This window comes from Chlamydotis macqueenii, chromosome 10 (assembly GCF_036417535.1).
Source record: "Chlamydotis macqueenii isolate bChlMac1 chromosome 10, bChlMac1.mat, whole genome shotgun sequence".
Taxonomy (NCBI): domain Eukaryota; kingdom Metazoa; phylum Chordata; class Aves; order Otidiformes; family Otididae; genus Chlamydotis; species Chlamydotis macqueenii.
This window is the reverse complement of record NC_141565.1, coordinates 19,026,493-19,130,779: the sequence shown is the minus strand read 5'-3', so window position 1 is coordinate 19,130,779 and position 104,287 is coordinate 19,026,493. Positions and strand designations below refer to the sequence as shown.

The 104,287-nt window shown below is 47.0% G+C and overlaps 1 protein-coding gene and 1 long non-coding RNA gene across 2 annotated transcripts; one reads left to right on the top strand and one right to left on the bottom strand.

The window, feature by feature from the left end:
* Positions 1-20,936: 20,936 nt before the first annotated feature.
* Positions 20,937-22,677, bottom strand: LOC147599567 (uncharacterized). The gene is made up of 2 exons (XR_015259599.1): positions 22,504-22,677; positions 20,937-22,465 (listed from the first exon to the last, which is right to left on the bottom strand). It is a non-coding gene; the product is annotated as an uncharacterized LOC147599567 (long non-coding RNA).
* Positions 22,678-52,083: 29,406 nt separating this feature from the next.
* Positions 52,084-94,692, top strand: RYBP (RING1 and YY1 binding protein). Its single transcript, XM_086755755.1, has 5 exons — positions 52,084-52,220; positions 53,170-53,295; positions 86,742-86,918; positions 87,033-87,131; positions 90,729-94,692. Exons 1-5 carry the CDS (start codon positions 52,189-52,191, stop codon positions 90,979-90,981), a joined length of 687 nt encoding a protein of 228 aa, XP_086611881.1. The 5' UTR covers positions 52,084-52,188; the 3' UTR covers positions 90,982-94,692.
* The last annotated feature ends 9,595 nt before the right edge of the window (positions 94,693-104,287 follow it).

Here is a 104,287-nt window from a genome sequence, read left to right as displayed (position 1 = left end):
TTTTTTACTTTTTTTTTTTTTGATGGGGACTGTGTGACCCACAGCACTCTGCCACCTTTTCATTTCTTTCTCCAAAGGAAAAAAAAAAAGTAGTGTTGAAGTGATGAAATATTTTTTTTTCTCCCCTGACTTAATTCCAGCCAGCTTTCTGAAAAGTTTGTAAAGGCTTTGCTCTATATCAAAAGAAGAAAGCATCGGTTAGACTTGATTTACTACAGCAAATGATAAATATGGCAAAGAAATTGATTCATAGTGCTGGAGTGAAGGGGCCAGGCAACCCTCTGCCGTTGACACAGCTGAATGTTGTCAAAGCCTGAGCAGACTGTCTCAAGGCTGCAGAAAACAAACAGGGAAACACATGTCAAAGAGATAAATAGCTCTGCTGTTTAGAGCTCTCTGGTGGAGGCCATTTGTCTCCAAGATAAGGAAGAATGCACTCCAAAGCTGTGAGAAGATAAGCTGGGAGAACAAAATTAATGTGGATTTGCTGTGGTCGTACTTGGGCGTTTACACAGGGAGCAAATAGGATACCCCCCACCCCAGGGGTCTACAGGGAGCAGGGTGCAGCACCCCGGGAATGTCTCATGTGAACTTACAGACTTTTCTTAAATATTTCAGCAGTGGGTGATATTTACACCTTTACAGCACACAGACAAATGGCAGTAGTGTCAGTTGTCTTAGCAAGTCACTAATGTTGAAGTATTTTCTGAGGCAGTTATGGATGTTTCTCTCCTTTTTAGTGGTAAGTCGGCTGCAGCCTGTGGGCATATGTGAGACATGATTTTGCTTTGACACAATGACCTTGAGTTTGTAGTATTATGTTACCTGTAAATTGTACTATTTTTATATTCTTAGGTTTTGGAGAAGTGACAGTACCCTTTCCACGAACGCTGCATTTGAAGCCCTGACTTAGATGGATCTGCAATGCTTTTGGTAATGTTGGTTTGCATTTCATTAAACGTTTTCTCATATTCAAAACGTGCAATACAGTTGAGCACAGTTGGCGGCATTTTGGAGGATGCTTGAGGACAAGAACAAAAGCTGTGTCCCTTAGGTGAGGACTAAGATGTTGGCAGAGCTCCGTGAAGGAGGACAGCTCTGACCCAACCGTTGGTCGTTTCCGAGGGAGAAGCTCCCTTTAGCCGTGTGGTGCTGGTTAGTGGTTAGTATGGAAAAGAACTTAAAAGTTTCAGGTTTATAAACTAGCAAAGTTAGCCAGATGATAACCTTGCTAACCAATAATCCCAGGAGCTTGGTGGCCAGTCTTTTTCTTTGCTGTTGATGTTCTGAGTGACTTGGCAAATCCTTTTGGTCCAGACTTCGGAAAGGGAACAGAGAAATGCAGTAAAAAGGAATAAAGCTCAAATTTGATGGCAGAGACTTCTTTCTCCGCTACTTATCTGTGCTAAGCTAAAATCTACAGTTTCTGATGTATTCTTAAATATCTCTCTCTGTATCGGTATCCAAATGTCTGACTCAAGGCCGTCAGTGCCTTGGGAGCTGCAGTTCTCACCCACGCCAGCTGGAGTCACTGCTTCTCTAAACCCCTGAAAATTAGACAAACCTGGCCAAAATTACATACCAGAAACCTCTTTAAAAAAAAAAAACCAAAAACAAAAGGATGCATCTGAAGGCTTGGCGGTCAGTTCCACTGCGTATCAGTACCTCTGTAAAACAGATCTCTCAGCCCTCTGTCCAGGGGGATCTGGGAGGCCTTATTGCTACCTGAACAATACTTTGATGGTTGTCTTTTGGAAAGGTCCTGTTCTCAGGCGATCCCCGGGCGTAGCCTTGCTTCCAGTCAGTAAACCAGGATAAAACTCACTGTGCGTGTGCGAGACTGTTCCTAGCATTGGAAACAGATCCCTGGTGTTTCCTCTTGGCAGCTGGATCACCTTTGAAGAGCCCAGAAATTTAATAACGTCTCATTCTCATCACTGGTTTGGCTTGCTCTGTTCTCTGTACACAACCCCGCTTTCAGCGCAGAACCCCCTCCTCGTGTGCGAAGTTGCTCTGGAGCTCCCATATCCGTACATCGCTCCCCTTGCCGCCTTGCCTGTTCACAGGGCGTTTGCTCACATCATCCCTGCTCTTCACATCAATTTTTTTTTTTTTTTTTAACTTCTCATGCTTCTATTCTGCTACTTGGATATGGTGAGACCGCGCCGTCTCCTGTCTTTTGTGGGGTGGAAGCTGCAAGGGGTGAAGGAGGAGAGGAGAAGCTGCAGGGCAGGAGCACAGAACCTGCGCTGACCCTGAACAAAGCTGTGCCTGGGGAACGGCGGGAGGAGAAAGTTCAGCAGCCGGTTTTGTCAGGAAGACAGCAGCTGCGTGTGCTTGGCCTCTGCTGCGCAAGCTGTGGCTTTCCACGAAGGGCAGGGAGGGTTGCTGCTTGCAACAAGGGTTCTGCAACCTTGGGTTGTGCTTTTTGGTCTGGAGTCGGTGATGGGGTGAGTGGCAGTAAACATCGTTCTCTCTAATTGCGGATGTGTGAGAGATTTGGGAGTGTAACTCATAAATGGTAATGAGATGTTTGAGGCATAAATCAACTGCATATTGATACGAGAACAGACTCCCCTCAGCTGTTCTCCAGGTCATGACCTGACTGCAGCACCCTACCTGCCAGGGCTGTAATCCCTTTCTGTCCCGTGTCCGCAATTTTTGGCAATTAGGCAGAAATATCCCATTTCCTGCAGTAAATAAATTGGGATTTGTGTTTTGCCTTGATGTAACTCCTCCTTCTCTAATATGCTGCATTGTCCATTGATTTGCCTAATTATGTGTATTACAACTGCATAAGGCGCTCTGTAGCAGCAGGGGTCCGTACTGTGGAGAGGAGGAGGGTGATTGCTCCATCTGTTCCTCCGAGCTGCCGGGAGAAGCGTCGGAGAGTGAAGTGGGAAATGGAGGGAAGGAATTACCATTTAGTGCAGGTGCCTCTGGAAGGGGAATCCCACTGCCAGGTGCTGGCAGGCAGCTCTCCTGAGCTCCTCGCGTGCTTAATTACCCTATAGCGAGACTTCCCAGCTCAAATTAGAGCAGGCAATTGCCACTGAAGTCTTGAAACAAAATGGGGAGTGTAGCAGTGCTTAATCTATTTCACTACAGAGACCTGCATTTCTCATTCAGCAAGATTCATGCCCCATTCGGCCAGATTTAAAAGCAGTTACCTGGAATTAGATGATTAATTTCAAAATCTGAATGTAAAAGTGTAAAAGCAGACAAGGTCAAAGCATCTGAGCTTGCGAATCTGGGTTTCAGGGACGACATTCTAAAAAGCAAGTGCAATACTTTGTACTGTGGATTTAAGAAGAAGTTTCTCAGGACTATCGGAGCCAGAGCATGGGGACTTGCTGTCAGTGCTTTTCAGTATTTGCTGTCCTGGACAAGCAGCTTAACGCCTCCACAGCTGCCTCTCCCTTTCACACACTCAGGATCGCTGATGGATCGATGGTGGCAACAGGGTAATGTGTTGCTAGCTCTCCTGCTGATTGCTGCTGGGCTGCTAACAACTGGAAGCAGGTGACTTGTCAGATTGGTTTGTTAGTCCGACTGGAAAATACCTGAGGAATAAAAAAACGGCCAGAATGTGTCATGTGCCGTCGTAACGAGTAATGCACAGGGACTGTAACGTCCTGGGAATAAATGCACTTGGAAGGGGGAAGGCTATCAAAGTTAAAGTCGTGGTGCGTATCCTTTTGTGTTTTAAATCGCCTTAGCGATTTTTTTGTGTGCTTCTGCACTGTGGAACAGCGCTGCGAGGAGTTACACGCTGTGTGTCTGTGCAGGTTTGTGTCCATGTGATATATCCTGACTTTGCTGTACCTGACAGGTTACTCAGGAGCTGTGGTAGTCCTGTCATTAATTTAGGAATTAAATTGTCTGAAACTGAGTTAGTAGTTATGTGATCGTAACCATCACGTAAACAGAAAGTTGAGATTTTTGGTCCACCCTTCCAGTCACCTTCCCACACTGCTTTATACCTGTCCTGAGTGACCGGTCTGTCCGTGCCTGGTGCCTGTAGCTGGGGTAGAGGAGCGAGCGGAAATTGCCTCTCCCTGAGACCTGGTGTAAGTTAGAACACTTAATGCACTTTTCTTCCTAATTCTGCGGTACGTGTACCCCGCTCAGGCTTGCAAAGCGCTGCCGTGTCTGCTGCTTTGGGAAACTAACAGAGATGAAAGCTCAGGAACAGAAACAGTGACGTGCCTGGGAGCTCGCCGCGGCACCGCATGGGAAGGATCACAGCTTCAGCAGTGACACGCCGGGCTGTATCGCAGTCGGAGTTGTGAGGATCATCCGTGAGAGCTATGAAACTGAACCGAGGTGCCTGGCAGCGCTCCAGTCGTTCACCTGTAGTCTGAAGCATTAGGCAAGGATCTGGAGTGGGGCACCGACGGAAAGTTCCTTTTTGTCTTCAGATGTCCTACAGCAAACTTCATCGGTCACAGCAGTGGAGGGTGTGTAGGATCTCTGAGAGTAAGTGGAATAGTACTGTCTAAAAATTGGGAAGAATCTTTATTCCAAGAAGATACTGATGCTAACACGATTATGCTGTCAAATCCTTAGGGATTGGAGTTATGAATAATTATAGCGATACGTCCTTCCTGAACCTATTTCGTATTGCTGAAGCGGTGAGCTTGTGGAACCGTAATACCGTGCTCCTAATGACCCTAATGACAAGCCCTAAATCACATTTTTCTTATTAACTGCACAGCCGATGGGGTGTCAAGGAATATCTAGCACAGGTGGCAAAGGAAGCGTGTGTGCACACGCACAAGTGTGTGGGAATCAATTTGCTTCTCCAAGTGGCTGAAAACAAAAGCCTTAGGAGTTCCCCCTGCGAGGTGATTTCCCTGGGTGCTGCTCAGTTCGCAGCCACGGTGCTAACTGCTCCTTGCGCTAATGGTATCCTCTCACCAGAGAAAACATCGTACTTCAGATCTGAAGTGGTTGGCAGAAGCTGTAATTGAGGTGTGAAGTGACTTTCCACACAAGAACCTGCCTTCCAGTGTCAGGCTCCTTGCTTGTCTCACTGCAGAACGCTGGTAACGGAGACTCTGGCAATCAGCTGCTTAGAAATGGGCTTGGAAGCCGATTTCTCTTCCTGCCGTTTTTTGGGTTTTTTTTTTTTTTTTTTTCTTTTTTGCTTAACGAATCATCAGCTTTATTAATTTTGTATAGATTTATATGGGAGAGAGAGAAACTAAAGAAAATATTGATGTATCAGGTCGGTAGGAGGTATGATTCAAATTAATCTGAGGAAGCAGATGAAGCCTCAGACCAGTCCTTTGAGAGGATCAGCTGGATTTTGGCAAGTCATGGGAAGATAATTTCCTTGATAATGTGATACAGACCCTGACGCACGTGCTTGCGTGCATGGGAATGCAGGAGGCGTTGCGCTGGGAGCACCAAGCCGTGAGCCTCTTGCCTTGGTTTGGGAATCGACGTCTGCTTTCCCGGGGGCCCTCTGACCTAACCAGGCCGTGCAAAAAAGGTCTGGAGCTGCAGTATCGGGTTTTCCTGGCTGCTAATGTCATTTTAATACAGCCCTGAGTTCCCTGAAACCGGCCAGATATTTCCACTGGATCCAACCCCAGGCACGAAAGAAGGGAAAAGAGGTTGAGGAGGCGGATGCAGGATCAGGGACAGGTAACTTCAGCTCGTTACTCTGCTGATGTCGTCCTGAGCGACCTCCCTTACGCTCCTGGTGCCGTGATTCCCTGTTGTTAGGATGGAAATAGTAATGCTTCCTTGCCCCCCACGGAAGAGGTGAATCTGTGTTCCTTTTCTATTTTTGTCTTAAACTTTTTACTTACAAATTCCTGAAATTACAGGTTAATTGATGATGTAGAGCATAACAAGGCCTGAATGTTGGAGAAAACCAGTGACTGCTACAAGCTGTAGCTGTCAAAGCCCCGCTGTGATACAAATATGAGATGGATGTTTTATAGATCAGGGAAAACGGGCTGGATGGCTGACAGCGCTGGGGGAAAGATGTGAGTACCTGTAGGCATTCCGTGCTGGAAAGGCGGTCTGAGTGCTGAACTGGCCGTTGCGTTACAGGAGCAATGACGAGCTGTGCGGTAAGCAGATGTGAACTCTGGGGAGATGTTAAGCTGCTGTAGTGCGCGTGTGAGGTAAGGCATAAGGAGATACACAAAACTCCCCTGGAGAGCATGAGCCGTGCGTGCTGGAGTCCCGGCTGGATTTGGTCTGTGAGCGCGATGGTGTGACACCCCTAGAGATGCAACAAAAAAAAAAAAACCAAACAAACAAAAAAAAAAGTTGGAGTGTCTGTCTTTGTGGAGGCTGGCTTGTGCAGCCCCAGGAGATGCTGCAGTCCCATGGGCCGTGCTGATGTTTCCTGCAGCGTTCCCCGAGCTCCAGGGTTTGCAGGCTTCGGTGGGGCTTTTCTGGTGCTGCCGAGCACTGGAGAGCTGCCTGCAAGGCCAAGGACATCGTGCTCAGGGGAGGGACTTTGCTTTTCAAACTCAGTGGTGGCTGCTGATGTTTTTGTCCCCCAGGCTCAACCTTGTGTCCCTGCAGCAGCCTGGCACGGCACGTTCAACAGAGCAAGAGGCTGGGAGCATTGCCAGAGGTGAGACCACAGCTTTCCCGGCGTCTTCTCTCGGTCTTAAGTTTGGATCTCGCTTTGAGGAACATAAGTGGGGAAAAAAAATGGACACATTTGGCTTAAACTTAACAATAAGCTGCTGAATTGCAAGCTCCATCAGCTTCAAGAGATGCTGAGGTGGCCGGCAGTGGCCTCTGCCTGCGATGGGAGGGGTGGGAAATGGAAACCTAGAGATTTCACAGGCAGAGGCCTGAAGAGCGGTGCAAAACAAACTGAAGAACTCAACGAAAAAGTTTTCCAAGTCGCCAGCCCATATTTTCACTCCGCCCTAGTCCAAACCAGCCCCTGGCAGTTATTTGCTGGCTGAGATCAGCACGTGGGCGTCCCCAATCTCGAATGCTAAATCAGAGCAGCAATTTCAGTTTGTGCGAACCCGCCCGTCTTCGCTGCGAGTTCCGATTCTCTTTTTCCGTTACCTATTGCTACAACAATTAATTAAGAATGGTTCTGCTGAACCCTGTTGATTCATTTGGCACTTGGAAGCTTAATGAGGTGTAAACCTGCAGACTGCAGCGGCGGCGTAGCTGACGCGGTAATTTATATCAATTGGAGTGATTAGGCCAGGTCCTCAATCACCGCGTTGTTTCTCCCTGCAATCTGTCACAGCCCTAACGGGGGACCGGAGTGCCGGATTTCTGTTACGTTGGCGGTAACGTTCTCGAGGTGCTGCTAACAAGGAAACTACAACTCATGTGATGCTTTGAGAATAGAAACATACAAATTGCTTTTGTAATAACATGTACTTTTCACTCCAGAGATTACTGCGATCCAGCCTTCCGAACTGCCTGCCGTCTAATTTGTGTTTGCAGTTAGAGCAGCTGCAGGTCCGGCGTGGAAATACCTGCTGGAGGTATCACTGCCCGCTTTGCTCGGTGCGGCGTTTTGGGAGGGTTTGCTTTTGAGACGTAGAAAGCGTGCAGCTGGAGGTCCTGATTGCTTCAGACTGTTAGGAACCCACTGGGAGAGGGCTGTGAAAATCACTTTGTGGGTTGCTGTGTGCACTCTGCCTTGACGAGATTGCTCATCAGTAACTATTAGTTCTGCAAATTCAGGCCAGGGACGTTGGAGCCACCCTACTCTGCTCTCCTCCCTTATATCACACCCAGAGCAAAGGGGTCAAGTAGAGCAGAGCAAGGGATGTTTGCCCTCCTTGAAACTGCGTGCACCCCGGTTATGTCAGCAGTGATGCCACTGCATCCTGTTAACTTCCATATTCTAACAAAAATGCAACAATTCAGAGTTTTGGAAACCATTTTGTTGGTGAGGTATGACAAGAAATAGAAGGAAATGCTCCCTTTTGGCAGCCTGGGCTCAGCAAAGCCAACAACGAAAACATAAATCATCAGAGAATGGTTTCGGTTGGAAGGCACCTTAAAGATCATCCAGTTCCAACCCTCCTGCCTTGGGCAGGGACACCTTTCACCAGACCAGGTTGCTCAGAGCCCCGTCCAACCTGGCCTTCAACACTTCCAGGGATGGGGCATCCACAGCTTCTCTGGGCAACTTGTGCCAGTGCCTCACCACCCTCACAGTGAAAAATTTCTTCCTTATGTCTGATCTAAACCTCCCCTCTTCCAGTTTAAAGCCATTACCCTTGTTAGAAGTCCCTCCCCGGCTACATCTTCGCTGTTCAAAAATAGTTGGTTTATGGGGTAAGTGTTCACATGGGCAGTTACGCAGAATCTGCTTTGGAAGTTCTTTGCCTGTTGCTGTGTGGTCTCCAGGTGTCCCTGTGCCTTGTTTGTGCCCTTCGTTGTGTGAGGGGGGCACTTTCAGGGCCAGCGGCGAGCCCATCGCCACATCCTGGCTTGGGGCAAAGCTTGGACAAGCAGCAAGAGCAGCAGTGAAAGCAAAAGCTGCTGCTGCAGATGGAGGGGCGTGAAAGCACAGCGGGGCGCGCGAGGAGCTGCTGCGCGGCAGTGGGAGGGCGGTAAATCAGTCCTGGCGATGGGGAGTGGTTCAAATCAGCCTAATTGAGTTTGTGCGGTTTGTATGGAGATGGTGCTACTTTTGTTCCAGTTTTTTTTTTTTGGTGTGATCAATGGAAAAAACAAACCAACGAACGCCCCCTCAAACTGAAACCAGAAATGTGAGAAATTGAGCTACGCCAAAATAAGCCCACCTTAAAGTACTCCCGTAAAATGGGTACGTGAATAAATCTAAAAAAGCGTTACAATTAAGGTAAAGATATTTTTAATGTTTGAAGAACCAGCAGAAGATTTTAAAGTTGATTCTTATGGTAAAGAAAATATATGTGTGTTCGATGTTACGCTTAAAAGCACAGGCAGATCCATTTTTTTGTAGCAGGACACTTCCGTACCACTGCAGCTGTGTAAACTGATTTTAACACCCTTTCTATTTCCAGTGCAAAGAGTCCTCAGAGTAAATGAGTGTTTGACCTGTAACTACTGAGAGTAGTGTTCACTTTGGGGCCTATCTAAGACCTATGTGAAGAAATAGAATTCATTTTAATGATATTTAAACTAATGAGCTTGGCTAATAGATATTTTTGAAGCCGTGGATAGGGGCACATTGCCGGGCACAAACGCTCATTTACTCTGCGAAATATCAGAGAATGGCCCAAATGCAAAGTGCATTTTGTTTGATTTTTTAAAGAATATATTTTCATTAATTACTGGCCCGAGAAATCAAATAAATCAGCCGGTTATTCAGTGAAATCTTAAATGTTAATTGAGAGTCACTTGAGCCAAAGGAGAGGAGGGCATGGCGGGGGGAACGAGTTGCTGGGATGGGTGTTTGCTTGGAGGCTGTGTCACCTGCGTGATGTGCTTTACCAACAAGTCTCCTACATATGTTTCCACCCCAGGTCTGTATTGACTTCTGCTGATGGGGACACTGGCAAGAAACCTCCGTGGGACTGGGCAGATGTCCTGCTGCCCTGGCCACCGGTTGCCGAGCTGAGGGTTCGCTGGCTGTGCTGGGGCTGCTCCCTGGAGCAGCTCAGACAGCCTGGACATGAGCAGTGGTCCCTGGAGCAGGATGAAGAAGATGGAGGAACTGTCTCAGGGCTGGAAAGGTGAGGGCCAAATGAGTCCCTGCAGCTCCATCCTGAGTATCTCAGTGCAGGCATTTGAATCACATCATGTATAGGCTGGCATGTATAGCTTGGCTCTCTTCCCTACAAACCTGGTCGAATTTTTTGTCCTGATTGTTCCTTGCATGTTGCTATCTACATATTTATTTTGCTCAATGCCAGCTAGCCAAGGTTGCCGTTTGAGGGACGGTGGTTTCTACCACCAGCACATCAGTGGCCAGCTTGAGCTGGTCACGTTTTCAGCATCCCCAGAATTTTCCAGGACCAGGGAGGGAAAACTGTACCCGTGAAGTCCCACATTGCACCAGGGAATGTGGGAAGGGAACAGACCTTGTAAGTCCATTTTCCTGCCCTCAGGCAGGTTGATCTGCATCAAAATCATTCCCAGCAGCTGTTTGTTTAACTCGTTCTTGAGCTCTGCCAACACTGGAGATCCCACGGTGTCTCATTGCCATTACAGTTTTGTTATACAAGTGCTTTGTAACGAGGATGGTGGGTTTCTCTTCTTCCCATTATCAGCAGCAGTGACGTGAAGCTCCTTTATGCCACAGAATAGCAGAGGGAAGGGGCGAGGGCAGCAATTAAATCGGTGCGAGTCCCATCTGTGGGCAAGTCCTGAGGCCGCTCAGCACTGCAGCGGGACCTCAGATCTGATCCCCCCTTTCCTCTTCCTTCTGTCATGTGAAATGGTTTGGGTTGGTGCCGTCCGCCCCTCTCCCAGGGTTCAGCCTGGGGAAGGAGCAAACGGCAGCGGCACCGCACGGCCGGGCTGTTCCATAGGTAGAGCTGTGGCATCTACAAACGCCAGCAGCCCAGCTCTGCACCGAGCAGATGAAAGATTACAGTGATCAATTTGGTGAGAAGGGAGATTTTTCTCCATCTGTCCACCCTCAAGGCTCTATTTCCTCATAAACCATTCCCAGAGACATCAAGAAAATTGAAGCTGTTCCGAAATGGAAAAGATAGTTAGCCCAAAATGAATGAATATCTGATACACTGGCTGGCTCTCCTGAAACAGAAGGGAGGCAGCCAGCCGAGGCGATGGCTTTCCTGCAGCATGCTGATTTACTTATTTATTTATTTATTTATTTATTTATAAATAGTAAAGAACCTCTGTAGCCTGCTGTGTTCACCCAGCATCGTTCGTCTCCAAGCTGCTCAGTGACGCACGTCACAAACTCTCTCCCCGTGCCGCTCAGAGGTGCCTCCTCCCCAGACCACGCGAGATGGGGGGCTGAGATCCAGCCCCCAAAACTCAGCTGCTGTTCTGCACCCCGGCTGCGTTGTTAGCGCTCATCGGGAAAGCTCGGGGCTGAAGCACCGGTCCCGGCCAGCTGCAATTTCCTCATTTGGAATATGGGCTCCCAGGCCCCGAGGCTTTCTGTTCATTTAGTAATCTCATGTAATGTATTTTGATTTTTTTTTTTTTAATGGAATAGCAAAAGATAAAGAAGAGAAGACATTTTAAAGGGTGTATCTTTGTGAAGCTTCCGTGTCCTGTGCTTCAAATCCTCTCAGCTGCGTTAATACTCGGTGCAAATTGTTTGAAGCAGGAAGGTCACCTCTGGAGGACTCCGGCAGCTTTCCAGGTGGGACCCTGGGATACAGTCGGCTCCTGCCTCCGCCTCCCTCTTGGAGCTGGATAAACAGGGGAATGTAATTGTGGGTCACACTTACCAAGTGTGTCCCCCTCCCCACCCTGTTTTTTGCAAGGAATTTAACTGTCTTTTCCTTCTCCCTCACTTTTTGGGTGGTTTTTTTTTTCCTACAACTAGGATGAGAACATTTCCTACAACCCCACCTAGGCTTCTTGCCAGCTGAATACACACCTCTAAAACGCTCCTGCGTTTGCAGACTTTTCTTAGTGCACGTTCTCTCAAGCAGTCAAGCCACCTGCCAGGTTTTTTTTTTCCCCTTTCCATCACATTTTTGAACGACTAAAGACCCCTGTGTGCACATCTGACAAGCTGCAATTACAGAGGAGGTCCTGACGCAGAGGCGCGATTCCCGTTCGGTGGCACTGTCTGCAGAGCGGCTTCTCTGCACGTGCGAAGGCCTCCAGAAGCTGTAGTTCCTTCTGCTGCTCCGAGCAGGTGATGCCCAGCCAGCTGGCGCTCCTTGTTGCTCCTTCTTGCTCGCCGATAGCTTCTGTAGTGCATTAAATATCAGTTACCAACATGGTAAAATGGCATGTCCTCTAATTCCTGCTTCATCGCCCTGTGGAGGAAGACGGGAGGGCAGGTAGGTCCTCTGCAAGATGCTGCGTGTGACTTGGTTTAGCAGTTTTTAATTCTGTGCTTGTTATTGTGCTCAAGGAGGTAATTTCTTCTTTCCCTGGGAAATGAGTGGGTCTGAATGTGTATTGCTGTGTGTCTGGCTAAGGGACCTGATGTTTGCAGGGGGCAGCGGGGTGGGGATGCTGAGGAGCGTTGACTGGGAAACCCAAGATGGGGCAAGACATGGGCCAGTGCAGGAGGAAGCGGCCGTTTCTCAGACAAGGCAGAAGAAAGGGATAAGACGTTGGGTTTGGAAAGAACCTGCAAGCAGAATGCTGTGCGTGGATTTGTGGCTGAGCCTGCTGAAGGGAAAAAAAAAACAGAGGGTTTTCTGTAGGTGCATGGGGGTGGCTTTCCTGAGGGCTGGGCATGGCCAGGGCACATGAGCTGGAAGATGCTGTTGCTCCTTGGAGAGGCTGGGATCTGCAAAGCAGCCCTCAGCCTACGGATGCTCCAAAGCCCTGAGGGAATGAAGGCACTACATGATTTTATTTTTGCCCAAAGCCATGTTTCTGCCAGGAAAACTTCTCCCACGTGTCCTGATCCGAGTCTGTGTGGGCAGCCCCCAGCAGCTGATGCTGCCACCCACCAAAGTCCAGCGGCAACGGCTGTGGTGAGGAGGCCAGAGCTGCATCCCAAAATAGCTGGGGTCCTCACGAGATGGAGACTGGTGACCTCAGCCCGAGGGAACAAAAACCGCGTGTCCTACAAAAATACCCCAGGCGTGAGCTGGAGGATGACAGTGCGGGGCAGAACCTCCAAGGAGCCGCTCGCTGTCGCCCCAGCCCGGAGATGCTGCAGGCTGGGGGGCTCAGCTCGTCCCCTGCCAGCCCCGGCCCGGCTCCCTCTGGGCTTTTGGATGCTTCCACGATGCCCGTGAGGGTACGAGCAGCATGCTCCTGTAAGCATGAATGCAGGACCAGTCCTTTTCCTACCAGCTGTCAAAAAGCATTATTTAATCTCAAATAGCTCTCAGTGGCTTTTTTTAAAATTTTGTTGTTGTTGCTGTTGTTTCCTTCAGTTTGTTTTAAGAAGGTTTTTGAGTGTGAGAAAGCAGGAAGCGGTGTCAATAACACAGTGGGTTTTTTCTTTTCACAGACACCCTTTGAACTCCCGTTACTCTGCCTCCCCTCCAGTTACATTTACACACCCTATAAATAACCTTCTAGTGCTTTGAAATGCTTCTATTAAAGCTAAAAGGGCTTTTTTTTTTTCCCAGATCCAGTGTTATTTTCTACATTATCTGTAGACAACTTTCAGCATAATTATTATAAATGGCTTTATGTTTTAACCCATTTCACCGTGTACGCTAAATGAGAAGGAAAGCCGTGCAGAGCAGCGGCAGAAGCTCGGGTGCGACAGGACCCCCCCCACAGCTGCTTCGGTGGGGCGCAGGGAGCCGAGGCTGAGCCTGGCGTGGTGCCTTATCTGCCCGTGGGCCTCCTCGGGGACAGCCGCTGCCGACACCTGCAAGTTCCTGCCCCAGCATCCTCGTGCCCGGGATGCCTTCGGCACAATCTGGCTTTCTGGGATGGGTATTTCTGCCGTTTCGTTGTTACTTCAGGCTGTACCTTAGTAACTCCACAGGCGCTCCTGATCTAAGTCAGAAAATGATCAAGTCTTCCATAATAATTCTCTGCTAGTGTTGTGCGTGCCTGTTTTCCCGTGCTAGGAGCATTGCAGATCTCGCAATAAGGCTTTGGGATGCCTCTGCTCCAGGTCACCTTCCTTCCTACTGCTGTCTGCCCTTCGCGGTGCAGCAAATTGATGACAGAAGCACCCTTATAGCTTTTATTAACTCACCTTTCTCTCTTTTCCCAGTTTTTTGATACTGGACGTCGCTAAGGCTGTGGTTTGAAGAAGTGCTTGGTGTAAGTTTTGCTGTGCCTCCTGGAGCTGAGTGGCAGGAAAAGCACCCAGTCCTGTCAGCGTAGCCCTTACTGACAGCAGACGAAGCTTTCTGGAAACTCAATGAACCGCAAGGTAAGACCACTCCTACCAGCCTTGCAGCCTGCAGAAGGATTTATCTCTGCCTCTTGCTGTCTCACTGAATGATGAAAGTCTCGTTCACCATCATTGATCTCCTTTCTGTATCTCAACGGGTTGATCCCGGCAGGTAACCCCTCCAGCTGGCCAGGCTGAGGGCCGGGATGAGCGGTGTCTCTGCGGGCCTTCTTGAAGGACGTCCCTTCCACCACCTGCCACGTTTTCTGAGGAGGGACAGTGGCACCCTGAGATAAAGTGCATCTGCTCTCATTTCTGGGTACCTGATGCTCTGCTACAGCGTTTAACATGCTCGACTTTTACTGTAAAAATTAAGATTTGGTGCAAGGACATTCCTTACCAAGTATCTGCGGCTGTTAAGGCATTTGTCACCTCCGTTGACTGCCTGTCAGCAGTTTAACCCTGGCCAGGCAGTCACTCATGTTTTCTGGAGCAAAGCAAGTCTTTGACCTGCAGTTTAAAAAAAAATACAATACAAACAGCTAATTTATTTTGAACCAAAGCAAGAAAAGAAATCATCAAACAATCGTGCTGTCTTGTAGGTCATGCCACATAGTCTTTCATCATTTGGCTTCACTGGCAAAAGTATATTCTTTTTTTGGGGAGATCTGAGCAAAATCAAGGAATGTCACATTGCCAAAGCTCTACCGCCCACCGTGGACATGCGTTGGCATTTTGGAACAGGTTAGGTACCTTGTGCCAGCCTCAGGTCTTGGCTTTTCGTTGAAGACCAAGGAGGTGGCCAGATGCTTGTGAGGGATTTAGAGGAGCAAAGGAGGTATCACTTTTCTCCTGCGCTCCACTAATTGATTGCAGGAGCATTAATAACCCAGAGCAATGTGATGCGAGAGCTCTGCTGAAACCATCTTCTGCAGAGAGGTGTTTCCTCTTGAGTCTGTGGGTACCGACTAACATTTATAAAGATATTTCTTTGCACTACTTCTAACAATAACTGTTTTTTCTCAACTGCTTCCCCCCTAATCCATTAATTTCTGATTTACCAGTGGCTCCAGTTCCTTGGCTGCGAAACCCATAATTTATGATGTTGACTTGGAAGCAGGAGAAAGACTAACTTGAAAGTCAGGAGATGGCAAAAACCCCACATTAGTTTGAAATAATTGAAATACTCCCATTTGTGAGTCGGGTTTTTTTTCCTTACTTTGTTAATATCTACAGATGTGCAGTTAAAAAAACCCAGCTCCTTAATATATACTGTGAGACTAGAAAGTTAAGAAGTCTTTATAATTTTAAATAGAATAAAATATTGTAATAGCAATAATAGTGGATTAGATGTTCTTTAATGCACTTACGGATATTCCTTTGCAATTGATTGAACAGTTTTCAGGTGGACACTTTTGCTGAGGTGAATGGAAACAAACAAAACCCAAGACTCTTGGGAAAATGCCATTAATGCCTAAGAATAAACCCACCAGTCCAGAAATATTTATAAACACACCATTGGTGTTATTGGGACTGTGCATTTTGCAGGAGCTGAACGAATGAGGAATTTTTTTGACCAGTCTGTTGTAACCCAGGCAGGTCATTGTCTATTCTATACGGAGCTTTTGCAGGAGAGAGCGAGCGCTGAAGGGCATTAGCTAAATAAGAGATGATTTAGTGGTGATGGCACTGTTGGTCTGCGTATCCCACAGCTGCTAAATTTCAATATAAACTCCATAACTCTGGGTGCAGAGAGAAGTGAACATGCACAAGAGCCTGTTTCTGAATATATTCCCCCCCTCCACCTCCAATAAAAGGCACAAATAACAGCGTATTTTTCAAAGTGCAAAGCACTTTACATTGCAAACAGTTACATTAAATTTACATTTCATGGGTGAGCGGCCATAGCGGCCGCTTGCCTCATCCTCGCTGGTGACACTCCAGCAGTTGTCCATGATCTACTGCCCGTGGGGCCGTGCGTGCCTGGACTGCCCGGGATGAGAGGTGGCTGAGGGCAGAGCACCGTTGAGCTCCACGAATGATCTCCCACCGCCTCGCCTTCGGAATCAAAAGGCGAAGGAGACCCAGTGCTGGGAGAGAGCCTTGTGCGGTCACGTAGTGATTTCTGGGCAAAGCCAAGGATGAGCTGGTACTGGAAGGATACGATTCCTGTGCCCTGAGGGCAGGGGGTAGCGAAATACTTCCTTTTATTTATTTTTAATTTTTAATTTTTTTTTTTTTTCTTTGGCGATAGGCAAGCAGTATGCTCCTGCTCAGCAGAGGAAAGCCTGCAGATACTTGGTGCTTTCTCGGTGAAGGTCAATATCCTCGCCCCCCCGTTTTCTCCAGAGATAATCGATGCAATGCAAATGCTGCGTTGACAGTTACGCCTGCTGTGGAAAACTCATTTTCTGCCACTCCTCGCTGGGACGTGCAGCACGGTGACCGTTACCCCGATAAGGGCTGCACGCCCTCCTGCCATGGTTTGTGTTGGCAGAGCCCAGGGCTCCGTCGCTGCCTCCCACTGCCATAAAAAAGTGTGGGGATTTTTTTTTCTCCTCCTCCTTTCTTTGCTTATCTGCAACAGCCTCAGTGACTTTTCTGGTCAGTCTCTGTCGTGACCTTTCCCCTCAGCACATTGTTTTATTTCTAGTCTCAAGGTTCGTTGTTTGTCATTTATCTGTGTTGGCTTTGGCACGCGCTAGCCTGGGGTACGCGCCTGAGTCACTCCTTACCTGGCAGGGATTGTTCCTCATTAGTCGCTGTGCTGGCATTTACCATCCTGGCAGCCTTCCGATCCTGCCTGGTGCGGGATGCTGGCCCGAGGCGCAGCTGGGTTTGCTTCCATGGAAAATCAGAGGTGACCTGAGAGTGATGCTGGGATCTGGTCCCATCTCCGGAGGGGACAGTGGGGCAGGGGTGCCGATTCGGGGAGCCCCGTGGGGATGTGTCCATTCCCCAGCCTGGCCCAGGCACAGGACAAGCATTTATTCCCTATGGGACTTATCCTGCCATGGCTTTTGTCCAGCAGTGCCCACACTCGCAGATTAAAAACCCACGTGGGTTTGCCAGCCTGTGCTGCAGCCGTAGCCGCAGCCCTGCTCGCGCCTGCCTGCTGGGATTTGCTCTTTGACGTTTGTTTGCAGGCTCCTAGGAGAGATCTCCCATTTTAGGGCTCTTTTTCTTCTGCACACCGTGCTCCTGATCCCCGGGAGCGGTGATGCCATGCACCGTGCCACCGAGCCGTGCCGCATCACGGGGCCGACTCCTGCTCGCAGCTTCATAATTTCCAGAATGGTCCCTCAATGAAAAAAAGTCTCGAGCAGCTCCTTAATAAACTAGTTCAACGTATAAAGTATTTAACTGTTGTGTAATTTCCTGGTAAGCCAGCGGGTCCCCTAATAAATGCGGGAGCGTTGTGCTGGCTCCCCGCCAGCGCTCAGGCGTCCCTGGCGCGTTGCCGGACGCCAGCTCGTAAAACCCTCCCTCGCCGTCTCCCCTTCCTGCTCCAGACACCGGCGTTGGCGGAGCCAGGTTGGGGGGGTCACCGGGAGCCTCCCGAGTCCTGTTTGGGACAGAAGTTGCCCCATGCTCTACAGGGAGGTGGCAAGAGCTGGACGGCGTCACCCGGCCATCGTGTCCCTGCGGCTTTTCTGACAGAACCAGTTTTTTTCCTCCGTGTTTGTGTGCATGCAGAGCCCTTTCCTCAGCGATCGGGCATTTTCTGGTGTCTATAGCGATGTGAAATATTATCGACTTCTGTGGTTTCTCATGGTTTTAGCTGAGTTTCTCCCCTTTCCAGGCAGAGGGAAAAGCGTGGAAAAGTGATTTTTCCCACCCTTGAAAACCAAACTCAAACCCACTGGGGAACCAGCTGAGCCTCGGGCAGTGAATTAAACCTTCCTGGGCTCTAAACATGGGTTGTGATTTGGGGAGCTTGACTCAGATTCCTCAGCCTTTAGGGTCTGATCCCGGGGGCCTGACGGCTCACCACAAAGACTCATCCTTTCTTTCTGCTCATTAATTCCCTGCGATAATGCTCCCAGCTGCTGCCTTCCCTGTGAACCTCCCTCATGACATGGCACCTGGCTGAGGGCACCGCTGCCGGCCCGAGGTGCTGCCGTCAATGTGCTGGCCAGCTGATGGAGGCACGCCGGCCGCGCCGTGTTAGAGCTGGGAGGGAGGTGGGGCCGGGATGCAGCTTCAAAGGCTCCGGACCAGTTGCCAAGAAGTTCAAAGTGGCAGCGCGAGGCTGAAGCGATCCAGATTTGGGCTTTATTTCAAGTCTCATGAGAGTCTTGATACCTTATTTTCTGAGCTGTCGGGATGTTGTTACGGGGTTTTGGGGGCTCTCCCAGCCTGGCTGGCTGCTTGGCTTTGAAACAGGTCGTGTGTTTGTTTGCAGACCCCCTCTGGGCCAGCAACTGTGGGGTGCCAAAGGCCAACCTGGTGCGGTGGTCCCCAGTTCCCCCCGGCAAGCCCAGAGGAGAGGGGAGGAGGGGGTCAGATGCCATTACATGTGAAGTAAAACCATCTGGTGACAGACAGACGCACAGACGTCCCATGTGGGGCTGTGTGAGCCCAAGCTGGGCAGCAGGGGCTCTCAGAGGTGCAGGATGAGGAGAGGAGAGCCTGGCCTGGCGTTTCCCAGCTGAGGTGGGCTGCCAGGGGATTGTTTATTGTTGAACTGGCTGCTGGCACTGGGCAGACTGGGCACGCTGTCCAGCCTGGGTTTCCTGTGGCAGGTCCACCATGGAGGGAGATACCCAACCTAGGTGGCCTACACAACAGGGTCTGCTGGAAGGGCTTTCCTGTGTCTGGCATCAGTTGCGATTGTCCTGTTCTACATTTTATTTCTTTTTTTTTTTCCTTCATACCCTCTACATCTTTAAATCAACATCCATTTGAGTGCGAGCAAAGGTTAAGCTACAAAAGCTGTGTGTGGCTACCCTGGGTTTCCATCACGTTAAAACAAAGAGCAAAGAAGATTTCCTGCGTGCGCGGGGCCCGGTGCAAAGTCCGCTGAAGCCGATGAGTTTTTCTGCTAACTTAGTGGACTTTGGACCCTGCCCTTCAGTGTGCGTCTCCGAGCGCTGTACGAGGCCACTGGTGCCCCGTGTGTGAGAGGGAAATGCGGGGAAGTCTGTTGCATTTTCCCATCCACAACATTTTTGAAAATACTAGACACTTCATTGTATTAACATGTATTTATTGGGTAGGTCAGCTAAAAGCACGTGCAAAATCCGTGTAACAGGGAGCGGCACTTTTGAATTTGGCAATTCCTACGTTAAATGCGCAGGAAGGTAAAATCTACTGGCGGACCTTCCCCCAGAGATGCTCTGCAGACCGTAGCTTAAACCCATTTCTCCTCAGCCAGGCACTACAGTGCACGTTTCAGTCCTGCCCACCTCAGTGGGACTTGACCAGCTCTGCCAGGGAAGCCCCTGCGCAGGGGTTTGCTGCGTAGGAAGATGGCCAAGCACCTCCAGTGCTCTGCTGAACCATCTCTTTCCAGCCCAGCTTGTAGCTGTAGCACAATTTAGCATTTTATTCATTATTTTGTGCAAGATCTGTATGTACTGTGTCCCTCAGCGTTTTTTTTTTTCTTTTTTTCTCTTTCTGGGCAAATTGCGCATCAATTTCTTTGCCTCACTTGTCCTGCAGCCGTTCGCTACGACCAGCCTCTGCGGTTGAAGGTTTTGTTTGAACACACAGTCTCCTGAAGAAATCAATTCTGCCTTTGTTTGAAATCACGCAGAAGGCAACTAGTTATCCATACTTCCTTATTTTTGGTTAAGTGGCCATCACCTCCTAATTATAGCTTCTCTTTTTTTAACCACTGTACTCAATTTACAGCCTAATTATCCTTACGTTGTTTGTTTAATGAAGCTTATATAACGATCCCTGTGATCTTCGTGAAACATTGCGCTGGGATTTTTCACTTTATAAACTGTGATTTTATATTAATGTTTTATAACCTCAGGTTTCTAATCATAAAGTCATAAGGAGTTTAATTGATTTGAAACTAGCCGTGCCCTGAAGTGTGTACACGTCAGATTGATTCAAATTGATCCAATGTGTTTAAATAAAGCTCGTGCCAAAAGCACGTAGCACCTTATGCTACCAGATATTTGCCCAAAGCCCTCTGGTAACTTAATTATGCTGCCATCTCAGTGTAACAAATTATTGTCTAGGACACGTTTTTATGTGTGTTTGTTGTAGTTTGAGAAGCCAGAGAAATCCCCCGATCCCGCAAGACAGGCACATGGCGGGGCTGCGGGGAGCTGGGGCTTTGCAAGTGTCTGGTCTCAGTCTTGTGTTTTCTCACAGTTCACCTCTTTTTTGGCACTCTAAGAAGCTACTTTTACCATTTAAAGGATGGAAGGAACAATCAGAGAAGAGACTAGGACGTTGCGGGGCCAAGCCGAAGCCAACACAGCATTGGCATCTGATATCAAACCGAACAGTCAGCCTGGAAATCCTCTGTCTGACCTGCCTGGTACAACCTTTGTGTGAAAATTTGTTCAGATCTGGTGGACGCAGACGGTATCAGGTGGAAAACACTGAGATCTATCGCACGCAGAGGCAGACGGTCTGCCAAGGCCGCAGTCCCCGCGTAAGTCCCGCAAGCTGTGACCGGTGCTGCCTCCCATGAGATGCTAAATTGGGTATCTCTGGCTGAGGGATGCAGCAGCTATTCCTGCTGTTGAAAACACCCAAGAAACACCCAAAATTGCCAGTGGATCAACCCTCATGGTGAAAACGCTGCTGGCTGCTATGAAGCAAAAGGGCAAGATTGTCAGCAGCCGTGGGAAATGCCTTCGGGAAAGTAAGACGAGATCCACGCAATCCGAGACGCAATCAGCAAAAATCAAATCCTTGTTTACCTGAACCTGCCCGGGTTCTCTCGCTCGGGTCCTGTCGCCCGGGGGGTCTCGCTGGGGCCCCCATCCCTCCCTTGGAGTCATTATGTGCCTAAAAACGCCCAATCATCTTGAGGCCGATTTACAAGAGTACAAATTGGTGAGGTAAAATGAAGACAGTTTAATCTAGAAAGTCGGCAGCAGGTTTCTGTCTTTAATTAGACCTTGGTATTACTATTGGATTTTATTTATTCTGTAGTTGGCTTAGATTTTAATAAAATAGTTTTAAATATGTTAGTATGTAACAAAACCGCTGAATAGACTAAAACAGGGCAAAGCTGATTATGGTGACTAGTACCGTGCCGGCTAGAGGTAATGAAGTCGTTAGGTTCAGCAGTTTTTTCCTTAGAGACTCATCCTGATCCTTTTTCTTAGGCTACCGCTGGCTGGGAGCCTCTGTCCCGCCGGAGCGAAGCTGTCAGGATCCGTGCTGGGCTGATGCGAGCGCGACCGCAGCGCTGGGCGTTTGCAATGCGTGGCTTAGTGGTCTTTACTGACCTCCTCTTGCAGCCTGTGAAACTCCACATGATTAAAGGAAATACTTATCTCTTCTGGGGATGGAAGAAATAAAAACCTCCGGTTTTTGTTTTTAACCATCTTGGTTTATTTTATTATAAATTTATGAAAAAAAAAGTGGCTGGCCTGTGATATGGGTTAATGCAAAGATGCATCAATAAATAAAAAACCCCAAGTGAATGCTAAGCCCCAGTAAATATTTCCTGACACATCCCTCCCCTGGCAGCCTTCGCCACGTGAAGAGCTGGGTGACTTCTCTCCTTCCTCAGCGCGGGCGTGCGAGGTCCTGCCTGCAGAGCTCTCGGTGCCCGGGGTGAAGAGCCCGGGCTCGGCTGCTCCTGCTGCGGCGGACGGCGAGGTGAATCACGGAGAAAAGCATCCCTGGAGAGGTGGGGGCCTCTGCGATTTGCCTGAGTCAGCAGGGCAGGGGCAGGCAGCACGGGTGTCGTAAAAATGCAAAAACGCTGTTATCGTTTAAGCACCTGATTTCCAAGTTTCGGGGTAAATTGCCTGTGCTGCGGCAGGTTTGGTTTTGAATGCTCTTCTCTACATAAGCGACGCTAATTAGCTAAATGAGGCCTCTTCCACACAGACAGGACTTGTGAATTCAAAGAAATCAGAAACTGCACCTGGCGAGCAAGCTCAGAAAGCAGACGTTCGTTTTCTTTTATTTAAATTTTTGGTCCCTTGAGAGCCCAGAGGTGAGGGAGGGCTTCGCACACCCAGCAAGCGCACTGGAGCTGCTGCAGGGCAGCGACCGCGTCTTCCGGCTGCGCCAGCGTCACTCGCGAGCTCCGGGTGCCGCCTTGGCCTGCAACGGGCAGAGTCTTCTCAGCTGAAATCCTGCCCTCGAACTCCAGGAGACCAAATTAATGAGTGTAATTCTCATTTTAAACAGCTCAGATTCCATCTGGTTTCCGTAAGCAAGCCCTGACTGGTGATCTACGGGGTGTCTGAGCCAGCATCCTCTGTCCCACGGGGAACCGCTGCGATTGATTTCGATGGGAGCTACAGTCAAATCCGGGCAAGGAGCTGGCACTTTGCTGCTCTTCAGAAAGTGCTTTGGGATCCTCGGGTGTCAGAAACCTTGAATGCGACTGTGCCCGCACGTGGCCTGGACCGGCTGGCCGTCGCGCTGCGCCGTGCGAGGACCCTGCACGGTTCACAAGCAGCGATGGCCTTATGGCAGCAGTTTGTGCAAGGATTCAACCCAGCGCCACGCATCTGGAAAGAAGAGACAGATGAATATATTTTATCTAGATTTTCACGTTGGGTTTGGTGAACGCATGGAGTGCCGGAGGAAATTGCTCTGCTCTGCTGAAGGTGTTTAAGACGATAGTAAGAAAAGATGCAGGACTGCTGTGGATTTTTTTTTTCTTTTCATCGCACTGGATTTTGTCCTGCCTGGGAACGCTGCTGTTAAAAGCAGCTGCTACTTTTCTAACAGGAAAGATCCACATAACTCCTGGCTTAGATTGTCATCTCTCCGCGGGCCGAACAGAGACGTCGTGCATTGATTCCCAGGGAGAATTCCCACGGAGCGCTCGTGCTTGTGCTACCCGTGTCGAGGTAGCCCTGTGTGTTTGTTGTGTAAATCACGCATCTCTGCACTGACTCGCTGGTGAAATACTGGAGCTCTGGAAATAATGTGCATTGCTCTCATGAGAATATTTTTTTATCAATTGGCCCATAAAAGTTCACCAAGGAATTATGTGAGGACCGATATATCTCTAACATCCTCCCACTGATGATAGCATCTATTCGGTACAGATGAAATTGAATTTTAATTTGTTCTCTTTCACAGATGCAGTTTTATTTTCTGGGTGTATATACGGTGCTTACACAGAACAATGAGTCTTCTGGGATTTTGCTTGCATGCATCACTACTTTTCATGACTCGGTGGCATTGGCCAACAGCAAATATCACAGGCCTTACGCTATGTGTCTGTGCCCAGCCAGCTCTGTTCGCAGAACGTTGCGTGCCTCGTAATCATTGCTGAAGGAATTAGAAGGGACAGATTTCCCTGGGTGGCTGTGGCAGCCGCAAGTCCCCTTAGCACCGTCCGCTGCCCGCGCTCTGGACTCGCAAGCACCACAGGCAGCGGCTGTCTCTCTCTTTATGCATAACCTGAAATTTGCACCAACTTCTTGCACCTGAGGACATCTCAAGTCACGGTGCTGGTGGTGAAGTCGCCCACGCGAAGCCCGCATCGCGGTTGGTCCGCCGACGTGCTGCGTCCCCTCAAACCGCAATCCTGCCGCCGCTGTGCTTTGGTCTGTAGCAAACACTCTTTGCAATGGCGATAGGGCAGACTTGAGCTTTGGTCCACGCGGTTTTCCATGTCCCACAAAGGGTCCAGGACATGGGATCCAGACGAAAACCCAACTGGATACAAACCCTGTTTTTCCTGGTGCCCAGCCGGGTGTCTATTTAGGCAGCGGTCTCGATAGGCTCTCTAGAACAGGGCGTTTAGAGCTGAACTGTAAATTAAGTGCTCCCTTCCCTCCCATGCCACAGGGAGAGCACTAGGATGCTTGCAAAAGCCCCAGCCGCGCTCCTTCGTCCTGGCTCTTGCAGCTGAATTGCGTGAGGACGGGAAGGGGCCGGGCAGAGGTTAGGCACAGCGGCAGCGCGAGGACAGGATGATTTATCCCAGCGCTGCTGGGCAGGGGGATATCTTTATCTCAGCCGAGCCCCACGGCTGCCTGACGGAGCACAGCTCTTTCTCCCTTGATAAGCATGCGAGCAGCGTATATAATTCTTGCAGAGGTTTCCTGCTAACCTAAACAGGGATTCTGCAAACTTTATGCGCTCGGAAGATAAAAGGTAATGAGACTCCATACATTTCCTGGCCCAGCTCCTCTACCAACCTTTCAATTGCTTCCAAAACGCCCTCTCGTAACCTCTCCATTAGAAATAGATTGGAGGTCTTAATTCTCCTCTTCTCACAGACAGCACCCAGGGGGAAGAGTCATGGCCTTCCCCTCCCACTCTCCGGGAAGGATTTGCTTCCCGCTCAGGCCGTGACCCGGAGCAGGTCCCATGCTTCAGGCGGTAGCGCACGCCAACGGGGAGGTGGCGAGGATCCGTGGCAGTTCATACATCTGCGCTGATGGAGAAGAGTTAAAGAAACCGGAAAGCAGACGACTGTACTCCTGAGGTCAGGCTATTACATTTTATTTATCATTTAAAAATAATATGTCTTCTGCCCTTTGAATGCTGCTGAAATCCAGCCTGCCAGTACTCTCCTGAATTCACAGAAAAGAGCCATTTCTGTTCTTCATTAAACAAAGATGCCATCAGCTTTTGTTTTGGCGGTTCAAAGTTGCTCGAATCTATTTTAAGCTCCCTGATTGTTTTAAACCGTGGCTGGTGCTTGGCATGCCCACCTTTCGTCGCTCCCTGGTCAAGGCGGGGAACAGAAACACGCTGCTTCGGCCCGGTCCGGTGCCGAGGCAGAACTCCGGGGTCAGTTCCCAGGTGTGAAGCAGCAATCCTGTTTCTAGCATTGATTCCTGTTCTTCCTGTTCTCTTAGTGTCTGTAGGTAAATAAGCCAGGTGAAGGTAAAGAAGCTGGTACCTACCCCTCGTGCCTTGTAGTCTTTGTGGGGCAGGCTGGGAGCAGGGCTGTGCATGCCGGGTCCGGCGCCGGGGAGCTCTGCCTACTCTCCCGCTGTGGATGCTCAAAGTATCCATGCTCCACGCCGGGGCCGGCTGGCCATACCCGTAGCTACTGTAGGCTGGGATGTATTTTGTATAAATCCGGCGTACAGACCCGTCAAGGCTCTAGTGAGGCTGTGCACCCCGTTTTCCAGGACTTCTAGGATGAGCGGGGCTCCTCAAGTTTTGGGCAGATTTATCAGGCTGCGCTGCTCAAACAGCCTGGGAGTATCTGCCCAAGGCCAGTCCAACCCTTACTGGCTTTTCCTTACTCTGGAGACTGGCAAATCGGAGCTGCTCCTCCTGCGGCGTTGCAATGCAGCGAGTGCAGTGCCAGGATATCACCAAATGACTATTGATTTTCTAGCAGGGCGTCTGCGCTGTAGGCAAGCGAACCGCTCTTCAGCCCGGCCGCATGTTGCGAAGATGAGAAAATCAGCCAAGTGTCATTTAAAGACGCCGGGGTGCCTTGCTGGCCGCGCTCACGCCGGGTACCAAAGAGATCTTTCCGTCCACGAGCAGCAGCAGGCCTCCGCGTTGTTTCTGCGTAACATCGATTGAACGCTTTGGGGGGCCATGCAAGCCCAGGAGGCACACGGGGTTTGCTTTTTGGTGGGTCTGTGCCCACGGGGGATGGTGCAAAGGCAGCCGGGGAGGCCCCAGGGTGCCCGAAGCAGCTGTGGGGCAGCAAGGGGCTGGTGCCGTTCCTGAGAGCCGCTCCCCTCGCCCGTACCCATGGGTTTTTGGGTCACCGCCGCTGCTCAGAGGCTTTGTGCAGCCGGTTGCGCTTTTCAGGATGCAGCCGAGAGTTGCATAACCGCTGCCGATAAAAACCCAGCGCCTGTTGCTATAACTACAGCGCTCAGAAATTCAGCCCGCGCTTCCACGCGCGCGCCTTGCAGGCAGCGCTCCCAGCGTGGAGCGTGTTCGGTTTAACGCTTACGATATCAGTGATGGTGAAATTGTGTCTCGAAACTGCGTTCTGCTGAGTTTTGTGTCTGTGTTTCAGAGACTGCGGGACAGACTGGATCTCCAGTGCTGGGGCTGCCAGCTGGCAGAGCGGGCAGGGCATCCTGCAGCCACCGTGCTGGCACCCCCGGGCCCCGGCACGGTGCCTCCCCGAGCTGTGGGGCTGGTGTCCAGCAACGGGCAGATTCATTCCTCAGGGCCATCATTGAGAGGGATGCATGTCCTGGCCAAGGCACTGAAGTGATGCTCCTCCAGCATCTTGAGAGCCATCTGGGTTGCAGAAAGTGCTGCCTCAGTTTCCCTTCCATCTCTGCAATAAGCTCACACTCACCTAAATACAAATACAGTACAAATATAGCTCCTCTCCCTGTCTCTTAGGAAGATGTGGTAGGAGCAGACCTGACCTCTGTGAACAGTCCCATCTGCCGCCATCATCTGCCTCCTCCATGCCTCTGAGTCCTGCCCGAAGATGCTGGAAAGCCCTGCCCGTCCCTGCTGTGGCCGCTGCTGCTGGGGACCTCAGCAACGGGGTCCACGTGGCTCCCTCGGGCGCTTGCCCTTGACAGCAATGCTCCCTGTGATGTCCGATCATGATACTCAGGCAGGGGACCAAGCTGGCATCTTTTGCGAGGCCTGATCTGACCCCTCGATCCCAGGCACAGTCCAGGGGATGTTTTCCAGCCATCTGGGCTGAGAAGAGGGAGGGAGCCCGCAAAGCAGCTCCTGGGGCTGCTGCACCCTAAAGTTTATCAGTTGCTCTGCTCCCCTCCACCCCAGAGAGGTCGGGGGCTGTGATCAGAGGGCACAAAACCTTCTGCAAAACATGGCCAGACTTGGTCCAGGGCAAGTTTATCTGCTTAGCATCAGCTCCTGCTCTCTGCTATCTGGCAGGGCCAAGGTGGCCCCTCCATGGCTGGCAGCTGCTCTTGGTTTGGGATCCCAAAGGTTTCCTGGGTTAAATAAAGCCTCTGAGCTGACCGGCTCTGTAGCTGGAGATCTGCATCCTCTTGCTGCATGCAGGGAAGATCTGAAGCGGGTAATGACTCCGCTTGGCTAATTTAGCACTGCCCAACTCCAGATAATTACAGCTCTTTTAGCTTTGTTCCTGCATAAGCCTTTAAGTGTTTCCTTTGGAAAAAGGCTTTGCTCGCGCTTCTGTGAGCTTCTAGGAGCCTTTCCAGGACAGCATCCAGCGCAGGCTGCCAATAAACCAGGCTGCGATGCATGTGGAAGGGCCGCCGGGCCCGGCACAGGAATGCCCGGGGCAGGGAAGGTTCCGATGGCAGCCAGCAGCTTGAGTTTCCTCCTCTCCTGGACAAGGAAGGAGGAGGAGGAGGGAAGCACAGCCACGTTGGACAACGTCTTTCAACCGCACCGTGAGCTGAGTAATAAAACTGCCCTGAGGGATTCATTTTCGGTGCCTCAGGGCACCGCTCGCAGAGGAGCTGCGGAACATAAATTTCTCCGTCGGGTCCGGCTTTGCAGCCGGGCGAGGGGGGAGTGTGGGGCGGGCTCCCCTCCTTCTGGGGCTGCGCACCTCGGGGCTGTGGACCCTTGTGCAGCCTGGGAAGCGAACGGGCAGCGATGCTATTAGAATAAAGACAATTTGTGTGGCATGGGTGAAGGCGGTTTACGGCAATGAGCAGCGACCAGAGTTATGAAACGGATCCGGCGATGACCTGGTGTGATATACGGCACGCTGGAGGACAGCGTGGCAGAGGTATCCGGGGATCAGCAACCCCCTCAAAATTTATTAATGGCAAAGGTTCAGTATTTGAGTCTTAATTGTCTGCTAGATCCAGTGCCAGGGACAGCAAATGACTTATTTTCTCTCAGCTCTAGAGCTCGAATGACGATCTCGCCCTGACTTTAAGAAGGGATTTAGCGCTGTCAGAAACTGCGGGGGTATTTTACAGTGCCAGCGTGCAGCCTGGCCAGACGGGGAAGGACCCGCGCATGTTTTCAGCATCACAACTGAACTTCTCCGACAGCACCACGGAATAGCTGGCATCCCCCGGCGCTCCGCAGAAGCGGGGAGGTGCGGGCGAGCGCGGCTGTGACATGGAGATGTGTTTGCGAATGTAAAATAGTTATTTAGCAAACCGCCAGATCTGGAGGCTGATGTTAAATGGAGCAGCTGTTGGCTTCTATTTTCCTCCAGCAGCTTATCAGAGATCATCTCTTCAATCAAAGGCACTTAAAAAAATCTCTGACAATCAATTCATATTCTACTGTGTGCCGGGGAGAGAAGAAATACTAATAAAAGACCTCCCATGATTGCCCCTGTAATTTCCTTTGTACAAGATAAGTTTAGGTCCCAGTTTGTAAAGTACAACACGTAGGACATTAAGTTGTTGTTTTATTCAGAAAAACGCTGCCAGCCCCTAAAGAATTCAATTTTGTGATTCATTAAACCTTTATTCCACGTCTCTCTATCACGCTCTTTGAATACATAATCCCAGACAGACTTGATTGGTGAAAAGATAATCCTATTTTTAGCTTGGAAAAACATCCATACAACAGCAAGGAAAACTTTCACAGCAGAGCAAGGAAAAAATGTAAGACCCTGCGCCGTTAAGGTAACAACAAAATGCTTATTAAAATTGATGGCTTTATAGAAGCTAACTGGAGCCAGGGAAAAGACTGCATGAATACACGAGTGGCGCTTCGCTGTGTCGTTATCCCGTATTATTCACATCCTTGAAGTATCTCCCGTGGAAAAAAAAGTGCATGTTGGGCTCCCACGGAGATGAGGGAGACTCAGCTGCCGATGCTGGGGGAGCGGGCTCCGGCCAGGATGGCTTCAGCGTCCAGCTGGGCTATGGGAGGAGAGGTGATGGCTTGCTGCTTGCCTGGGGGTGGGAGGCCGCTCTTCTACCAAAAAAAAATGTAGGGGGGGCATCCCGGGGGGTTTTGAGGTTAAGATGTGACTCTGCGCTGCTGCGGCCCGTTTTGCACCACAGCGAGACGGGTTTGCAGTCTTTCTGCGGCTCAGGTCTGGGCTCTTCTCTTGAGGAATGAACTAAGCTCTGTCATTTTATCACCTTTTCATCTTGGTTCGTGGCTTGACAAGAGGGCTGGCTTGTAGTTGACCGCCCCGGAGAGCTGGCTGCTCGGGATGCTCTGCAAAGCAGCTCGCCTCGGCTGGTGAAACAAGCCTGTTAGGGAAATGCAAATTCACCAGAGAGCAGGTATGAGGTGTTTGTGCTTAGGATACAGTCATTTGGATGTGCGGGCTCGGATTTTGCTCTTTCTCCTAACTGCAGGCAGTGGGAAAGCAGATGTTCAGGGCCATATTCAGCAAGGTGCTTGGGTATCCAACTACTGCTGTAGGAGCTGAAAGCCCCAAGCGCACATCTTCAACTCCTTTCCTCCAAAATCTCTACAAGGAGGATTTTTTTTTTTTTCTAATGTGATGCTTTTTAATCAATCAGAGATCAAACAGATGAGCAGGGGGGCAGATGCTGGCAAAACTGCACCTGCAACACCTCTGCTGCGGGCAGGTTGCTGCCAGCCTCCATCCCGGCCGCCCCCAGACCCAGCTCCCAGAACTTCCCCGGCTCCTCAGGGCAGGTTTGGCTTTTTACTATGTAATTTGAATTTTTGAACTGGACGGCACTGGGTACACGTGTACAAGCTCCAGGAGCCCCCAGCCTGGGAGCTGCCGGGCTCGTCGGCACATCTTCAGATTAAATGTCAGCGGCTCATATAAGACGCATGGCAGCCCAGCAGCCGGGACGCCACGGCCACAGCCATCGCCTCCGTCTGGTCCCTTCCCAGGTGCCAAGAGAAGCTGGATGGGCAACAAGGAAGACGCTACCACATCCCAAGCACTGCAATGCTTTACGCTGCAGGGGCACCGGGGCCGGGGGGTGCTGAGGTGCCCAGCTCTCCCACCCTGACCGAGACCCCCTCATAAATCCCCAGGATCCCTGCGCACCCACTTCTGCCTCGTATTCTGCCAGTCCTGCTGGGAACAGAGCTGTTTGTGTCGCCTGATTGATGGTGGGCATAAAAACCTCCTGCTGAGACGAGCGTGGTTTATTGCTCCATAATTCATCCCCCGGGGAGGCGGCTGCCCTGCGCCCCGACCGTGATACCCGGCTGCGGTGATGTACGGTTCGAAGGCCACTGTGTGCCCTGCGGTCCCCAGCCGTGCCCCACAGTGGGACAGGGCTGGCAGCAGGGGGAGAAACCCCCCTGGGGCTGCAAAAAAGGGTTCAGTTCGGGCTGCTCTGTCTGGAGCTATGCCATGCGCAGTGCCAGGGTGCATATATACGTATATATATATGTATATACACATATATATATATGTACATACATACACATGCATCTGAAGAGGTATCCTGCTGAAGGTGGTGGGGGGGGTCCAAAATCTCCCAGTTAGCTAAAAATTAGCCTCTGGGCCATGCAAGGAGCAGCAGCCCGTGGGCATCCGCAGGCATCTCAAGGCAACAGGTAGCAGAGCCAGCCGCCGTGCAGCGAGCATCGTCTGGTGCCTGACCTTTATCTGCCTGAGGAAGGAGAGCGATAACTCACCCGCAGCATTGCCACCACCGACTTAATTGGTCTCATCTCACGAGCGAAGATAAAGGTCGCTTCGTAGCTGAGTTCAGCCAATATGTTCTCCATATGGACAAGAAATGTTGCTTTTGTGTTAGCCATGTGCTGAAGTAGGGCTTTTTCTTTTTTTTTTTTTTCCACGGGGTTTTAAACTTCAATGTAGCTAAGCACCAGTCATTAAAAAATAGCTCCAGCTATGAGAAGAAGTTATGGTATTTATAGGCAGTTAAAAGAAATCACTGCTTCCCATTTAATGCTCCAGTTCAGCAAATCACTTAAGTGCACGGTTAAATTGCAGCGAGTGATGAATCCTCCCCACGATCGGCAAAGCGTCGCAGCATGTGCGCACCTTCCTTTGCCGTCCGAGGGCATTCGGCGTGCTCTGAAGAAGGGAAAAAGCAATATTTATGGGCTTCACTCGGGGCTGGGCTGAATCAAGGCCATTTTATTAGCAGAAAATGTAGAGATATTACATCAAAGCAAATGTTATTTATAAAGAGCCACATTCCTTTTCTGATGACAGGACAATTGTGGGAAGTGATCAAAGAAGGTTTGAAAGTTGAGGCGAAGGCGTTACTTGCGTGGCACATGGGAGAGGACGCCCTCGCCCGCTCCAGCTTATCTGCTCGCTGCTGCTCGCAAGCTAATATTGACACGGGCTCCCAAACACCACGCTTAAGGGCACCGCGTGTTTGAATAGTGGCATTTAACATAACAAACACGATAACCATCATATCAACACGCACGGCTGGGAGATCTTGCAGATCTGAGGGGGGTTTTGGCCCCTCCTAGGGAGCTGGGCGCAGGGAGGGTGACTGCTCTTGGCGTGGCCATGCTTTGTCACTGGCAAAGCGGGATGGCAGGGACAGGGGGAGCGTCCACAGGGGTGGCAGGGGTGGGAGGATGGCGGGGCCCAGCAAACCTCCATCCTCCGCCGCGCTTCTTCAGCAAGGCCTGGTCGAGCAGGCACAGCGGTGTCGAGGGGGTTTGGGAGTATTTCCTGGGGAGACCCACCACACAGGACAGGCCCCCAGGCTCAGCTAAGGGGCTCATTTACCTCCCAGGAGGAGGATGAGGATGAGGAATGCTGGCTAAGTGCTCTCTAAACACTGCATATTAATCATGCTTGCTCTGCTAATTACCCGTCAGGGTGCAGGGCCTGGTGGGACAGCAGGTGGGAAGCGCTGGGAGAAGGCGAGGAGGGAAGGCAGCGTGTCCCTGTCCCTGCGTGTACGTCTAGGGATGGCAAAGCACATTCCTGAAGCATGAGCATTGCAAGCCCACCCTCTTTGACTTTGCCAATCCTTTGCAGCAGGGAAGACAAAAAAGGAGCATTTTCTCTGCAAGGTAACACCTGGCGAGTGCCGGCTTTCACCGAAACATAAATGCCTGAACAATCTCAACTGATCTCTTTTTCACTCCTCTCTCGGGACTGAGGTGTGGAGGATCAAATTCCTCTCCCTCCTTCCCGGAAACACAGCTTATCCAAAGAAATCCCATCGTTATCCAAAGAAATCCTGTCGTTCTCTAAAGAAAGGGTGCCCACGGGAACTTGGCACTAACGACCAGAGCCAGCGCCCATCCCGGCCGGCCGGGGGAGCCAGGAGCGTGGCAGCTGCTCAGCACACGCCGCCTTCCTGCCGTGGCCTGGGATTCACTGGGGTTGAGGTGAAATTTGATTGCTTCCTTTGCAGATGACGGCGAAGCTGTGACCTGAAGGCTCAGGAACATCTCCGGTTCCTGAATTTGCTTCCCTTCGAATGCTCGATGCCAAAAAAGACAAAAGAAATAGCGGGATCCCAAGATGTTTTGGTTTCATGAAGCTGGTGTCACTGCTGCCAGTGAGCTGTGCTGGAGGCAGTGAGGGCAGTCCTGTCCCAGAATGATGGCTGGTTGGGCAGACCCGCTTTGGGATGCCTGGGAGCGGACGTCTGCACCCAGGGCCATTCCTCCTTCAGACATCTCTTAAGGCTTTGAGCCCCTGAAATCCATTATTAAAAACTCTCTTTGACTTCAGCAGGAGCGGGATTTCATCTTCAGGCTAGGCTTTGAGCAGGGAAGGGATTTCAGCTTGGGGAAGCTGGGCTGGATGAGTCTTGTGTATGGGCTTCAAACACCTTTCGCATTCCCTGTAGCTTTACCTGTGCTGAACCAGGAAATAAATAATGCATATGGCAAGCCGGGTAATGCACTGTGGCACTGAAACCCTGGAGATGGCTGAATAATAAATAAAAGCCTCTCCTTTTATCGGTGGGTTATGGCCTTGCTGGCTGACTATCAAGCTGGGCAGCCAGAAGGCAGTAAGGGTGAAGCCAGAGGAGAGGGAAGGGCAGTGGGAGCAAGACCGCTCTGCAGGGAACCCCCCGGGACCCCCTGAGAGCACCAGCGGGTTGCCAGCGGCACCGCCGGCCCAGATCCGGCCCCTGGGAGCCAGGGTTAGCAGCCACCCTCTTCCCCAAACCCTGTCACCCAGCACCATTTTGGGGTGCGCCCGGAGAGAGCGGTGCCTTACCTGCTCGGTGTTTTCATATAAGGGTCGCTCATCACTTTACGTGGCTGTACCACACGCAGGCTCCGTGCAGATGTCGGTTCTGGCAAGGGGAGGATCTTGTCCTACAAAGCAGCGTCCCCCTCGCAGGGGGCTGTGATCTGTTTACAAGTGAGCCCTCAGACAGGGCTTGGGGAGTTTTGCTCATTGCCTGGTCAGGATGGTCCCACCAAGCCACGCCGGAGGCACGCCAGCACCTCCAAAATTTAGAGGGGAATTCAGTTCAGAGTGCCCAGTTTAGAGAAAAGTGTTAAATCCTGACTCTGTCAAGCACGGAGCCATGAATTGCAGGAAACACTGGGAGGGGCCGTGGGGAAGGGGAGGGCAGAGGGGAGAGCCTGAGGAACCCCAGGGGGAGAACGTGCATGTAAAGACCCCCTGGACCAAGACCCTTTTCCATGAAAGCAGGACCCAGCCTGCGATCCCAGACCTGTGTGTGCATCCCAGCTCAGCTGCTTGAAACCGAGGATGCTCTGGGGCTGAAATGAAGCATTGGCAGCTACAGGCACAGAATCCTTCTCTCTCTGCATACCTGTCTCCAAACCTTGTAATTGCACTGTTCGTATTTAGGTTGCAGCGAAGAAACGTCTTATACTTAATGTTTGTCTCCTCCGAGGAGCGATCTGAGAGTGGCTGGCAGGTTTCCGGGTCTTCTTGCCCCTGTGTGTGCTCCTGGAGGGCTTGGCCTCAGACACAGGAGAGACGGAGCAAACAGGGGCTGACTCCATGGTTCTTCTTGGGGAAGGAGACACAGGGGGATGCCGGACACCCTCCCTCAGGAGAGAAACACATGGAGGAGTTTGTCTCCGTGAGACCTGCTGAAACCCGCATCGTTCCTGCAAGTCTTCGTGGCCGCTGGAGTTAATCGATGCAGTTTGTTTGCCTTTGGGGCAGAGGGTATCGATCCCCTTTGTCTCCCTCCCTCCTCGCGTGATGCCAGATGTCTGAAACGCATCCAAGTTGTGCTGCTGCCAGGCCGAGTGGCAGCTGAATTATCACCTGGGTCACCCAGTTGCTGTTGGAAATGCACAATAAGCTCCCGGCTAAGAGAAAGAGGCAAAATAAAAAAAAAAAAAAAAGCCAAACAAAACCCTCCAAGCAGCTGCTCAGCAGCCCAGGCAGACAGGCCCTCGCCGCACACGCCGGCTGGTAAAAAGCGCGGCAGGAACAATGCCTGGACGCGAGTGCTGCCGACTGCTCGGAGGGGGTGTCCCCATTCCATGGCGCTCTCCTCCCAGCAGCTTCGCTCTCCTCTTACACAGCTTAATGCAATCCCAGACAATTCCCCTTCCAGCCTGGCTCTGCAACAGGTATCAGCTCTGACCGGGATGGCTCTAGGGGCCACGTGCGGTGGCTCACAAGCTGACTGTGTTCGGCCGGCTCCCAGCGTGACGGCTTCCCCGGCGAGGTCTGCGCAGGGACTGGGTTTGCTGCTGGTAGGAGGAGGGGTCTGTGACCCACCCTGTACACACGTATTGTCACCAGGGGACTTCCAACCTGTCCAGCCAGAGAGGGGAGCAGGATGGGGCCACTGGTGCTGGCTCCGTTTGGGTGGGTGCCCTGAGTGCCTGCCTGTGTGGCCAGCCATGCAGATACGTGTATATATATACGTACTCTACACTGTGCATGTACATATGTATATATAGGTACTGTATACTATGCCTGTGCCTGCTGAGGGCACGGAGCTGCAGCATCCTCCCATCTCAGGCTGTTGGATCCAGCACGATATTTTCCTCTGTTAGGACCATGCCAAGTGCTTAAAAACATACAGTGGGTGCTAGAAACAGTGATAGCAATCTCCTAATTGGGATTCTAAAATAATAATTATTTGTTTCTTTCGCGCGGTGGTCATTGAGGCTACGTGTGGACCAGGCTTTTTGGGGCAATTTGGAGAAGTAAGAAGTCTGTACATGACAGTGACAGTCACACGACTGCTGGAGTCAGAGGTTTTGTACAAGTTGATTATCATCAATTTCCCAGTCAGCTAATGAGAGATAACGATGCTGGTGCCCTTCCAATGCCAGCAGCGTTGGCAAGAGCCCGGTCTGGTGGTCACTGTGACGCCAGCCAAGCCAGAAAGGCTCAGCCCACGTAACTACAGCTGGAGTTTCCCTCCGGTTTGAGCATGGGGATGATTTGGCAGCGCCCTGAAGCACCCAGCCTTTGGGTGCTGCATGCCTCTCAAAATTGGCTAAGGCACCCACGGAGCGCTGGGAAACCCATCCCTCGAGCAGACCGGATTTGATGGGAGTTGCCTGTACAGCTCCGGGAGCACACACGAGCACTGAAGTAGCAAAGCGTGTTATTCTAGCATGGCCGAAACCATCGGGAATGCCCCTGTGGAGGCTGGAGAGGCAGGTTTAGAGCCTCTCCTGATACACAGCAGAAGCATTCATAGAAAGCGAGGGACATTTATCAGACACCTGAAGCGCACGCTTCTGCGCAGCTGATGGGAGCCAGCTGCAAATGTTTATACCCGTGCCCTCACCAGGGGAGCGGAGAGGGGTTTCCTCCGCGGCAGGGAAGCGCCGTGTAAGCTGCGAGTAAGTGCATTTGGAACGGGGCTGCTGGGCTCTGGCCTGTGTTGCTGGGGCTGAGCGGTGCAGCGGGGCGTTTATAGCGACTCAGGCTGGACCCTGAGCCCCGGCGGGCAGAGAGCAGCTCTTCGCAGGCATTACGCCATGCTGATTCCATTAGTCTGGGTAGCGAGAGAAATCCCAAACCAAGAATGAATTTTCTCTGTAGCAGCTGGGCTGCTTGTGCACATCGCTGTACCCTGCACTCGGATGCCTTGGTCACTCCTTTCCATTTTCCTGTGGGAAATGGCAGAAAAAGCCCTCCTCCTGTGCCACGCATCACCAGGGAGCTTGTGATTTCCCTGTGCAGCTGGGAGCATCCCTCAGCAGTGCCAGGCTTCTCACCCCCACAGCGTGGCCCTCGGGTGCCCGTGCTGCGGTAGACAGGAGATGCAGGGCCCTTGAGAGATGCACAGCCCGAGAGAAGCCTCTCGCAGATGTAGCAACACCGACCTGCTCTGCGCTGCCGGCTGCGTCGTCTCCCCAGGCACCTTTGCTCTAAGAGAGCGCGGGGACACAACTGGCACAGGACCAGCAGCACCCATGAGCGCTGGGTCCGGTCCCCACATTCGTCTCCTTGCTGCTCGGCCAGGCGTTGAGTTCCCCAGCCGCTCTCTGGATAGGATTTAAAATCCCGTGCACACGTTATTGCCATTCACCAGAAGATATTTTGACAGGGCTCTGTGATACACTAATTAGAAACAGTCACTTAAAATCCACATCTGAAACGCGTTGCGGAATTGAGGTTCAGGGAGTGCAGGTTTACTACAGACAATGGATTCCTAAAGAACAATTTCCCACACCTAAATAATGATGTTTTCCATCATGTTACATCCATTAACTATAGCTTGGCAGTTGCATCCATCATAATATGCTATTTTGGGGAAATAAATGAGTGTATTTTTCTCTGTGAGAACCAAGGTAAAAATCTCTCACTGCTGAAATATTGAGCAGGTTTACACAGCCAGACCGAGTGCGGATTATGGCTCTGATACCTCGATCCAGCCATTAACAGACGGCATAGACTAGTCTGCTTTCTTACAACCCTGTAACTTCAGAACTAACATTTTCATAGTTACTACTTATTAAGTTTGCTTTTAAACTGTGCAATTAGCCTTCCAGCAATGTTATTAAATGATATCATGACTCTGCCAGAACCAGCCTGGCTGTATTTATAGCTGTTCCCAAGAGCTGAAGCACTTTTTAGTCTCCTTGTCTTGGGAGGGTGTCTGCTTTCCCCTTCCTTTTTAAAAGCATTTCAATTGAATTTCCCAAGTTCCTCCCCACCACACATATGTGCCAGCAGGTCCCTGATTTCCCGCGTTTCCAGAACGCGGACTCGGGCAGTGCATTTCAGAAAGAAGAGTGACACAGCTCCAGACACACCTTCCTAGATCTCCATGTGCCGTTGACGGGAAGAGCATTGACATTCCCGTCATACTCTGTCAACATCACTTCTGCTTTGTGTCGGAGTGGGATGTGCTGCTCCGGTGGGATGAGCCAAGGAGGAAGAGTGGAGGCCATGCCCCTCACGTGTGGTCCCTGAGTGCCTGTCCTCTCTCGTTTTTCCATCTTTAACTGGAAATGAAGCTCACCATCCATCTCGTGAGGATTAAGTAGCACACAGGACATCAGGTAAAAGCTGCATCTTGCCAGTCTGAGGGGCCTCACCCAGCGCCTCTGAGGTCGGCAGGACTTGAAGCAGATTTACCACCCCTGGAAGAAGGAGATGGCCCCTCTAGCGTGGATTTAAAACTGGTCCAGGCTGCTGATGTGAAACCGCTCCTCGCCTGGGAGGAGGAAGAGAGAGGAAGCAGCGGCTGCCAGATACTGCCCAGCTACAAGGTGAGACCCCATGCTGTAAAAACACGAGCGCTGCTCTCAGAGGCTTTAATGGAGTACAAAAGCAAAAAATGTTCCCAGGACAGCGACGGCAGACACGGCACGGAGCGAGCGAGCAGAAGACAGAAGCAGGCTGTGGAATCAGCACCTTCCCCTTGCACACTAGGTGCTGATACAGGAGATGTGCAACACCAACAGGATCATCTGCTCCCAACAGCGCCGCTCCCATTGATTTCTGAAGCAATAAAATTGGCACTTAGTCAAGCACTGCAGAGTTGTATAAAGCGTATTTGATGGATTGCACCTATCAAAACTTTTCGTGAGAGGAACAGGTACAATTAGCAGGCTGCGTACAGGATCTTCTCTGCAATTTTTTCCTTGACATCATCAGCAATTACCCGCACTAAACATGCTGCTGCGGTGCGTGGGCTTGTCAATCAAGAGGCAGCTCAGACCCGGAGCATCATAAATCCACTGTCATAAACTTTGCTGCCAGCTTGAGGGAGAAGAGCTGTCAGAAGGGTGCCCAGCATCCGCAGGGCTTTGTGTCCCTCCCTCCGCCCTTGCGGCTGAGGCCAGGGAGAGAAATCACCGCGGAGCTGTGCCACACACACTGGCTGGAAATGCCGGTACTTCCAGCTCTCCAGAAAAGCCATCCCACAACTACCTTATGTGAGCCTGGCAGTTCCCTCCGCTGGAGAGATACAAGGTTATTAAGCAAATATGATTAATGAATAAAAGAACCTCTGGCACACTGGAACGAGGCTCCGAGGCCCGCCGGGCTCCGGGAGGATTCGTCAGCTCGCGCTTTGGGAACTGCGTCAGGTTTCTGCAGTAATATGATTAACACGCTGTGTAATGGGCTAAATCCATCCCAAGCGTCCCTCTGGTTAAGCCTCTGCCTGGACACCTGGGACGAATTTGGCCCTTTTACAGTGGATGCACTTGACAGAGCCGTGCTGCTGAGCTGGAGGAAAGGAGGGTAGCGAGTTACTGCTACAGCTGGGGAGGGGGTGGCGGAAAGGATGGAGAGGAGGGATGGAACTGGAAGGGAGCAGAGACATCCAGACCAGCCCCTGCCCTTGCCACAGGGAGGCCTGTGGGGTTGGAGCAGACGCGTGCCGAGCCCGTGTGCCTGCGCTGCCGTGTTCTCCGTCCCTGGCTGCCACACCTCGGCACCTCCCGGCCAAAGCCGTGGGACTTGGCCGCGTGCTCGTCTGCCATGCGGCGCTGCCATCCCCGCCGCCAAAGAACGCGGAGCTGCCAGAGCTCGTGGGCCGGAGAAACGGGAAGGATGGGGAGCGCTGCCTTCCTTATCCGCGGGGCCAGATTGCGAGCAGCTGTGGGCAGATAAAGAGCGATGGAGATCGGCTGGAGGAAGGCGCTTGCTTCCCCTGCCAAGCAAACTCTCCCTGCCTCTTCTCAACGTACCCTGGCAGCAGCGGAGCTGCCTTTTGGGCAGGGAACCTTCTCTGCCGCAGGGGTGAAGGCAAGAGGATGGATGATGTAAGAGCAGGAACCTGAGTGACTGATTTCAGTTTATTTGCAGACTTCTGCTTTATCTTGCCCTGTCGGGGCTGCTGCTGCTTCCTACTCCTCCTGCCCGGGACGGGGGTCCCCGCCGAATGGCAGCGTGGCCGGGAGCAGCCCAACACGAGCTGCACCACGGTGGCCAGGCTCGGCCGTGGGTTTTGCTTTGGTGTTGCAATGCTCTTTCATAGCCAGGCTTCATCCCGCTGTAGTGTCCTGTATGGCATTAACTGCAATATGATATTTCTTACCCATTCCAATATACCTTCCATTTTGGGTAAGTTCCATGTTTTCGTGTTGTTTTAACAACTTCCAGCAAGTAGGTTTGTTTTCCAGCCTTGGATAGCTTCATGCACGTGTTCACTGCGGTCCCTTACAGTTTGCTTCAGTCCTGTAATTACTGAGTGATCGCAAGGAATCGAGTCGTGTACAGGAACTGCCTAGAAAGGGATTAATCACAACCAGACCTCGTTAAAATCCTGTTGCCACACCAATTCCCCACACTTAGAACCTGACCGCAGTGTGAAAATTGATATTTATGCTGCGGAGTGTCAATGTGCTGCCTGTGCACCGTTCCCTGATTTACCATCCTCCGGGGCTTGGACTCTAGGGCTGCAGGGAGACACGCTGCTTGATTTTCAAGCCCCAAAAATGAAATAACTGCCCACCCGGGCCTTCCGGCGCCAAACGCGATCAGCACGTTAACACCGCTAGATTCTGCAGATGATCAGCATTCAGCTGGAAGCTAAGTCGCCTGATTTCTTGCAGTCCTGTTTCTTCAAACTTGTTGAACCGGATGAAAACAGCAGCAGAACAGCCAGATTTTGTGATAGGGATTAAAAGTCTGCTGCTGGGCATGATTTAAATTCACTCGTCTTGGCTTGTGTTCTCCCTCCGTCCCGCTGGCTAATGGGGGGACAGCCTCGGCACACTGGTGATGGATTTCCAGAGAGGCCAAAACTGCTGGGGGAAGTTTTTCCGGAGGCGAGGCGACTCACCGGGGCTGGGGACTGGTCTTCTCCTCCCAGGGCAGCGTGTCCTGCGGCTGGTTGAAGAGAGCTCCCTCCCCACGGCTTGGGATGGCTTTCAGAGTTTGTTGTTGAAAATGATAAAAATCTCTCTTAGTTACCAGTATTATGAGACAACAAAATAGAGGATTTTTGTGATACTCCTTACAGTGGAAAAACTCCGAAAAAAATGTCTGTTGGCTTTGAAAGTCGCTTGCTTCAATACTCTTAACAGATGGACGGCTGCTCGCAGTGATGTGGCTAGTCTGCGCTTGCAACCCTTTAGCTCCCGCGGAGACATCAAGGTTTTGTTGTGAAAGAGCAAGGTCCACCCGAGATGGTGGCCGTGGCCTCCGGGCAATGGGTGCTGCCAAATTTTACTAATTCTGGTTTGACCAATAACGGACCTGTTAACGAAGTCTCTGGAACTAGAAAAGACAGATTTATTTCTGTACCTCTCTGGAGACAGGCTGGAGCTATTATAAAGTTATTAAGCTATTATTATAGACAGGTATTAAGGCTGAACAAAGAAGTTGAGTGTTATGAGGGCATACGAAAGAGAAACCTCAGAGGTGCACAGAAGTTAGGGGAAGCAACGGTGAGGCATTCGTAGAGGGAAGAGGCTGGTTTAGCTGTGGGACCAACCAAAGCTAGAGGAGATAAACCATAAGTCACCTTTGAGCTCTCGACAAGGTGTGTAAACCATTTTCTTCTGCCATATGGCTGATTTGTGAGGATTCCTACAGGGAGGTGAGCAAGAGAGCCAGCCCCACACTGAGCATTGTCCTGCTCACCAGATCTCTAAACGCTGTTGTGCTCTGTGGTGTGAGCAGAGACCCACTGAGCTCCGAAACTCAGGGAAGAGCCCGCCTGCGATTGCACTTGTGATGGGCCCCTGCAAAAATTATGTTGCACAGCTCGGTGTGAGTGTGTCTGCAATGCCTGTGAGGTCCGAATTCAACCAGCCAGCTGGAGGAGGGAAGCTTGGCGAGAAGGGAGGATGCTAGGTGGAGCTGACACGTGGAGAGGACACCTCAAAACCCAGTGTGGGTAGCGTCTTGGATCTGCTCGGAGTTTAGAAGCTCTAAACCCAGTGGGATACAGCAGCTGGATCTTTTTTTCCGGCAATCTGATCATCCACCACGGGGAACAGAGCCAGTGCTGGGACACATGAGCGTGAGACGTTAGTCAGAAAGGACAAATGGAATGTGAAAAACCACCAGAAACTCCAAAAGTGGGTCAAATTCCTTGATGCATCTAACCATAGACGGAGAGGAAGGGCAGGGTCAATCTGGTTGCACGCCCTCCTGTGTCTCCCAAAATCTGGGCTCCGCTGTGGGTCTGGCTCCACCGTGGTGAAATTCAAAGCAGGCGGCTGAAATCGTGGAATCCAGAGGCTCCGGCTGTGCCTCCTCCACCCAGGCCTGCCTGGCATAATATTAGCTTCACGCCTGAGCAAGGAGGACTTGGCTTATTAAACCTGCAAGCCTGCCTTGCGCTAGCCCTTGGGTATTTAGGACTGCCGGGTCTCTGGGGCAGGATGCTCTAATGCTACTTTTACGCCACATCTACCGCAATGAGGCCTCCTTAATTGGCTTGTGGTTCCCACCAGCACTGCAAGCAAAGAATGAGCGATGGAGAAAAATCTGCCGGCGCCGCAGCTACCGTTCGGTGCTGGCGCATCGTTAGTTCACATGTTGTCTCTCTCTCCCCAAAGACAAACAACCTGGGTAGCCAAAAAGGTCTGGGGGGGGAGGATGGGCAGCGGAATCCAAGCACAAGAAGTGGGGGGATGCAGGTGGTCCTCATCCGCAAGGCATCCCAGTCCGGTTGCCCGCCTCCGCTGAGTCCTGACTTTTCAATGGCATGGGGGGAACTTACAGCAAAATTTTCTTTTTCCTCTCCTCCTTTATTTTAAAAAAAAACACCCCTCCCTCTTCCCTGCTTTAATCACTTTGAAAAAAACTCTGAGGAGTGAGACTTGGGTAAATAAATGTGGGAACCAAGGGAGTTCTTGAACTGTTAAAGAAATCAATATAAATCACAGAGTAACCTTGCCCTGGTATCTTCCTTATCACCTCTGAGGCTCTACCTGCCTTTGTCTAACAACAATCTCAGTTAATTAGATAATTAATCTAATTATCTAATTAGGTGGAATTGCTAATACCTATTCCACCTAATTAGGCCAGTGGCTGTATCTCAATAGCAGCGTTCCCTCTTTCTGGCTAACCCTCCACCTTCTGCCACGCCTGCAACCAGGCTCCGACACAACTCCCGGCTCTTTGTTTGCTTTAACCAAAACCACCTGGAAACGGTTTCACATTTTTACTCGGGCTTTCCTTGAATGAAAGCAAAGTGGCCAGTTGAAAAGTAGAAAAGGAAGCTCTCAGGAGAAGATTAAATTTTTAGCAATGAGTGCAGGAAGCTCTTAATTTTTTTTTTTAATTCATTCTCCTGGTGTAAGATTAATTTTAGCTCTGAACACTGCAACCTGTTGTGAATTGATCCTAGGGAAACCTATTGCTCCAAGGCTGGGGAAACAACGTAAGTAGCTTTTTTTCCCTCTGTTATTTGGAGGAGTTTAGCTAACTCATGGCTGTGGTCCCACGTGCGGTCTCTTCCCCTGCGGAAACGCGGGTTGTGCTCTTGCTGGAGCGTTCCCAATCCGTCCTATGAGTGACAGCACGAAGGCGCTGGCAAGAATTAAAACCAGCCTAAGGCCATTGGTCCCCCTGGCAGCATGGTCCCACCACTCATCTCTGCAGCGATGCTGTAGCTGGCAGCACCACAACACTGGTTTGGGACCGGTGATGGCAGCACTGCTGTCCCCTCCGGAGCTGTAGATGCCTTTGGGGCTGCAGAGCTACCACATGGCACTCACAGGTTTTTTTTTCCCTTAATGCCTAAATTGGATTTAAGGGCATTTTTGTACATTCCAAAACAAATTGGCAGCTGTCTGCAAAGCAGGCAGCCAGACTTGGCCCTGAGAAATGACCGACGTGCTCGTGCTTTGCACCCAGAGCTCTGCTTTCTCGAGATCCCACCTTACGCACCAGCCTAAGCACAAGAAAAGCCATTTAACATCTGAGCAGTCAAGAATTTAGATTCTTCCAGTCCAAGGAATGTTTGATGGCTCACGTCGCTTGGTGCAGTGCTCAGGGAAGAGACGTTGGGCTTAGAAATCAGTGTTGTGTGTCACAGGGTCCACGGGAACCTTGGCTGGAGTCTGGATGAGATAAACTGGCCAGGTAGGTTCTGCAAGAGCATCTCTGCCGCAGGCTGTTTCTTTCTCCTGGAAATGCATCCTTCCTATAGTGCTCCCAGGTTAATCTGCTGCAATAGCATCCAGACCTGTGATCTGGTTCTGGGGAGAGAGTCCTGCTCCTACCCACATCCTCCTGCACGACCGGGATGATGGGCAACAGATGAATCCATGGCTTTTCATTTTGCTTTCTCTGGGTTTTGTGGTTTTTTTTTTTTTAATATATATAACTGAAGCATCATAAAATATTTCCTTGGGGTAGTTTGATTTTTCTTTTAAACTAAAAAAGTTATATATGTATTTTTGAACTGCTTGGAGCAAAGTTATCTCAGCATTCTCATTTTGAAACCCCCATATTGAGGTGTTTATTACAGCATCGTGAAAATTCGTATTTAGTTGAAACTTGGCAAATGCCTTTTGGCTTGAAGCAAGTTTTCTTTTGAAGGAGTTTACTATTAAGTGTTTAAGGGTTTTTTTTTCCTTTCTTTCTATTTTTCTTTTCAAAAAGCAACACCTTCCAGAACCGGGTTCAGAAGCACCAGGCCAGCTCTGCAGCAAGTGTGAAAGCTGCGAGTCAAGCGCAGAGCTGCAGCCATTCAAGCTTTTTCCCTGACATCTGCTAAGGGAACGGGAGGAAGAGAATTCAGCTGCACTCTACAAGAAAAGGGGCTGCTTTGTTGTTGTTGTTTTGGTGAGTCCTGTGTAGCTGCACTCCCACCAGATGCCGGTGATCCTAGTGCCAGCTGCACAGAGCACAGCATCGCTGATTGCCTTGGAGCTGCTCCCTTCACACGCCCCAGCGCAAGCCAGATTTGCTGTACCTGCACAAAAACCGAGTGTGCGGCAGGCTCGGTGCTGTTCTATGATTTAGGTGTGTATTGAAAAATGACATCCCTGGCAGGGACTGGGATCATGTTGTTATGGTTCCATGGGAGTAAAAGCAGTTACTGCTGATCTGGTTTGTGATATCGATGACACAGTCTCTACTTTCCTTTATGCTCACATGCTTTTCCTCTTTTTCAGGTGTGCAGACCCATCTTTTCCAATGTGAGGACATGCGGGTTGATAACTAGGTTTACATAATCTCTGTTAGCGTGCTGCGTGTCCCACTGAGCCAGGAGCACGTGTCACCTATGTGGTCCTCTGATGGGCTGAAAGCCTTGCTTCATCCCTGCCCTGCACGGAGGACTCACTACAAGGCTCTTCCACATCCCATATTTCTCCATGCCGAGGTGGGTGTGCAAGGAACAGTCCGGGAACTGGTGTCTGGCACCAGTGAGAAATGGCTGTTGCTGACCAGTGTTGGGTCCCTGACTGCCCAGGGGACCCCAGCAGCACTGCCAACCCCCTCTTCCCCTTCTCACCTGGAAGCTGGGAGATGGGTAAGGATGAGGATGGACAGAGCCACATCTCAGGCAGTGCATCCATAGAGGCTGCCTTAATGGCCTTGTGTCTCCATACAGAGGTGGGCAAACATCTCCAGAGAGAGACAGGACCTTCCTGCCACCTGAGATGGTTCCTAACCTTGAACCCAAATGGGATTTCTTCTGAGATGCTGAAATATTGTAGACAGGGTTGGGTTTTGGATTTTTTTTCCACTTCCAGTTTCTAACAGCAGCCAGAAGTGGAAGTACCAATATCTCTGGAGTGAGCCTGCTTTGTCTGGCTCTTACAAACTCAGGAAGTGTGAAGAGATCTGACGATTACCCTTACCCTTGCTCATTTATCAGCTTAGTCTCCCTTCAGTGGGCTTTCCAGTGCCCTACCTGAGATGGCTCTGCTCACACGACCGTGCTGGCTGGCTGCCACAGCAGTGCTCACTAGAATAGGAAAAAATAGCATTGGTACTTTCGGTCCAGTCCATCTGGTGCTTTTTCTATTTTTGCTCTCCTGTTGAAGTTTCCACAACAGAATGTGCTGTGACGATACCTACTTATTACCACCATTTTGCATCACAGATATGACAATTTCTCGGCAATATTTAAGATACTTTGTTGGGACACCTGCAGTTGGACAAGTATGAATTTGGCTTTATCTGTTACCGGGGTTTTTCAGCCCCTTCTAGGACACATAATTTACTTAGGTGACTGAATTGCAATGTTGACTTGTTGGTTTCCCTTCCTCTTTCTCCACCTCATGTTACCTTAAATTTTTGGGGGCTGTTTTATTAGATATTATTTTTTGACTCTGTGCTCCCATATATCGTTGCTATGCAGATGTGACACAGATCTACTCACCATTTTCCACTTTCTGTGTATTAGTCTGTTCAACAACTTTGGGTCTTTCCTTGCTGCAGGCTTCAATGCTCTACAAACTGTGCGGAGCTAGAAGATCAAGGTGCTTTTTCTTGGTTGGCAGCATCTAGCACAAAGAGAGAGGCAGATTTGGAGATGTTGCTTGTTTCTATGGATGATAATCAATAAGACCCATTAGGGAGACAAGTACATACATCACTAAACTTTGACCTCTGCTCTCCAGAGCAGTCCCAAGATGCCTATTCATATGCTGGTGACATCCAGATTGTGCTATTGCAAAAGCCTCTTTGCTTGGGAAGGGATTACAGATTTAAATTGCCCAGCCTTGGCTATCTGTAGAACACAGCATGCAGGATGCTTAGCTAGAGCCTCTAGTTTTTGTTGGCTTTGTTTTCTACACAGCCCAATTTTATATTTAACGCTGTTGGACGCGGAGTTTTTTTTATGCCTCTATACCTTTTCAGGCTGTTTTCCACTCCTGTCTGTCTGGCATTTTAAGGGTTTGCAGACCCTGGAGATTCTTGGCACTGGCTGTTGCTTGCATATTGCTCCTCATCTTTCAGATCCTTTTTCTGCGACGTTGTTCTTCGGCAGGCTGTTTCTGATAGAAAGTTTTTGGCTTGCTGTTTGAAGTTCCTGATAGTCGGCATTTGATCACTTGCTAATTCAGTTCTAAAACTATTTTCCAAAGAACCCATGAAAGACTATCTATAAATAGATTATAGTTTAAAAAAAAAAAAGAAGAAAGAAAACTTTAAAAATACTCTTATTTTGCTGAATAGAGGAAGCTTTAAGTTTTCTGGGAGAAAAACCACACATACCAAATTTAGAAGGAAATTGGAAATCCCTGGGTGTTTGAGAAATCCATTTCTAGGCACAAAAGCTGGCTGAAGACTTTTCTTCTCCCTGTGCCTCTCCTCTTCCCTTGAGAGAGCATCTACTGCAATCTGTTGGCTGGAAACAAGTCAGACAAGCTTATTTGGTGTGGGTGGACGAGGAGGGCAAGACAGGACTCCGATGAGAGCAGCGGGGTCTGACCTCAGTGGGATCACAGGGGCAGGAGGGACCATGTGAGCCGCTCTGCCATGCAACTCCTGTAAGCGATCAAGGTCCATCTTTACATAGCCTGCCTGCGCTCCTCCCATTGCAAGGCTGTTTCTGTTCCTTGCTCCTCTGAAGGTTAGAAACAGATGACTGGTTTCCAGTCCACATGTCCATCATAGATCAGTTGTGCTCTTTTTTTTTTTTTGTCTGCTAGCTCTTTCATTGCTGCCTCCTTCCCCAGTGTATTTTTTAAGAGTGGTGATATCTATCCCCTCCCAGCCTTTGTTTCCCTAGGCTGAGCAGGTTGAATCTGTAGAGACTTCTTTCATAAAACAGGCTTTCCATTCCTCTGACCATCCTAGAAACTCTTTTCCATGCTTGTCCCAGCCTGAATGCATTTTTTTTTTTCTTCAACTGGACAATTGTCTGGAGAATGGTAGTTCCAACAAGATCTTGCCTGTGCACTGTACAAAGTCATTATAGTTTCCCTGTCTCTGACATTCTACTTCTCTTCTTCATACCCTTTTCCTAATGGGGTCACTATGGAAAATATCAAGTAATGTTCATCCCAAGGCAGGAGGACCTCTACCAACGATCTTCCTCCAGCCCTGTGGTCATCCTCCTTGCTCCATCCCTCGCCTACTTTCCATGCCTGTGCTCCCAGCTCAGCTAAAAATATCCCATCTGAACACGCATCTGAGTCTTTACTGAAGTCTGGAAAATGGCACACTGTGTGGTAACTCTTCCTTATCATTTGTTTCTCTCCCACAATTATCAGTGAAGTCTCTTGGTGTCCCTGGATTAATCAGAGACACTTGTTAATTCAGGATGCTTTGCTGGACCATGCATAAACCCCAGTGGTGCAGCGGGGCCAGCCATCCGCCACTTCTGTATTTACACAATTTACGCTCTTCCCCAAAAGCTTATGAACTCAGCCTGGGCCACATTTTCAAAGATGCCATTAAGCATTAAGTGAGACTTCCAAGAGTAGTTTCCTCCCGACTTCTCACTGGCGTTGGCACCTGAAGCCAATGGCAGTTACTGCTGCGCTTTGAAGGCAAGAGAGGGTACGGTTAGTTGGCCACCACTGTCTCTGGCCAACGCATACTTTCTGGTTTGATATTTTGTTTTGTGGTGAAGACTTCCAGGCTTCTGAGCATAGGTTCCTGCTCCCATTGCCAAGGATGCTTTTATGGTATGGCAAACGTTATGCTACTTGGTGTGAAGTCTGCCGCCTTTCACACAGCCTCTTTTTCTTCCACCCCTTGATGTCTTCTCCTCATCCTGGAAACCTGGGGAGGCCAAACACATTTAATCCCCTTCAGCAAGACACAGCAAAATGAATGCTGGCTGTTAAGGTGCTCTAGTGTAGCTGGTTCACCATTTCTACCCTCAATTGCTAATTTCCCTTTCCACCTACTTCTACTAAAAGGTGTTAATTGTGTGGTGATACACAACTTCCCTGCCCAAGAGAGCAGCAGCATCACTTCTGATCCTTTTAGGGCTGGCTAAACTAATAGAGAGACCTGTGTCCTCAGCCTGATTCCAACTCCTGTGTAACAAATTCCTTATTAAATCCACAGAAAAGTCATTTACCAGTGGTCAGACTTCAGGCCCTTCAGGACAGCAGTCACTTCTGAGAAGTTACGCACATCTGATGCAAAGTTACAAAAATGTGTATTTACCACAGCGACCAACAGGGCCGAGAAGCTCAAGTTAATATTTATATTTGGCTTTGAACCCTATGCACAAATACTGACTTTGGCTGCACACAGAGCGTCCTGCTTTACATTTAAATCTGTTTATGCCGACGATCCAGGTGCAGGGAATTATCCCTGTGCTCTTGGCACCCCAGGTTTTGGAGGTCTTGCTGCGCTGAAGAGGTTATTAGCAGGGTGCTTAGCTCAGGGTTATGCCTCGAGCACGCTGGCCAGCCGCTCTGTGAAGGGTACAGACCGTCGGTATGGACTGTCCCCTGTTTTTGGGGCTGAAGCAAAGAAGCAGGAGCAGCTGTGGTACTGCTGGGGTGAGGGATGGTTTGGGCAAGGGGGATGGGGACGCCAAGCTGGTGCAGAGGGGTAATCGTGCTCCCTCTGTCTTGTCCCAACATCTCCACACCCGACATGAAGGATGTGCTGATGTGCAGCCAAAGCTTTGCAGGGCAAAGCCAGTCACCTGTGAGCTCCCAGCATACGCTGTGGCAGCCAGGCTGGCCTGAGAGGTTCATAGAACCATAAAATCATTTAGGTTGGCAAAGACCCTTAAGCTCATCGAGTCCAACCATCATGCCCTGCTCTCCCAGCCGCTGTGAGCACGCCCTCCCCAGTGCCATGTTTCTGATCAAGCTCTGGAAGCACCTGCAACCCGCATCTCTTCACCAAGTTTTTCTTGTTAAAAATACACATGGTGGGGCAACGGGAGAGGTGGGAAGAAGTGGATTAACAGGATAATCTAGCAGTTGAGAGTGCTCTCCAGCAATGAGTTGCACACAGTTGTCACCACTGAGAAAGTGGCATCTTCGGGAGACAAGGGTGGGAATTTCTTCAGGTGGATTTACCACCAACTGAACAGCACTAGGGAGTCCAAAATATTTATCTGGAATGAGTTTGGTTTGAAAATGTGCCATAGATTCACATGTGAGCCTAGAAACTGACTCCTTTCATTTTTCAGTTCCAGACTGCTGGAGTTAATGAGAAGTAGTGCTAAATGACTTGCCCAAGGCTGCCTTGTGAGCACACAAAAGCCCAAACTCCATTAAAAATCCCCAGATTTTCAGTGGGGCGCACTGCCCGTGCCACCTCCGTGAATTTTCAGGCCAGCAGGATAGCTCACTGTGCCAAAACGACTGTGTGAAAGAAATACCCCACCAAGGCAGTTGTCATTTAGTTTGACTCTATTTCTATCTCTGATTTTTGCCAATTGTTCCTGTCTTGGTGCCTCAGTGTCTGGAGCGGTCAACAGGGAATCTCTGCCCGCAGGATGCAGCATCCCAAAAGCTCCGGCTGGATCAACGCGTGAGCCCACCAGCAGCGACGGCGCTTCTCCATGAACCGTCCGTGATGGCAGAGACACTCAACTGGAGCTTGAAGAATGTTTAACAACCTGGGAATGATCACCTCCTGTTGCATGTAGATGATTGAATGAAGTCACGCTATACTTGGGTTGCCAAGCTTGTAACATGATTTTCAAAGCGTTATTTGCTGAGGAAGGAAGGCTTCCAGGGGAATTGATAATAAAGGATGGAGTAGGTTTTTGGAAAGAAAACAACTTTCGCTACGAAAAAAAACAGCAACCCTGAAACTTTTTTGAGGAGACAAATTGCTTTCTAAAAATGGGCCCTAGCTCCTTGGTGTTTCTACAATAACTTACTCTGTGCCTGTGGTGGCTGTCACTCTGTTTAACGCGGTAGCAGGGAGCTAAGGAAAGCTGCTGCAGCAGAAAACGGGAGTCAGACTGTGCCTAGATCTCCTCTCAAGTCAGAATTTCAGCATTTTCTGCCTTTCTGTGCTTCTTCTCAGGTTCTTCACTGACCTTGTCCCCAAACACGGTGTTCTTGTTGGCCCCATAAACATTATTGCCATGAAGTTCTGGTAGCGACTGCACACTGGGACTCTGCGCTTACCAGACCCCGTGAACGCTGCTGAGTTACTGTTCCCACACAGATTCCCGAAGCAAACGTTACTGCTGTAATCTAAAAGAGCAAAAATGTTTGGAAAACAGCAGATGCAATGGGAAAATGACACTTCCTACATGTGATAATTGCGCAACCTTAACTCTGCCCTTGGAGTATGTCTGCTTCTCGCTTTATTGTTCAGGAATTTGCATGGCATAGGAAAAAAGTCATTGGAAGTCTTGGTCTGTACAAATGGCCGTTAAAGTGGTTGATGGAGGTGCCAGTAAGGGTTAAATTACCTGTGTGTGGCTGAGCAGGGTAAGTGGCTAACAAATACATAGGGGTGACTCTGTCAGCATGATTTGACTGTTAAGATGGGCATTGGTGGAGGGGAAGAAACCCCTGCGGCTTGTGCGTGAGCCCAGGTTGGTAAAGCTTTATAGCGCAGGACACGGTTATGCTTTCCTCCAGCAGCGTATCCTGCCTTAAGCCACTTACATTGGTTTGCCTTTTAAGTGGCAATTTTCTTTTTTTTTTTTTATTCCTTGTATTCAGCCACAGGTTAACTTTGTTCACACTGTCTTTGCCCTGGCCCTGCTCGCCACGCTCTCGGGTACAGCCTGCAGCCATCCCTCCCGTCTGTGCTGTTTCTCGCCTGGGGATGAAGTTTGCTCTTCTCTTGCCGTTAGCTTGGCTTACTCGCCACTGAGAAACTGGGAAAGCACAGTGAAAAAATGTCTGCCCTGCAAGGCTTGTGCTCGTGCAGCTGGGAGCAGCTGAACCAACTTTTGTCTTTATTTATTGCTCATTACCCCCATCCTTCTCTGCCTGTTTATTGCCCCCATCTCCTCCTGCAGCCACTGCTGAGGAACTGACTCCACGTGGAAAGTGGCTCGCAAAGATGGCAAGGGCTTGTCCTCGGCATGTCACCGTCCAGCCCGCCATGCCAGTGTTTCCACAGGCTTGAAGAGGCAGGGAGGAAGCAAGGCTGAGCTGGGCTCAGGCCGCTCTTTGGAAAATGACACTTTCTGTCACCTCGGGAGTTTTGCAGAACCAGAGCTCGTGCTTTTGGTGGGGTTCATAGATCATTGAGGGATTGCTGGGAACATTTCTGGAAGACTATGGCAGCGCTGTCGAAACGCCTTTGGCTCTGTACAGGCGAGCGACCTGACCCAAAGCGGAAAGCAAATTCAGAAAGGCAGCAGCCGAGGTGTTGGTGAAGGCACAGGGAGCCAGTGCCTGAAGAACGGGCGCGGAGCTGGAGTTTTCTCCCCGGCTGCCCAGTCCTATGGGGGGACTCCCAGCGCAGCAGCCCCGGTCTGGTCCCCTCACGGAGTGGGCCTACACATCCCCGGTCCCCTCGTTAACCAGCCGGTACCTGCCGCCCCTCCCGCCCCCCGCTCCCTCCCCGCGGCCAGGACGGGCCCGCACGGCCCCGCTCTCCCCTGACGGGCTCCCACCCTCAGCAGGCCCCGGCGGCGGAGGCGCCGCCGGCCTCAGCCCCGCTCCCGCGGCGACGGGCAGGCGACGAGCCCTCTGAGGGGGAAGGGAGAGGAAAGGAAGGGGCCGCCCGCCCTCCCGCCGCGGCGGGGTCCCGGTGCGGGGAGGAGGGAGGCGGCCCGAGGGGGGCTCCCGGCCGGGGGCGGGGGTGGGCCCCGTCGGGAAGGCGGTCGCGGCGCGGGGGGCGCTCCCCACTCTCCTCCCCGCCGGGGCTGGCGGCGGGGCCGCCCCCATTGGCCGCGGCGCGGCGGCGAGCTCCGCCCGCCGGAGCGGCGCGGCGCGGGGAGGGAGAGGAGGCGGAGGAGGAGGAGGGAGGGCGCCGGGCTGCGCTGCGCTGCTAGTCTGGAGCGGAGCCTGGGAGCGGCGGCGCGGGGGTGAGGAGCAGCCGGAGCCTGCTGGACGGAGGCAGCCCCGTCTCCTCCCCCTCGCCTCTTTCTTTGTGCGCAGGGCAGGGGCGGCCCCGATCCATGGTCATGGGCGACAAGAAGAGCCCGACCAGGTGAGTGGGGGCGCGGGCGGGGAAGAGGCACCTAAGATGGAGGGAGCGCGGCGGGGGCCGCCCCTGCCCCGCCGGCGGCGGCGGGCCCGGCTGGGCGCTGGCGCGGCGGGAGGGAGGGGATGGCGGTGGGTAGGCCCCTGGCTGGTAGTTGCGTGCGTGTGCTCCGCCGCGGGAGGAAAGGGGAGGGGGGGCGGCGGCGAGGGGCTCCTAAGATGGAGGGAGGGCGCGGGGAGGGGGGCGGCGTGCCCGACCAGGTACGCGGGGGGCTGCGGAGCGGGGGGGGGCGGGGTGGCGACTGGTGGGGGGGGTGGCTGCGGGCGGGGAGGGAGGGAGGCTCCTAAGATGGAGGGAGCGTGGAGGGGCAGGAGGAGGAGGAGGAGTGCCGGTGTCTCCCTGCCTGCCGCCGGTGCCAGGGCTGGTCTGGTGTGAGAGCAGCCATGGCGGCTCCGCTCGCTCGCACTCCCGCTCCGCGCACTCGCTGCTCCCAGACAAAGGGAGGTTTAACAAGGTGGAGGAGGGAACGCGCCTCCCAGCCTTCAAACTCTCCCACCCACACTCCCACCCTCCCTCCGGGGGAGGGGGGCGGCCCTCGCCGCCGTGCAAGGGGCGCCGGGGGAGGCGGCCGGCCCGGCCCGGCTGGGCCCTCCCGCGGCGCGGGGCCGGGGCCAGGGGCGGAGCGCGGCCCCGCACCGCACCTCTCCGGGCGCCGGCCCCGGTAGGTGTTTGTCGGCTGTTCCCGGGTGCGGGGGGAGAGCGGCGGCGAGAGCAGGCGCTGGGTGTCGGGGCTGTGTAACATGGTTTCTCATATGTGTGTTTTCTTTCTCTCCTCCTCTCCCTCCTCCTCCCGCCGCCTCTCTCCTCCTCCCCAAACGCACACGTACACACACACACACACACACACATACACACACACACACACACGCTTCCCCTCTCCCTTCCCCTCCTCAAGGCCGAAAAGGCAAGCCAAACCTGCAGCCGACGAAGGCTTTTGGGATTGTAGCGTGTGCACCTTCAGGAACAGCGCCGAAGCCTTCAAATGCAGCATCTGCGATGTCAGGAAAGGCACCTCCACAAGGTACGTCCGCACCTTCCGACGTGGCTTTTGCTCCGTGTTGGGCTGCATCGACTTGTTGATTTTTTTTTTTCTTTTTTTCTGTTGCCCAGATATTGGCTGGTTGTGGGTTGCACCCCCTTTCCCCCCTCCGTTGCAGTCTCTTCTGTCCCCATTTAAAAGCTTGTGGATTTTAAAAATTCTCTTTCAAGCGCTTAATTAGAGCTGGAAGACATGTTTCGTGGATGTAGGAGCGACCTGAATCTTTTTGTTGTTCTGTGCTTTTTTGTCGCTGGTGTACAGAGGACCTCTTGGAGACCTGCAGCCATCCAGAAATGTTTTGACTGTAGTTTGGGGCAGGTCGTTTTCTGTGTTTTGGGTGGAGATTTACCTGTGTTTCCTACAGGAGTAGAAATGATTGAAGATTGGGGAGTGAGAAAGGAAATAGCTGAAACTAAAGATGCCACAAGAACAACGACTCCCTTCCGGAGATGTTGATGTCTTGGTGTCTGTTGTCATCTGAAAGGAATCGGCTTTGTGCTCAGTGTGGGCATGGTACGGATTCCTGAAAGCTTTTAGCTGCCAGGTCTCTCAGAGTGCCTTGTGCTGAGTAACTGTGGAAGTCTTTACGAGACGGTGAAGCTGCCATATAGTAGTTAATTTAATCTCGAAAAAACCCTCAAAAACTCGCACTCTCCCTGTTAATGGGTTCTGAAAGTTTGTTCTGGAAATATCAGTTGGCACTAAAACAGGCATGTGGTGCTCTGCTTTTTCTAATTTGTTCTACCATGTTGACTTCTGATTTTGTTCATATTGTGCCTCCCAATTTGAGTTCCCATTGCTCTGCTCTGCGAAGGATAGTAGTCCGTAAGATTTCCATTGTGAAGTCATTGTTTTCCTCCTTGAATGAAGCAGTGTGTTGAGATACTCTCATCAGCAGGCTGTTTGCATGACTTGGCTGTCTTGACTTGATTGACAAAGGAGGTGAAGGCGTATTCGGTTGGTTATTGTTGGCACTGTGCTTTAGACAATGTGAAGTGCCTACATTTTTAATGGGGAGCATGCTTTTGGACCATTGAAACTCAGTTACAGCAACAGAGTACTGTAGTAGTTCACTGTGTTTTGTGATGCACATCGGTTACAAGTATTGCTACGCTTTTTACAAAACATACAGAGGTGCTGAGCTTAAAACAATTTTAAGTAGCGTAGTTATAGCATTGAGTAAGGTCGAGCTTTCGGGACGGTAGTGTTCTGTATGCACCTAGAGCTGATTCTTCACTCATTTTGTACAGTTTTGTTTTGGCAAGCAACTAAACCTTCACAGCACGCTTGATTTCTGTGGGTTTGTTTCCTTGGCTTCCCTGTTGGCTCAGGTGAAACACGTTGATCCTGTAGTTGCCTGGTCTTTAAGTGTGCTACTAGAGCGTGTAGCCTTGCAGTCACTGCAAGTTCTCACAGCATCATGTCAAACATGTGCACGGGTGTTTGTAGGAGGAGAGCCTTAATGAGATGTAGGAGCCCATATGGGTTGTATCTTGTATCAGACTCAATCGTTTTCATTTGCCACCATGCTGATGTTCATTTTGAGAGCGGCAGCTTTCTCTTGTGTGCCTTCCCTTTTTTTTTAATGATAATTTTCAAACTGTTTGTTGAAGTAGTAGGATGTTTTGTCTTCTAAAGGACCCTCAAGAGAGATAGCAGTTGATGATTTTGGGTTAAGAACTGTAGCCGTACTTGCAGATGTGATCCGCGGGTCTAGAGCATTGTACTTCTGTTTAGCTTTTAATGGACCCTTATGAATGGCTTCTAATTTTAATTCGTTTAATTCATCAGCTTTCTATTCATTTTTGCTGCTTTTTAAATTGCTTTTGTTTGTAGAATTTGAGAAAGTATTTAAAGTATTCAATGGACCATCATGTCGTCTTGCATATTTATATAATTTATGAATAAATATAACTGAAGGCAGGAGGGACTGAACGCTGTGAGTGAGCGTTGTGTGTTGAGAAGACCTGGGAGGTCAGAGTTCTTTGTTGTGGTACTGCTTTTGCGTGTTACAGTATGTGACGTACGAGTCGGTGCCGGGGAAATTCTTAAGAATTTTTAAAATAAATGACTGATGTAAAGATACTTAATGAGTTACGATTGATAATTTATTGCTTGAAATATAAGGTGTCTGATGAGCTTGACTTTGAAGTTGCAATTTGACAAGTTGATTACACTTTACCACGTTTAAAACCACCTTGCTTCATTAAGGCTTACTTTGATAACACTTATCGGAAATTTATCAAACTCCCTTTTAAAAAAAACTCAACCAAGTAGTGAAAGAAAGGCATCACAGACGTGATGAGGCAACTGGCTTTCATCAAATTACTGTGTGCAATTACAGTATGCCCAGTTTTTTATTAAGCTATGGTATGACCTACTTCCCTCCTCCTACCCCTCCACCGTGAAGCCAGTTATTTGCTGTAGAATTTACTTTGGCTAATAAATATTATCTCTTTTGAGAACTAGTTAGGTTTTTAGCTAATTCTCACTGTGTGTGTATTTTTTTCAGACACGATATAATCTGTTGGTCTGTGGGAGAGGTGGCTGGCAGCACATAGAAGTTTTACTTTCTTAGATCCAACCATCCCCTTTCCCTAGGATCTCGTAAAAGGAGCTTCAAAGACGGGGAGGTTTAGAGCTGATGTGCCAAATAAAAATTGCTGTAAATGCTAAACAGTTAAATTGCACCTGAATACTTTCTTAAGGGGCTGTTTATAAATATTTCAGTTGCACTTTTAAATAAAAATGAGGTCAAATCCATCTCAAGAGAATTGGGAGTTGTTGTGCAAAGATTACATTAAACATGTAGTACTTCATTGAATACTGGATTTGTTACAGTATGTCACTAACTCCCTTTCCTCAACTTCATTCTTGCTATTTTATGGTTAAATTTTATTATGCTCTATTTAGGCAAATACATTAAGTTTTTTCTAAGGTTTTCCTTAGAAAAGCAAAGATAAAAACTATGTTCAACACAATATTCAGTTCAAAAAACTATGTTCAACACAATATTCACAATATTCTCACAGTTGGGTGAGATCAGGATTTTAACTGGCTGGCTTGGGAGGGAGCAATGGTAATGTGTTTGCTGGGATGTACAATACTTTTTTTTTTTTTTTTTTTTTTCTTCTTTCCCAGAGGTTTTTGTATTGGTGCAATGGCGCAGGGAGCTGGGAGCTGGTGCTGGCCACCACTTCCACTTGTGTACTGTGGCTCTTCTGGTGGTTTGCTGTGGTGTAGCCCTGCCAGCTCCTGCATGCAGGAGGAGGCTTGAATTAAAGCTTTTCCTGGGAAGTTTGCTTCACAATTTGCTCCACAGTTCCCTTCCAATATCCATTACTTCTTCAAATGTGGAAGGAAAGTTTACTTTGGATTTCCTAGGAATGTGAAGGCAGAATTTCCCATTACAAGGAGCTGCGTGTTCATTTTTGAGTAGATGATAGCTCCCTGTTTTGATTTGTTTTTCTTACTGGTATTCTTGCTCTTCTTCCCCTTTGGTTCTCTGATGGTTTACATATGTTGTGTTCCTGTACACCTCTTGTAGCTTCCTCTCTCCTCCCAGGCGTGGCCATGCAGAGTGTTTCTGCGTGGAAGTGCTTTCAGACATCATGTAGTTACTATTTTCTGAAGCTTTCCTTTTGGATAAATAGGCAAGCAGTGGGGTATGGTGGAGCTTCTCTGATGTCAATTTTTCTCTTAACTTCAGGATAAAGTGCTTTTCTTACCAAAACTTCACATCCTCTAGTGTGAATGTGTCTTGATTACAGAGAAACACACTAAAAAAAGTCAGTAGAAGATGTGAGAGCAATAAGTGGATGTCTGACATACAGATTAATAAAACATTGAGACTTTTTGGTACAAAATTAACGAGTTTTGTACTGGTGTAGTGTGTATGTCCTCTACAAGGCATGCATTTAATAAGCATTTCTGTTATATTTGTTGCTAGTACCTGTATGCCTAAAGTGCATGGTTTGGAGTGTTTGCATTAAGTGGTTTGAACGTACGTTTTGTTTGGAGTGCTCAAGGAGTGTATGTAAGCAGTACTTCACTCTTTTGCCATCCTTATTTTTGAGGGGAGGCTGAGCTGAAACTGTTTATCATAATTTTGAAATGAATTTTCTCTTGTGTGAAACAGGTGTCTCTGATAGATACTGGCCTTTGTTCCTCTTCATTTCTCCAGAAGTTCCTTTGCATGTTTGCAGGATCTAAACTAGCACCTTGAAGGACGTAAACTACTGTCCATGTCACCGTTGAAAGTATTCTTTTGTTCTGCATCCAAGCTGGGCTGACCAGAATAGACACCAGATAGTCCTGCTATTCCTGGAATGAGGAATCAGGCTTATGATCCTGACCTCCATGCAACTAATATATGCCCTGCTTATTTGCTATGTATTTGCAGAACTGTTCTTCTAAAAATGCTTGCTTTGGAGTGTAGCTGTGGTGTAGGTTGGAAGCAAAGTGGTTTCATTCAGTTCTTTGAAGTTAAACAGCTTTCACCTGCATTAAGGTTAGTTCTACTTAGCATCATAGCTGTCCTTTAAGTGGGTTATTTTCTATAAAAGTGGAGTATGTGACTCGTCTGGCAAAAGCTGTTTGTGGAAGGGATGATGGTGCCTTTACTCTGGAATATTTGTTTTACTAATTGGCCATTTAGATCTATGGTTAAATCATCCGTATTTTTCGTGTTGATTGCTGAAGTTAAATAGCAGTTGGTTCAGATGGCAGAGTGTGGTCTGTACCAGCCTGGAGTGGTGCCAGTGCTCCATGGGGCCATCCAGAGCCTAAGGATGTGTCCCCCCCAGGGCCTGCTTTGTTGGTAACGGATGATGAAAACAGCCTGACTCTTGCCTAGGTATTTTTGAGTGCTGGAATGTATGATGCTTATTTGCAAAATGTTTGCCCACATGCAAGGAGTTCTTCAGACCTCTGTTGTCTCACGCCTTGTTTACCAGCACTGGCTAAAAGTAATTAGCTGTTACTTTCTGAATTTGTAGGTGGGGCGTACTTTCGCTAGGTCTGGCAAACCCACAAAGGCACAGAAGCTAAGGACAGGAGGAACCTTTTGCAAATCCAGTGTTTTACAAGCAGACAGAGTTGATGGTTCACAGCAAGCCCTGAGTTCTGGGGCTGTGATTTGATGAAGTTTGACTTAATGACTGGCATTCCTGGACTCAAGGTGCCTCAGCCATTTCGTATTGATCCATTATAAGCTGACTACTCATATAGATTCATGTTACATTTATTTTTTTTAACCAGCATGGAGTTAGTCTGTGTGACTTCATCTGAGCAGATGAAGCTGTTCAGCTTCAGATCAATTATTATCTGTCATCCTGGTGCAAGCGTAACACTGGCATAAGATCTGTGTCTTGTACCTGGGGCTGTTTGAAAGAAATAAGAATTTTATCCTGATTTGCTCTTTGCTAGTGTTTGCCTCGGGCGTTATTGATCTCATTACCATCACCCCAGGTTTTCTCTTGGGTCTTAGCGCCTTTGGGAAATCATTCTCAGCAGGGAGGATCCTCAGTATTGAAGTGCACCATCTTGGCAATACACCTTTGCTGTGTTTGTCGGATTTGGGTGCTTAAAATGCTGTAGGTAAGAGACAGGAGGGAGTGGTGGCTGCTGTGGCTCACTTTGCTTCCACCACTTTTTGTTCCAGAAGATCCTATTAAGGAATAATAGCTATATATGTTGTGCTGTTTTATTAGGGGGAAAAAAGTCTTTATGATAAATAATACAGTAAAATCTTTAGTGTGGATAAAGTGTGTTATAATTTTCGTGTGAATTAGCTGTTTGGGTTAAATGATTGTGGATGGTAGGGTTTAATATCAGTCTGTGATTTCTGGCGGAGGCTGTATAAAGATCTGATAGGTAACTGTGACACTGAGTGTGTTAATCTATCACTGATAATACGAAGCGTGGATACTATTCATTTTTTCCTTTTCTCCATAGATGACTACTTTGGGAGGCGAGAATCTAAATTGAAGTCTATATGTGTGTGTAGGAGGAGAGGGCATGCAACTTGCTGTAAACAGACATTGCATCCACTGGGATACTGGCCTTTGCTGTCAGCAGATCCTCGTGGGGAAGTGGTAGGCAGAGGAATGCAGAGCAACTTTCTTCTTGTGCCTTTCTTAATTGCCCTGATTGTTTCATGTTCCTGTCAGCTGGCTGTGGAGGGGCTGCTGCGTTTGCACAGTTGGCATTTGTATTTGCACGCTGATGTGGGTTCATCTGATAAGTACAACCTCGTATGAACTGGAAATAGAAAAGTGTTTGTGCAGTGTTGACGGGAGCAATAGCTGAGAGGAGAGAGGTGGTGGATGCGAAGTGTGCTTCTCTGCGGCTGCTGTCGGCTCCTGTGGGATCTTGGCTGACTGTCCTGTGCTGCGTGTTAGTGTTCCCCAGCAGCTCAGTGCTGTGAGGCTCTGCTTTGACTGAACTGTTAAAAGTCGGTGAAAGCAACACATGGGACCCAAGACCAATGATGGATGAAGGTTGGCAAGTAATGTGCTATGGACTGGATGGATTATTTTGACTGGCTATGTCCAGCTTTTGTGCTATAGCTTGGACACCCCAGCTGTAACTCCAGGCTACTTCAGTGCTGATCGTGAATCAAGTGTCACTCGTACTCTGGCAACGTGAATTAAGTGGCTTTGCTGTTGGTAGACTCACTGTTTCTTGCTGTGGTGTTGCCCCTTTTCTTCCTACTCTGTCTGGCTTGAAGGAGCAGATACGTCCTTCCAGGATCCCTCAGTGAGAAACACAGAAGTTCAAGGTGCTTCTGGGGAGTCCTGCCAGTGTGCAGGAATATGGCAGCAGAGCAAGAGAGAACAGTTTGCAGCATGCTCTGGCGTTAGGCAAAGGATGCGCTCTGCTTGTACTTAATTACGTGCGTGTTTCCTTGTCTGCGTAACTCTTGTTAGGAGGAAACCCGCTGACCTATTTTGCAGGATTTCGGGTGGTTCTGTAGGTTAGTGGGTTTCAGTCCCACAATGTAGGTCACTCGCAAGGTGCCCTGGAGTTTCGTAATGTGTAACTCTGACCTGAAATAAAATTCATACAGTCAGTCTCTGTGGCTGCGTCTTGCTGCTGTGCTTTGTCTCTCTTTGCACTGACCTCCTCCTTCACAAGGTAAAAGGAGAAATCGGGGCATTTCCAGAGGAAAGGGGTCTTAGGGAGGGTTTGTGAGTATTTATTTAAAGTGTGCATGTTTCAGGCAGGTAGGGGCAAACTACCATTACTGCCACTTCATGTTCATTAAGGACATGGCAAAAAAAAAAAGCAGACCATGAATACTGAGTAACTTACACATGCTACCCTAAGCAGATGTCCAGGATTACACGATAGGAGAGAAATAATGTGAAAATGCCTGCATTATATTTATGTAAGTTCCCTTTACAGCTAACACATGCTGAATACGTTGATTGTCTCTTTGTGCAGACAGATTTTCTTCACATCAACCACAGCTCCTTTCACACTTTTTTGGTACATCTGGAGGTACGACCATATCCTTAGCATCGCTCTTCCCATAAGCCAGCTATTAATTAGGAGCATGTTCTTTGTAGCAGAGTGCTAATTGGTACATCAACAAATTCACTGCCTGTTAAACATTGGAAAGATTTTAATTCTGACTAGCTCAAATATAATGAAGGGGGAAAGTGTCACTTCTCCTTGCTGCCCTTGTGGGTTTTGTTTGACTGTTATATAGCTCAGTATGTTCCGAGAGTCAGGTGAATCTCAGCTCCTTAGGAAAAAAAACAAAACTATCTGGCTAAAACTAGGCATCATTTTGATAGCTTTTTATTATTGCAGGTGCTGCTCGTGTTTCTGAAAGCTGAAGTACGCTCACAGCCAATCTTCTGTGAATAATACTGGAAATGCGTGAGAAAAAGGGGTTGTATGGATCTCAATTATAGGTCCCGAAACTGGGAGACCTGATATTGAACTGTACATGGCCTTGTTTGAGATGCTGGCCTGGGATTTTGAAGTAACTCTCTATACTACAAGGACCAAAATACTAAAAATTTGTAATTATATTCTTTACTGCAGAAGCAGAACACTTGTAATGTTCAAATTGATTTAGCCTTCTGACTGATAAACATTTTGAAGCCTACATTTTATGGCAATTTGCTGAGAGTTGAAACGTTCCATATTTAAGTAAGCAGAGTGTATGCTTTATGTAAGTTGCTATATGGAGGTGCAAACTTCCAGAAACTATATTTACAACTTACATGGGAGTATGTTCAGGAGTTCTAGAAACTCTAGGTTGAGGATCTTACCAGATTGACTGTCTTTAAATAAAATGGAAGCAAAACAAGTCAGCTTTGGATTCTGTTTAGGGGTAAACAAGGAATAAATGTTTAGACGTGTTTTCTCAAGCAGATTGTTCTCCGGGATTTCAGAGTTATGATGGATTGCTTCTAACGTGCAGAGGTGCGAAGTGAGACAAAATATCTTGCCTGAGATAAAGCTGCCTTCTTCAGATTTATATTTTTGAGTAGACAGACGTGAGACTGATTATAATCTGAAATGTTTTTCCTGAGCTAAATTATTTTTGTGTGAGTGGAACTATGTCTGGGTAATTCATGTGCAACTTAACATGACTGAATCCGGGAGGTGAATGGGGGATGTAGAAGTACTAGAATTCGGTGGTTTTGGTGATGTTGCAAAGTTGATAAGAACACTGCTCGATGAGTGTGGAGCATGGGTTACCCCTTGTACCCTGGTCTTGCTCCTGAATGTGCAGTGTTTTTGACATTAAAGAGTCATTTCTAATCAAATAGGATTACTCATTTGAGAGAAAAAAAAAAGTCTGTGTACTAAATAAATACATGGAAGGATTTGTATTTTCTTTCACTTCTGTTTGCAGGTGTCAGTGGAGATGGTATTGATGTTAGTGTGATTTAAGCCTGTATAAAAAAGGCTAGAATTCAACCTTTAGCAAATAATTTAGCTAAATATCCTTAAGTTGCCATTCTTTGGTCTGTATGGTTGTAGTCACTGTCTGTTTTAATTTGATCAAGAAATATTTCTGTGGTGGGTGTTTCATTCCTTTGTGGTTTTGTTTTTTTTTTGTTTTGTTTTTTTGTTTGTTTTTTAAATCATCTAGCTTAGCAGAAGGATGTGTCTTAATTGCCCTGGTTGGACAGAGCATGCATGTGTGTTCAGGTTGTTGGAAATGTGTGTTTCTACTGAAGCATTTGGCTCTAATTATGTGTCTTTGAGCTCTTATTCTGAAAGTGCTTTCACTGTTTTTTTCGGAAGTGGTACTGAGCACTTTCTCTTCCCGAGGTGAGATTTCAATAAGAGAGGCAATACATTGATGGACGATGGCCCTGTGATGGAGTCAATCAGCCAGTGCAGTCATTTGTCTCCTGGGGATGCAGGGCAGAGCACATCATTAGCAGCAGAAGGGGAGGCTCTGTAATGCTAATAGGGCGAGGAAGCTCTGGTTGGTGCCTGTTGGCTGCTGTTGCTCAGTTATTACAGGTGCCTTACGGAGAAACAAACCCCTTTTCATTTGTTATCTGTAACAGTCATGGGTGTGGATCAACTTAAGAAAAATATTTTACAAGCTCTAGGAAGTATTTCCAATTCAGTGCGATATTAGCAATTTGTAAACCTATATCGCCTAAAACTGCTTGTCATAAAAATGGTGAATTATTGTGGAGGAATTATATGTGTTTTATTTGCTTTATACACAAGTAGCTTGATTTGTGTCGGAAAGACTGGCAGTTGCCTGATGCCAGAGTGGGATTTGAAGGATGGTGTGTCTTAATTAGAGGAGAAGTGTTGAAAGTGAAGCTGGTGGGTTGCAGAAGTTACTCCAATAGTGTCTGATAGTGCTGGGTGTCTGTCAAAGTGAAAGGTGAAGCGCACGGTAGCAACGATGGGTGGCTTGGCTGAGAGATGGCTGGGTGCTGACAGTAATGAGTTAGCTTAAAGGTAGCTCGGTGTGCTCCAGGCGGTGGGCATCATCCAGCTTTGTCCAGGGAGGACAAGTTAACCTGCAAGTGGCTGTTCCTCCATGACTGCTTCACTCCTTTTGGGGCTCTCGCGTCTTGGCGAAGGTGGCGTAGTGGTGGTTCTATCCGCCCTAGGAAGGGCAGAAGCACTTCTGTTACGGAATACAGGGCTACAGACCTTCTATAAGCAGTATCTTGGTGTCCAGAGATGGTGGATTCCCATATGACACACAATGAAATGATAAATGTTGCTAGAAAAGCGTTGTTCAGGGTCGCTAGCTGGTGTTTCAGTGTACCTGCCAGTACTGCAAGTGGGGAGGTGGCACCCAGGGCACTGCTTGTTGTGGGAACATTTTTTTCCCCCTCCTTCTTACTGGCTGTGACTCTGGACAGTCGGGTAGCTTAAATGCATAGGTTTATCTGTCTGTAAAGCAAATGTACTAAGAAGTCCCTATCACATATGGCTTATAGGAGGTTAAGTTAATTTTTGGAAAATGTTTTCAAATCCTGAAATGTCTTCTCAAAAACTGCGTGAAGTCAAATGTTTATCATCGCTTCTCTGAGCTGTATAGATAGTTGTTTAAGAGCAAGGGCAGCAGGAAAACAAATGATGGTGCAACTACTGTAACGGTGTGGTGGGTAGGCTTTGTACGCTTAGTTTCACCATCATATACAGCAGTGTCTTTGCCCCGAAAGCACGGGAGGAATGGCACAGCTGTGTGCTGCACGGGTACTAAAGGCACGAGATTGTTAAGAGTTGCACAGTTTTATATGTGCATTAGCAGAGTAAGGAACATACTTAATCATGGGTGTGGGAATACAGTACTCTGGCAGCAATTAACAGTCATTAATTAGAAGTACTTATTACCGGACGTGACTCAAGTTAGTTATAAGTTGCTTAACTTCTGGGGTCAAGAAAATCTAATGCATCTGAGATGCGCATTATTAGTGTCCGTGGGGCTGCGGGGCTATCCACAGGGACGGTCTGTAATACCAGAGCTCAGAGTGTGAAATTTTGAGGTTCATTAAATGACTTATTGACAGTGACAGTTTCGCAGCACCTCTGCAAGCTGGGACCACGCATTTGCATTGAGAAGTTCAGACCTGTGACAGGTTCATTTAGACTTCTAGGCTGGGAATGTACAAGCGTGTGCTGGGAATTTACACTGCTGTGCTGAGAGTCACTATTATTCAACCAGCGTTTAAAGCGGTGATAGTGAAACTTCATGATAAACAAAAGCTTCCCTGTCTATATGAAGAGGATGACAATTTTTCCAGTTACGAATTAACCAATTCGTACAGAAAGAAACAGCAAACAGGGCAGTAGAACATCGTGCCTGTATGCTACCTCCCTACCCTGTAAATGCGTGACAGAGTGCACCTTGATGTTTAGCGTATGCATTTATAAAGATGTAAAATGTGAGGACAGTCTCACAGCTTTGCTTGGAAGAGGCTTTACTCCTGCTAATGGCCAGGCATGTCAGACAAGTCATGGAAAATGGTCCATAATGAGGTACCTGTTACAGTTCTGTGCCAGTTCTCAGGGCTTTTCCTAAGGTGCAGGGAGAGTGAGGGATAACATCTAGCACTAGTTTGGTTTTATTTCCATCTCTTTAGTTTTTCCCCTTTTGCCTTTTTTTTTTTTTTCTTTTGCATTATATGGCAGACTGACTTTCCTGCTAGCACTCTGAATTCAAAGCTATGAAATTGCACAGCTGTGTACTACACTTCTTTTTAAAAGTCACAAGCATGAGAGGTTTTTTATAATTTTTTTTTTTTCTTTACACGGAGGCATGTAGCATAAGGAACAGGTTTACTTAGTCACAGGTGTGGGAATACAGACGTGGTGCTAATAAATTAGTTTAATAGCAGTTGGTCTGAGTGTGCTAGCATTTGCAATTCTGTCTTGGTTTGAGAGGTGGTTGATTTTTGTGGAGAATGTGACCTTTTACTCTTTCCATTGATTTTTTTTTTTTTTTCTTTCTGAATCATGTCCGGAGGCTGCAGAAGTCAGTGCAGCACTTTATCATCAGCTGTAAGGGCTGGATCTGGCCTGTGAGACTGATAGATACATGGAGAAGTTTACATGATTCTTAACTCTGTTATGTTTCGTGATCTTCCTTTGTTCCAAGACTACTTTTTTTTTCTAGGGAGATTTTTTTAATAGATGAAAAAGAATTGAGAAATGAGTGGTGTTGCATAAAGCCCTAAATGAGACTCAGGGGAAGAAATTTATCTGTGTCCGTGTAAGCAGAGGACTCCTCACATTGCTTGTTGCTCTCAGTCATCCTGGAGCCTCTAAAGTTTGAACAGGGGCTGAAGCTGAGAAAACTTGGGATTTGTGGTGTGTGGTTGTGTTTTTTGTTTTGTTTTGTTTTTGGTTTTTTTTTTTTTTTTAAGCGTCAGAGATGGTGACCAAACATTTTCTTGTTTTTAAGCAGGAAGAAACAAAATACCCAGGAAGTCCAGCATACTCATCAAATTTTGCAGGGCTGTAATTCTCAATGAGTCTCATCTGTCTGAAGTTTAGTCTTTCTACTGCCAACTGTATAAAAGTCTGAGGTTTGATGTTCATGTACAAATATGTTAGTCGTCATATACCCATGTGCTCATTTGGATCAAAAACATATTTCTTCTCTGTGGTGTTGCATTCATGCCTTTGCTTATATAGCTGGCAGATTATTAGTAGGTAAGACAGATCAATTATCAGTGGCTTGCTGCTTTTCCTTCCTGCTCTAGTTCAGAGCATTATTGTTAGCAGCTTTTAAAGTAAGGCTGCTCTTGGAAGAATTTCTGGCTCAAGGCAGAAAAAGTTTTCTTACCAGTTTTCAACTACTGAGACTATTGTGTTTTTTGAAATCCTATTCATCATTTCACAAAACTTCTACATCTTGAATAATGCATAGCCTGAAGAATATCCTGGGGGTAGGGAGACATAAATAATTGTTTAATTGGGCTGCTCTGCTGTGTATCTTACATCATGTTGAGTATATGGAAAGGACTGATATTATTTAGTGTTTTACTGTAACAATTCTCAGTTCTAAGCTGAGTGTTTATCTTAGTAAAATTTAATGTGGTGTTAAGCAAGATATGCAAATGTGTTTTGACTTAAGCTTTTAGTTTGTGAATAAAAATGTTGCAGATCTCTCACCTTTCAAGTGTTTCATAATTATGCTAACTGAAGTCTTACAAGGAAAACAATATCCTATTGGAAGGAAAAGAACTTTGTGATTAACACTTGCAAATACTTAATAACTGTTTTTATATTTCATTAGATTTATGAAAAACATGTCTTCAGTGGTTGTTGGCAGAGATGGCAAAAATCTGAGTAATACGTCAACATTGTTTTAATTAAAAATACATTTATATTCTCCTAAAAATTCACTTTTGACATGCAGCTCTTAGACTTAAAATGAATGTAAAACTTAGCTTTTTATATTCTAGGAAAATATGCTCTTCTGCTCAAAACATGTAGCAAAAGCAATCCCATGAAAATCAATTGGAATAATAGAATAATAGAATACAGCCATTGCAAAATATCATTGCAATAGTTAATTGCATGAATTAGCAAGAGGGATAAATACTGCATGTAGACTTGTGTTGGAGCTTGGAAGGAAGATGCACGCTGGCAGAGTGGGTGGGAAGGGCAAAGCCAGAGCACACGGCTGAGGAGAGGGTCTGCTGGATCTGGTAGCTGACGACTGAAACCTTTCAGTGCCTGTGATGACAAAGGTGCAAGAGAGGCCCAATTTTCTGTTTTTCTTACGATTTCAAGATGGCCTTTAGGAAGAAACCTTCCTTTGTTGTGTTAGCAGAGCTTGACTCCAGCCACTTCTTGGAGCCACCTAGTTGATCCTGAGTGGGTGAGCGCTGGGCTTTGGGGTGCGAGCACAGCTGTCCTTTGAGGGTTCATCTTTCGGAGCAGAGGAGTGGATACCTGACTGGGGTCCAGCTGTGCTGTTGGAAGAGTGGAAAACACCCAAGATGGCCCGCATCAGACTGCTGATCCCAGCAACTCCCTGCCTTGCTCTTAACTTCTCTGTGTTTCACACTGCTGCTCCTGATCTGCTGTTGGTTGGACTGAGAGCGCTACTTAGTGCCTTAGTGCAAGGCTTGGAGTGCCATCGCCAGCATATCCCAGCCCCTGACCGAGCTGTGAGTCTGGTTAGCAGGAATATTGGCTGTTTTTTCAGTGGATAGATGAGGGGTTTGATTTTTTCTTCCTTTCAGCTAGAGCTGAATACTCTGAATCTGTCAGTTGCTGCCAAGAGGATTGTACTTTGGATTAGTGAGCTACTGGAAGCAGTTTGAGTCATTACAGTTAAAAGCATGCTGAACAGCGGTGTAATTAATAGTTATATAATGTCACCAACAAGCTTAGGAAACCAGAATGTAACTTGGAAGGAAATACAGCCCCATGCAATCCTTGCATTGCCGAAGGATCGCTGTGCATTCAAAAGATGATGCTTTTCTTCCTGGGACTGTTATGGCCAGGACAGGTTTGTTGCTGTTGTGTCGTTTCCATCACAAGATGTATGGAAGCACCTTTCTGTGCTTTTCCCTTTCCCTTCTTTTTCTCTGATATCTTTCTCATCAGGATCCAGTCAAACAGAGAATCCTGCTCACCTTAGGCTTGTTGGAGCTGTTCTTTGCTTCTGTGATTGCAGAAATCTTCAGTGGCTGTGTAATTATGGATGCCACATGAAACAACTCTTCAGCTATTAGAATAATACGTGTTTTTGTTGTTGTGTTTTTGAATAGAAATTTCAGGGAGATTATGCAATGCATTTCTGTTATACAGTACTAGTAAAACTCTGTTAGCCCTTTACCACACATGGTTTTAGGGAAGCTGAAATAGTTATTGAGATTTCCGAAGCAGTTTCTGTTTCGTTACAAGCTGGAACCTGTCTGGAAAAGCTGTGTATTTCAGCAAGGCAGCAGATGAAACTCTGTGCCTGAGACCTCCCCTCTTGTAGGTTTTGAACTGGGAGTGTGATACTTCCAAGTTGTTTATATTAACTTCTGTGAATATCGTAGACACACAGAGATGGTGATCGGAAGTTTGAGGTGTTGCTGTAATTCTGGGCGAGTTTGATAAAAAAATAATGTAGTAATTATTCTCTTGACTGACTGGATGCTTCAGTTGTCTTAAACCCTTACACTCTATTCCAACATTTAAAAATAATATTTTTTCTTAGTTGACATGTAGATGTGGCTTTTAGGGACATGGTTCAGTGGTGAACTTGGCAGTGCTAGGTTTACAGTTGAACTTGATGATCTTAGAGGTCTTTTCCACCCTAAATGATTCTATGATTTTATGAAAAAGGGAGAATTATGCTGGTACAGAACTTGGTACTTCTGTTTCTAAAAAGGTACCTTATCAAACTTATTGATTGGTGATTAGATGTGAGAATTACTTTCTAATTAAAAAGAGCAACTTTATATTACAGTGTGATACTACTGCTAAGCAAATGTGAGGCTGCCTGCCCTCCAGTTTTATACCTACATTGCTTCCCCAGGTGTCAGTTTGCTCAATATTCACTGCCATTGACCTTGGATAATTAAGAAAAAAGTCTGCTGTTCTGAGGAGATAAATGTAGCTTATGTTTGGAACGTGGCTGATTAGCTCAGTTGTGGAAGTGTAATTTTATATCTGTAGTTTGTGGCATGATGGATGCTGCCTTTGCAAAACTTGATGTCCTTCTTTTCTACTTCCTGATACCCAGTTGAAGTTGGTGAAAATCTCCCAGGACTTCAAGATCTGAAACTTGGAATGGACCTCTTCAATTTTCAATGAAAACTAATCTAAAGTAATATGGGTTTCTTTCACCTCCTGAATAACTTTTTCACTTTCAACCCATTTCCAATGCAAATACAAGGCTGCAGTTGTGCACTGGGTGGGAGCTGAAGATTCCCGGCTGATGTGGTGCCTGGTGCCTGGTACATGTTGGACTTTCTTCTCCCCCAACAGGGTCAGTGTTGACTGTGGAGAACTGGAGCATGCCAGGACCACGAGCACTGGTCTGGTGGAGATTAGGGAAACACCAGTGGACAGGAAAGGCCAAGTCATAAAAGCATCAAAAAAATTAAGGAGAAGCAGAATTTTTTCAGGTTTCTGAAAGTTTTCTTTGTCAAAAATTGAAGGTAGGGGACTATTGGGATCTGTTTGCCAGATCTCTCGCTCTTTTATTTTTCTCTGTGATGCCACTTGGACTTCCTTTTTTACTCTGTATTTACTCTCCGTGAGTTACTTGGACCATTTGTGCCTCAAAGTACATGCTTGTTTACAGTGCAAGGGCTGTTTATTTTTTAAACATCTCCATGAAAATCACTCAGTTGCATGGAATTTTGGTGTGCTTTTTTCTTAGCATAGGTTTTCCACTTGAGATACTCTACTACTGTATTTGCACTGGCTAGGTACTCTGGGCTTAAGACAGCTAATAAAGTTGCATTTTAGGAGGATTTTTTGTGGGTTTTTCTGTTTTGGCTGATTTAATAAAACCATCTTAGGACTAGAGGTTATTCAAACCAAAACACAACTTCGTAAGTGTAACTGCATCCATGCTGTTTTGGTTAGGCTTTCTTTTTTAAGCTGATATAAACCCCTTTACCTTCTTGAGCAACGGTACTGTGGTGGTAAATTGTGTCTTTTTCCAGTTTGTCTTTTGTTACTACACAGTGGGACACTGTTCCTGAGGGAATCTTTGGGTGCTGATGCGATGTCAATAGTTATCAGGGAGATTGGGGATGATATGCAGTTTTCACAGACTCTTTGCTTTTGAAGCCAGATCTGCAGCCTTGAAAATCTTCAGGGCTTTGTAATCTTCCCCCCTACAAGGGTATTATTTTTTTGGGAAATTGCGTAATACTTGTTATGCAAGCAGTCTCTTTTCAGCCACTGTGTAAAGTGTATTATAGAAAAAAGTGCCCTTTTTTTTCCAAATTCAAGCAGCAAGTGGCACAAAATAAATATGACATAAGAGATGTTTTAATGATGATTGTATTCTGCTGATAACAGAGGTAAGGCAGAACTGAATGCGGCTCCAGCATTCACACCTGTTTCCACAAAGAAATGCAATTCCTGCTGTGAATCTGATTCTGAAAAGTGGTGATTGAGTGGACAGGCTGTGTTGTGCATAAAATCAACACAGGACTATTAAATTGAAATACATTTTTCCTTGAATATTTGTAGTAAACAACATCTTACGTGAAATCTATCAATACCTTACCTTACATCTCATTTAAGGATTTACTGCTTTCACTGAGTTCTAGGTCCCTTTTCACGTGTCTGTTCCATGTCCTGAAATAACTCGTTTTCTAGACATCTCTTGTTTTTGAGTTTTCCTAATAATCTGATTTTAAAAAGGCAGGAGTTCATACAGTGGAGTATTGCTGGAATTGGAGGACACTGGGGCCCTTGTCACCTTCACACCTTCTGTGCGTGCTGGCAGGACTGGTGAGGCTCTGACTCTACCACGTTAAAATACAGCATGGCTTCTTCCCAGTGTTGGGAACCTTACAAGTTTTACGTTCAGGTTTTAGCTGTGTGCCTTGAATATGTCTCTTTAGTTGAGAAAGGGTTGTTTCATGTAGTATGTCTGAGTAGAAGAGTTATTCACTTGAACAAAAGGACTTAAAATGAAGCTGTTAATTGTCACAGCCAGTGACTTTTTTTTTTTTCTCCTGTGCATTGCTGCCAACGGGGAGCGCTTTAAACTCACATCCAAGGTATGAGAAGACCCATACCTCTTATCTTCACCTCCCTGAGTAAGGAAAGCAGCCATTCAATTATTCTGTATAATTAGCATACTTCAGGGGGTAGGCAGGTGTAAGTTATTCAGGACTCTTTCACTGTCTCTTACTTTTCCAGGAGTGTTTGCATACCAGTCTCCTGCCATCGCCTCTCCTGAGGCTTCGGGATGATCCTTACCCACCGAGACCAGTATAATGGCCAGGCTGCTCCTAACAGTTGTGAAAAGGGGGGAAGTTTAGATGAGTATGAAAACCAGGCCAGCTGATGTAAAAATACCGTATCCAGGTTGAATGATTTTGAGAGATGCTGTGATTGCAGTAACGTGTGAAGTATTTAGAATAACTTGTCCAGTTTTACGTGGTTGCCCTGAAAGCAGGCTTGCAAATCTGAGCGTCAGTTTTTTGACTACATGGGGCTGGTTTACGCTTATACCTTCCTGTAGAAATTGTTGAACTTAAAACATTGCGATCCTGGTACTGCTGTGGCTGGCGTTTTCTGTACAATGCAATTATAGGTATTGCAGCATCCAGAGGTTTACTCATCACTGAGCACTTGTAAGCCAGGCAAGTTTTTTGGGCACCTGTGTACAGCATTGAGGGTGTGTGCATATAGGATTAAAATAGTTCAACTGCATGGAGAACATTCTTCTAAAATTCTGAAGGAAAACCTTAGACTCTGTGTTACATGAATGATTTTCTGTGAATGGACCACAGGGGAATAAATGATCCAAAGTTGTTGCTGATATAAAAAAAAGAAATACAAAAGGGGGTTTTGTCGCTGGAACCTGTATTATAAAGGCAGCAGATGAGTGTGCCTGTGAAGCTGCTGTGGTGGTTTTATTTGTTTTTGAAGCAGTGAAGAAATAATTTGTGAAAGGCTTGGGTCCTGGTTTTGCAGTGGGCGCTGTGTGTGGGCATGCTTTGTCTGCTGCTCGTTAACGGGACGGCTTCATTAGACTTGATGATTCAAGGTTCTTTTTATAAGCTTATTATCAGGTATTTTACGTCAGTACATGTCAGTTGTTGAAATGGTAGCCTTTAAGAGACAGCATCTGTTTAAATTGAAAATCCACTTTTTTTTTTTCTGAGAAACACCTTTTAGTGACTTCTTCTATCAAGTACTTTGGGAATCTGTTTTGGAGCAAGTCTTATTTTAGCTGCTACTGTGAAGACCTTTACTCAAGAGGAGCAAGGGGACTGTTGGTGCAGTGTGGTGATGAAGAGCACCGTTCAGACTGAAGGTGTATCCACATAGCAAATGCACACGCGGCTGTAGAACAATTCCTGATGGCGCTGAAGGTGGAGCGGCACAGGATCCATATGCCCTCCTGCCAGTGTGATTCCTGTTTCAGTCTGTACTGCATCCCTGACCATCAAGTCCTTGCTGCTCTTTTTGCTCCATGTGACAGTTGCTGCTTTGTTTTGCTGTGTAAAATGCAGCCATGAATGTGGACAAGAGCCTGCTGAGAGTGCTGGATGTGCTCAGCCAGCTGGTGCGACTGCTGGCTTGTACTCTGGCTATGGCTACCAGCATAGCGCTGCTGGCCCCAGTGGGAGCACACACTCACACGCGCTCTCCTCAGCGTGGGACTTTGAAGTCCTGTCCTGATGTGAGATGTGTTAGATCCCAGCACCGCTACTGTTGGCTGCGTTATAGTATCCCAAGTAGCACGGTGTTTGATAGACGTTGCAATCACATTCCTTTTTTAATGTTTTTAATTTTTTTCCCAAGCAAGCTCTGAGGTGGTTTGCTACTTTTTTCCTTTAAAAGAGGCTTGAAGCTTCTTCCAAGTTCAGAAGGATGTAGCTACCTGTGTTTTGAAGAGCAATGTAGAGCAGCTGTCAGGGGTGAGGACTGCTTGTTGGTTTTGGATGAAGCTGCTTGCCCTGAGCTGCCCTGGCTGCCACCAGGAGAGGGAAGAAACTGAATAAACAGGGAAACTGTGAAATAAACAGAAACAAAACCAAACCTCGTCCCTGCCTCGGGGCGTGGACTTGTGTCTGTGAAGCTGCTATTTCAAAATTAGACTTTCTTTTGTTAAAAGGAGGCACATAAAAGCTTTTCTGCTTTTGTTTTTGTGCCATAGTGATAATTTTTGTGCGTTTTTCTGTGTTACTTGATTGCTTTCAGTTTCTTCTGAGGAAACTTGTTTGAAAAGTGAGCAGTTGTGTTATTGCAGCATTAAGGCGGTTGCTTCAACCTTTCCTGCCTTGTGTACCCCCAAGCTTTCTAGTACAAGTGACCATTTTCAGGTCATGAACTTAACCCTACGTATTTTTCTAAGTTGCCACTCAGTCTTTAACGATGTTAAATAAATGGGGTTCCAAGTCGTGCTTCAAATACTTGCGCTGGGGCTTCAGTGCTAGCAACCTTCCCTGCCACTGGGAAGGGGCATGAGCGCTGGAGCTGCGGCTGGTTTTGTGGCTATATCAAGAGCTGATGGGAGGGAATAGGTAGATTTGAAAAGCTGGTGGCGGGAGTGGGGCAGGGCTGTCTCGTGTGGGCAGTGCAGACAGAAGGGGAAGTTTTGCGATAGTTTGAATCCTGGCACTTGTTGCTGCTACTGCAAGTGACCTCAGAGATTATTAAAAGAGATTATCATGAGCAAGTATTTTCTGGTTTTTCCTCTATATGGTTTGTACATATGGAATTGCTCACAAAGTTATGCTAGCCCCGAAAACTTTTGCTCTTTTCACTCCCCAGTTTTGGTGTAGAGTGAGGGTATGAGCTTCTTAGGAAGTGGTTACTCAAGTCAGTCCACGCTGTTTTCCGCAATGCGTTTGAGTAAAAGCAAGGTTCTGGTTTTAGCATGCCTTAACTTGGAAATTCTGGTGATAAGCAATTAGCTGCGCAAATCCAGGAAGAAGTTAGAAGAGGAAGCAACTTAAAATAGTTGAATCTCACTGAATCACTTTTGCAAATCTCTAGAAACAAGTAATTTTTCTAATCTGGTAGATATATGTCACCAGTGTGTTGTAGTCCTGGGGCTCAGTAAAGCTTCATTTATTTTCTTCTGCTGTAGTCATTGCTGTTTATCGCACTTCCCTGTAGTTAAACAGAAATAAACCTAACCAAGGGCTGTCCTGATAAATACACCTGAGATTGAGGTGCCTGGATATTGTGATGCTGAGATGATATGCTTAAACCAGAACCAGTCCCAACACAGTCTGATTGCTTAGCAGTGCTTTTCAAGACTTTGCTTTAGTTGTTCTATTACTGTCGTTGCTATTGTAAAACAATTACTATGTGTTTATTTGCATAAAAATAAGTTTATAATATGTTGTCTAAAAATCCCTATGTTTAGTTACATAGTTGATAATCCTTTCTTTCTCTGCTCAGATGATAATTCGCAAAAAAAATTCTAAAATCTGACATCAGATATAAAGTAAAAAGTCTTAGTGTATACGGACAGTGCTTGGTGTCTGAGGAGGTTGAGGGGGACGTGCCATGTGCTATGCTTGAGCTTTCTGTTATATTTCACTGTATAGAGGAAGTGAAACCAGCTGTGTTTTGCGTATTCTTTTCTTCAATTTCTGAGTAAGATCTCCACCAGCTTCTGTGTTTCATTCATCTCCAAACCAGTTTCACTTTTGTTACACTTTTTAGTTAGGCATGATGTTAAATTTGCATTTGTTTGATATTTGCACATTGTGTGGTATTTCCTTTTGTATGTTCATCCTGTAAGAATTTACAGCGGGATTTACAGGGCCGATGTGTTGCCTCACACTTGGAAAAAAAAAAAAAAAAATCATTCTGTCTTTCATGTAGGGGGAAAAAATGCCCAAGCCTCATTTCCTTCTGCCCTGACTAAATGCCAGGCATAGGTACAGTTTAATAACAACTTCTTAAACCAGTGAGTGACAACTGACTTGGTCACAACTCATTTTTGGGCTCCTATCTCTGAACTTTTACTGACAGTATTTAGTTAACAGAAAGTGGGTTATGTGAGGGGGAAAAAAAAAGTTACTCAAATCCAGAATCTTTACGTGCAGATTTTGAGTCATTGCAAGATAACAATCAAGTGAGGGCGGATGTTTTGTATGGGAAAGCCCTGTGTTGAGTCTCCAGCCTTTGGTTAAGGGAATGTGCTGAATGCTGTTACTCTTACCTTGTGTATTTACCTCTCGGAAAGCAAGCGGTGGCAAACACCCAGACGCTCACTTCTGTGCCAGTGCTGGAAAGTGGAGTAGCTGGAAGTTTTGGGAGCCGTTGGCTGTTGCTATGTGGACGCTGTTGGGTCCCACTTCGTCCTGAGGCTCTCCAGATGACATAGTGCCTTAGGCTGACAAACCCACACGTGTTGCGGGTCAGGCAGGCTGCCAAACGCTCAGCCAGTGGGGAGAAAAAAAAGGCATTAGGAATCCCAGTAATCCGCACATCAGTCTCCGTGTGCTGCTTGGTCAGTGGAGACCGAGCGAGCGAGCTGCGGAGAGATTGTGGGTATTAAGTGGGATGGGTAATGAAAGGCTGTGCTGGCGCTGATGTGAGACTCTTTAAATGGAAAATGACTTTAAATGATGGTGCCAGGGCAGCTGGAGTGATTTGCAGCTGGCACAGGTTCACAGCGTAACTGGTGGTTCTCAGTGAGACTAATCACTTCTTTAGGACAGAGCACCAGAATTGTTTTGAAGAATTAAGGGGGGAAAAAAAAAAATCCATTAACTGAATTTACTTTTCCTTCTTGGGGCTTGTACCAGAGTGATGGCAATTCAGGTTTTTGGTTCTGTATGTTTGTGTGTGTCTGTGTGTGTACAGATAAATGCAAGCCATGCGAGTGTATGCAAGCCTGCAGGGTAGTAGTCACCAGGATGATAACAGTGGTAGGACACTCAAGAGTACAATAAAATAAGTATTTTAGCTTCAAGATTACCTTAACTGAAAAGTTTCTTTAAAAATGATATTTGTGTCCGGACAAGTCGTTACCATTGTTATCTGCAGATCAGAAGCTGACTTGCAGAGGACTCAGAAATGTTTCTGTTGTTTTAATTAATCTTTCCAGACTTTTTGTTACGTAGGGTTAGTCCTCTCTACTAGTTTTTGTTTACAAAGGTCCTGTAATGTGCTAGGCGCGTGTAGGGGACTCAGACTGGCACTCCAGGTAGGGAACCAGCGGTTTACTAAGTCGGTTTCTTCTAAGGCTTTCTAGCTAGGAGGAGGAAGAGTTTCTGAACTGAGTATCATAATGTTATTTCCTGGCAGATTTTGAAACCATCTGGGTCAATTCCTAGTGCCCAGGAGTAATAATTCTGAAAGTAAAAGTTTCTGTGCTCTCAGGCTGTCTTGTTCCCATGGTGCTCAAACAGCAGCTGTCAATGGCAGCCCAGTGCCTGACCTCTCTTCCGTCTTTCCTGGGCAGCAGTGCATGCATATGCAGGATTGCTGTGCATTGTGCTGCCTGGATGGAGATGGACACCCTGAAATGTCACTTGTAGGTCTGTATTTAGGTATCAGATTTGTATTCAGAGGACATGATGAGGGGAAAAAGCTCCTCTGAGCACATGGTGGCCTTTTGAAAATGCATACCTGCCTGCCTCGTAGTCCTGTGGAGTGTCTTTTATTTTTTCTTGTGTTTAGAAAAGCAAACTGATTTATTAAACCATTGACAGTGACTATTTCACTGCAGATTGTGCTAGGACAGAGGTGTGAAGGAGTAGGTGGAGTACCACTTACTGGTACCAGTGGGTACCAGCTCCCCATGCTGCTGCCTGGTGCTGTGCTGGCTTCCCAGGCAGCGCTGGGGAGCGGCGGAGCAGCATGTGCTCCACATCGCAGCAGCCCTGGTGCGTCTCTTAAATGACGTAGCTGCTGCAAGCAGGAGCTTTGTTGGCAAAGCTACATTCCTGGTTGTTCAAGGACTCTTGAAATGTTGCTTTCATATGAAAGGAAATCCTATCATTGATTTTTTTTTTTTTTTTTTTTTTTTTTTTTTTTTTTTGATAAAAAGGAGGTTGCTGGAAAAACTCTATTTCTCTCATTTAGGTAAAGCCTGCAGTGTCTGATGTAGCTGAATTAAAATTACTGCCTTGCTCAATTGGTGCTTTTTTTTTTTTTTTTTTAATGGCATCCCTAGAGATGCCATTTAGGGCCTATTGAGACTATTCAGCATCTGTTGTAGAATTGATAGTTTCTTATTTTGCTTCTATGTGAACTTAGCCTGGTTGGTGAACGACAGACCCTTCTTTTTTTCTAAGTGTAGAGTGTTCCCGTGTCGTGCAAGCACAGTGAAATTGTACTCTGATAAACCAGCACATCCTTGCCTTGCTAGGGAGCCCCACAGAAGAGTTACTCGGTAGAAATTTCTTTGTTGTTTATAAGCTAGGCTATCGTGCCTCTCTATCTGAGGCTACCTTTGCAGGTTATCTGCATTTCTCAGAGTAACTATTATGCCAATATAAGCATTATGCTTCCCAAGAGTGAGTGAAAACCCCACTATGTAGTTCCTGCTAGTGACCATCAGAATCAAAATTCGCCTTCCATCTGCTAATAAAAGTCATGGGTGTTGGAAATGTGTTGTCAAAATGCACATTCTGGACCAATGATACTGGTACGCAGCTTTGGACTCTTAAAAGCTCATTCAGCTCTAGTTGTACAACAGGTAGCGGTTTAGACTCGTTATTTAAACATTGATTATTTGCAGACATAGATTAGACTATATTAAATTTTATCTTAAAAAAAATCAACAGGCTTCTTCAGGAATGGTACTACATGTGGTGCCACGTTATTAGACATTGTATGTCGATACATACTCAAATTGGGAGACACTTGAGCATGTTAAGAGAGAGAATGCTCTTATAATTCATCTTCCTGTAAGAGAAAAGTACGGCAGGTTTTTTTGTGCTTATCCAATAGCATGCTTTTAAGAAGGGTGCTTTTGGAAATACTTTTTGGTTTTGGTGCAAACTTTTCAGGAGGGCATCAACTTCACAATTTAACTGATGTCTCTTTTTTGGTAGGGAGCTCATTTTATCAGCATCTCTCCTTTTTCTTGCTTGTTTTCTGCGTTTGGTGTCTCTTCTGCTGTGGTTCTGAAGCATGAAACTTCAGTATCCCAAAACCTGGAGGCATATGTTCCTGGATGGGATATATCAACCTGGATTAAAGGATGGTGGACACATGACAATTTCCATTACTGCTCAAGATTTCAGGGTCTGAAATGGAAATACATATTAGCAGCAATAATATATATGGTTTAGAACACCAAGTCTGGTATTCCTAGTTTTCAGCTTTAGAGTTGCTAAAACTGTTATTTTCCTCAGATTTTCATTATTTTAATTTATAATACAGTAACTGTAAGCAGTTGCTTTGGGGAATCTGCATGTTAAATTTTCATCAGACTCAATTTTGCCTTTATGCTGCCAACTGCACCTTGTTACTCAACAGGAAATTTTGAGTCTGTTCACTTTCCTGAGGATTATACATAGCTTAATAAACAGTCAAATAGGAAGAAGTAATTATTTTTGTTGTAAATCTGAGTATTTCGTTATGCATGTCTTGGTTGCTGCCAGCTTTATGAACTGTTTTTCAATTTTTTTTTTTCCTAGTGAGTGCAGCTTATTTTTGACAAGCAAGTAAAAGTGCCTTAGTTTTGTCAGCGTTCTGGCAGGAGTAGGCAAGTAAATTTTGTGCTGAGATCAGTGAGTTTTCCATAACAATTTTGTAAGCCTTTGTAAATCATGGACACTTGCTATTTTCCCGTTTTGCAGTAAGGTGTGTCTGTAGATGAAAACACTAGAAGCAGCTGCACAACATACTTTTTACCATTTGGTGTACAACCTGCTGAAGTACTTACTTGAATTTTCAGTGATGGATTAACCTGAAGCTCCGAGTGGATCAGCGAATGGGTCAATAGCATGATGAGGGCAGTTGCAATAAGTTTCTAGAAATGATGCTTGTGCAGCACTTGCAAAATATGACTAAAAATATTGGTAACTAAAGGAATTCCCATACCTAAGAAAAATGATTTAGTAATCTCGAGGCCATCTTTTTAAGTTTGGGTTGGGTGTGGTCTTTACCTTTATGACTGGATCTCATTTCATTAAACACTTGGTTGTGGATTTGTAAACTGTGTATAAGCACAGTTTTCTGCTGCTGTAGAACTTCTTCCCAACAACTGCAATAACTTAATAAGAGGCAGTGCTTTTTATTCTGGGTGCTTAGCTGTGGACCTAACTGCTACTGGTAGTAAGCAAATGCTTAGGCAGAGAGCAAGAAGGATGTAGATGTTCAACTGGAATTTAGGGTGATGTTGCAGTTGAGAATTGATGCTATTATATATTGCAAATTTTTTTTTAAGCAGGGGAGATGTATTGTGCTCTTTTTTTTCTTAATTTCTGATTATTTTTTAAAATGAGCCAATAAAGAATCTTGGTAGAAAATTATTTTTTATGTCAAATAGTGCAAGAGCTGTAATTTTGGCTATGTACTTTTGTCTTAGGTTTTATGTATGTGTGTAATAATGAATCAGAAGTAGCTTTATAATATTTATAAGCATAATGAAATTGTGATCATTTGGACAGGTCTGCTTCCCCATCAGACAAGACAAGACATGCTTAAAATGTAGTAAATACGATGTTTTGCCAATTCTTTACTCATTTTACATTGATTTAGAAGTGTGTTGAACTCCTTATTTAAGGAAATGTACTTTATTTTTTTTATATATATATATATAATCTATATTTCGGAATGGAGCGGAGGCCGGCCGGGAGCACTGTGTCAGAGCAGGTCTCTGCCAGGGATTTGGACTAGGCAGAGAAACCAGCTGCAGGGTGAACATCTGTTGGACAACCTCTGGGCTTTCGCTGGCGCTCATTAGCTGCTGCAGATTAGATAGGAAATGATCTCCTGTTGCAGCTTAGGTGCTACAGATGAGAGGATGGGCAAGACTGCCAGCACTGCCTGTGCTTCCAGGCTCTTACTCTAAAAGGAGAAACGGAGCTTTATTTCTTCCAGAACTTTAGCATGGCTTTTGTTTTGCCTCCTGCAGACGTAGTAAGTGAAATTTTATGGTATTAGTGATTAAGTAAACCTCAAGCTCTCTTCCAATAACTGATACTAAGCATCGTTATTTACCGTCAGTGCTGTTTTCCCTCAGCACCCTAGTTTCAAAGAAACCAGAAGAACAACTTGTATTTGACTCTCCCTCTTGCCATCTTGTGATTTCAAGTTAAGCAGCTGCAAAAGGAGAGAGTTGTTGCTCTTGAAGTGATATTTTGCAGACTGTGTACAGATGGCTCTTTATTCTCTAGAGTGTACAAGAACTTTTGTTTGTTACTGTCTTACACTACGTGGTGTCATGAGCCCTCCACAGAGGCATGTCAGAATGAACCCATAATCCAAAACATGTGCACCATACAATGTTAGACATCTTTTTTAAAAACTATTTTTATAAGGGTGTGTGGTAGAGAAGCACAGAGACCCAGAGCAGTAAGGTAAGCAGAGCCTGTGAGACTGTGTGGAGAAGACCCGGGTTTATGGTCAGTCTCTGGCTCAGTACATTTTAACCAGAAAGCCCAGCCTGTGATTTATCCATTTCCCTTGGCAGTGGGTAGGGAAGAGGTTTTGTGCAAGTTCTGTACAATTGCAAAAATGCAAACAGTGGTGCTTCTCCACTGAAAATTTTCCGAAAAAATTCCCAAATCACCCCATTCTCTGGCTTGGGGCTCTTTTCTTGCCAGCAACCCACTAGGTCGTAAGTCCAGCTGTGCAAGAAGCACCATGTAAGATGGGGTTTTTTTTATTTAATTTGGTATGAGATTAATGATCTCTTTGGCTTTCATGTTTGGATTTGTGGTAGTGCCTCTGCGACCAATTACAAGAAACATTATTTGCAGTTGTCAGTTCTGTACTGTATTAGAATGGGTGTTTTGAGAACTTATGTGACTACTTGCAGCTTTGACATGGCAAAATTCTGGTCAAACTGCTTCCAAAAACATCTTGCAGCCCTGACTTTAGACTATTTTGTAATGGGATTATATGAAATAATGTATATTGTAAAAAGAACTGTAAAAGTATTGAAAAACCTAGTGCACTATGCTATTCAGCAGCTGTACTGAAATAGTTTTCATAGATCAATTTTGGAACTTGCTTAGTACTGGATTTGCAATTTTTAGCATATTTTCACTCAAAAATTCAGAAACGTGAGCTGCAGAATCTGTGCCGTCGCAACGCTAGGAATAAATCTCTTTAGTTTGTATACTTTGGTTTGTAAATACGCATAAATAATTAAAAACAAGCAATGCTAAGGCTCCTGTAACAATTAAGAATTGAGTGTTCTTTTTACAGACGTTGTTTAAAGAGCTTCAGATACTCCCTAGTGGCACAGAGGTAATGATTAGCTGTTTTCCAGCGGGCGGTAATGCCTGTTACGCTGTGTAAAGGGAGGTGGCAGCTTGCATTTCGTTTAGTAACTTTGCCATTCTTAATTTCATTTAAAAAAAAAAAAAAAAAAGAAGGGGGAAGAAAAGTTGCAGAAAAGCAGAGTTTCACTCTAAAAGGCAGAGGAGCTGACGGCTTTTTGAGACCACTAAATACTAACTGCTGCTAGTAATTCTGAACTTTTTAAAGTTTAGAAACATGTATGGGAGGTATTTAGACTATGAGAAATGGCCTGAAGTCTAAAAACTTCTAGTGGACAAAGATGAAGTTTAAAATACTTTTCTTCTGAAATCTGAACGGCTCAAGGTTTGTTGTCATGGCCAGAAATAGTTATCTCCGAGCTGACGCGCCTTTATCTCTGTGTTGCCTTTTCCTGGCTCTTCCAAGGAGACGAGAGCCAGCGGGCTGAATGGTCAAGAGGATGCTGAACAGTTTGTCAGAGGCTTTCTGGAGGTGATTGTGTATTTTTAAATGTATATTTTATGCAAACAATTTTTTTGTTTGTTTGTGTGAAGCTGTTACTTTGTTTCGCATTTTTCCCAATGTGTTGAGACTTAACATAGAGTCTTTCAGACACATTGCTGTGCCCTTCTGTATAAGGTTAGTAGCAAATGCTGTTTTCTTCAGCTGGAAGATAACCCTGTCCTGCTGGTGAGGCAGTGAAAAACCAAAACCTTCAGCCCAGAAGTGGATTTTCCTTAGATTAACTCCTATTTTTTTAAACATCTGTCTTCTAAATAAGAACACAGCACTAGCACATCAGTGTTAAAGGAAAATTCTTTTTCTTTTGTTCAAGAAAATATTGCTCAATCATGTATTTCTTGCTGTTTGTCCTTCTAGTCTTTTACTGTTTTTACCATTGCCTTGTGGTCTTATATTACGTGGGGAACTTCTCAGATAAACGGATACAGCTTCCATACTGCTTTGCAGTTGTACGCTAAGGACAATTTGTCCATTCATCCTTTTTGTCGGTGCTAGAAAGGACAGTGTGGTCACCACAAATGAGCTGGAAAATAAGCATACAAGAATGAGTGCTTACCCCATCGTGTTTATGGCTTAATTTCTCCAAAACTTTGGTTCTTCTGGATGTAAAAATCTTCTAAAGAGAGATTTTTTTAAAATGTATTCGTGGGTTAGTTTCTGACCTTGCTTCACAGTATTGCTCAGGAGTATGCTTACTGTATTATTGTTCTGGCACTAATTGTTTTATAAACACTCAGTAAATACTTTTAGTCTTGTTTTTTTTTTCTTTGAGCAAAGATATATTCATGTATGAATAGGATTATTAAAATAATCATGTACTTCACACCGCATAGCGTATGAAACACATTTTCTCAAAGAAGCAGCAAGCCACGCAGAGGTCTGCCGGTATCGCTGCTTGCATCAAAGCCAGAACAGCATGAAATTATCCAAATCCTCGGTACTTCACGTTACATGAGGCTTTTGACTCTGAAATCCCACTTGATGCCACTTTCATTCTTCTGAGCAATTGTAATTAGATCCATATTTCTGGGGATTGCTGGAGTCCCTCAAGGTCTCTGCATGCTGCTGTGGGTGTAAAACAAGCTGCCGACTCCGCTCCGCAGTGCATGCAGGAGGCAGGTGACTTGTCTTTTCCCAAGGCAGCGAGACAAAAGAAATGCCAAACAGATACAGAAATTAGTCACATGAAAAATACGGTGCAACTTATGGTTCTATATCTCTGTTGAAAGCCAGGTCTGAGCAGTGACCATATGTTGGATGTGTTGTGTGATCTGTGCTGCTCTACTCCTAAACTTGGTTACAGGGATTAGGAGTGGAGCAGCAGAATTCCTGGGCATCAGTGCTCTGGATTTGGTCCTGAAACAGGTTTTCAAGGGAATCTTTGAGATTCGTAAGAAGGTGTAGGTAGTGAAGCACTGCGAGGGACTTACCAGCGATTTAAAAGTTAGAAGCCAGAGCATGTTAAATCATTGTAGCCCAAGTGGGAGTGAGGCTTGGTTCTCTCCACTGATATTTTTTTTCCCTTTCCTTGTTCTCGTTCTGAAAGGGAAGACTGCTCTTATCCACTGAAAAGTATTACTGAATTTTACTTTTCCTTATTTCTAGAAGGCAGTGCAAGCTTACCTGCTGCCACAGCTGGAGAAGAATTTACAACGCTCCCAAAGAGCATGGCCGCTTTGAAAAACAGCGTGACTAGGATGTGGCACGGATGGCTGCAGAGGCAGGATGGTCTGTGCCGGGGTGCTAGATTAGATCAGCATGAACACACGCACATCTTGGAGTGTGTTTTTGGTAGACAGGGAAATTTGGAGCAAGTTTTGGATATTGCAGCTATTTCACTCGATTGTGGTTACTATGGTTATAGTTTGCTGTGGTTAACAATGTGCTGCTCAACTTGCTTTGTTTGGCTTTTCTGTAAAGGGCTTGTAACCAGTGTATCCTGGCTGTAGTGGCAGTGTGGGCATTACTGGAAGGATTTTATTACTACTGTTGTTAGTAGTATGAGTATGCCAGTTGCTTAACTTACCTGGTTTTTAACTTTACTAAGCTTGCTGCTAGTGCGAGTGAAAGGGCCAAATTAGGAACTGGAAAGTTATTTGTTATTTGCTGCTTTTTTTTTTTTTTTTTTTTCTTTTAAATCCATTCTTCTAGTACAGCAGCTCTTGAAACATACTCAGTGTTGACCGAAGTCACAGCAGCTTTCTGCTCCCTTGCTCTGTGTGACAGAAGCCCCATCAGCAGGGCTGGCCCTGCTTCCTGCAGGTCCCCTGCCTGCGCTCGCTGCCACCTGCTCTCTTTGCTTTCAGGTTTGGGATTGCCCTTACTGGTGAGCCATCGCAGCGTGTAAGGAGGAATATGCAAATACGCGTTTTGGAGAGCTTGTGCTAGTTATGTCAGTGGCTGGCCAGAAAATGATAAAACTTAATAAACGTAGTACGCCGTCACAGGCACAGATAAGGAGCGGGAGAGCACCCAGCAAAGTGTCTCTGCAGGAGCACTCTAAGGCTGGTGTTTTTTTGATTCCAGCCTTCTCTAGGGGAATGCAGTGTGACTTATTTATGTAATTTTTATTTTAGTTTAGTTGAAACTTCCATTTTAAACTTATATCTTTATTCATGCAGTGCAGCACTCCTGCAACAGGAACGGCAGCTTGGTGGCTGCAGAGGTTGGACATAAGGCATGGAAATAACATCGCAAGCACGCACATCAGTCGTGCTAAGTAGAAAAACTTTGAAGGTGCTCTCAGATTCTTGAATTGGGATTTCCCATGAATGGCTTGAGTTCCTGACTTAGCTGGTTGTGTAAACAGCAAATAACTAAGTCTGGGCACAAGTGGCAGCTTCAAGCAGTGAGGTTAATCATGTATAATCATGTAGGGAGATGGTATCTGCCCTCTCTTTGAAGATTTCTTGACACTTTATCTTTTTTTCTTTTGAGTAGGCGGTTAGCAAGTTGTTTGACACAAGCTACTGTAGTCAGCTTTTAGTGTGGTTGCACCAATCTGAAAATCTTTTCCATGTAACCAGAATGCTTTTTCTGTGGTGTTTATTCTCAGTAATGCAGACGGAAGTTGCTGTATATGGGATTTTAAATGCAAGGATGTTAAATGTCTTCACTGTTCTGTGGAACAGGTAACTTCTTGATACGATCTGCAAAATGTTTCAATGTCATAGTTATTTGAGACAGAAGCCCAGATCATCTTTGGTTGCTCGGAAATGTGTGTGGATTGTAGCATAAAATGAGTTACAGTTACGATGTTGGGTGAAAAATCCAAATGCCACTGGTGTTGAGAGGAGTCAGAGGCCTGATTACCACCTGTTGCATGAACTTCATGATAAGCTGTGGCAGTGACATAAAATATTGGGGTATATCTGGCTTCCGTAAGAGTATCTTGGTACCGTTCTACAGAAAACCGGTGCCAAGAGAGGCTTGTTAGATGCTTGGATTTTCCTGTAACAGGGAGCAGAACTTTTCTGGATGTCCCCTTATCTGTATCATCTCTACATGCAGACGTTACGTGTGAACAATTAGTGTTTTGTACGTGGTTTTGGGGTTTACTTTTTGTTTTTGAACAGATGAAATCACTAAGTAGCTTCTTTTAAGATGATTCTCTCGCTAGATGTTTGCAGTAAAAACTGGGTGCAAGTACAGAGCTCTGCAGCAGAAACCCTTGGCTTTGTGTGTTCCAGTTGTAGACTTAATGATGCCAGCATACTGCTTTCATTGGCGATCTGTTGTAGTCTGATCTGTGCAGAAAACTTGGATCGTATTTATGACCAGTATAACGGCTATGGACAAACATGAGCAACTGTTGCAATTAGTATTCAGCTCATAATGGACGACTAATGGAGTTGATAACCTGCTTTTCTTCCCCCCTCAAGCTGTGTGGAGGCAGGGAGCATAGATTTTTCTGGCATGTTGAAAGGGCCAAATTGATCACGAACAGTCAGAGTATTCAGAGTATAAACTGCTTTGTGATATGCTAGGCCAGGAGGGAGAGGTTTTGAGTTGTTAGTCTGAGAGGAGATGAGTGTTTGGATGAGGAATACAGGAGAGATGAAGGCACAGCTTTCTGTGACGCTGTGTGAGGACCAGTAACCAAGGTACTGGCTACATGCCAAGCTATTTTTTGTATAAATCATAATTTGAAATGGAAATAGTCTTCGAAAGACAGTTTGCTTGTGTATTTTGTCTGAGCACCACTGGAGACTGCAGACAATTGTGCAAAGACGATGTGTCGGAGGCTGGCACCGCTGTTCCCCCCCCCGTGAAAGCGTGAATGCCCACTTGTTTTCTGTGCTCCTGCCAGTGAGCTTTGGTCCCAGCCCTCGGGACAAAATAATCTCAGTTACCTTCTCTTGTTCTTTGTTGTTTGTGTTAGGCTTGCTGCTTCAGGGAACCAGAAGCTCATTTGAAAAATTAAATTGAAAGATATGATGAGGCGATGTTTATCAGGAAACATTTTAGCACTCTGTTCATTCTCTTAAAGTGTAGCCACAGTGCATGGCTGGCAACTTCTTGAAAGCTGCTTTTTCACTATTGCTCCCCCTCAAAAATTGGCTGTTATTTCATGACGGGGATGGAAGAAAGGGAGCATTATACTTCAGAATGTTAGATGAGCCTAAAAACTGATGAAACAGCAGTTTTGGAGTATTTCTTAATTTTAAAATTTCTGTCTTGTTTGGTAGGAGCAGTAGTGCTTCACATTAAATAAAGACATCCATTTCATACTTTATAAGTGGAGTATTCTTCCCTGGTTGCTGAAATGAAACTTTATTCTGCTTTCGGTGAAGTCATTTTTACAGTGTAAAATCGACTATAGGTCTCTCTTTTTATTGTCATTGTAGAAAACCTAGAATAAACTCTCAGTTGGTGGCACAACAAGTTGCTCAGCAATACGCAACCCCACCACCGCCTAAGAAGGAGAAGAAGGAGAAAGTGGAAAAACAAGACAAAGAAAAACCTGACAAAGAGAAGGAAATTAGTCCAAGTGTTACAAAGAAGAACACTAACAAGAAGACTAAGTAAGTTTGAAGGATGAACTGCTAAATGTGGAGCGATTTCAGTAGCACTGTACATTGATTCATTGTGGGGTTAATCTAACATCATACTCTCCCTCTTCCCTCCAATTTTTATAGACCAAAGTCGGATATTGTGAAAGATCCTCCTAGCGAAGCGAACAGTATACAGTCTGGGAATACTACAACAAAGACCAGCGACTCCAATCACACTTCAAGGTAACTTTATACTTTACTTTATTTCTTAAATCAAAAAATCAGCATCAAAGAGCAGTTTTTATATTATTGAACTTAGAGAGCTACAAGTGGCAGAATTCACAGGGCGCTTTGCCGACATGGGCTGTGTAAGAACTGCATCTCTTTTAAAAATGTATTGTATTAAGTATTTTATAGTAAAGCCACATGAACTGAAGCAATATTGGTTAGCTGCAGAGAGTTGTAAAGCACATGGGAAGTATGGTTCACATTGCTGATAGCATTAAGGTTGGCAAGACATGGCTTTGCAGAAAACTGTTGTCTTGGAAGTTTTTAAATGCTAGCATAAAAATCTTTAATAAGAGCAAATATCCTTTACACAAGCTCACTTGAATGTCGCAAGGGCAGTGTGAGATTTGCTGTGCTAGAAGAACAAGTTGTTTGCGGGGACTGCTGTTAATTCTTCCTCAGCCCGTGAAGATCGAAGTGTCCATTCCTGATCTGATAAGAGAAATATCAATTACTTTTTTTTCCTGTCCTGTTCTTTTTGAAGTGGTGTACTTAGTTTGAGACGTAGTATGCAGGACACTTGATGCACCTGACTAATGATATAATATTAAATTGATAGATTACATGAAATAATTGCTTTTACGCCTTGAAGGAGTCACTCTGTCTACTGCAGAGTCTTTTAGTCCATGTTTTGTGGCAAGCTTTTGTCATCCCTAATTAATTCTTAATAGTATCAGGTCTGGCCGGATATTTTTAAGGGATAATAATCTCCTTCAGTTTTTAAACTATTTTTAAAAGTGTTTAATTTAGTGGAACTTCTCTTCAATTCACTGTCTTCAAGAGTTCTGTCAAGAGTCTTTTTAAAGGATCTGATTTTTAGAGTCGCAAGTTAGCTGTTCAGTTTTTTTTCATGCCCAGATTTCTTAACTGTGTTTTTTGTAGATTGTCTTTTAAGGATCTGTGGATTTTTAAGAAATCCTGGAACTTCTTGGATACCATGCCTGTTTCTGACAAAATGTCTTGGTTTATTCTGTGCCTTCCTGTGCACTTTCAGATTGGTTGTTTTGAAACACATTTCTTACTTGGCCGTAAACCTTTTTAGCTATAAACATGAAGCATCAGGGTGTTTAATTTTGCAAAATAATGTGAATGGACCAATCCCTTTGCCTTCTGTAGGAAGCAGAAATTGTATATGTGTGCTGAAGGGCATGTCTGAAGGTTTCTGTCTGTGCTTAATCAGCTCTTTGTACAGGAGAGACCTCTAAAACCTCCTGCAGAAAATGGTTGGGGGGCTCAGTTCTCAAACTGATGCGGCGAATACATTTGTGAGCAGGACTGTTGAGAAATCTTGCACCTCAGCCCGGCTTCCCCCCAGTCCTTCCATGTTACTTTGTCATGGCGTTTAAGGATGCGTGGGGAGTTCCATTCGGGTGCTTAGTGCATGCCTCATCTCAAAGAGTGCTGGTGGTGGGAACTTTTTGGGGCAGAACTTAATGCAGCTTAGAGCATATGAACTTTCTTTCTTTCTTTCTTTCCTTCCCCCACCCCCTAAGTACAACTGTCAGTGCTGGCTGTTGACAAGCAGTAGCAGGAGTGCACGTTCAACCCTGTAGAAAGGTGGAGGCAGTAAGGTCTGTTCCGGTATCTGGGCCAGGTTTTTTTTGGCTGTTTCTGAGTACAAGAGAGAACAAATGACCCAGGCAAATTACAGGAAGAACTGGGTTTCCTAGAGGAACTCGGGGCTTGGGGAGGAAAATGCGTACGCGTACTATGTTTCCGGGAACGCTTACTGCTGTGTTTGCTGCTGAGGCTTTGGGGCATCTGCTGAGATGCTATCTGAAAGCTGACGGAAACCCCAAAACTTGCTGAGCTAGCTGGCCTTTCTTGTTACCCACAAACAAGGTGACATCATTTAGTCTAGCCTGTGGTTACGTGTTGGATTTGCCAACTCCTGCAAGCGTGTATGTACAACGCGTATGTGTGGGTGTGTGTGTCTCACTGCTGCGGGAATTCACTACACACAGCTATGGGTTTGAAAAGGCTGGTCCATAAGTGAAGGGGCTGTTTCAAGTAGGAGGCTTTACTGATGATTTCCCCAATGCAGCAGTATTTTAATGGTATTTTCTATCTGTAAGAAATGCTTTTCCTGTGGTACTTGTTAAAAATTGAAACAGCCTCCTAGCTTAGATATGAAAATGCCGGTTTTGGTACAGTAACTTCGTTTTTGGTAAGGAAGTTTGCAGAAACACAGTTACTCTATTTTTGAAGCTGTACATCTGTCCTTAATACTCTTTTCTATTCTGTATGGTTCTAGAATTCCACTTGGATAACTACTGCTGAAGGACTTTCCCCTGTTAACTTACCACTGCAAGCCATTGAGTATGCATGGCTTAATTTTTTTCTTTTGTTTGTTTTTGTTGTTGTTGGGGTTTTTTTTTGTTTTGTTTTGGTTTTTTTTGTTTTGGCTACGTTAGCCTTGTGTGCTGCAGGAAAGGCAGACTGGTTTAAAAGCTGGAGCTTGATCCCAAAGTAAACTAATCTTCCCTCCATCCCTTGGAATAAGGCGGTTCTCAGCAAGCTACTTTTCACTGATGTGTAAAGACTCTCCTTTTTAATTTCCCTGTTGGGAATATTCCGCTGCTTAAGCCTGACCCTTAATTAGGAGCAAAAGCTGTAAATTGCAGCAGTCACTGCAGCTGACTTGGAATATGCTGGAGGAGTGTCCAAGGTTTGTTGTATTGGAGCTTTGGACCAGCTCCTGAAATGCACGTGAATGTCAGCTCCCTAGAGTCTAGACCCTTATTAGCCACATTACTAATTGAATGATAGCACAGCATGCAAATTACTGAGATAATCCTGAGCTATAAATATCAGCGTGTCCTTTTCTGGTGGTTTTGATTTTTTTTTTTTTTTCCTTCCCCTACCCAAAAGTGCTACCTGCAAGAAACACCGTTGTACATTCTGAATTTTATTTACAATCACCTCTGTTCCAGAGGGAACATTTGGAGTGGTTTTTATACATAACCTGATTGGGGCATCTGATTTGTATAAGCTCAAAGCAGTTGAAAGAGAAGCCAAGTTGTCCCAGTGCCTGTGTTGTTTGCAGCTGCAGAATTCCAATATGGGAATGAAAGAGCCATGGTCAAATGCTTTCATGTGGTTTTGTATTGCAGACTCACAGCCTTGTCTCATAACATCAGGGCACATGACGAGATGGTGAATTTAGATAAGAGAACTCTTTCATCTGCCCCTTGGGGAGGAGATCCTTCAGTCCGTCTGGCTCCTGTCCGCTTGGCTCTGCTCTAGTGTCCTTTTTGGCAGAGCTGGATTAGGGATAATCTACAGCGGAACACCCTTTGCAGAGCTCTACAAGACAGGTTTTTCCTCTGAGGCTGAGCGTGCTGCTGCAGCCCTTGCAGCCTGGGCTGTCGCAGGGAGCAGAAGGTCAAACCTTCGTCCTTCGATGTACTGGTTCTCCTCCAGTTATTGCCATCTGCACAGGCGAGCAGAGGACAAGTCACACCAAGTTTGTTGCCGAATGCTTTTTCTAATAAACTTTTCTTTTCTAGTTTATTTTTAGCCTTTTTATAAATGTTTTCTCATTTGTTTTAGACCCAGACTGAAAAATGTGGACAGAAGTACCGCACAGCAGCTGGCAGTCACAGTGGGAAATGTCACAGTAATTATCACAGACTTTAAGGAAAAGACTCGCTCCTCTTCCACGTCGTCTTCTACAGTGACCTCCAGTGCAGGATCAGAACAACAGAATCAGAGCAGCTCGGGCTCTGAGAGCACAGACAAGGGCTCGTCCCGTTCCTCCACGCCAAAGGGGGACATGTCAGCAGTCAACGACGAATCTTTCTGAAAATTGCACATGGAATTGTGGAAACTATGAATCAGGGTATGAAATTCAAACACTCCACCTGCCCATGCTGTTCAAATCCTGGAGAGCCTCTTCTGTGCTTGAACACACACTCTTGGACATCGACCTCTTACTGATGCAACCAGGATAATTTCTGCTTGCCGTGGGCATCTGGCCACCAAGGAATTTCTCACCCTAACGATTACTCTTGACACTTTTATGTATTCCATTGTTTTATATGATTTTCCTAACAATCATTTATAATTGGATGTGCTCCTGAATCTACTTTTTTATAATATCTGCTGTGCACAATTTTCCATGAACATTACAACTTTCTGTTTTTGGGGTAGGGAGCGGGTGGGGAGGGAAGGGGGCTTTATTTATTGCATTCACAAACTCCATCCTCTTTCAACATATCCTTTTTAAGTTCAGTTCTTCTTCCAGTTATACTGTGTACTATCAGTTTTGATATAAATTATATATAAATATATATATAAATAAATATATATAAAGGGTTATTTGAAACCAATACATGGAAACGCTGGTGCTTGAAACACTGTGAAGTGAAAAAAAAAAATTGAACAGTTCAAGATCTGGGACAGTCCCCTTCTGTGAAAATACTGAAACTGAAATGGAACTGGTCTTAGGTGAAAAGTGTTCCTGAAGGTTTGAACCTGAATGGGACCTGTTCTCTCTATTCTTCCTTCCCCGTTTCTTCCCTAAGCAATGGCTAAAACATACTGGACGCACGGTTTTGATCTTTATAGCTTGAGATCTGAAATGAGAAAAGATGCTCCAGGTAGCTTGTGCTTCCACTAGGGTAACTCAGATCGGCAATATGCAAGTTCGTGCCCGGCTGGAGCGTAAGCGTTCACAACCAGGCTGGTATCGGCATGCCACGGATTCACGTACTTCGGTAACATCGCTGTGTTGTGGATAACCAATCCCACAGAGGCTTACTGTTCTTAGATTTAATGGATTTCATCCACCTGCATCAGTGACCGAGGTAACTTAAGAACTGGAGTGGTTTGCTTTGGGTTGGAAGGCAGCAGGGAGCCGTAGGGCTGGGGAGTGATCATGGGTTGAGGGAGCAAGCTGGTGCTAGTTCCAGCTGGCGGCACATGGGTCAGTCATCGTCAGCCCCTTCTCTCTGTCCTGTCCATGCTGTTGGGGTGGCTGTTCTCCCTGAAATCCATCTGTATTCTGGAGTGGTTTCTGAACAGCATCTCGTCCTGTGGTGACATTGGGCTTGTCAGTGTTTCGATGCTTCTGGTCTCCTGCTGTTGGAGCAAAAATAGGGAAAAGCTTTCATGCTGGCAAGTGAGTGACACATGTGGCTTGTGGTCATGACCAGCATCTCCTTCATTCTTGCTCTAAAGCTATTCAGACTGTAATTTATTTTCCTGGACTGTTAGTGTTGCTTTACAGTTTACCTTCCATGCATTATCCTGCTAAAACACTAGGCTGAAGAGGTGAAACAAACTCTTTTTTTAAAAAAGAACAAAACAACCCCAAACCTCTTTGGCTTTTCACCTTTATTTAGTGGCCCCAGGGTGCTTTGCAGTAATTTCAGGCGCAGAGGCTGTGGCTTCATTTGACATCAAATGCATAACTTTTGGGCATGATGAAAGAGGGCCGCATTTTGACAACTTTGTGCCAGGTTGTTATATTGTGAATTATTTGCTTAGCGAGAGTAATTTCTCTTTGTGGAGGCAACTGATTTAAGATTTTTTTTTTTTTTTTAAATCTACGTGGTTTTGAGTAGCAGACGTAGGTTCCTTTCACACTGGTGACAGAGATGTGTGAGCAAGGGATCCGTTACAGCCCTGCTCAGCGGCTTGTGCAGCGGCAGTGCCTTGGCAGCAGTGGTTTTATTCAGAATACGATAAGATGGGCACCCCGACTTAATTCTGCTTATATTCACAGTATAGACTGTCTTTACCTTTTTAAGCATTTTTAAAGTATTTATTAAAGAACCAAAGGAAACCAGATGCTTCCTATGAGCATCAAGACAATTTATTATACATAGTTTTAAATACTATGAATTTCTCAATCCACATTTTAACATTAGTGGGATATTGCAAAGACATTCCTTTTCCAGTTTTTACTATTCCTTTAAGGGTCTCAGGGAGGGTAAACTGGTCAGCCATATTTATTTATTTTACTGAAATGTTTTGGAATAATTTTTTAAGAGAGATTTTTTGAAGATGCCCCTGAACTTGTATATTTTGCACTGCTTTATAAATGATCCATTATCAATTAGGCTTCCGTGCATTTTGGCCGGGATTCAGCAAAGAGTGTGAGCGAGTGACAAGTCCCTCTGGCTTAGGCGGGGCTAATTTTGGTGCTTCAAGTCAAACCGCACGCTCACCTTCTTCGTTGAATCTGGGAATTTGTGCAAAAGAAAAGAAAAAAAAAAAGGCATTGTGTGTACCAGGAAATTGCTTCTTTTTCAAGTGAAAATGGACCTGTAGATGAGTCGAAAAAGCTTTAACACCATAACCAGCTACTCATGGCTACTGGTGAAGTCAGTAGCATCTGTCTCTTCGGGCGTGCCTCCTTGATAAAGCAGCTTGCTATAAATAAATGGGAAAATTTCTTTGGAACAAGTGACCTGTAATTCTGCATTCAATAGAAATCTGCTAGCTAAGCATTGAAGCTCCCCGGCCTCCTCCGTAGCTCTTGTGTTGTGGATTTGAAGGATAGCATTTGCTTTTACACTTAATTTCTGAAGTCGGCGTCCCCACGGCACGCGTCCACGGGTCGGATTCCCTCCACGCTGTGTCTGTGGGTTATCTCGCTGTTGGCGGGGAGCGTGTTTAAGAACCAAACCAACCAAAACACTAGTGTAGGGGAAGGACCAGATTCGTGGTGTTCAGTGGCACAGGAAGCAGGTAAGTAAAGCACAGTGTTACGTTTGACAAGTTTCAACTCTTACACAGACACACACACACACACACAGACACCAACACAGCTTGCCTGACTTGCTCAGTTTGATGTAGTTCTGCAAAGGAAAAATGACAGCGTTTTACACCACCAGGCTATTTATTTTAATTGGAACACTTTGCTTGTTTCAAATTGGACAGACCGAAAATTTGGCAGCAGCTTCCGTGAGTTTTATTTCCACTGAGATGTTTTCTCCTGCCTTACCAAGATCATTCTCAGTCTACTTTTTTAAGCTCTACCATAAACTTAAATTATTGAAAATTTATTAATTGCTGACTATATAATAACCTTTGCTTGTATGTAACCGAATGGTTTTAAGAGCCAACATTTAGAGTATGACAATGGAGCTGAACAGTTTTTAATGCGCAAGCAGTTCTGTTCTTGTGTATGACTTGTAACCTTAATTTACTGTGTAAAGATGGTTACATTATTTCCTTAGCTTTGTTTGTTGGAGACAAATATAGAATGCTTGTTTAAGTATGTCAAAACATAATCTTATCTTGTGGATTTTTATGTTAATGTATTATACGAGCTATATTTTTCATTTGCCCAGAAAGACAGCTTGTATAACGCTTTTGAAAGTTTTTCCGCTCTGTAAAGTCTTTAGAGCTGACAGTCCTGTTAGGTTTGTTTTAATCTTCATGCTAAAGTGTCAATGGTGGTTTTGTGAACTGGTCAGAAATTCACAGGTCTTAAATGTTTTTGGGAAATTTATATTGGACACTGCTCTTTGTCTAGCAAATAAAAGATGTTAATATATTCCTGTTACTGGCATGTGCACGACTGTTATTAGAAGCCACTTTATCATTTTCCTGCTTTAAATAGAAATGTCTATTTATGAATTCTGCTTGTAGTTTTTTCACAAATAAAATAGTAAAATTTAATTAAATCTGAAAGCTCTCTTTTTTGGGAGATGCCAGTATTCAGAACAAGCGGAGTGTCCTGTTGTTGACTCAGTTTGCCAGTCTGTACATCTTGTCTGTGAGTCGCCACTCGAGCACCCCACTTCTGCAAACACAGGGTTGTACACGTGAAAACTTCAGTCAAGTGAGTAAATCCGGTTCGTTCCCTGGGACTAGTGACATATGGAAACTTTGAGGAGGATGTGTCTGCAGAATTTGGGTTCTGGTACTTCAAAATAATATTTTTTTTCCCCCCTTTCTGTAGCTGCAGAAGTGGCGAGGCTAATGCACAGGATTTTAGTGAGAGGTCTTGGGAGTTCGTTGGGCTGTCTTGTGCTAACAAACTCCCATGAGTACAATTAATAAAATTTAACTGAGAGCCTAATTGTATTTTTGTAGTGTAAAAATACTGGTATTTTGCAAGCAGTTTGGTCCTCTACCTGGGAAACAAGGTGATGTGAATTGTGCTCTGGTTCATATTTTCCCCCCACCTGAGACAGGAGATGTGACGTAACTATTCAAATATGAAACTGAAATTTGAAAACCAAGCAATAGGTAAAATGCAAAGGGAAAAAAATCTACTTTAGGTTTTTTTTTCCTCAGGAATGTAAAGATGGCTACTAAAAGCCATTTGAATATTTTTGTGTGTGGGGGGAGAAGTGTGTGTTACAACTGTAAGTTGCTGTAAAAAAAGCCAACCACTGTGCAAACAGACTCTTAAATGCTTTTAACCTCAGTTGGAAACGATTCAAAGTCCTTTGCGCCAAGAATAAGAAGAAACAGGAAAGGTAGTGGTTATTCTAGAGACCCGAAAAGCACTTGCTTGGCACGCCAGATGAGTGAGTAGAGAAACAATCCTTGCCTTGAAAAGCGCACGGTCCCCGTCCTCAACCTGCAACCAGCCGAAAGCGCCGGCGGAGCAGCGAGAGCTGAGGGCAGTGGAGATCAGTGAGCTTCATCTTCGTCAGCATCCATTTACTTCCATCACCAGGCTTCAATGGAGCCGGCAAATGTTTTCCATGGCAGCGCTGGTACCTGGTGAGCCTGCCCGCTCACCACCTCACCGCGATTTTGGTTGACCGGTCGCCTGGAAATCTCTTAGCTTGGAGCCACGAGAGAGCGGCGTTTGGTGCCGGTGCTGCGGACTTGGCCCCACTGCGGGGGGAGGAAGGTGAAGGCTGCAGGGATAAGGACACCTGAGGCTGCTCCGAGGTATGTGCTGGGCTAAAGGGTTTGGTTGAAAGGCTTGGGTTTGGTAGCTATAGGGAGTACAGGAGGAGCTGGGGATGAGGAATTTAGTTTATGGCTCCTTTTGTAATCTTATTTCTGGGCCAGTCAACTGTTTTAAGACTTGAAGATGTTACAAAAATCGGCACCCATTCACGTAACTGGGGGTAAAAAGGAAAAAACCTTCCGTTCTGTCAGGCTTGTATCAGCTAATGTTTTAAACTTCTAAAATTTATATCTGAACATCCCTCCTTCGCACAGTTTGGGGGCAATTAAAATGAGATATTAACATCCTCCAGCCTGGAAGGAGCTTTAGAACCCCACAGCAGGGCTGTGCCTGTTCCTTACCCACCAGACACGCAGGCTTGCAGCCATTAACTGTGTGTGTCCGACAATGGTTTTGCTTTTAAGTCACGATGGAAGTCTTCAGAGGCTGAAGCAAAACTTGTCTACAAAAGATGTGATGAACAGCCGTGCTGGTCCAGCTGTATCCCACAGGAACACAAGTGTCCCTGTGGGATACAGCGCTGAGTGCCGTGCAGGAGAAGCGTATGAAGACGATGTGCTGCTGTGCTGGTGGTTTTGAGCATGGGTTCCTCCAGGGTGCAAATGTTTGGCTTCAGGTGAGTGTCTTGCCTTGCAGCAGGTTGGATGGATGCTTGCAGCACCATTTATTTGGTTGTTTAAATGTAAACCTGGGTCTACAAAGCTTTAAAGGGGGCAGAGCTGTGAAATACCACTTTGTGATTCAGAAACTGAAAAGCTAAAAGAAAAAACCCCAAATAAACCCCCACCAAAACACCTAAAAACCCCCTAGTATATAGGTTTCTCCACATTAATCCTTGTTGTGCAGACCTGTATTTTTTTTCCTTTTACTCCTTGCTTCTTTCCCTTCAACCCCCTCCAAAAAAAAAAAAAAAAAAAAAAGTAATTCCGTACACAAGAGTGGCAGAGATTGCACTTAATGCATTTGCTGTTTGCCTTTTCCTCGCATCCCCTCCCGGTGCTCCGCAGCAGTTTTCCACCTTATGATGGCCGGTTGCTTGGTATTTGTACAGAGCCCTTTTCTAGACAGGGTTGAGGGTAATGCTGAACCTGTCTGATGGGATGATATCAGACACTTCTTCTACTTTGTTTTCTCATTGCTGGTTTAGGTGTCTCCTCAAAGAAAAAGCTGTGTGCAGAAATCAGCAATAATATAAACAGGCTGCTCCAGAAATTCCTAATCAAAGCATTTTGAGCCACACCAGCGCAATTATCCCACTTGCAAAGCTCTGCTGTGGCAAAGCGTGGAGGCTTGTAACGGTGAAAAGCACCCTGTACCTATCTCTGGTCTTCCCCTAATGTTAATATTGAACTAGAAAATGTTTGTCTTCCTGCAGCCGGGTCTTGCCGTACTGCCAATCTCTCCATGCTTGCCTGAAGTCCCCTGTTGCTCCTCGAACGGTGATGGCTCCTTGCAGAGCAGTAAATGATCTGGCAGCCCTGGCTGCACAGGAAACGTGGAAGGCACGAGCCAGTTATGCTTCCTACGTGAGGAATCAAGAAATAAACACTTCTTTGTTCTCCTTTACATCACCATATAAAATAAATAAATAAATAAATAAATTGCTCTCCACCATGAGTATTTATTATTTCCAGGATCCTGAAGATTTCGTGACTTTCTACCATTTCTAATTTTTTCCAACTTCTTTTTTCCAGCGTTAGTAGTTGTCAAAACTGTTCCGATGTACTTGAGAGGCTGTTCCAGCATGTGCATCGCCTCTTCTCCTAAACCATTCTGGGAAGGACTTAAAACTGCACGTTTATTACTGGGAAGTTGCGGTGTGAGAACCCTCCCTGCTCTGCCTCCCCTGCTTTGGCAATCCTCCCTTCCTCCTCCTAGCAGGTGAGGCAGAGGCGTTCCAAGCCTGTAACGCCGATAGCGTTCACTTAAATACCGTGAAATTCCCGGTGTAATACACACTTGATAACAGCACATCAAAAGCTTTTAGGAAGTATTAATTGGCCACAGCTACCGGAGCTGGCTGGAGTTGGAGGCAGGAGGTCTGAAGGGTTTAAGCTGCTCTAAGTTGCTCTCAAGTGTCGGAGAAAACAAGTTTGGGAGCTGAATTTGGGTACGGAATATCCCTGTGAGGAGGAGGAAGCTGGCATGCTGCAGAAACAGCACGTGCTCGCCCAGGTAAGAAGAATGGGAAGGAATAAAGCCGGTTTTTGTTCCTCCTCAAGCTGTGCTGTCGGGGCTGCGTGATTCATGTTGCCTGGGAGGTTTGGCATTGAGTTGGCAGGAGGAGTTTCCATGTCTGTGTGTGTGCTTTAGGAGGGATTAAAGCTCAGAGTAGTGGAGAGAAGCAGGAGAGCCACTGCGTTTTTAATTCTGCCTTCACCCAGAAATTAATTCCTAATACATACAATCTGTAGTATATAATCTTAAACATATATATGTTAGATTTCGCAGATTGTAGAGATATCCTATGTGACAGGCTAAAGGCGTGGTGAACTTTAAAAGCAGGACTTGTCCAGAGGTGTCTGTAACAGGGCTTTACTCTCTTGTGGACTCTCTCCAGGAACTGCCAGCATAAGCCAAGTATGAACAGGGCCAACAATCCCTCCTGCCCTGTTGAGGTGGTTATTGCTGTCTTACTCTGCAAATTGACTTCGACAGCAAGTAGGCTGTCGTTCTGTTCATATGCTTTAATTCCCAATGGGATTTATAAAAATAACATGAAGAAAGGGCAAGAAAAATTCAGCTTTTCCTTAAACTAGTTTCTTTCTGATCCAAGAAAGACAAAATTATGCAGCCGCAGGAGGAACCTGGTTAGAGCTCGAGGCTGGTGCTACTCTCTGGGAGGGTGAATTTATTTATACTTCCAGCTTTCTTCCCGGATTTGGAGAGATGGCCATCAGCCATGAGTCTCCCACTGGCTGCTGGAGGAGGCTTGCGGAGCCTGGATGGAGAAGCTGCCCAGCAGCCCCGGGAAGCCCAGTGGGTGCCTCTGCCCAGGAGCAAATGACTTGCATCTTTCAACATTTCTCACGTGCACACGTGTCTGTTCTTCATTCCCAGCAGGGAGAATGCCCTGCAATCTCCCAATCTCTCTGCACAGCCTTTGTGAGAGGTCGAGGCTTTGGCCGAGGGCTAGAGTTGCGTCCAGACGTTCACAAACCTGATAGCAGAGAGCCTGCGAAAAGCTTGGCAGCATCCTCACAAGCCCAGAATTTGTACTTGCTACCAGGAGATGGAGAGGATAGAAATGTATTTAGCTGCTCCTATTGTTTTCCTTATTCAACCCAAGTTTTGTTAGTGTGGAGTTAAGGAAGGAAAATGTGGACTGGAGTTGCGGAAACACTCCCTGGAAAAGGAACATGGTGGTTCCTGGGGAGTTGAGCTGTTGCCGCAGCGCCGGGCGTGATGGGTGTGTGACAGCCGCTGACGGGGATCTGCCTGGGAGTCACTGGCACGGGGCAAAACGAGCGATGGGAAACTTTTCTGACTGAAAACGCTTCTGCGTTGCGATGACACTCGGAGGGTGAGAAATCCTGGGAGCGGGTGGGAGAGGCAGGCGCAGTGCAGGGCTGACTGGGTGCCAGCTTTGGGGAATTGTGTGCAGGTTGGTGGCTCTGTCTCAGCCCTGGCTGCTGTCTGGGCTGGCTGCCTTCCCCTTCCCAGCGCTCCCGGGAGGTTCTGCTGTCCCCTTGGCCTTTGCAGCACGAGAGGGACCTGGACTCTGTGGCTCCCTGCTGCTGTGTGGCTCCAGCAATCACAGAGCTTGGGGAGATGACCCCGCCGGCTGCCCCTCACCAACAGATTCACTGACCCTTACACTTGTTTCCTGCACCAGTTTGTCTCACTGAGCAGGACCTGCGATGCTTTTGGCCCCTTACGGGCCCATCTATCCTCTCGCGAGTCCTATTAGAGATGCTAATCGTTGTTCTCCTTCTGTGTGACGTTATAAAGCCTGCAGATTCATGTGCTAAAAGGCTTCATCCATCAAAATGCTGAGTTAAAGGTGATGAGTTAGAACGACCGGGAGGTGAGGCTGCGATTCCCCTGCCCAAGGAGCGGCTGAGGGCTGCGCGGGCTGAGGTACCTGATGTGCCCCGTGCAAAGCAGGGATGGAGGTGAGAGCAGTGCCGAGCTGATACGTGCTCTAGGAGAGATGGTGATTCCCCCAAGCTGAGTGTCATGGGCTCATCGTGCTCTGCCTGTCAGCCAGGCAGCTTTAACCAGTGGAGAAAAGTTGTTTTGGTTTTTTTTTCTTATTTTTTATTTGTAGGACTCCAGGCGAGTGGCCCATTTCCACCCTAAATCCGTGCGCCGGCCGAGGAGCAGGATCTGGAAGGAGGAGGACACGCAACCCTTAGACCCCTGGTCGCCTGGCTAGAACCAGGAGAAGCTAAACCATCATCACTCTAGGTCTCAAGGATAAATGGTTGGAAGTTTTTACTTTAACCTCCACAACTGGATGATTTCCAAGGCACTGGTGAAGACAGAGAGGGAGTCTGTGGGGACAGTGACTTGGGAGGCTGGAGCGGGTGACGCTGCGGTGAATTCCTCCCCAGGGATGGGAAGGTGAGTGGGGGAGGCTTCATCCATCCCCGGGTTGTCACGAGCGTTTGGGCTTTGAGATGCCCCTGCTTGAGGCTTTCGCAAGCTGCGTTTTGTGATTTTTGGCCAGTGCGAGTAACACCACCTGGGAGTCTTAAAACTGTTCTCTCTGGGGAGGAGGGGGAGGCAGAGCTCGGACTGCCAGCTCTGTGTGCGTGTAACTGTGCTATTAAATGGATTAAAAACCAAAAAAACCCCGAAAGCAGTGGTGCTCTTGCCTCAGGCTATCCATTAGGAGTGTGTTTTAGTGCAGGGAGGGCTGTAAAGGCACTTGATAAATCTTCTGTGCAGCACAAATAAAACCTCTTTTGGGGGGAGAAAGGGCCCTGGAAAATAGGGGAAGGAGGGAACAGCCCTTGCCCCCTTGTCTAATTAGGCTGTCCTGGAGAAGTTAGTATAAAATAATAGATCTGGAAAGCCCACATCTTCACACCCTTAGGGAGGATTTCATCCCCTTAAATTACGAGGCTAAGACCTCATTCAACAATACTTTGAAGGAGATCAGCTGGCAGCGCTTTTCACGGCGGCTGAGGGCTGGAGCTCCGGGTGATGACGGTACCTTCTGAAGGGCTCGCTCCTGTTCCCGTTGAATGCTGCTATTTTTATCCTCCTTAAATTCTAGAGGGTATTTCCAAGTGGGAAGCAGAGCAGAGAATAGCAGATCTTCACTCTGCTCCGCATAACGATTTCTGTAAAAAGGAGGGAGTAACGTTTGAAATAGCTGATCTCTATTTCTAATACCAGCGGTGTGGTAGCAAAGCGCCTGAAGGTGCCCGCAGCCTCTGGCACCCTGTGGGCAATGGGACACAGCGGAGTCACTGCCAGCCCTTTCTCCCACGGGATCTGCAGGCTCCGGCCTCTCTGCTTGGAGCCGCAGGTACCTGGGGACATCTCTGAGGGGCTGCAGCGGAAGGGCGATGCTAGCAGGGGGAATGTGTGTGGAGGAGGTCTCCGGTTGACGCCCCAAGCCCAGGAGACTCCTCTTGTCTCACTCTTCTTGGGGCCCTGCTTGCTTTTCCAGTGTGATGGGGAGCGCTTTGATCCTTTCCCCATATGGGAGACAGAAGCACAGAGGGAGTTAATTAGGTGCAATTACCTTGCTAGCCGCAGCCGGAGCTGCTGGGATAGTTGGCATTGCAGTTTGTGAACCTGGCCGTGCAGCTCCGGATGCTTAACGGGGCTTTTATCCCTTCCACAGCCTCTGCTTTTACTCCTCTACAAGCCCAGGTTCTCTGAAGCTGCTGAGCCCGATACTGGCCTTGTGCTGGGCAGAAGCATCCTGCTTCAGCGGAACATCAAATATAAATCAGAGATCAAGTGAGTTATTGTGCCATGCTGCTGCTTGGGCAATGGGGAGTCTTTAAATCAATCAGCCCCCAAATAAATAAATAAATGTGCAGCAGACATGCTGGAGTGCATGTCTGATTCCAATCAGAGGCAGTAATTCAAATCAGATGCTTACAGCTTCTCTGCGTTACCTGGGCTGCTGAAGTCGCATGAGACAGAAAGCAAAATTTTTGTCCAAGCTTTCATTATTGTTGCCAAAGAAACCATTTCACTTGGTGGCCACGTGTGCAGCGAGTCTGGTTCAATCCATCTGGATGTTGAGGGCTGAAGGAAAAGGGCTTTGGGGAAGGAAATCTGCAGAGCACAGCCACCTCGATACCCACGGTGCTGACTGGGCAGACGGGGCTGGGAGCTGGAGGAGGAAGGGTGGGTGCTTCTCTTTGGGGAGGCTCGAAGGGTCCTGGCCAGCTTTGCGTGTTCGACCCGTATGAGCATCCCCACAGCGGCATGGATGCCCAGGTGAACCGAGGCCGAAGAAGCTCCTCGTCCCTTGGAGACCCTCTGGACACTGCAATGGGGAGCAGCACCGTCAGCTGCGAGAGCCTGGCTGGAAGGGAACTCCAGTCTCTGGCACTTAAAAGCCTTCACTACTTTTCCTTTCAGCCATCGCTGGTGCTTGGGAGAGAAACGTTTGAAGCATTTGATCTTCCTGGGCTGCGATCTCCCTCCCGCAGGAGCCAGACTGGAGCGCAACTCCCCGGGGCTCTGCGTCTGCCAGGCATCATCCCACTCCCTCCTTGGCCAGGGTCAGGATGGGTGGGCAGCCGAGCCTGGGCTGGGGGGCAGCCAAAAGCCGTGGAGGGGACTGAGGTGACACAGGCAGAGCCGTGGCTATGCTGCCCTGGGGGGTGAAAGTTTGGTTTAGTCCCTTTTCCAGGGCAGCTTTGGTCCCTCACCGGTGGGCCTGGGCCCCTCTCACCAGCTCCCGAGGCTGGAGGTGCACTGTATATTCGATTTCGTTAGCGCTTTGCTCGCAGCTGCGATGCTCTGCCCTCGTGCATGTCCGTGGATGTCAGTGCTTCATAAAGTTAAACGAGCCCTGACGCTGATACGAGGCCATCAGCGTGGTGGGACTTTCCTTTGCACCATTTTATTTGTCCTGAGCAGATCTGGCAGCGTCATTCCAAGCCGATATTATTTCACCGAATCAGATCCTCCTCTTCCTCGGGTTACTCTGGGAGCGTGTTGAGTGAACCTCGCACCGGTGAAGCTGATGTTTTCCCGACATCTTGCAGTAGAAGATAAGGCAACTGCCATGCTGGGGGTTCAGCCTGGGTTCCCAAAGCTGTAGCCCTGGGGAGAACTGAACTGATGCACGGGTAAGTTTTGGGTGTTTTTTTCTTCTAAAGCTCTGCTTGTGACCCCGTAATAAAAGTCGACCAGTTAAATCCTGTGCCCTCTGAGTTAACACAACCTATATAACAGGCAGGTACGCTGATACACATAGTTGTGTTGGATATACGCGCCATTTACCCAGCCAAACCGTAGCAGGTCCACCTCTCAGGCCTGCACGCCATTTTGATGTGTTCCTCCTGCAGCAGCACATCCCAGCCCTGCATGGCGGCGTAAATCCTTCTTGAAAATCGTTGACCCAATACGTCATAAAAGTTCCTTTACGGTCTGTCAAGACAAGCTAGGTTCTTTACGTGCACCCTAAGTCAGCACAGTAAAACTTTTATGATGTTTTTAATAACTAGAGCTACTGCACATGAACAGCAACTAATTTTTAAAGCCTTGATATTTCAGCTGAGATTTTTTTTTTTTTTTTTTCCCCTGCCTTGTGTTGGAAAAACGCTTAGGTCATTGCTTTCAGAAGTCAATGCCTGGAGCTGAAATCTTTGCCCTGTGGTGGGTCTAACTTCTGCAAATACTGAGCATCCCCTGAAAGGAACTCATGACAACCGAGCTTCTTTGCTAGTAGCATCTCTGCAAACGGAGAAGTGGAACTTCAGGTTTGTATTTTTTTAAATATTTGGACCTTAAGCTGCGCTGTAACATTATGGCTTTCAGAAAATGAAATTCTTGTTCAGTTGTAAAAATGCCTTTAAGAGTTAATGAGTGTTTATTTAGTAAATCAATTGGTATAAAGTGAACCAAAACGCCTTCCCTGTTCAAGGACGTGGGCGCAGAAGGGAGTCAGGGCTGTGCTCCCAGCCTGGTGCCGGGGTGCAGGAGCACGTCACTGCCCGTCACCGGGCTTGCAGCCGCTGCTCCTTTGCGCCAACTCCTTAAGGTGCTGTGACTTAATTTCGGGTCTAAGCCTCCAATTTAACCTCCC

Bases quoted from the DNA above. Each gene is read 5' to 3' on its own strand.
- RYBP (XM_086755755.1), top strand. From the start codon at position 52,189: ATGGTCATGGGCGACAAGAAGAGCCCGACCAG. The intron at 53,296-86,741 runs GTACGTCCGCAC...TTGTCATTGTAG, and splicing joins AGGAAAGGCACCTCCACAAG to AAAACCTAGAATAAACTCTC. The intron at 87,132-90,728 runs GTAACTTTATAC...CATTTGTTTTAG, and splicing joins GACTCCAATCACACTTCAAG to ACCCAGACTGAAAAATGTGG.